Raw genomic sequence first — 144,179 nt, forward strand, 5'->3', positions numbered from 1 at the left:
AGAGGCTAGAGATATGGTACGGTAGAGACTAGGGAAATGGTCCGGTAGAGGGAAAAAATCAAAAGGAAATAAAGAGCTTCTATTTTACCCCACGCCTTGTCCTTAATTCAGGCCATTGACTGTTGAGTAAATGCAGCCAATGAATTTAAGTCTCTCACTAGCAGCATATCAGTTTATCTCTATCAAAACATATGAACCATCTAATTCCCTGCGATCCATGATCCATGTCTAATAAATGACAGCGAACTTTCGGGGCTCAATAAGTGTTCATGTTGGTATCTTACGGCAGTTCGACACAGTTCTGACATCATAGACTCAAGAACTTATAAGTCGATTCATCAATTCANTAGTGCGGTCGTCATTGTGGACTTGCACACGCAGTTCCCCGTCTGCCAGAGTCTCCAGGTACTGTCCATCGAGCAGCCCTTCGCTGTAGTGCAACCCCGGCACGATGTGATGGAGCAACACCCCTGTCATACAAGGGGGTGATAAGTAACTTTAAAGGGGATCAAGAATTAATAAAATATTTTAAAAAAACTTTTTAAAAAAACACGTTTTTCTTGTGGACTAAAAAGAAGAAAATAAATTATGGCTCGCCCCAAAAAACATGTGTAGGGCAGATTTATGATTAAAGCGAAAAGCACACAACACACGAATTTTGAAAATTTGATGGTGAATGCACAGCCCGACCCACGTTTTTTGGGGCGAGCCATAATTTATTTTCTTCATTTTAGTCCGTTACTACACATGAAAAACGTTGTTTTTGAAAAGTTTTTTATATTATATAGTTTATTTTCTACTATGTGGATGCTGTAAGTACGTATCGATGATACGCAGCGTCAGCGCCTGCTCGTCTATAACGTCAGCGCCCGCACGTCATACTATATATATATACTATATATATATATATACTATAGAGATACTATAGTATATACTATACTATACTAAACTACTATACTATACTATATATATATACTATATATACTATAGAGACTTCACTCAATTAAGCTAATTTAGGTCTCTAATTGCTAGTTTTTATGATTGTATCTGAAATTGTTAGGCGAAAATAGCCAGCATGCCGAATTTCAGATCTCTAAAGCAATCAGAAGTGGGCTAATTTTCGTTGTCAATGTTAACAACAAACAAACAAAAAAACAAACGCGAAGCTAAGACCCCACGTCTTCCCCATATGCTCACTAGTGCGGCCGTCATTGTGGACTTGCACGCGCAGTTCCCCGTCTGCCAGAGTCTCCAGGTACTGTCCATCCAGCAACCCTTCGCTGTAGTGCAACCCCGGAACGATGTGGTGCAGCAACACCCCTGTGATACGAGGTGGTGATGAACAACTTTAATGGGGATCAATAATTTAAAACCAAAGACAACGCTAAGTAAATTCGCATTTTCAATTGAAAACGTTGTCAAGACCAAATCCGTCATTTGAGAAATTCGGAGAATAGAAATACAATCAGCAAAAATAAAGTTAATTGAGTTTATTGGTTCATTTACAGCATTTGGTACTAGATATTTCAATCGCTTTCATATAAATTAGGATTTTCTCTCCTGATTGTACTTTTATTCTCTGAATTTTTGAAATGATGATGGAGCTACTCTCCAGAACGTTTTAAAAAAAGATTTGGAGCACAAATTCGGCATTTCCATGATTAAAGCAAACCGATGATAATCGCTTAAGTAATTAAATGAAAATTTAATAAATACATCGAGAGAGAAGGAGGCTTGGCAGGACACAGGCAAATGACCCTCTGAACGCCCGGGGGCTGTTGGGGACTTGACGCTTTTCACCTCGGCTGCCATTAACCAACTCACTCTGCAGGACTCTACTCACTCTGCAGGATGGTACCACTCGCTCTGCAGGATAGTACCACTCACTGTGCAGGACTCTACTCACTCTGCAGGATGGTACCACTCATTCTGCAGGACTTCACTCACTCTGCAGGACTCTACCACACTCAGCAGGATGACACCACTCACTCTCCAGGACTCTACTCACTCTGCAGGATGGTACCACTCATTCTGCAGGACTTCACTCACTCTGCAGGACTCTACCACACTCAGCAGGATGACACCACTCACTCTCCCGGACTCTACCACACTCTGCAGGATTGTACCACTCACTCTGCAGGACTCCGCTCACTCTCCAGGACTCTACCACACTCTGCAGGATTGTACCACTCACTCTGCAGGATGGTACCACTCACTCTGCAAGACTCTATTCACTCTGCAGGATGGTACCGCTCACTCTGCAGGACTCTACTCACTCTGCAGGACTCTACTCACTCTGCAGGACTCTACTCACTCTGCAGGACTCCACTCACTCTGCAGGATGGTGATGTTCTGGATGAAGGCGTTAACGGTGGTGTTATCGATGGCCGCGAAGGCCTCGGTGACGGGCAAGAAGAGCGTGAACGGACCGGTCCCCCTCAGGACCGTCCGCAGCCCGGAGCCCGTCACCGCGATGTTCGCCCCTGCGCCAGTAAAATATTATAATTTAGAATTCAAATAATGAATATTTTCACAAATGTACTTTCTTTAACTAGTACTATTTATGATGTTAAATTTTAATTTAATTGGGTATATGCCTTCGCTGTCTGATATGCCTTCGCTGTCTTCGGTACATAAGCCACCTTTACATGCACATTGGGTAAGCAACACATGCTTAATACATGTATACACTACACACAACCACAACTATAATACATGAGCATTGAGCCACCCATGCAAGTGCCACCAGCATTCGTGTGCCCTACAACCGACGTCACTCACATGTACGCAACCTTGGTGTACTTTGTAAGCGTTTCGGACGTAGCAGTTCCAGGCCTTCCTGAGACTGCAACGGCAGTTTCTTCTACTGCTGACAGCCTTTTACTGCAGTCTGTCGCCTGACTCGTACAGTTATTGCCGCTGTGTGATCACCAAACTTGCTCTGGGTACTCGTCAACACTCGAAGATCGCGTTAAAACTGTTTTTTTTTTCGCAATTTTTATGTGGCGTTCGGTGACCGGCAGCGGTGTTCCATCCTAATTCATCTACCAGCTCTGTATCCTGGTCCCGCTCATTTCGGCCCAGGCGTTCATTGCAGACGTTTCTTTTCTAACCTTCCGCAATCATTGCTAGTCTGTAATGGTCATCAGCTCCGCAGTGTCATCCGCAAAGAGCGATGCTTAGGTCTGGATCATGCCTACATAAATGTATGGAAACTCCGACACTCTTACGAGGGAATCTCTTGTGTTCGCAAACATACATACGCAACCCATACATGTACAACCCATGCATGCACAAGCCATACATCCACAACCCCAGAACATCCATTGTATGCACATCACACGTGAAGACATAACCCGTAGGTGCATCACCCGTAGAATACATCACCTGTGAAGGCATCACACGTTGCCAGGTGGTCGAGAATGGTGAGCTCAGCCATGGGGTAGAGGAGGCGATGTGTGATGTGCATCACACCGTTGCTGGCTGTGATGTCCCTGCCCACCACACGAGCACCGTTTACTGTCATCACATCCTGTCAACGCATCTCATGTTATCACATGTAAAAAAATCACATGACTTGCTAACACATCACATATACTGTTTACCCATCACACATCTCGTTATGATATCAAACATCATATTATTACATCACANGTAGACGCTGTCTCTTATACACATCTAGATGTGTATAAGAGACAGCCCTGAGGGCCTCCGTGCTGTTCATCAGGGCGTCCATCTGGCGCCTCGACAGCAGCCTGAAGGAGGAGTCGACGGGGGCGAAGATCGTGAAGTTGCCTGTGGGTATTACGATAAAAATTTACGATGTTACTGGAGATCGTAAAGTTGCCTGCGGGGAATACGATAGAAATTGACGAAGTGGCTGGAGATCGTGAAGTTGCCAGTGGGGATTGCGAGAGAAATTAGCGAAGTGGTTGGAGATCGTGAGGTTGCCTGTGGGGATTATCATGGAAATTTACGATGTTATTGTAGATCGTGATGTTGCCCGTTGGGAATCCCCACATGCAACATGGAAATTAACGATGTTGTTGGAAATTAACGATCTTGTTGGAGATCGTGAAGTTGCCTGCGGGAAATGCGATAGAAATTAACGAAGGGGTTGGAGATCGTAAAGTTGCCTGCTGGGTCTACGATACAAATTTACGATGTTACTGGGGCTCGTAAACTTGCCTGTGGGATTACGATAGAAATTATCGATGTTGTTGAAGTTGGACTGATCGCGTAGACTTAATGCTTGCGCGCAGTCAAGTCACGTAATTTACGCACAAGTCTCCAGTCAAGTCACGCCATTTACGCCCAAGTCTCTAGTCTTATACTTGCGCGCAGTCAATTCACGTAATTTACGCAAAAGTCTCCAGTCAAGTCACGTAATTTACGCACAAGTCTCCAGTCAAGTCACGCAATTTACGCACAAGTCTCCAGTCAAGTCACGCAATTTACGCACAAGTCTCCAGTCAATTCACGTAATTTACGCAAAAGTCTCCAGTCAAGTCACGCAATTTACGCAAAAGTCTCCAGTCAAGTCACGTAATTTACGCACAAGTCTCCAGTCAATTCACGCAATTTACGCACAAGTCTCCAGTCAAGTCACGCAATTTACGCACAAGTCTCCAGTCAAGTCACGCAATTTACGCAAGTCTCCAGTCAAGTCACGCAAATTGTGCGAGGAGACTTGTGCGTAAATTGCTTAACTTGACTGCATGGAGACTTGTTCGTAAATTGCGTGACTTGACTGGAGATTAATGCGTAAATTGCGTGACTCGGCTGGAGAATTGTGCGTAAATTGTGTGACTTGACTGTGGAGAGTGACTCTCCACAGTCAAGTCACGCAATTTACGCACAGTATACGCGCCCAGCCCAGGACGACACCAACTAATACGCAGGGAACGCAGTGCTGGCAATTCATTAGGAAATTGAAAGTGGATAGCAGGCCTGGCGACCAGAGTTTCGAGGCGAGGCATATGGCAAGCGGCAGCTGCGTGTTTGCGTGTAGCCACACCTGAGTATGGAGCTCAATTATTAGTGGTTATTATGGTTTTATAAATGAGAAATTTGGCGAATTTTAATTATTCACGTGTTTTATGTAAAATTCTCGACTAATGAACTTATTGGTTTGAATTTAACTAGAAGAGCGTTTGGCAGAGTATATATTGTTCAATAAATTTATCTGGTTTTTAAATGTGTAGATTTGAGTTAATTTCTTGCGAATTTGTCGTATAAACAGAAAGATGTTTCCACTTTAACCAATTTCCTTGGTTTATTCCATTCGCGACTTGGATAAATAAGGAAAAATCATCTATTTAAAGCCACGTTGAATGGATCATCAATTAACNTCATCATGGCGTTCAGCTGCAGGTCGTTCATCAGGTCGGAGAACAGCCGTGAAGGTCCATGAGCGGTCGTCGGCTCGTTGACGCTTTGTCTCGTGATTCTGCTGCCGAAGGTATTTTGATGATTGCTTTGGAAATTTTGTGCTCCTGTATCGATACTCCTGCCAGACTGTGGGTTTTGTCTCACCGGCGGCCAAACAAGCTCCTGTGGTGCAGCACCCAGAGCGTTCATCTGAACGACTCCAGAAGGTGTTAATTGTGACTGGTCATGCAGGAGGGTTCCATCAACTAGTTTCCCTAGAGCCCCTTCGGCTTTCATAAAGTGGTCGATTTCAAGAGACGATGCGCCCACTTCAGAAGGGGATTTACTCACTACCGAGTTGTCGTGTGAAGAATGGAAAGGTTGGGTAAGTATTTGACTCGGAATAGCAACCGAATTGATATAGGTTGCCGGTGTAGTAGCCGCAGACTTTAAAGGATCCAAAGTTGTAGGACTTTCAAGTAAATTTGGCAAAACATTGAGTGACGTATCAATGTCAGCTTGGCTGTCGTCGGACACAAGGAGGACGCTGGAAGGAAGTCCGGCTGCTATTAGATCGTTCTGAGATAATTGCGCTCCAGTGAAATGTGCTTGGGAGCTGCCGGAGCCAGTAGACGACGGTACTGAATAGATTCCGGAGCCAGTGACCTGGGCAGCAGGAAAGTTCCCGGTGCCGAAACCAGTTACCCTCGAATCAGGGCGGTGGCGGTGGTCGCCCTTCAGATCATTCACTGCGACTTCAGGAACCGAGTTCAATGCGTTGGATTGGACGCTGGCCGGAGACGTCAGCTGCTGTTGTGGCAGGGATAGTGATGGCCTGAATAGCGGACGCCACTTTCCTATCTCATTAGCTTGGGCCTCCCCTGAGAAAATCGATTGTTCATCCGTGAGAATATGGCCCATCGCCATGGCAGCAGAGAGAGGAGCATTAATATTTTGATAACCGCCAACAGCAGCTTGTGGTGTAGATGTTTTGAAACCTTGAGATCCATAACTCATCGCTATGGGTGGCACATGGTGCCGGGAAGGGTGAGCAGTCTTGTCGTTTGAAGAAGGTAAAACTGGTTTTCTCACGAGCGGTTGAGGTGTACGGAACTCTCGAGCAGCAGCAGATGGTCCATAATTTAGGTTAAAACTGGTCCCAAATGCAGCGCCGTTTGCCGAGACAGATTCTAACCCATGGTGGTTGTTGTTATTATTATTATCATTATTATAATTATCATTATTATTATAATGAGAGTCGGTTTGAGCTTCTCCGTGCCACATAAAAGGTCGTAAATCTAACTTTATGTATCCATGAGGATCTCCCGAAGAATACGAAGACTGTTCATAGTCGGATTCAGGGCTTCTATCGTAACTGGAACCTTCGTGTGAATATGAATATTCATCTTCGTTTTCACTGTGTGAATCAATTTTACTGAATAAACTCTTCTTAAAATCCAGAACTTGTTCCTTCAAGTTTTTAAATCCTTTTACAAGAGGACGTTTTAGTTCAGATAAGCTGTCCAATGCTTTTGTTTTAAAGTCAGTGAGGCCTTGAAGTGCATCAGGTACTTTATAATACTTGAAGGTAGGCCATCGAAAAATGTTATAGTTAAAGGCAGGACTTGAAGGGAGAGCGAGGGCCAGCAGCACCATCAGCAACACGGCCCTCATACTGCACCGCGGCTTGTAGGGAGAACTTGTCACCGCTCAAGTTTCAACTCACCAAAGAAATTTTCTTGATTAATCCATTGAGGAAAATAGAAACGATGCGGTTTCTGTTATTTCGAGGTCAAGCAGGAATCAGGGTAGAACTCACTATCCTCGTATTTGAGCGCATTTTGCGAATTCCGCAATAAAAATGTAATAATAATAATGTAATAAATAATATTTTTTTTGCGAATTATGCATTAATGAGCTCTCTACATTTTTGGGACACAAATGATAAATTTGATTATTGTACTCATTGGAATAAAAAATTATTCTGCGCTAAAAGTACACATTTTTTATTTTTCTTTAACCTCAGCGCAGGTACTAGTCACATCCCTACTGAACGTGCGCGACAAGCCCGAAACAGCTGCTGTTTATAAACGCCACTAACAAATATGCATTTAGTTTCCTGTACATCATGTGCACTAGGAAGACTATTCATTTAATTATTTCAGAGCTCCCATTATTCACAAACGAGCGCACGTTCTTTGCTAAAAATATCAGATATAAAAAATTGCTTGCAAAATTGTAAAAAAAACACAACAAAATAAAAGCTATTTACTAATTAAGTGTCACGCAAAATAAGAATTATCTAAAAATATTTTTTTAATGAGCTGGACAAATTTTTTTCATAGCTCTGACTGTCTCAGAATTTACGTTACTGCCACTTATCAACTATCTGAACTAACATATTGCAATTGAGAAATAATTACACACAATTTAATATTCTAATAATTATAGTCGTGTCGAAATTAAGTTATGAACAAACATTGAAATTACAATTCTTCCAGTGTGCAGAACGGTTATGACTCATGCAAAATAAATAATTTGCATTTACATCCTTATTATATGACAAGCGAATTGAATTGTTAAAAAAATAAATGCCACTTTTAACAAAAGCTTAGGTACAACTTTATTTGTTAATTGAGGACACCGGAGGGCTCGGTGCTCGCATGCTACTGGAAGCGACACACAGAGCACACTGAGCCACTGAGACCGAGGTATGAACATGGTTTTGTAATTGGAAAGCTAAATGTACCTACGGTTGAAGTCTTTTCTAACAAGCTTTTGAGTATTATAATCATATAATCAGGGGTATATAATCAGGAGGGAATATAATCAGGGGTATTAATGATGTATAGTATTTTGGTAATTCAGTTGTCGTTAAATTCATGGTTGAAATGTGTAGACGTGTAATTTATTTTTCAATTTCGTTTGGTTATGTTATTATCTCACAGATAAAAAAATGACAAACAACAAAGATCTCTATTTAAGAAGTAGAAAATTATTCATTCAAGCTGAAATCTATTTGCAGGAATTACCGCAATCAGTGTTGCCAGATGAGCCTTTTTCAGGCCAATTTTTGCAAATGTGGCCTTTTTAAAAATGCATTGGCCTGACAAAATTCATTTGACCTTTTGGGCATTCTTTTATGAAAGATGTAATTCTTGACTTTTTTGTAGTAATTTTATCCTTCACTTATAATTCAGTTTTGCCCAAAGATGAGTAGACTCAAATATCGACACGTAACTGTGTCAACACTTCGGTTTAGTTGTAGTGTTTAGTCAACACTAGCGAGTGCCGCCTAATCCGGGCACCACGGCTGGAACCATGGGACTTTATCCAATTGCCGACTCGTATTAATTAATACCCATGGATGGCAGAGCTGAGAGAGCGTATAATCGAGTATAGTTTTCACTTCTAAAGAGTAGTAAATTCAGCACGAATTTTGAGGTTACAGCGCTGTTTCTCGATACATTCTGTCTTCTGGTGTGAGTCACTACAAAATTTCACGTTGAAAAAATATAATAACTACTCCTCTCCAAGTTATGATAGGCGATATCTACCAAGTTATGATAGGCGTAGGTAGTTATCTACTCATTCAAAAGTAGTTGTGAAAAATTTATAGGATTGACGTTTAATATTTACCTTAGTCGTGCAAGGACCGCATCATCTTTATACCGCAGAAATGACTTTAAATTTATATTCATTTCCGAGTATAAATATTCTACCGTCAATACCAAATACTTCGCCACATTACTTATGTCGCCGGCCACTTCACTATTTTGTTTGCAAAACTGAGCCAAAACTCTCTAACGCGATCGAAAAGTTTTATAGTTGTTAGGTGACAATCGAATCCTGAATATCATAGTTCTGACCAGTATTTATACGGTTTTATTTACGATCGGCGAGTATTACATGCAAATAATGCAATTCGCGGCAGACTGCCGCATGGTGGCTCATTTAGCATTGACGGTAATTCAGCTCGTACACTTGATGATAACTGATATTGGTGAATTTTTTGCTGTCTAAAAGCCTTGAGACTAATTGCATGCACTGCAAATGGTGAGAACTCCTTCAATTTATATTTTATTATTAATATCTAATGAGGCCTTTGTGGCCTTTTTTGTGAGCTAAATTGGCCTTTTTCCTTGGCTCCATCTGGGCCGGCAACCGCAACCCTGACCGCAATCATTCCAGGCTTTTCCAGCCTCTGAGAGGACAGCGAAAGATTTACAAAATATTCAATGCCATCATAAAAAGCTCTTATTGGCGTAACTCTATTTAATAGTTAAATCGTGTGTTTAACTTGAATAATCTAAATAAAGAATATATATTACGCAGTTCACGCGCAGGGTCCACATCATTGTTTTGTCCCTGAGTTGGAAAGACGGCAACCGCAAGCCGCTAACGTAGCTCGCTATGCCTGCCACTCTGTCAGTGCCGCTGTCAGCAAGAGGTGGTGTGGATTCTTTCGAAATGTTGTTCTCACAATTGAATTCACCCGCTCTACAAATGTTTGGAGATTTTTTGGCATTGCTAGGTATTTTAATATTAGGAAAATTCACAATAACGACGATATGGGATATTCTTGTTGGAGTACGAGCCCTAATGTGGTCGAGACTATGGAAAAAAAATTTCGAAAAGCGTTACGGTGGTAAATGGGCAGGTGAGTACTGAGTAGGCCTACCTACCTAAGTATAATGTAAACGTTACGTATTTATCATATATTTCATTTATGCTTTGAAGTAAGTCCTATCATCGACTCCCTATGGCTATTTTAGTAATTTTTTCAGTGAAAAATAAGAAAATGGGCCTAATTTTACCAGTTTTTTTCTATTAAACAATGATGAAACAATCATTTTTACCTGCAATTTAAGGAAAATTCTGCCCATGCCCAATGCCCAATATTCCAAGTTGTGCTTGTAGCTACTCTATCATGCATAATGCATTAGGCATGGATATTAAATTTACTAATCTCATAAGTCAGATTCTCAGCAATCTGAAATATCAGCTATTAGGCAATACTACCTAGGCCTAGGTTGAAAATTTCCCAAAATCATGAATAGACAAAATTAGGTTTCATGAGAGATTTTAGGAAATTGTCAGCGAAAATGTGGCAGTGTTTCTAATTTTATCAAAATAAATTTTCCAATGACTAGGTATAACTTATAAAACATTAGAATGATTAGATCAGTTAGGTATCAGTATCACCACTCACCAGTACCTACTCACTGCAGTTGCAGTGAGTGACACAGACAGAGCACTCATTTTCTTGTCAATACAAAGTACAAACGGAAAGTCACGGACAGACAGACAGACAGACGGAAGGTCCGGGAAGGATATGACAGGCACAATTCCATCTTATTTCCATAAATGAGAATATCTGCTAAAAATGAGTGAAATTGACTGTGAAGACTGGAACATTGACAGTTTTGCAACAAGCAATAAAAATTGGACAGAATTTTCCAGAATGTTCAGTTAAAATCTAGGTATCATTTTATTAACTATTTTTCAAAAATCTTTAGGAGAAAGGTGCTGTAGTTTTTATTTTTGATGTAAAAATTAGGCAAAGCCAAAGCCACTAAAACCAGTAAAATTTACTGTAAACAAGGGTATTTTTGTCTCATTCATGTGTGACTTCAGCCTAGTCAGTAGTCACGCAATTGAGTGTGCTATGTACCGACTATCTGCAAAATCTTGATATCACCAATATAACAAGCATTTATATCTACACTCTTAAAAAAGTTATGGTGATGTGCTTCTAGCAATAACATATTAATTTACCTCAAATAAAAAAGAACCAAACATAAATTTATCAATATATAATATTAAAAGTATTATTGTATTCAATAAAAAGTATGCAATACATATTATTGAAGAGGGAGGTTGAATCTTTATTTTAGGATAAAATTAGTTATGGGTTAATAATAATTGAGACATCAATGTACATAATCAATGTCTTTGCTCACCAATCACCATACCTAAGAGCTAGGTTTTATTTAATAATTAATGAGGTATTTTAATGAATGTGTTTGCAGTTGTGACGGGTTGCACTGATGGCATTGGTAAGGCCTACTGCCATGAGCTGGCCAAGGATGGCCTCAGTATTGTCCTCATCTCCCGGTCTCTGGAAAAGCTCAACTCGGTTGCTGAGGAAATAAGTAAATTATCATAAAAATAATGATTGAGATCTTGCTGTTAAATAATTCAAATTTGTGCATAAAGCCACTAAAGATATTTTTTAATTATTCTAAATAATATATTATGTTATTAATTATTACCATAGAGTTTTTGAAATATAGTAAATTAAATTATTAAAATTTTAGTGAATAAATTTGTATTCACATTTGTTTTGTTTTCAGAGTCGCTGTACAAAGTGGACACGGCTATAATCCAAGCAGACTTCAGTGAAGGCCGCAGCCTCTACTCAAGAATCAAAGAACAGCTTGCAGGGAAAGAGATTGGCGTCCTAAGTGAGCTTTGAAATTTGTTTGCCCTACTCCGCATGAAACTACATTTATTCATATGTAAACTGGCTGAGTTACTTACTCAGTATGAAAACATTTGTTCAAGTTGAAACTGGCTGAGTTACTTACTCAGTATGAAATCATTTGTTCATGTGAAAACTGGCAGAGTTACTTACTGAAAATGAAATCATTTGTTCATGCAGAAACTGGCCGAGTTACTCGCTCAATATAAAATTGTTTGTTCATGCGTAAACTATCTGAGTAGCTCAATAAATGCAAATGATAGATAAAAAACACTACGGTCAACCAATATTCATGACTTTTGATTGCTTGTATTATTGCCCAAAGTTGCCCCCTTGGCTGGCCCAGTAACCTGAGTACATGATAACTAAACTGATGAAATCAAAGGACGTCCTGATCTCATACGTACCCTAAGCATATGTGCATAACATCTACTAGAATTTTCCAAGGAACCTCTCAAAGTTTAATTCCAGTTTAGGATATGCTAGTTGCTCTTCTGTTTTTGTTAGAGTGTATCAGGTGTTCTTCAATTCCGAATTGCGCTTTTTCAGCTGTTATCCAAGAAATATCTTATTGTGCAGTCAACAACGTTGGTGTGATGATCCCATATCCAAAGCTGTATGAAGAAATCACAGAGGAGGAGATATGGAGGCACATCAATGTCAACATGGGGTCTGTGGCCGCCATGATGTCCATCATCATGCCTCAGATGTTGGCTAGGGGCAAGGGCGCCGTGGTCAACATTGCGTCCATTGCTGCGTATGGCCCCATGCCCATGCTTAGCATTTATGCTGCCTCCAAGGTGAGCATTCTTCTTTAAGTTGAATTGACTTCAATTATTGTTACCTTTGACTTCATTTATTATTATTTTGTTGCAGATACTATTCTTCCTGCTTGTCAATATTTTATCTTTCGAGTAATTATTTTGTTTCCATGGCTAAAATTGTGCACAGGTAATAATATTTTTTACATCTGAGTTAACAATATCTGCCTAAGTTGAGGGCTAAGTAGGCATAGATAGGTGGGGTGCCTTAGACACTCCTGCAAGTGGCTGAGTGCTCTTGCAAGGGCACAAATTTCTTTGTGATTCTTTGTGATTAGAATCGTATTTTAGACTTGTCAGTTTCTTCATTCTTTTGAGCTTTTGCATGCTGTCCTTCTCTTGTATTGAATTTAAAGAAGATATATGATTCAAGATACACGTCATTTGTGATGGCCTTCATCCCAGCTACTGGTGAGTAATTTAGATTGTCCATGCAAATCGCTTCCTAGAAAACCTTCACTTTTTTGTGCGGGTATTATATTTCTATTCAGGGTCATTCAATTTCTAAGTCATGATCTATATAATTTATTTCATGATTGCCATGTAAAGCATCCGTTACTTGACGCACTGAGTGCTGTAAGTATAGCAGGACAGTTGGGATGCAACACTTGTTACATCAGCAGGGAAGTAGAGCATGCATCCATTATCCCATTCTTCTAAGATATGTGAGGCAGGCTACAACCACATGTGTAAACGTTGAAAAATGTATGTTTTCACTTCTGCTTAACTAATGATGCAGTTTTTGCTAGTGCTATAGAGCTCTACACATTAGGCACAGTGCCATAGAGTAGAATAGTCATCTACTTCTTTCTTGGCATCAGTTATTCTCTGTGTTTATCCCACTCATGTAGACAATCATTACCCGGTATGAATTATTCTCCATGTTTATCCCTCTTATGTAGAAAATTATTGCCCGGTATGAATTATTCTCTGTGTTTTCCTTAATTTGCTCACAAATCATGAATGTTTCAGGCGTTTGTGGAGTTCCTGAGCCGCGCGGTGGCGTGCGATTACTTCATGCGTCGTGGCATCACCGTGCAGACCGTCACACCCTGCTACGTCAGCACCAACATGACTAGCTTCTCCAAGTACACCCACTCCACTAGTGAGTAACTAGTGTCTGATTAACGCACTCACGCCACTAGTGACTACCTAATACACCAACATGACGAGCTTCTCCAAGTACACCCACTCCATTAGTGAGTAACTAGTGTCTAACTAGTGTAGTCACACCACTAGAGAGTAGCTAGTGCTCCAACATGACGAGATTCTCCAAGTAAACCCACTCCACTAGTGAGTAACTAGTGTCTGATTAGCGCACTCACGCCACTAGTGACTACCTGGTACACCAACATGACGAGCTTCTTCAAGTACACCCACTCCACTAGTGAGTATTTAGTGTCTAATTAGTACACTTACGCCACTAGTTAGTACATACTTAGTACAAAACATGATGAGCTTCTCGAAGTACACCCATTCCACTAATGAACAACTAGTATGTAACTAGTGCGCCCACGCCACTAGTGGCTACCTAGTGTGTAACTAGTGCACCCACGCCACTAGTGAGTAGTACGCACTAGTGGAACCACCGGTGGGCCGTAACACCGGTATGAAGTACGCCCCGAATGCGACATAGCCGCACTTAACGCGTTAATGGCAGATGTGTCATGACGCCGGTCTATGTCTCGTATAATTATGGCCCATATTTCCGACTATAACACAGGTCTATATTGCAGACTATAACATCGGTCTATACGGCAGACCATAACATCGGTCTATACTGCAGATTATAACACTGGTCTATACTGCAGACTATAACACTGGTCTATACTGCAGACCATAACACAGGTCTATACTGCAGACTATAACTTTGGTCTATACTGCAGATTATAACAATGGTCTATACTGCAGACTATAACACTGGTCTATACTGCAGACTATAACACTGGTCTATATTGCAGACCTGTTCATCCCCACGCCGGCGCAGTTCGCCGCATCTGCTGTGTCCTCCATCGGCTACACTGACTATACCACCGGCTACTGGACTCACGGCATACAGGTGAGCGAAACCGTGCAGGTATACAGCAGGATGCAATAGTATACAGCAGTATAAAGTAGTATACAGCAGTATGCAACAGTACAGTAATCCCTAACCCTCTGCGGGTGTTACTTTCCAGGGGCCATACTTTCAAAACTCGCTAAGTTAACGTGAGTAATTGCGCTCTATTTTCTTGTCTATGATTGGTGGATTTTGCTTGAAAAGCCGTCAATGATTGGCTGATGAACTAACGATCTCTTAACTTTTTTTGAAAGTATAGGCCCAGACTTTTTGCGCGATAGGTGAACTCAGCGAAAGAGAATTGTGTGACTGAAAGTACTTATTTAAGTAGTAAATTGTAATTGTTTAACAAGGATTCATTGTTTAATTTGTTTAACTTTTACTTACCCTTCCCACCTTTCTCCTGATTGAGTTTTGCGGGCTGTTTAAATCTGCCAGTTGACTTCTTCAGAAACCCGCGAACGTTTGAAGATCCGCAAACTATTCTTCTAATAAAATATTTCTTGGAAATCCGCAATGAAATATAACCGCGGTAGGTTAAGAGCGATATAGTGAGGGATTAGTTTACAATAGTATATAGTATAGTACCTATATTACAGTATATACATCACACTATTTTGAGTGGAGAGCAAGTTTTCAAACTTTTATTTACATTGGTGCGTTTTCCTGTTGCATACTGGTATTCTCTCTTATAATTGCTATTATTCTGTATTTTACGTGAGCTACTTTGAAATGTTAGCCCTCGTAAGTCATGTGTAGTTAATACTAATCCAACAAAAAGGTTTGTCGTAATCCTTTGCATTGTGCAGAAATGGTTTGTGCACTTCTTGCCGCGGCCAGTGTTTATGTGGGCGATGTTCCTGCAGCAGAAGTTCCTGCGCTCCACAGTCAAGACCACGCACCGCAACTGATGAGTTACCGCCCCTGCCCACCTCATCCCCTAGTTGTTCCCATCCCAGTCTACCTCGTCCTCGAGTGGTTCCCATCTCCCTACTTCGTCCCCTAGTTTTTCCCGTCTCGTCCCACCTCGTCCCGTCTTTGCTTTTCACTTCTTTCTATGTCTACTCCTGCTGCTATGTCAACACCTGCTATGTCAACACCTGCTGTGTCAACACCTGCAGTGTCAACTCCTGCTGCGTCAACTCCTGCTGCTGTGTCAACACCTGCAGTGTCAACTCTTGCTGCGTCAACTTCTGCTGCTGTGTCAACTCCTGCTGCTATGTCAACACCTGCAGCGTCAACTCCTGCTGCGTCAACTTCACATGAAGGGCTTAAGTTGTATTGATGTTAATAACCAGCGCCTTAGTGAAGAATATGGACCTCATCTGAGGCTCGTGCCTGTGCGGTTGCTATGCTTTTCTGTACTTGTTACCGACTTGAATTATTTGGAGCGTAAATGGCTTAAGTTGGTTTCTGTTCTCGTATCCTTCAGGCATAATTTTTCTGTTTTGTATCCTTCTGTTACAAATTTCATTTATAATGCAGCTGTTTGTTTTTGGTAATATCTTGCCAATGCAGACTTTACTTAATGTTGGTTGTTTTTGTTTATTTGCAATACCTAGACGTTGAAGTTATTATTTCTGACTGTAATACAATAGTTGATGCTAAAGGTAATTATTAGAGAATATGTCAGAATTTGAGCTTCTTCCATTAGATCAACCTGTTTAATAAAATAGGTATGCCATGCTTTACGATGGATTCTGTGCTAGCATTTGTTCCTATCTAATGTTTTACTCTTAACTTCCTTTATTGCTGAGTTCTCATTGATTATGGCACCAATTCTTGCCAACCCCGAGGCCCTTCATGCAGCTCGCTTGTATTGTCGTGCGCCTCAGGGAGCTGCTGCCCTCGGCCCGCTGTCCTCAGTAAGCTGCTGCCCTCGGGCCGCTGTCCTCAGTAAGCTGCTGCCCTCGGGCCGCAGTCCTCAGTAAGCTGCTGCCCTCGGGCCGCTGAGTTTCCTTTAACGTTCCCTGTTAACCTCAAAGGCCAAGTTCCGTTCAAAGCTCCTATCTGGAGCTAGAATAAGCTTGCTGTACTTGCCGATTTGGTCAGTATTTTCCATCCCTAAGTAAGAGTTTTAAGTCGTATTAATGGATTATTATCGAATCACAAATGAACCAGCATTCTTTGTGAATATTTAATCACATTCTTTGTTGTTTTGGGCTAACTTTGGTAAATCCAGCTTTGGAGGCTGTGAATTTATGATACTCAGTTATGGTTGTTTTTGGTAGTTATGATGCATTTGAATAACTTATGTGACATTATACTATGAATATTCTCCCTACCCTATTTATATATATATATTGAGTTATAATGTGGAACTGAAACCTGTTCACCACGGGCGTCTATATTACTAATCATCTTTCATAGAACATGTCTCTGTCATTTATTCATGTCATCCATTTGATTCACTTGTTCAGATGGTCAAGTGTCGGTATCATTTAACGATACAAATTTATTCTTCACGCCGCTTAATTTGTGATGTTCGTTTGGTTCGTTGGTGTCAAGGACATATTCTGAATACAGTGCGTTGTGGAATACTAACTTGTGATGTTGTAATAGACAGCAAATTGGTGACCAATGGTATACGAACATGAGAAATCGTACCGACACAGTGGCACTAAACAAAAAACTTTTCTGATGCAAATCTTGTAATATTTGTAGGATTGTAGGATTTGTAGTAAATAAAATGTCTGTGCTTATCTCAGTCATGAAAAGAATGAACTGTTGGAATATTTACGAGACGTTATGAAGTATTTGCTTAGCTGGTTTGTTACATCTTGTCTCGTTAACTCGACTATGTTTTGTCCTTATAAATACTAATTTATGCTTCATAACTCTCAAAAATGTGGTTTAGCTGGCACTGTTTACAGAAAAACATTGTGCGGTATAATGATTCAACCAATTATTGTCAGTTTATCTTATAAGATATTATTGATGTCTAGGGTTGTCTTGGTGCATTTGTTGTATGGTGTAGGTTAATGTACAACGTATTGCGCGGGTGCTGGTTGGTTGAGACCGCAGGTGCTGGTTGGTTGAGACCGCAGGTGCTGGTTGTTTGTACTAAGTTAAGCTGGTATAATGTGGCATATATTAGCTGTTGAATAGATGGTTAGGTAAAGCCATTCATATGCGGATTGCGAGTCACATTGGAACATTGTTGTTTCATGTGACATTATGGGAATTTTGTCGGTAAAAAACGTAATATAGAAGTACAAAAATGTTTCATGAATTGATGGAACTAAAACTCAGCCAAATATATGCAGCTTCTTGTTCAATACGTCCTGACAAGTTTCTTTTCAATAGGAACCATAAGTTTCAAAATTATTTGCTCACAAGTAGAGAGTTTTGAGTATAATGTGCATCACTAAATATTTGCACACTTTTTTCAAATATTCTTTATTTTTGACGAGATTCTTATAATTGAGATACGCGCATTTAAATGAATTCAGGGTAATGAAATTCAGTCGTTTATTCACTTTATTTATAAAGGAAAAACCGAGAACAACAGAAGTAAATTTTCTAATAATTGGACGATGCAATTGATTCAAACTATTTTCTCTGAACAAGCGCGAGTTTACTGCAATTTGTTGTGCTTGCTTCATTAATGCCGGTAGACTTTTTATAATTTCGGTATTCCAGTTATAACGAATTATTCATTAATGAACAAAGATGTTTACGTAAGAATTTTATATATGTTTAATTCCTGCATAATCATGAATTCTATAACATAATATATCATAATCATGTAATTCATCAGTTTGTTCAATTATTATTATCTACGGTATGTAAGATTTAATATTTTATAAATATAACTCGTCTTTTGAGTAAGCAGGTATTTATTTTTTCCTATATTTCTATCATTAGAACACTTCCTACTTAGTCTACAACTTATTAATTAATTAAGTAATAAGACGTTTTAAATTTATGGCAAAACACAACATTTTAACTTAATCTGGGAAGGCCAATATCGGTGAAACTTTATTGCGAACACAGCGTGGTGAACATGTTGAATATGTTGGGGCACATGAACATGTTGCGTGATGCGTGGTGAATATGCTGGGGCACGTGAACATGTTGCGTTATGCGTGGTGAATATGTTGGGGCACATGAACATGTTGCATAATGTGGGGTGAATATGCTGAGGCACGTGAACATGTTGCGTGATGTGTGGTGAAAATGTTGGGGCTCATGAACATGTTGCGTGATGTATAGTAAAAATGTGACCACTCATATCCTGTGGACGATATTACGGTGATCGTGGCAAGTTGAATCGTAGTGTAGAACCATGTTACTCGCCCAACTTGTTAAACATGAGCTTGTTGACATGTTACTCGCCCAACATGTTAAACATGAGCTTGTTGAAGCTGGAACTCTGCGCGATACGTCGACGCCCGCCAATCGAATTCGTCTGGAAATTGAGATATAAAGAACATATTAGACGCCGGTAGATTATCGTGATGTATTTGGAGAGATGCATTGTAATACAGATGATCTAATAACGCTAATTCATCACAAATGAATCTTGATTATTCAGTAGGATATACATTTCAAGATCTCACTTCGTAGAGTGGGAAATGCTCATCCCTGGGTGAACGTCCACGGCTGTTGGGGGGCGCAGGTTCTGCGAGGGCAGCGGCAGCTACGGGGGTTAGCGCCCCCTGTGGGGGTGGAGTTCCTGATCCACTCTGGGGAGCCGACATCCTGCTCCCCATTTGGGGTCCTGGGGATAGCATGGAGCTGCCTCCCACTGGGGATCCTCCTTTGAACCCCGGTCGTATTGGTTTAGCCCCCGAAGTTGGGGCTCTTGGGGCTGAGTACACCTCCGAGTAGATGGGGTCGTGGGGGTTCATGTCGGGGGTTTGGAGCTCCTCAAGCGTAGGTGGGTTCTCAGTCTCGCGTAGGAGTAACCACGTGGGGGATTGTGTGGGGTTGTAGTCGTGGTTGGGGGTTAGGATTACGGCAGCGGGGGGACCACTCGAGCCCCGCGAGCTGGGGGTGCACAAGTTACAAGAAAGCGGTTAGGAGGGGAGGCAGTTCAGGGGTCAGCGGTGCTTGTTATTGCAGTGCACCGGATTATTCTTCGTTTAAATTGTTAAAATAAAGCGCGTGGCATTGCAGATGTAGAGTTACACTCAAAATTGAAGCAAAATTACGACTCAAGATGCCGTTAAAAATAAATCAAAATTGCATGGGCTGTTGGGATAACACGTGTCAGTTGGAAATATAAGACTGAGTCACTGCAAACTAGGTGAGAAGCGTGCTGGGAGCAAGAGGCAATAAACGAAAGATGGAGTAGATAAGCACTTATTGCTATTAAAAGGTTTGCTTGTTAAATATGTACAGCCACCGTGGCGAGATAAAAACCCGAAAAGATTCTTCTGAGAGAAAATAACTCGACAGAGAATGCCTTGCAAACAACAACGAAGAATTGCCAACAACGGCAAGGATAATAACAAGTATCTACAACTTCTAGTCCAAATATTTGATGAAATAAACGAGTCCTTGTTTCTGTGTCTCGTTCTTAGGCGCGTTCAAACTTCGAAGCCGGGCAGTGAGGATTAATTCGTAAAAAGATGATGATGTTGGGGGGAGAATGAGCGTGTGATGGATTTTTTTATTGATTAAAGATGGGAAAATAGGGATTGTTGGTGAAAAATGAAAGCTGGGGATGAAATAAGTTGTGATGGATAAGTAAATTTTAGGGAATTCAGTTTGAACGAAGGCGCATAAAGTTGAAGTTGGACATAAGTTCCGGTTAAAACTGTATTTAAATTCCGTAAAATGATGAAACTGATCACTTGGTGATGCAAAAACTATGAATAGAAGAGATAATCAGCAAAAAATAACTTGAAGATACAAAGCGAATATGAAGGATGAGGGCGATGAAGGTTAGATGGAGTAGACTTTAGACTCGGTTGGCCCGTGCTCGGTGATGAGCTGGCAGTTCTCTTGTTCGTGGATCGCCTGCCAGGTGGCGCTCTGCTCAGGATCGTACTTCTTGGATAGGCCGAAAAATGGCAGGTTCTTAGGGGGCTTGTTGACACTGCATGGGGACGGCGGGGGAGAGAGGCGATGCAGGGGAGAGGGGGTTATGTCAAGGGGATAGAGAGATGTGATACGGGAACAAGTGGTGTGGCCCAATGATGGTAGTGGGAGAGCGATGTTACCATTTGGTCCAACAGTGACAGCAGAATAAAATACAATGGTTTAGTTCACATAAAATATAACGGTTTAATAAAAACATATACAAAAGTATAAATAAGGCGATATGTTAATCGAACGATCAATGGAAGATTACAGAGTTAAGTGTTTCAGTCGCGATGTTAACAGCAAGCGTTAGCGCTAGCAGCGGAGGTGTTGTTCGTTGTTGAATTGTGTTGAGAAGTTTGAAGTCAGTCACGGTGCCAAGGGATGATTGTGACGTGAGACGTTGCCGTAAGGCGGTTGACGTAAGTCACGTTGCCATATCGACGCAAGTGCTGATTGTGACGAGAGTTGTTGCCGAGGATCGACGTACAGTTAAAAATTTCGTTGAGCCCATGTGGTTCAAAAATTTTGCCATGGCCCGAAAGGTTGACGTGATCATGTGGAGTTGACATACGGAATATTAACGAAGCCACAATTTGGAGAATTTTCAGCGATGTTTTCAGAAAAAATCACATTCGATGAGGAGGAAAGAAGAAAGCCATTCATCAGCAAATAGGTTTCTATGGTTTAACATTGCCGATTTATCTAATTAGCTAGCTAATAGGAAAACGGAGGTAAGTGGTTAACTATACTACTTTGAGCGAGGTAAGCTATTAATGCCGAAAAGTTCGACCTTTGCCCAATAATACCCTAATATACATACAAATACATATGTAATTAGACGAGCCTGCTGTTCATAAACTATAAACTGCGAGGCCGTTTGTGTATTTTAGATGGAAATTAATTGTTATATTATGACATCTATTGGGTAAAAGACATCTATGTATCTGCACCTGTAGTTTCAGTTTGAACTTTGTTGGAGTGAATAATTTGTTATATCCATGAGTTGACCACCGAGTCAGGTCACTGATTACATCATCGTTGTAGCTGAAACTATCTTCCATTGCATATATCTACATTTACTTCTATAGATGACATATGAATGGTTTGCGCTTATAATTGTGCACTATTAAGGTAGAAATAAACCAATGAAAAATATTCCACATAATAGCATTTAAGTACAAACGTAGAGAAAGGAAGAAAAAATTTCAGAGTAGATCAATATGGTTGAGTTAACTTTTCATGACTTGCCTGGTCACAAGAGGTTGTTGCCGGCCGACGCTGGGTGATCTGAAGTAACATCAACCAAAAGTTTGACAAGTAACTCACTCTAAAATAATGAAACCATAAAAAATTTGCGCATAAGCTTTAAAATGCACATATTGAACATAAACGAGAACAAAATTCCAATCTACTTCTAAAATCGTAATATTAAAATTTTTACGAAGTTTGATTGGGTAAGACCTAGAAGACTACATAGAAAACGCACAGAAAACGTGTAATAGAGAAAATTGTTCAAGTATTAACCACCTTAATTATGCAGTGAACAATTTAGCACGTTCATACGTAACCAATTGCAATCGTTTTGTCAACATTAACTAAGGGCCATTTAAATAAATATAATTTCGTGCTTATAAATCCATATAAATAGATGTAATTTCATCATATAATAATAACAACGAAGCATAACCAATTAATATTATTGCTAAATGCCGATTGATTTCGCCAATTGTTTAATTTGGTAGGACAAGTAATGCGTGCGTTCCCATTAGTGTTCAAACTCATGCTTGTAGTGTTAGTATTGCGTTGCAGGAACTTACTACCAAAAACAAACTGGAAGAGTGTTAAATTCAGATGTTAAATATTCGTTGGTTTTAAAATAGCTACTTTCCTATAACTACTTTAATTTTTAGAGTTTATCACACAAATTGGATGATGTTTAATCAGCTAGTAGTTAATAATTTAATATTTTGTTTAGTGGCAATGTTTTGAAACTACTGAAGCGTGAAAGCTTCATTACCGTTTCTGAACCAGTCAGAGGCGTAATTTAAAGTTTAATGCGGAATGATCACTAGTGGCTTGAAGTTAGTCGACCTGACGAAATAAGAGTTCCTTGCTTGGTGTATATTGACCATTCATGTTGCATGAACAAAACAGTTGTCAACATGAGGTCTCGCGATTTAAATTATTGTAAATTTCAAGACATCGACGGAAGACACAAGAGAGAATGCGGTTTACCACAGCTGAGAGGGAATGAAATATATAATCTCGGACTTTAATGAAAAACGTTTTCCAGTTTTTCACCATATTTTTTGCTGAATTGCACTTAGTATTGTGATATTTGTGCCAAACTTCACGAGTACTACTAGTGAAAACTGAACCACGCAGGCTTGTAACGCTATAGTAGTTTGTAGTAGTAAGTAATTTTTAGTGAAGAAGCTGAATTATGCAAAATTGAAAAAACATGTTGAATTAATCTGTTAAATTAATACCAAAGCTGAAATTATTGGTAAAAATATAGTTTATGTTGCGCTAACAGGAAATAATTACAAAAAAATTAGCAACATTTATTAACACAAAAATTGCTGAAACAGCGCCCATGAATTTAAACAAAATCGGGAAACTCTCTAAATTGACTTTGAAATGGAGATTTTTGGTGGTCACTCTTTTTCTTTCATTGCATTGTCATAGGTCCTGAAAATTTTTCTACTTTTTCATGGATTGTTTTTTTCTACTTCATGGACGTTTTTTTCTACTTCAAATTGTCAAGGATTGTTTTGTAGAATCTGTAATTATACTGATAAGAACAAAAGTAGTTTTAAACGAATACGAAAATGAAAAATACTACAATTTCAATTGATATATTGAACAGCGTTACGTTAGAAGAAAGATGATTGACGAAGAACCAGTGAACAACAACCGAAACATCAGGCACTCATTCGCGAGGTCCTGGCGTGGGCTTACGTGGTCTGAAACAGTCGTACTTAATATTTAATATTAATTAACAATTCACAACTAAAACTGTAACACAACAACATCTACCACACGAGGCATGCAAAGTGACTAGTTGGTACGCAAGCGGGTTACTATTGACATTTGTTATTTGAATACTTGAGTACATTTTTCTCTGAAAGTTCTGGTTATTTATACTCACGCAGAGCAGTCGACGCAGTGTTGTTTATGAATGATTTGATCTGTGAGGCTGGTGAGAATTTCTGGTGTACAGCTTTTAAGTCTATTAGAAAATGAACGGTGAAAAAATTAAAGTTTGTTATGGGTGTGCGTATTTACTCACGGCGTTATCATGCCCGGCTTCTTGTTGAGGTAGCCGCCGCTCTGGTTGGCGTAAAGGCCAGCGGCTGAATTATACTTGGCAGCGGCAAGGGGAAGAGGAGACCGGAGGGGAAGAGGAGACCGGAGGGGAAGAGGAGACCGGAGGGGAAGAGGAGACCGGAGGGGAAGAGGAGACCGGAGGGGGAGAGGAGACCAGAGGGGGAGAGGAGACCGAAGGGGAAGAGGAGACCGGAAGGGAAGAGGAGACCGGAGGGGAAGAGGAGACCGAAGGGGAAGAAAAGACCGGAGGGGAAGAGGTGACCGGAAGGGAAGAGGGGACCGTATGGGAAGGGGGGTTATGGAGGAAACATGGTCACAGAAAGAAGCATGGGGACCGGGGGGGGCACGTATGGCAAGAGAGAATGGACCGGGTGAGGGGGGTTATAAGGAGTGATGATTGGGCAGGGTTCACGAGGAGCAAGATGGACGGCGGACGAGAGTTGGGATGACAGGACGTGACGGAGACCACGACGAATGGACGAAATAAAGGCGTCCCGCCACAGTGAAGGCGACGGGAGGTGCCGGTGAAGGTGGCGGGGTGGGGCGGGAGAGAAACAGAAACACATCAGGACGATAGTTTAGCTGCAAACGAAATATTAAATTCCACTGCATAAGAATTTAATCCTTCCAGTAGGTTGCGATTGGATTAATTCATTCATTCTTATATCATCCGTAAGCAAGGACTGATCAAAATATTTTCAACACTCCCATATTTACATCTTTGCCATGGAAAAGGAAGTGAATGTGACCTGTTGGTTCCGAACCAACCAAGTATTCGTAGTTTGCAATATCCTACGATGATTTGTTACATGACCATAAAATTATTAAAAATTAATCTGAACTGAAATTGTACAAAAAATGAAGGGAAAACACAAGTAATATAATTTCTAAGAGAAAGAGCCCACTTGAAACAAATGTATATGCCTTGAAACCATGTAAGACATATGACTGGAAGAATCATGTCAATAGTCCAGTCACCCGGCACTGGCCCACCGAGTCAGTGGCAGCTTCTAGCCGCGGTTTACTGTTCATTTTGCAGATCTCAAAGTTCGTGCAAGATCAAATATTTTTTTTCGAACAAATTATGCGCAACCAAATTGTTCTCAAGTGATGACGTTCTTGAGCTTGCAATTATAAGGCGCAGTGGGGAGCGTTATGGCACAGTAGGCAGCGTTATGGTGCAGTAGGCAGCGTTATGGCGCAGTACATGGCGCAGTTCTGAGACATCTTGGCATTGCTGAAGCTTAGGCTATTTTTAGGAAGCTGCATTCTACTCCACCCAGCCGGGGGGCGGGGTAGGGGGCGGGGGTTTCCCCCCATTACCCCCAGTCTTGGCAGGGGGCCGCTATTGTCACGTGACAATAATATATATATATTTTATTAGACTTTCAGATCCACGCATATATTAACTGCAGGCTGAGTGATATATTTTAAATGGAGGCTGAGTGAGAAGGACGCTCGTCCGCTGCATGCCACGTAGTTTACGCTGCGAAATACTCTGCACTTCCTTGCTTCTCTTCCTTAACTATCACCTCAGTCTTATTATTTCCTTCCTCCATCGCATGCCTTCGTAGTTTCTTACTACTCCATTGCCCTCCCTCTTCTCATCTCCCTCCTCCATCGCCTTCCCTCTTCTCATCTCCCTCCTCCATCGCCTTCCCTCTTCTCATCTCCCTCCTCCTTCGCCCTCCCTCCTCCATCACCCTCCCTCTCCTCATCTTCCTCTCCCATTGCCCACTTTCTTATCTTCTTACTCCTCCTCCCTCTTCTCATCATGGGAGAAAGTAACCCCTCTTCCCCCCAAAGGGGGTCGTTGGACCCCAGCTCTGTTTTGACAAGCAAGTGACACAAGCGACGGTCTTATTATTAGGAGAGCCGGCGTGCCAAGACCCGTGGCCCGTCCCGCCGCGCTGCATTCAAAGCAACATTCATCGTTGAATAATTCGCCTGTTGACGAGTTCATCGTCGCGTCGGGTCATTGGGACGATGAACCTCCCAACCTCCGTCGGCTGACGATGAATCCATCCCTCAGCTGACATCGAACTTTTCTTTAGCTGAAGTGTAGCTGAAGTGTTCTGATGTTGCTGACGTTGAATTTTCGAGCTGGCGCTGAATTGTTTATGAATAAAACCTTCCCCTTCCTGACGTTGAACCCTCCAGCTGACGCTGAATTGTCTTTGAATAAAATCTTCCACTTCCTGACGTTGTACCCTCTATAGCTGACGCTGAATTGTCTTTGAATGAAACCTTCCCCTTCCTGATGTTGAACCCTCCAGCTGACGTTGAATTGTCTTTGAATAAAACCTTCTTCTTCCTGGCGTTGAACCCTCTAGCTGACGCTGAATTGTCTGTGAATAAAACCTTCTTCTTCCTGGCGTTAAACCCTCCAGCTGACGCTGAATTGTCTATGAATAAGACCATCCCATTTCTGACGTGAAAACAGTAAAGGAGACTCTGGACCGATGACAGGATACGCGGGCAAATAAAGGACACTAGCTGCCCACCTGAATATAAGTAAAAAAATTAGCGTGCATTTATTGAGAAGGTTAGGGATGTGCGTTCCAAACGACGTAGAGTGCGTAAGACGTGATTGTTTCGAGACCGTGAGACCGAGTTTGTTCGCATCGAACTTTGCCGAGGAAAATACCTTGAGGGGAGGAATTTGATGTCATTTCGTGGAAGATGTGCGCGCGGTTGCTACGTATAAAAGTAGCTCAATTTCGGTTTACCGCGGTTCATCAGAAGCCACGGTAAGGCGTCACGGTTCAAAGTCTGCGGACATCGTGACGGTGTTGGCGTGAGGCCGGCGGCTTCATTCGTTTGCGAACAGTAACGTCCAGAGAAACTGCGACTTATCGATCCCACTAAGTTTCCCGCAAGACCCTCTACAATCTACAAGCGACGACCACGATTTTGCTATATATCCGCTGGCCCAACAATAACATAACGGCCGTGTCGGCCGTTCCTGCAAGATCATCTACAATCTACAAGCGACGACCACGATTTTGCTATATTTCCGTATGGCTAACAATAACATAACTGCCATGCTGGCTTTAATCCAATTGCCGGACAACTCGGATGGCAACCAAACGTGAAGCGATTACACAACCGGCAACCCATTAAAGTAACGTCGAAGGTACGGTTGGGCACAGCAGCAGCAGTACGGCCACGGACTAGCAGTAACGTCACTTAAGTGGAAACCATCACGGCCATTTGTAAGTACGACCGTTGACAATTCTGCTGCCATGAGGAAATTGGAACAGACGGCCGTCATTACGGCTGAGGACTTTCGTAATCGACACGGCCCCGGCATTGCAACGGTACTACTCTACGCGACCCTATTACGAATCAGCTATACCCGGTACAGTAGGGAAGTTCGAACACCGATTAGCGACATTTGATTTCGAAGCGTTTCTTTAAATTCTTTGAAAAAAAGTTCAGACTGAATTTCAAGTTCTGAATTTATATATAAATTTTTGTAACCGGGATTATGTTCGAATTGATGTGCCTTGATTTTCGCCAGTTTAACATTAATCGTTCAAAGTGTTTCATATTGACCCTCATGTACTCTATTTGCCTTGAAAAATTCTTAGCAGAAACTTTCTTTATGGACCGTCTCGAGCCAGATATGCTAACATTAACTACAATTTTTAATGCAGTAAGTGTTCCGAGCGAGCCTTTCATTGTTAACGCTCTTTCTGGCAGATAACGAAGTTTCGGATAAGGAGATACACGAGAGGTTCTTTCCTTTGCTTTTAACTTGTAAACTGAAACGGCAAAGACAAACTTATTACACAAAAGTACAATATTATACATCTAATAATGCCAAATTTTCCTTGTGATAGAATTAGGGGTCGTAACAACAGAATAGCAGATATTCCAGCTATGAAGATCACGACTTACATGGTTCCGAATGTGAACAACGGCGCATGACATACTAACTTGAGTTACAAGGCTGGGGCCATACTTTCAAACTTCGCTAAGTGAACGTAAGTACTCACGCTCTATTTTCATGTCCATGATTAGTGAATTTTGCTGGAAAGGCCTCCAATAATTGGCTGATGAAATTACGATCTCTTAACTTTTTTTGAAAGTATAGGCCCCGACAGGCTGATATATTGACAACGGACGAATTTGAAATCAGAAGACTAATCGCAATTGCGCGTTCTAGTTCTCTTTATGGCGGTGACAGTAAATCGGGTGTATGTGAGCCGCCACAGTAGGTGTGAGAAGGAATTTTGAAATACAATAAAATATAAATGATTATAATAAACAAAAACCGACTTCGTACTTCATGCTTGCATGACAAACACGCTCAGCTGGCACACGTGTTTGATACCGATGAGATACGTGCTCAACGGAGACACTAAAGTTGGCAAATGCGTTTGACTGGTTTTACGTGTGTCGGACAAGTGTCACGTGTGTCGGACAAGTGTCACGTGTGTCGGACAAGTGCTACGTGTGTTGGACAAGTGCTACGTGTGTTGGACAAGTGTCGCGTGTGTCGGACAAGTGTCACGTGTGTCGGACAAGTGTCTCACGTGCGTCGGACAAGTGTCACGTGTGTCGGACAAGTGTAACGTGTGTCGGACAAGTGCCACGTGTGTTGGAAAAGTGTCATGTGTGTCGGACAAGTGTCACGTGTGTCGGACAAGTGTCACGTGTGTCGGACAAGTGTCACGTGTGTCGGACAAGTGTCCAAGTGTCACGAACGTATCGTCATATAATCGCTCTGTTCCGGGTCGCAATTACGCCTCAATGGCGATCAGTTTCACGTCCCCAATTAAAAATCGTGTCCGGGTCAGAGTTGGCCAATATTTCGTTTGACTGATAACAATAATTAGGTAATAAAGGTGGATGAAGGGCGAATGATGGGCGGGTGATGGATGAATGCTGATCAGATGTTGGCCAGTTGATGGGCCGTTAATGGACGGATGATGGTGTATGATGGTCGCAGGTTGGTGGTTAGACGATGAGTGGACGATGGACTGATGATGGACGGTTGATAGGCAGTTGATGGGCTATAATGGATGGATGATGTGAATGATGGTCGCAGGTTGATGGACCGATGATGGGCGGATGATGAGTGGATGATGGGCATTTTACGGGAGAATAACGAGCGTATTGTGCGTATGAATCGACTGTACAAGGTAATTGGCTTGCGCCATTCAAGCTCCAGTAACGCATTAACGCAGCCGCAGGACACTCGACTGTAAGCCACTGGACTCCCCGTCCGTGGATATCCAGAGGATCCTTGCCTCCCCCCTCTCCCTAAATTGTGTTATGAAAACTAAAGCTTCTTGCGTGCTACTGCCTTGCGTAACGGGGGGATATGCTATTCCACAGTTGAAGAGGCATGTAATTACTCAGTGGAACGGTGGGGGAATATGCTCACCCCCAGTCGATTGGGGTCAATATGATTTTTTTAGTGCAATGGGAAGAAAATGTTATTCGTCAGAAGGATGGGGGAATATGCCATCCTTCACTGAAACAGGGGTGGGGATTTGTTTTTCCACATTGGAATAGGAGAAAAAAGTTTTTTTTTTCAATCGAATGCGTTTTGTTTCAGTTCCATTGTGTAGAAGAAGGATTTGTGTTTCGAACGTGGAATGGGGTAATTTGTCGTACATAACTGATAATTTGTCTTTGAATGTAAGGCATATCCAGTCCCTCTGGTGCGCAACTCTACACCTGGTGTCCTTGAGTGGACTGAAGTAATTCATAAACTAAATTATTTATTGAAATTTGAAATGAAGGGGCTATAATATTCTGAAGTGAAATGCCACCCTACCTGATAGTGTTCAGTAAAATGCAGCGTGAGGAGCGTCACCACACTCAACGACAGTGCAAGGCATACTGGCGGTTCACTGCACTGAGCCTCTTATTAATAGCGCCATGTAAGGCTGCTAAATATAACGTCCAACATAACGCTCAGTACAAATAACAGATTGGCGTTGTATATAATAGAATAAATGAAACGTATAACAGAACGCTTACCGCATATAACGCATATAACAGAACGCATATAACAGAACGCTTACCTGCACGGTCATGAATGATATTTTTGATAATACGCCCGATATAACTCTTGGATCAACCATCAAATCCAAATTTTTAATTTGGAACTGCCATTTTTATTCGCGTAAAGCTTCGTAAATATATGGTGCTTCAAGACTAAGTTTCCTAATTAATAAAAATTGTAATATAGTTGAGTGCCCGCTGGCAGATGCATGGGGTAGGAAAAAACCCAAGCCGGCGTAGGGAAGAAAAAGAAAGACGACACTTCGCTCGCTTTATTGACGTACGTCTTGACATCTTCCATACGCGCTCGTAACGTCGTTTGTTGCTCTCCAAACACTGATGATATACAGGATATACACTGATGACGGGACGAGTATACATGCATATAAAAAAATTTATGGCGCATGGGTACACTGAAAACTTTGGACGCTACTTTCATACAATGATGAACACTGGTGTCCATACACGAAAAGTGACAAATAATTCGGACTGACACTGACTTTCTGATATAATCATAAATTTTCAGACGATAAACTGCGAATTATAGTCCATACACTGACAAATCCACGTAAACAGTTGATAGTGCGGAAATTATATATGCGTACCCATTCATACATACATACATACATACATTATAACATGTGCATTATAAACACTGATTTACACATAATCCAATTAATTAAGCAAGTCTTACAGCACACATACAATGGACGCTATAAACATACACCGACAAGCACTGCAAGCCCCAAACATACACTGACAATGAGTAGACAGAGAAACATTAATTTATTAATTCAGAAATTAATACAGGAAAAAACAGAAGACAAAAGCAACCTCAACATAAGGACACAATTATTTTTATAGCATTATAGGTGGCAGCTTGGGTTATAGACGGTAGACAGAAGCGAAGTTGACAGAGGCGATGGTTGACGTGTTAATACGAGCGTGGAGACGGTAGACAGAAGGGAAGTTGACAGAGGCGATGCTTGACGTGTTAATATACGAGCGTGAAGACGGCAAACAGAAGCGAAGTTGACAGAGGCGATGGTTGACGTGTTAATACGAGCGAAGAGACGGCAGACAGAAGGGAACTTGACAGAGGCGATGGTTGACGCGTTAATATACGAGCGTGGAGACGGAGACAGAAGCGAAGTTGGCAGAAGGGGAGTTGACAGGAACGGAGTTGGCAGAAGCGGAGTTGACAGGGGCAATTTTGCAGTGCAGGGTGCTTCTGCTTGAAATTCGTCCGGCAAGGAGAGAGAACAATTCGGCAATACAACAAGCATTTGCTGAATTTTTTGCGATTAATTTTCAACTCCTCGGGATATAAATCATCCGCGTGGCGTCTCCGAGAACGGAGTTTACCAGCGTCCAAGTTGAAGTTTGTCTTTTGTTCGAAATGTTCGATCGTTTGAATATCCAATTTTCAAAGGACTCATATACTAAACAATGTAATATAAGTGTCTCAATTTAGATGCATGAGGAAATTTAATTAGATCTTTAATTTAATATGAATAATCTACGATCATAAAAGTAAGACTATCTAATGTTCATAAAGAAATCACGCTTCTATAGCGTTGGCATCGCCAGTAACGCAGATGCTGACAGTCTCCTGAACGTCTATGGACTGGAACGTCGGAGGTGGAAGAACTTTCGGATGGTTCTTAGTCATGCCATTCTTGTAGTCAAGCGAGAAAGTGAAAGATGCACAAGGACCAGGGGGCAGTACGCTTTTATCCCCGACTGTGAAAAAACTTTCATATTCCTCGAATTTTCGTATAACTATAGTGACGGAAATGTTCCTTTTGCCTTCGAGGAACAGCACCTTGACCTCGGTGGCTCTAGCGGGTCCGACAATCCCTTCGTGAGTTTTGACTTTGAGGTTACGGGGCTTAAACTTTTTGCCAGTTAGTCCTTCCTTGACTGTCTGGTTACAATATTCCTCTAGAATATCTCTTGTCGCCACCCGAATAACTTTCTCTTTACGTAAAGTTATTTCAGGAAGAGCTTCTCGCTCCTTCTTAACTGGTTTCTTCTTGACCTCCTTTACTGGGGTGTTCTTCAACATACTGCGCCACATGCTCGGTGACAATAACTGTTTAGGAGCAAACTTAGTTACTCGTGAAGCACCAAGACGCACCTTAGTTGGCCTAAGGGCTATCATCTGACCACCTATCTTGAATGCATTCTTGCCTATGCTTGATATTGTAGTGCTCTCTCTCCATGTCGGACGATTTCTGAACACCGGGGTGGGTCGCAACAAGCTGCGGATGGACACAGAAGGGTCCGGAGACCTTGCCCTGGGGACAACGAAGAAGGATCGTACCTTTTGCTTCATGATGTATTCGTTAGCTTTGAGTGCGTTGGCCTGAGCAGGGGTCACGGGCACAAGTTGGGGTTCACGAACCCCTGAACAAATTTCCTCCTGAAGACGGAGGTGAGTGTAGCTTCCGATACCGAGCTCAGTGATGGCTTTGGCGGTCGGTTGAACCAGGGGGGTTGTGCGGTAAGGCTGAGAGGACGTTAGTTCTCAAAGTGGGTTTAGGTAAGTGGATTTATATAATGGGATCGCAGGTAAATCCTTTTTATTGACTCAACCGACGTATTTGGTTCCCCTTAAGGACTATAGATAATTTCGTAACGTGGAGTGAGCTTTTGAATAAAGAAACAAATATTGTTGAGTAGACGAAGTAGGTTACATTCACGAAATGATGGTGCAGAATCGATCCACGTACGTCGGGTATCTGGCTCTAATTTGAAATCCCGATATCGGGTCAATTGAAATTCGTAACTGTCATATTTTATACGAAATAAAATTCTGTAGAATAATTCACCTGCAGGAAGAAGGAATTTGATTTATATTCAAATATTGAATGAAGGCACACCCATAGAGCAATAAAAAACCAACTAGAAAGTAGGCAATTAGTTCCAAAACGTATTGGAAAGAAAAGTAGGCTTTAAAGGTTTGGGGAAAGTTTGAGCTTTGAGGAACTTCAAAGTTAGGATTAAGCAAATTTTAACAATTAAGTAATCTCAGAAACAAAAAAGTAACAGTTAACTCTACAAAGAATTATGCGATTTGAAGTTTGCCCTAAAAGAATGCTAAAAATAACACAACAAAAGAAACAAATCATCTATATATTTTTATTTAAATATGTTAGAAGGAAAATTAAGATAATAATGTGGGCTAAACTTGTTTCTAAAAATAATGAAATGTAAACCATACTAATAGGGATTTATTGCTTTGGAGATATGCGTTTAAAATTGTAAAGTATGGACTGAAATACACTGGTTATGTATAAGGTAAATAGGCAATCAAGGACCGTATTGTGAGGGGGTAGAACGGAAGATGTAATAAAGAAAAAGAATTGAATTCTTTTGTAAGTGATGGGATAACCGAGAACGACTTAATGGTTCTGGGCGATCCAAATAGATAAAATGAAAATGAGGGTTCTTGATGAACCGAGGGATACCAGGTTACCTGGTTCTGTACTGAGAACTTGTCAGAATCATCAGTCGCGACGGTGGGAGCTGAAAAATTGGCAGGGAGTTCTGACTTGAGGACGAAAGTGGTTCTGGGCAAGGCTTGCACCGACGGGTTCTGTGGGGACCAGGAAAACTAGGAGTTCTGAAGGCATGGAAGAGTTCTGGGGATCAGTCGGCTTTTGAAGATAATTAATGGTTAGGTTTAGGTTAAGAGACAGGGTTCTAAGGTAATGGGCAGTTCTTAGTTAGATTTGTCTGTCCGGGAATAAGAGTTTCTTGTGGTTGCGTGAATTATCTATTACTAAGATTTACATGTGCAGAAGATTGTCAGTATAGAGGAAGAAGGAGTTAGGTGCATGTGAATTGGATTTCTATGAAAAGTAAGGGAGGTTTAGGAAAGATTTGGGGTCTTTGACAGAAAATTGGCCGATTTTCCAACAGGACAGAATTATTGAAATTATTGAATTTATTGACGAATATTATTATTATATTATTAGGAATACTAATTATTATTGAAACATTCTTGACTACCTGAAACAACTTCATTGACTTCCAGAAAATCTCGAATAAACAATTGACTTAAATAATCGTTTATTAGAGATTTTCATGAAAGATGCCAGTACATTTATTTTGAAGGGCCACGTTCCGTCAAGTGATCCTTGCATGTTTTTTTACTTATATAGTTTAATTCATCATTTATCATGACAGTGTAAGTTAAATTGCGAGAATATATAGGTTTATATTACGGCTGTTATATAAATATTTTTATATTAAGTTTGAATCTATTTTATAGATGAATTGTAAACTTCTAGCGTAGGTCCATGAGGAAGGTTGAGAAATGAGTGTCATTATATTTTAGCATGCCTTTAAAATAATATGTATACAATGTCTGACAAATATAAAGATCTGCATCCCATGCTTCACAGTTACTCCAACCACAAAACTCTACGGATAACACAACTAACATTTAACTATCTAGAAAAAAACTATACGGATAACGGACCTAACATTTAACTATCATTTGTGAAATGAGTAAATGGGAATTTTTTTAATTAATTTTTATCTGTATTTCTTCCCGAATCTAAGTCCACACTTTCATTTCTGCCTAATTATACACATTTCATGTTAAATATTCAGGTGCTTTTTCACGCACTTAAGTTTAAAGTAAATTCGTGGTTGTTTTGGAACATCAACAACATCAAATCAACATTTATTTAATTTTAAAGCATGGTAATTTTTTTAAAAGAATTGGAATGATTCCTTGTAGTGTCGCGTAAATGATAGTTCAACATGAACAATACGTCAGGCTATTGAATTGACTGAAAATTGACAGTGCATGAGTGAATGGCGTAAAACTCTTAACATTAGTGTACAGGATATCAAATAAGTTAGATAACAGAGGAATATAAAACATAAGCACCGATGGCAGTATACTAATATACTACCTAATAGGTGCATGGTAACTTAGTTAGTATTGAATATGCTGACTTGACTTAATAAATTTTCAATTTCATTGTAAGATTAATTAACTGATTTCACGTTAGTATCCAATGTCGTGAATGACAGCCTGGGTGCATTATAGAATAAAATGTTGATATCAACCGTAGAATCCTAAATGTTTCAGGGTCAACTTCCAATGTATGCGTCAGTGTTTAGAATATGTTTCTTCTATCGAAACGTAGAAGAAACACCATTCGTCAGTATCTCGGGATACTGAGTGCACAGTATCACTTCAATCAGGTATGCTGACATTGCTGCACCGTTAGGCAGTGTCAGTGTACGAGACATTGTGCGCAGTATCATCAACTCTTCTACACTGACAAGGCACCATTGCACAGTGTCAGTGTACGAGACAGTGTGCGCAGTATCGCCAAACTCTGCTACACTGACAAGGCACCATTACACAGTGTCAGTGTGCGAGACAGTGTACACAGTACACTGAAAATGCGCCTCTCTGCTACACTGACAAGGCACCATTACACAGTGTCAGTGTACGAGACAGGGTGCACAGTATCACCAAACTCTGNATAATTAAAAAACCCTTATGAGCAAGAATTGTTGCTGAAAATTAAGAAGGAAATTTTGTTTTAAGTAGGAAAGTAAATTCTAACCAAACCATCATTAAAATCAAATTTGTTTTATCGAAAATAGATGCCGCTCCCAGTAAAAAACGAACATATTAAAGTCATTAAAATAAATTTTATTTTAAAATCATTACTTATTCTTCATCAAATTTTGTTCTTAACAGGTTGCCAAAAATTTATAATTAATAATTTAATTTTTCTTTAATTTTATTATTTATTTAATTTATTCTATTTATTTATTTATTTTATTTATTTAATTTCATCATAATTCATCAATTAAATAATTATGACTAATAATTTAATTTATTAATCCCTTAACTAACCCTCACCCCCACCCCTCACCTCGGCGCTGGGGGGCGCGGGTTGCGCGGTTCTGACGGCGGTGGAGGCGTGGAGGGCGGAGAGGACGGAGGGGGCGGGGGAGGGCGCGGCGCCCCCGGACCTGCCATGAAATAATATCAATTGTTTTATATAATAAACTTTGGTAGAAATTTCATTCGATAGAACCTTAAAAACACTGTTTGAATATTTTCAATGTAAAGCTCAACACATTTTATGATTATCTATTAAAATATAAAAGTAATAAAGTAATAATTTAGAGGAAATATACAGATAAATTTTCCAATCAAAAATATGTAATAAAAAATAAAATAACAGTCATTTTTACGCTGATTATCTATCTGCCTATCACAGTAATAATTTGCATAATTTGTAAGAAACATACAAATAAATTTTCAAATCAAAAATATGTAATAAAAAAATAACAGTCGTTTGTACACTGAATTATTTCCCAAATAAATATATTTCATATAGTTGGCTGGGCTTGCCGGCCGCTTGCTTATGGGGAACAAGAGGGAACGGTCATGGGGCGAATTCCAGCAAGTGTGATATAAGGTTAAAAATTTTGATTTCAAAATATTGTATAATATTTAAAAAGAGGCAACCAATAATTTAAGGTAAGCCATTTAGCTAAAATTAATACGACAGGCAGGATTTTACGGTTTGATGCATTTTGAAATGAGACGCAGGAGCTAACGTTGCGGTCAACAACATGCCTAGCAGGTGGTAAATACAGATTTTTCCATAAGGGCTCTTGTCTTCTTTGGTTTAGGTTTGTTATTTTTGCTTCGCAATGAGCATAACTAGATTACTTACTTTAACTAGATTTTTATTCCTAGTTCTTTTCAAAATTTTCAAGGAGATTAGTAATCAGGTCGTTGTAACTAAGTAAGTCGTTGCGGTCAATGTTGCGGCAGAGGAATAGGATGGAGACAATGTCCGGTGTCGCCAAATATAGAATTAAATAGCCACTTGCAAATTCTAAAAGTGCACGTATTCACTCCTGCGTTTAGGACTTTTGTATATGAGACGAGGCGACACGAGAAGCTTCTTCCTAATAGAGATAAAAATCGAGAAAATTTCAACTCTCTCTTATGCAAACCGGGAAAATACCGAAATGAGATTTTCCGGAATAATCTAGGAACAATAAAATTTTTTGAATTTACATATTTTCAACGTGATCAGTATTTCAAATATTACACTACGTAAAATTAAATCGTGTAAGTCTACTTCTTGCATCAGAGGAAATTTGTAAGGCCATAGAATACATGCTCGCAAAGTCCCGGTTGTGGTAGCCACTTTGTCTGGCAACTACTAACCTGGCAACTTTGTCGGGCAACTACTAACCTGGCAACTTTGTCGGGCAACTACTAACCTGGCAACTTTGTCGGGCAACTACTAACCTGGCAACTTTGTCTGGCAACTACTAACCTGGCAACTTTGTCTGGCAACTACTAACTAAAGGTCTCTTGTAAAAATGAGACCGGGAAACCACAACAACAACTACTAACCGCCTCTAATTTAGGAATAAGTGGCTCCGAGTGGAGCTGAACGTGAATTTAGGTGATTAGGACAGAGCGTTGCAAGCTACAATATGATCCAAACAGAGTGATTCTAATACCATAATACAGAGTGATCCTAATACCATAATACAGAGTGATTCTAATACCATATACCATAATACAGAGTGATCCTAATACCATATACCATAATACAGAGTGATCCTAATACCATATACCATAATACAGAGTGATCCTAATACCATAATACGGGCCATGTATACATTAATATAACTGGCTGCATCTGAGAGCGGGTGGCGGCAAGTAGCCTGTTACTTGACCAACAAGAGGATGTTTTAATACATTTTAAATATAGATAACTAAAGTTCATGGAGAATTATAGTTCACTGGTTAATAAATTGTGTACAGTTTTCAGAACTTTTATGCCCCTAAATTAACTGCCAAGTTGTAATGGCTGCTAATTGCCATATCTGCCTAATTGCGGATTAATAATATAGAGATAAACTGTTTTATCTTTAATGAATTCGTTTTTGTCTAAATTGAATATTACTTTCAGCCCACACGCGTATATCTCGCATACTTATATATATCAGTCTCGTAACGTTCCATTTTATTCGGGACACATCTATTGTCACGTAGTGTAACTTCATTATGGGAGATATTTCCCATCGTATCGTCTTTTGTTCTGTGCCAATTATTGCATTGTTGTACCGATATTCTTCTCAATGCAACAATTCCGAGACCAGGAGTCTTTACTGAACGATCCCTATGAATTTCAGATTTAAGATCATGAAGAGTGATTTTCCCTACAATGATTGCATTCGTACATCGGTATTTTCCATTGTTTTTACCCAGCATTCCCACAATGCAAGGGACGAACGCTTCAACATACCGGTTCATTTAGAAGTCAAAGGAAGCGGCACAGTGTTGGAAATAATTTTCAACCTTATTACTGAGTCAGTTGCGTAGAAGAACAAGATCTTGTTCTGCCTATTAAAGGACAGAGTCGCAGCTACTAAAAAACAATGCTTACCTTAAATTCAAAGCGTGCGGTCGTAACGAGATCTTATAAATGTTTCTACGCCATAGTTTCCTAATTAATTTTAGAGGTGTTAAGTTGTTGTGCACAACCTTTGCTTTGTTTAAATTTTGAGTTTGGGGTGCATGCGTTTTTTCACTTCTTTCGGAACGCTTTGGCCGGCTAGTTCAATCGCGTAGTAAAACTTTAAATGTAGAACTTTGCAACTTAAATTACTTGAATTACTTAAAACCTACAAAAATTGCTCAAAATCTTATTTGGAACTTCGTTTGTTCCCATCAATTGAACGTGAAGTGGCCTGTGGCTAAAGTGATCTACCCTTTAAACCTATGGTGACACTTAATTTGAGCTACCGCACCTAAATTTATTCAATTGCCTTTAATCTTACACGTATTGCCATTATCGTCTGAGAGCACCAGTGTGGTGCACTTATTTTCAATTAAATAAGGTGAGCTACACTCTTGAATTCGAACTAATATTGAAATTACTGGGAATACAAAGTGCCCGAAAATTCATAGCTTAATTGTAATTCAAGTTTCAATTTAGAACAGTATGACTTCCTTGTAAACTTCTGGCGTCGACCTCGCTCGTAAACGCTGCTTTCTTAAAATAAATTTACTCGTCTGAAGCGGAATCTGCATTAACTCCGAATGCTGTACCAACAACTGTTTAATTTAGATTAAAACTACCGCGATTCATGTTCATTTGTTTCAACTCCCTTTCCCTAAATTTTAGTGAATGAAGGCTATTTCTGAAAGAGGAATATCCTCGTGCGTAGGGAGGAAAATCCCCTACAACAGTCCGTCATTGTGTACAATACTGATATGGTTTAACATGGGATAGCTCCCAACTTTTTTTTGAAGGCAATATTCTGTGATTTTATTTTTACGCAATATTAATTCGCACTGGAATATGTAACAAGTTTTCTTCTAATGATGTGTTTGTTTACAGTTGTATCAGTTATGAATTATTTTATTGATACTTTCATCGTTGCTGCTCGTTTATTTTATTGCGATATTGTAATCAGCTTTATCAATAGTGAATGAAATGTTTTGCTCTAGCAAATTTCCGTTTTCTGCTTAAAAAACTCAAGTTGTAATTATGTGCAGCCGTTGTCGCTTGCAAAGCTTATTTGCTTACATCGATATTCACTTGTGACTTTTTGGTTATTTGTTTATAGTATATTTTTTGTGCTGTTACGAGGTTTTACATTTCGATGTGAATTGTAGAATTAGGTTAAAAATATTTCAGGAAATTGTTCATAGTAGCCTAGATTATTTTTTTACACATTTTATAATTTTAAATGTACTCCGGGTTAGTTTCCCTCGAATCACCAATACAACATTGGCCACTAAGTGTGTCAGGTGACCCACTTCATAGAGGTAACTAAGTGTGTCATGTGAACAACTTCATAAAGGTAACTAAGTGTGTCATGTGACCCATTCATGGAGGTAACTAAACGACACTAAGTGTGTCATGTGACCCACCTCTTGAAGGTCACCTCGATCTGGTTGCCGGCGCTGTTGAAGAGCTCGACGGCCTGCTGATGGCTCAGACCGTGGGTGCCCCGCGCCCCAATCTTGGTGATGACGTCACCTTTCTTGAGCACCGACTCCGCGGGGGTGCCTACAAGCACCTGCGGGACACAAACGGGACACTTCACAAACGGGACACATACGGGACACTTCACAAAAGGGACACTACGGGACACTTCACAAACGGGACACAACGGGACACTTCACAAACGGGACACAAGCAACTGCGGGACACCAACGGGACACTTCACAAACGGGACACTACGGGACACTTCACAAACGGGACACAAACAACTGCGGGACACCAACGTACATTTATTTCTTATTGTTTGTTCTGTTCTCGTCCGACAACTGTTCTCTATGTCTGTTCTCGTCCGAAGTCTTTTCTCCATGTCTGTTCTCGTCCGACGTCTGTTCTCTATGTCTGTTCTCGTCTGACGTCTGTTCTCTATGTCTGTTCTCGTCCAACGTCTGTTCTCTATGTCTGTTCTCGTCCGACGTCTGTTCTATATGACTGTTCTCGTCCGACGTCTGTTCTCTATGTCTGTTCTCGACCAACGTCTGTTCTCTATATGTCTGTTCTCGTCCTACGTCTGTTCTCTTTGTCTGTTCTCGTCCGACGTCTGTTCTCTATGTCTGTTCTCATCTGATGGAGCTCTAAATACAAATGGTGTTATAACCATTGAATATTATTAAAATTGAACATACATTCACATCCTAATGTCTGTTCTCGTCCAAACAATTAGCGACGGAGCTCTATATACAAATGGTGCTAATCAACATTGAATATTAACAACATTGAAAATGTTTATACTAATTACTAATATTCAGTGGAACATACATTGCATGAATGTTCAGTGCATGCACATGTAAAAGCCGACGAAATATTCTAAAATATTACAAGTCATCCGACACCATTGATAATGAAGACATTAAATAGCTTCATGCCTAATATATGTTCAACCATTCTAGTCGCGAAACAATAGTACCAATATTATAGGCATAAAGACACAGGACACAAACTTATTTTAATGTTTTCGAGCGTTGGCTAAAGGAATAGTAAGTTAGTTTTTTCATGTCGTCAAAAAAATCATCTTAAATGAGCTTTTCATTTACCGTAGACTTTTGCTACACATTTCTAGTGGAGAAAACGGATTGTTTTGCGGTGACTTAAATAAACTCTAAGATTCTATATTTCTCTTCGCATGAGTGATAGGAGCGTTTAATTAGACGAATATGTTCAGAATTCACTATATCTAATCTGATAAATATGTAAGTTTACTCCATTCAATCTTAAAGATGATATTTAAGCGTTTTTTCCTGTTGATAATGAACACGGAAAAGTCTGAGTGGCAGAAATGCTCTCCGAGCCACCAAAAAGCCAATAAGGCGAATTCGGGAAAGATTCATTTAACCACAAAAATATATATTTATTGCCATTAGAGATTCATACAGGCTTAGAAATTAATAATTTGATTTAAACAGAAGAAACAAACACATATTTATGCATGCATTATTCTAAAGAAACTTTGACCAGTAGTTATATTGCCGAACTTCAATATTAATGTTACCAAGAGAGTTTGTGAAATGTCTTTAAATCTTATATAACTTTGAAAGAAATTATAAGAATCCGTATTATGTTAGTTGATTGATGCTCCTAACCATCACAAAGCTTTCATGTGACGTTAGTGCCAGAACTGAAGAAATGAGACGAAAGCGTCTCTCAGCAGATGCCGCTTAGACGTGAGATGTAAATAAACGAACGTGCGTCAAGCGCGTTCTCGACGAGCGTCAAGCGCGTTCTAGACGAGCGTCAAGCGCGTTCTCGACGAGCGTGAAGCGCGTTCTCGACGAGCGTCAAGCGCGTTCTCGACGAGCGCTAGGCAAAAATATGCAGACTTTTTCCAGCTAAAACATTGGTGGAACATTAGCTGTGAACAATGTAGTAAAACCAAAGGAGATCGTTGATACAGCAATCATCCTAGAACCAACGGAGATTGTTTATGCTGCAATCATCCTAGAACCAACGGAGATTGTTGATGCTGCAATCATCCTAGAACCAACGGAGATTGTAGAACCTCTCAACAAGTTCTCATTTTAAGGATTCTGTGCCTGGGAACTACAGAGCAGCTGGAGGTGAGCAGCAGTGCCAGCTGGCAGGAGTGATTGGCTTATAGCCAATGTTTGTTTGTTAATTTTACACGCGCCAATACGGTATAATTGCAAGGATTATTAGAGCGGGGCCAATTAGACGCTGAAATACTGTAGTGACCACTGCAATACATTACAATGATGCTTGTGAGCTAGACGAGTCAATACAGTATAATACTATGTGATTAGTACAGTATATACTGTATTGATGAATACCAGAATACAGTATAAGTCACTACATGAACTAAGAATTTAAAAGCAAAGAAAAGTCCACAAAAATTCATATCTTTATAGAAAACGTTTCGGAGACCAGCTCCATCGTCAGTTCGTAGAATCTAGAATCACAAATCAGAAGTCACAAATTAGAAGTCCGAAACATTTTCTATAAAGATATGAATTTTTGTGGACTTTTCTTTGCTTTTAAATTCTTAGTTAATTTGCGATTAAAGCAAACAAGGGATATAAATTCATCACTACATGAAGTACAATATACACTGGAGTAATGAATACTGTTTAATTCACGACATGGAGTACAGTATATACCGGATTAATGAATACAGTATAAGTCAATACACGAAGTACAGTATATACTGGAGCAATGATACGTCACTACATGAAGTACATTATACACTGGAGTAATGAACACCTTACAGTAGGTAACAGAATTTAATACAGCATCCAGTTTAGTGGTAAATTCAACAGTGATAATAGACATTAACTTTGTTTGGGTATAATAGGTGCCCTTGTTGCCGTCACTACGTCCTTGTTGCCATCACTGCGTCCTTGTTGCGTCACCATTATATTATAATATTATAAGTATATTATGGTATTATTATATTATTATTTTATATTAGTATAGCATATATTATTATAGTAACATTTTAGTATTACTATAAGTATGTAATTATGCCCTAGAAATTTGGCTCATTTGTCGAAATGCTTGTCCGGTATCGCAAGCTGCACGCACAAATAAACTGATAATAAATAATTATTGAATGTAATAGAGCGTTCAATCATATACGCTTAAATAATCATGCTCTAATTAATTTCTACTAAATTTCTGCTAATTCAAACTTTAGACTAGTATCGTTCAAAGATTTAGGTACACTGTTAGAAAAAAACGGTGAAAAAACGGTCCCACTGGCGTTCTAGTGGCCGGTCGCCCCGTGAAAATAAACTGTTTTGCCGTTTTTATTAGATGTTTTAAGGATTTTTACTGTTAAATTAGAATAAAAACTGCGACTCGGTGTTTCTTTTCACGTGCCGACGTGCCACTGAAACGCCGGAATACCGTTAACGGTAATTTTTCTAACAGTGTATCTCTGATGTCGCAGCGACATTGGAACAAAATTATTCGAATTATTCGTTCCTGTATCTAAGGGTCGAAATAGTGTAAACAGCGTTAATAGTGTAAACAGCGTTAATAGTGTAAACAGCGTTAATAGTGTAATACAGCGTTATTTTCGTTCCGTATTTGACTGTTGGGAAGAGACGTGACTGTTGTTTATAAGAGCCAGTGTTTTAGTCGCAGGACAGCAAGCAGGTAAACAATGTGGTCGTCATTGAGGCAAAAATGTGAAGTTGAGGTCTTACTGTGGTCAAGCATTCAGCCATGTATTTATCGCATGAATTTCATGCGTCTCAATGTTAAATGGGACTTCAAAAATCACCTTCATTTTATTGTTAAAAAAGGATCTTGAACAGCTAAACCCTTTTAGAACCTTCATTTTATGGTTAAAAAACGATCTTGGACCACCAAACCATCTTAGATAGTCCTGATTAAAACATCTTGTACCAGGACTTAACCAAAGAAGAAGACATTTATAGGGAATTGAACAGATTAAAATCAGGTCCAAAGCTAGTAAATTGGTTCACGAAGTCCACTGACGTGCGCTGCCCTGGCATCTCTTAATAGTCGTTTTCAACGAGAGGTACTCAGTGAGACGTACTAAGCGAGAGGTACTCAAAGAGAGGTACTCAACGAGAGGTACTCAAAGAGAGGCACTCAACGAGAGGTACTCATCGAGAGGTGCTCAACGAGAGGTACTCAACGAGAGCAGCGTTCAGTGTGGGACATGGATTCTCAGCGAATGTAGGAGAGGAAAATGGCCACTTAAGAAAAATAAGATTAAGAGTGCGTCAACGATTCCCTTCTCAAATGGGTACAATGAGAGAACGATTTTTCACTTCGAACCTTATGTGACGAATGTCAAGTCCATGACAATCGTGAAGACTAAATGCCTTTCCTTCAAGAAAAATACACGCGGCAGGTCAGGAGGCAAAGATCAAACAAAGGTAAGACAAAATTAGACACAAGAATATAATAGAATAGAATAGAAGTTTCAGCGCTGAAGAAAAAGGCCCATGGCCTGTTGCCGATTCTTATACTTTTCGTGACTTGATAGACAGTAGGCCACATTTGGAGTAGGCAAGGTAAAAAGAACTCAAAGAAACGTGAGCCAGATAATCTAAATGCAAATAAATATTGTGCCTGTAGAAAATTTTATATGTGTATGTGTATTTTCTGTGTGTGATAACCAACTAATAGTATGCCAATTGAAAGCTAAAACTGCTTGTTGGATAGAAGGCTTTGAAAACAAAGCTTAAAGATCGGGAGGAGGCTGAGGTTATAGATAATTTCTTTGCTACTGGGTCCGCAGAATAAAATATTTTGTGTAATTGGAAACACTGCCACGAAGTTGAAATATGTATGAGTAGCGTATCGACTTCACACAAGATTTTCGCTGCGAGTTCAACACAAGGGCTAAAGAGTCATGCTTTGGTCTGGCTTTACACGTAAATTCCCTTGCGTTATATGGAAGGGAATCTCATACTCAAAATTCTCATCAGTTTTCTACATGAGTGGTATTCGTCGTTGAACTCAGAAAAATACAATTTCAGTCGTTGGAATCAGATTTTCAAGAGGTCACTAGACGGAAGGCAATACGTTCCAGAAATTCGACACAATCTCATGCCAGACTGAAAATATTTGACACAACAAGAGTTCTTGGATCGGTGAACTATTACACCATTCCAAATAGCTGGAAAATTGTCGGCATAATTCATACTATCAAGGATGCGTGATGCTCAATGACACACAGCTTTTAGTGGGAGCAACTGCGGCAAAAGGTAAGAGCGAAGTTAACGTCAATAAGTGACTCTGTCAAAACTATTGGGACGAGGGAGTCCCTTCAAGAAAAGTGATCACCTGGAGCGAGTGTAGCAAAAAGTTCTCCCTATACAAATATATTTCAGAGATGAACAGCTCGGTGAGTTGGTTCTCAGAGCCTGCCGTATGCATGAATTGCATATGGAATGCCCTGATGTATATGATGATGAATTGCAAACTTAGACTTGCCCTCTATAATAGAGACCCGGCTTTGGGACCTGGAGTGGTTAGCTTTACCCACCGATGAGCTTTCGGTGGTTAAGATGTCATTTAGACAGCAGTGTGTCTGGATGCAATGATTAAACCATTCGAAATAACATTACATGAGTCGAAAAACTCGTCAGTTTTGTTTGGTCACAGCTATTATTTTTCATCTCAGTCCATTTTAGTTCACAACCATCAAAATGGATTTGAAAGAAATCGCGGCAACGGAGCGTCTATCAGGAGACCTTCATCTAAATAAAAAATAGATGTCAGGAAGTACAGATGTATTCGTTACTAATATAAATGTACGAAAGTACACAATAGCACTACTGTATGGATAAAGTTAATTGTATAACACTACCAAACCGTAGACATCTATTCTACCCGTGACAGTAGACAGTAGACCCGTGACAGTAGAGCATCTATACTCTACTGACATCGTCATGCAGGGGCGACATGCTCACAGCGTGCCACTTCAACGCCAACAAATTTAAATAGTTTTATTGATCAGAAATTTATCAATAAGACTATAACCGCATTAAATTTTACCAGAACAAAAATTGCTGTTTTAGCGCAACTCTGAATAAAAATGTGCTGGTTTCTTGCGAGACAGATGTCAGGGTAACAAAAACGGCACATGCAGTGCAAATTAATGTGAACTTCCTGGTTAATTAATAAACTGAAATTTTTCAAAAATTCGTTTTTTCCAACTGCAATTTGAGAAGATTTTGTGTAATTTAATGTGGTTTGTCAATTTTCAAAACAAAGATTTTTTTCCATTTTGCGTTGTGATTTTTTTCATGTTACATTGCGAATTTTTTATCTTACGGATAGTGATAGTAAAATAAGGCAGTAAAAATATAACAAACTTTTCGAATGAGATGGTGACTAAAATAATGATAGAAATGATTTATAATTAAGAGTGTGCATTTCACTTTAAGTGAACACTTGATGTTAAAACAACAAATCAGGATGGCAATGAGGGTTTGACGTTTCGTTGCTGCTCAGGAATCTCTGAGCGATAATGGTGGGTATGTTGGCAACCTCAATGTATCTCTCCAAAGTTATTGTTTTTAATCAACAGACAATAATTTGCCAATGCTTCGCATTTCTTCAGCTCTTGTTAGGCAAGATTATTATCTGGCAATCTCCGGAGTTGTATTTTTTTATAATTTTTTCTATTGTGGTAATGCGCGCGTTGGAAGACAGTTGTAAATTAACTAACAATTTAAAAGCAAAGAGTAGTCCACAAAATTCATATCTTTATGGAAAACGTTTAGGAGACCAGCTCCATTGTCAGTTCGTAGTATCAGTAAAACGTGGTAAAGGAACAGTGAATTTTCACTGTTCCCTTTAATCCGTTTTACCACGTTTATCACGTTCCCTTTACCACGTTGCGATTTAATTAAACAAGTGACATCAATTCTTTATGACAGCTGCATTTTTATTCGTATAAATCATAGTATAAATGATCGGTTATTGAATAATTTTTCAGGAAATGATAAATATTAATACGCAATTTATCAGGAACAGTCTATGGGAGTGCAGTAAGATTTAACTTCTTAAACTGTATCGTGTACTTCTTCTGTAGTGTACTTCTTCTTTGAAGGTCATTAACTGCATGAAACATGAAACATTTTCAAGTCGCGTAAAATTTTGAATTTAGTCAATTTCCCCCAAAATTTTCTTTAAAATATTCGGTAATTGTCTGGTTGTGGTAGTGTAGCAGAGGTCGTAAGTGTAGCAGAGGTCGTAAGTGTAGCAGCTGTCTCTTATACACATCTAGATGTGTATAAGAGACAGCGGATGGCTTATTGAGAGGACGTCGTAAGCCTTACGATGTCTCAAGTTGACGCACGGATGGCTTATTGAGAGGACGTCGTAAGCCTTACGATGTCGCAAGTTGACGCACGGATGGCTTATTGAGAGGACGTCGTAAGCCATACGACGTCTCAAGTTGACGCACGGATGGCTTATTGAGAGGACGTCGTAAGCCTTACGATGTCGCAAGTCACAGGCTAAGAACCAACTGCAGTCGAGGCATGGCAGGTGGCTACCGACAGCCACCTGCATTGCCAACTTAGTGAACTCCGCCCTCACTTCCCTCACTTCTTCACTTTTCTCACTTCTTCACTTCCCTCATTTCTTTACTTTTCTTACAGTCTCAAACTCGCTAAGTGAACGTAAGTACTTACGCTCTATTTTCTTGTCTGTGATTAATGGATTTTGCTTGAAAGGCCGTCAATGAATGGCAGATGAACTTACGATCACATTACTTTTTTGAAAGTATAGGCCCTGGTCTGCTACGTTCATTGCACACTTCGCATCATCGATACGCACTTTGTGTCATTGCGTGTCTGTAGCATTTAACCCATGCCACAAAGCCGGCTTATTCTTTTAGACAACTCAGTCACGTCCTCCCACTTGGGTTACATTGCTAAATTAATAATTAGCATTATTTTAATTATCATTATTCGTTGGCGCTCCGAGTATGAACGCGTTCATGAACAGACTAGATAAAGCTATGGAAAAATATATGTTCAGACTTGAAATGTCTAGCACCATATCGAACCCGGTGGAAGTCTAGTAGCTATTTCAAACTATCGTCAGTCATGAAAAGGTCCGGTCAAATGAAGCGATATTAGATCTTCTGTGAAAAGGCACGAAAAGTTTAAGAATCGGCAACAGGCCACATCAGGCCTACTCTTTAGCGCCGACATCACTATGTTATGTTATTACTATTACTATATTGCTCAAATTGACTGAACAGATATTTTGCATGTGACTTCTCCGGAAAATAAAGAGGATACAGTTAACTGTGGGATTTTCTAGAAAGCCTATTCGCCCATTTAAAATTTGAAAACAAATATTCAACTCGATAAATAAATTAAAACCTGATGTAGATGATGATTAGAATTCGTTTAAAATTAAAATTTTCCGTGTCGCTAACTAAATTAGAAAATGTTGAGAAAATGTTTTTAAAATTATCATTCCATTGTAGACGATTGAATAAATAATTCGAGTGAAAATTTCTAGTGATTTTTAACCAATGAATGAGATTACATTTCGGATCTCGGTCACGATTTCTACCAAATAATAAAAAGGTTTATTTTGAGAACAAGGAAGATTCCCGAAAAGCTACGTCCCAGCCGGAAAATATACAGGCAAGGAAGCCACAAACGGCGTCACGCTCTCAGCTTATGTAGTCAAGGGTCCGGTGATTATAACGGCGCAGAATGCGTCTCCGAAATTTAACTGGGTACTAGGGCCATTATTTCAGCATCCGCGCTGCTGCCTGTATGGCTTAACAAAAACGATTTAAATTTTATTCGACATGTATAAGTCTAGGCTTAAGGCAAAATTGGGCCGTTTAAACAGAATTTTCTGTTATTTTTTCATTATTTCTTTTCAAATCGTGATAATTATTTGACTATTTACCATTGGCTTTCATATGAAATGCTAGGGTAATTGTTCGTCTTGGGGAAACGGAATTATTTTTGATCTAAAATTCATTTCTGCGCCTGAACCACGCGTCATGCCTGAGATGTCTGCATCGTAACAGTAAAAATTAATAAAAAATTCAAAATAATATTGAAATTCAACGTGAGTGCATGAGCGACTTTTTCGAGATTTTTTCAAACCTCATTGAATAATAGTATGTGTTGCACAGGAGAGGGAAAGCATGTAAATTTATAGGTGATCTAACAATAACACACATGGGGAAAAGCTCAACGAAGGTTTACTATTGAAGACAAAGCATAGCATAACATAGTGATGTCGGCGCTGAAGAATAGGCCAGATGTGGCCTGTCGCCTATTAAAGTAATTTTCGTGACTTGTCTACAGGAGATCTAAAAACAGGTCCTTCGACCGGATCTTTTCCAAACTGACAATGATTTGAAATAGCTACTAGACTTCAACCGGGTTTGCTATGGTACTAGGCATTTCAAGTCGGAACATATATTACTCCATAGCTTTGTTTAGTCTGTTCTTGAACGCGTCAATACTCGGAGCGTCAACGATGCCATCGGGGAGGATGTTCAACATGTTGGGGACTCGAAGCGAGAAGAAATGTTGTCGCGTGGAGGAGTACAAAACAAATCCCTCCGATTTATTACAAATATACACTGGTCTGACTTCATATCCTCCCAAACACTACACGAACAATGCAAAATTCTCACAATAATCACAGTCCTCCACCAAGAAGCACGCAAAACGTTGTCCACCATAAATACATATGATCCCAAACTCTTCAACCAACTCACATTCCCTCCAGACGCCATCGCGAGGACGCATCGGCTTTTCAAAAGCTCCAAATTACATGCGCTAGGCCCCCCACCTCTACCCATGTGCAAATAAATACACAGCGGACCATGCTGCACCCGTACGGAATTGTTCTAATCACGTTTGGGTGCAGAGTACCAAGATTGGCGCAGAGAGGTGCGGGTTCGATCCTAGCTCTGTGCGCCAGGTTCTGGTCAGAATCGGCAAGGAGGCCGGGCGGTTAAGCACAGCAGAATTGTAGCAGTGTGTTGAGAGTTCGAGACCGCAAAATGTTGCAAATGTTCTTCAATGTTAAGATTTTGCGGCAGGCCTACTGCCTACTAAACGCTGAAACAGCTACTATTATATGAGAGTGACGTACAGTAAAGACGTGACCGAAAACCTAATAAGAAATGAACCAATCAACCCTCTATCCTTCGAGTCTCGAGCGATTCACCCACCGCCTTCATCCTCGTAATCATCAATCATCATTAACATCATCACCCTCCCTTATTTTTCTCATCATATCCACCAAGAAAAAAAATAATAAAATTAAAACAAAGCGGAAACGCATGCATATACGTAAATAGAGAACCACCACCCTCCCATCACCCACCTTCCTAAACCATCCAAAGCCCCGACGGGTTTCCAACCCTTAAACAAACCAATCAACTTTTGGCAACCAAATCATGCGCAATGCGCTTTTTCATCTCATACTGTCTTTTCCGCTTCTCCTTTCTCTTTCTGGCCACTCTGCGCCACCTCTTGTTCTCTTCCACTCTTTCCTAGTGGCACCGCAACAACAAAGCGTGGATGAGTTGGGGACATTGAGGAGCTATATTCTTACAAGGTTACAGCCAAGGTACAGACCGTATAAGACGCTTCTCCCCATATTCACAAATGCATAGGTCAATGAATTGAGCCATTTGATGAACGTAAATTAAGTACTTTAGCAGAATGACAATAATGAATAAACATAAATGTAATCCAATTTTCGATAAGCTTATAAACCTATTGTGCGACCGATCAAGGTAAGTCTATTTTTGACACACTTTCGACAGGTTTACAGTGAAACGGAAAGCTACAGTTCCCTTAATGTTTACTCTCTTGATCCGATTCCGATTTCCGAAATCCGATGGCACTCGCATACGCATTCTGCGCTCGGAACGGAACGGGGGAGAGGTGAGAAGTAACGAGTACTAGGTACCTTGAGTACCTAAGTGTCTGTACCTAGGCCTACTTTGCATTTCGCTCTTTAACACGTTAACCGCCAGCATGCAATATTGGAATTTACCCCTAGCGCCAAGACTTCTAGGCGCCAAAATATCTCAGTAGGTCAGGAACAGCTGCAAGGGAAGGTGTGTATGTGTTATACTCTCTGTCTAGTTTCTTCTAGAACAGAGTAAACCATGAGACACATGTGGTACATAAGGATGTTCACTAAATCTTCATTTTTCTCCAGCGCCATATGCGCCACCGGTGGTACAAGAGATTATGGTACACTGGTGGCTTTTATTGCAACAATAGAAACGGTACACATTGGATCATAATTATTTGGCCACCGGTGGTTATAGTTTGGAGCTCTCAAAAAATATTTATTATATTGTAGTTAGTAGTTATGATTTTCATTTGTTAGTTTTTTATTTATAATGATACCAAGACTTATTACATACGTTTATTTCATTATTTCACTCTCTACTCATAATTGCTTTGCATTACGATAACAAATTTCATATCAAGCAACCCTTGTTGATAAAAGAATTCCAAGAATCTATTGCTCACTCACTCATAACAGGAAACTCGAAAAAAAGGAATGCAGGACGAGAACCAACTGTTATAGGTGGGATGAGAAACTTTCATTACCTTTTTGAGTTGGAGGGTCAATGTTGGAATGTAAGAAAAAGATGTAGAGGGTGTTACAAGGTGCTGTTGAAAATTGAAGGCTGCTCAGTTGCAGCTGCATAAGCAAGAAGATTGAAAACAGTCTGCCTTCAAAGTGAAAATAAGCCACACTTATGCCCTGGTTGTTTTGAATGAACCCATTCTCATAGGTAATTTCTGATGTCTAATGCTATTATTGGTTCATGGATAATTTTCCAAAATGCAATCTAACTAATTATGATCACCAATTTATGCGGATTATTTCTTTTATTTGAAGAATTTTCTTTTTTACCATTGAATTTTAGGTTTGAGAAAGAGTCTGATTTATGGAACAAAACTTCAGTTATATTTCGTTTGAAATTTGTATGAAACTATTTTTTTGAATAGTTATGCTAATAAATAAATAAATTACAACACTTGTTTTGATAATTCATTCTTCTGTCCATGAAAAACGAGTGAAAAAGAAATTTGAAATTAAATTTGTAAATGATCCACCGGTGGTACATATGGCGTTCATTGACAGCTTGTTTTGTGCCACCGGTGGTACATGTGGCGGTTAACGTGTTAAATAATTGAGCTACGGATAAACATAAGCTACAGAGAACTCAGAACCATGAAAACTAATATATTACAAATAATATTATGAATATCTAAAATATTCTAAGTACGTACTAAGCCACTAAGGGAGTAAAGGGACTGGGATAGTTTAACTTTAGTGATAGGCTCTGTGGCTCACTAGTCACTACTCAGTACTCACTGGGCGGGTTAGGCCTACGCGGCCGCGGGTAGGCTAGCTGGCCCAGGCCCCAGCCCAGCTGGGTAATGGATACTGACTAGTAGTGATTACTGAGGCCGAGAATGAGGGTTACGCCATGAAGGAATACAACTGATGGCCCGCCCCGCGGCCCCGGTGATGGGTTGAGGGCCTTAGATAAAATATTGAGTACCTAGATATTGATTAATTAAAATATTGAGTAGATGAAGTAATTAAAAGTGAACCGACGAAAAAAATCTCTGGACTATCTGTTTTATATCATACCACCATAACACGGAATAGATTTAGTTATTCTCCTAAAATTCACTTTATTTCTTCCAATTTAAAATTTTTTGTATACTTAGCTGATTTTTGTACATTTAGTATGTTTTGGTATACCGGTATTCTGGTACGGGTATGGTATATTTAGTACTAGTAATACTGCTGGCTGCCCTTACTTTGTTACAATACCTGGCTGTTTCTGGGTCAATGTGGCTGACAATACTGACATTTGATTGACAATTGACATTTTCTTGTTCTATGAAATTATGGAGATGTGGCTATGTTTTTTTTCAGCTGCAAGAACAAAGATTCAGTTGATTGTTGATTTGTTACATATTAGCTGTTGCTTCTTGCTAATAAAAATTAAATTATGAACAATTGATTGAAAGGAAGTGAAGTCAATTGGAAATTGAACTAATGCTCCATTACTTCCAAATTCCAACTAATCATGTTCACCCTGACCCCTGTAATAATACAATGTGCACTGCATGAACCTTTTAGGATTGTTCCTGGACCCTGGTACAGTAGCTATGGATATTTCATGCATCTGGTATTTGGCTGATATAACTTCTTTGCCCTGAATTTCACACATATTTAATTCCCGGAATTTGTTTGTGGAGTCTAATTTTAATTTATTCACTAATTTGTGCATCTTGCAGAATTAGAGGCAATTTTTTGCAGCCTAACCCAATTGAAGAATGTATTACCAGGCATACAAATCCATTTTTTGCATTTTTTCCATTCAGGCCATATAAGCTGCGGCTCAGCAGAAATTGCACATATGGTGACATACTTGGTTGCTTGCTGCATGAACATGACTTACATGGGACTACGCAGCTGTTAGGAAAGATAGATAATAGTTTCTATTAGACTACCATAAAATGGGGTAACTTAGACCACTTTTTTTTATAAATGATGCCCCTTTTTTTACTAGCTAAATTAAACTTGAATTGAAACATGCAAAATACAGGTCTATACTCTGGCTTCACTCACCATAAATTGCTGGCTCCTGCCTCTCATAGTCTTTATGTAATTTCAAAAAAAGTGATGGTCTTTGTTACCCCAGCTCTTGGGGTAACTTAGACCGGGTGGTAAAATCAATTATTTTTTTTTTGTAAAATAACTCCAAATAACTCCAGGTTTTGGTGCATTGTAGTAGAACTCTTCTAGTTGCATATGCAAATGACAAACTTGAGGAAAGTGTCATAGTTTGCAAATGGGGGGCGCCACCCCATAATGAGGGAAATGTGACTACCTAATGGCAGCCCTGATGGGGTAATATTGACTGGCTTGGATATTAAGTTAAAATTACCATATATAAGACTCTGTACAGTCTGAAACATAAAGAAAAAACATAAATAGGCTGTCAAACATAAAATATGTTATATATGGTAATTTTATATTAACTTCCAAGCCGGTCTATGTTACCCCGTCAGGGCTTACATTAGGTGGTCTAAGTTACCCCATTTGGGGCGGCGCCCCCCATTTGCAAACTATGACACTTTCCTAAAATTTGTCATTTGCATATGTAACTAGAAGAGTTCTACTACAATGCATCAAAACCTGGAGTTATTTAACCAAAAAATAAAAAAATTGGAGGGGGTACTCTGACAGGCTTCAAATAATAGTTTTTTTTGTGGGTCACATTTTTAATTTTTTAACCTATTAGATATGCAAATTTTTTAAATCTTTCTATTGTGTTATGTAGCCTCAGTATTAGGCCTTTGATGCCCATTGACAAAATTTTTCTATGTCAAATAGTTTTTGAGTTGTGGGGGTTTTTGTTAAAAAAACTAAAAGTGGTCTAAGTTACCCCGCGGGTCTAAGTTACCCCATTTTACGGTATTGAATGCTGGCAACTTTAGTGTTGCTGGCAAGGTGATTGGCATTTGGCATTGACAGTAGTTACTCTCACTGACAACATCCATGCCACACTGACACCATCAACGCCATTAAACTTACCAAATGGCATACTGCTAGAGCACTTGTGTCAGTAACACATCAAGAGAAATGATCTTTTTGTAAACAAATCTGAGCTACAATCTTCTATTTCAATCGAAAAATTTTCTTACTTATTTTATTATATAGGTACTGTACACACTTTATCACTGCAATAATCCTGGTTGACGTTTGAAAGTTTGACAATAAAGTTCGAATTATGCTGGTGGTTTTGCTTTGCAAGTTAGCATCAATTATAGGAATTATTTGTTTGGGAAATTATGTGAAGGGAATTCATTTGGCAGCAGCCCACTTAGAAAAAACATAATTGGATAGCAAATTTCCAAAAGAATATCCAGAAAGAAATTCCAAACTTTCCAAAATCTTTAAATTTATTCCTACTTTTGTCTTTCCAGCTTTGAAATTGATTATGTAGGTATTCGAGTCATTTCTGGTGATGATCATAGTTATGAAATTAAATTCAATATAAATATGAACTAATAAAGTATATGTATAAGTTCTTCATAAGTTAAACTGCTGCTGGTTGTTGGTAAGTGCAGTTTGTCTACCAATAATTTACTGCCTATTTGCTCTCTACATTGTAGCATTCTTTATACAAAAATACCTCTCAGATACCAGTACAACAAATATTCTAAGTCCATTGAACTTTTTGACATAGTACACTAGATTAGAATATTGTTTGCAAAATTCTTCATAATATTGCAATGCTGCCACAATATGACAGTGATAGTTTTGTTACTGCTAATTATAAAAGTGAAAATGTTAGCAATCGTGAATTTCTGAAATAATTATGATACAGCTGATATTTGAAATTATATCCCATCTTGATGTGGTGCCAAACAACACCTGAAGCTTGTTTTGAATTATCCATTGCCTGCTTTGCTCCCATATACATTATTTTTAACAAATTTTCTAACAATACCCCAAAACAATATTAGATTTATTGCGATTTCAGTCACTATCAGACATAAATAAATTTTATATAATATTATAAAACCCATTTTGGTACTAATAGATTGAAGTGTTGCAGGTGTTACAGCATACAGCCCAGAGCTCCTGCAGCTTGACACGTCAGGACGATGCCTGGTGGTCGGCGCAGCGCTTACTTGCGGTCGGCAGCCACTCGACAGGCTACTGATGCTGAGTGTAAAAAGTATGTATTACAGCCACTTTGTACAAAGTTTAATGAAGGCAAGGCATCTTAAAATTATTCTTTTTCATCTAAACAATCTTGCTGAGAAGTTACTGTCAATTTATCTACTCTTATATATATGTATTTCCCTTGAATTAATCTTATTTGAAAATATTTAAGGCTAATTATTATTTTTTCAGCAACTTTGAAGCTAATTGTTATGCAAGGAATGGTGTCATAGCAAAATGTTTGCCTAGCTTTAAGACTCATTAGTGAGTCTTTATCTATTCAACAATACATATTACTAGAACTCATTTTCTTGATAAGTCTACACTCTTCTAATGCCCTCAAACTAAACGTTTAGCCTATAAAATAGTATGTTGTTGAAGTCTATATCTCTGTTAGATTATCACACGTCACCCTGCCTATTAAAGCCCCGCCATATCACAGGACCTACGACGATGGTTGCTCGGCGGCGGCCGCCATCCGCCACCCGCCGCTACCCGACATCCCGCGGCTGTCAGTGTTCGCCTTCGAGAGCCTCATGTGCCTGCTGAGTCTTCTGGTGCTGGGGGGCCACTACCTCAACATCTACCGCACGGTCTTCTGGCTCCCGCACTCACACACACGATATGTCGTGGTCAGTACAAATACAATAATACATTACAGTATAACGTATTATAATGCGTTACAGTATAATATACAATTAGACATTACGATATAATGTACAATTATAGATTACAATATAATATAAAATTGTACATTGCAATATGTTATACAAAAAAAAAATGTATGATGAATCTTGCCCTTCTCAATCCTTTAGTAGACTTTTGACCTCAAATTCATTGCATTTATTTATTTCATTTACTCGCGATTTGTATAAACTTTTGTCTGTTGTAAACTGCAAAACCTGCAAAATTTCCTTGAAATAAAAGTGATTTAAGAAATATTATTTAAAGTGTTTTCGTTGAGGTGCCTCATAAGAAAGGCTGGAACATGTAGTATATATGTATTTCTCTTCAATTAAACCTATTTTTTCATGAATATAAATATTATTATTATAATTATTTATTGATTGTTGTAAGTGAAAGAAAGATATGATGCGTGCAGAACCTGTACCTGATAGAGCCCCGAGTGGTGATCTTCATAGTGGTGAGCGTGAGCAGACGTCTGGTGTGGTGTGTGGTGAAGAGCCTCATCACGTCATGCCTGCACCACACCCTCTGGAGAACTGCTGTGCCTATAGCCAGGTGAGATGAGGATGATAGTGATGATGTACCACTTGAGCGTGAGCAGACGTCTGGTGTGGTGTTTGGTGAAGAGTCTCATCACTTCCTGCCTGCACCACACCCTCTGGAGAACTGCTGTGCCTATAGCGAGGTGAGATGAGGATGATAGTGATGATGTACCACTTGAGCGTGAGCAGACGTCTGGTGTGGTGTTTGGTGAAGAGTCTCATCACTTCCTGCCTGCACCACACCCTCTGGAGAACTGCTGTGCCTATAGCGAGGTGAGATGGTGATGATGGTGATGATAAACCACTGCTGTGGGGCATGGATGATGTACCACTGCTGTGGTGCATGGATGATGTACCACTGATGTGGTGCATGGATGATGTACCACTGCTGTGGGGCATGGATGATGTACCACTGCTGTGGTGCATGGATGATGCACTGCTAATATATTTTAATGATTATATACCTATGATAGCAGCAACTAAGGCAATGATATGTAACTGGAATATATACGTCAGACAAAGATGATTTAATATTTTGTAATGATGTCAAGTTTAACATATTTGTGATGTGCAGAGCGGTGGTGGTGATGGTGCTGGCAACGGTGATGGTGTATTGCCTCTCTACCATCACGGACGCTCTTACCTACATCAAAGTTGTGGCTCTTGTATACCCGTGAGTGTTTAGACTGTATTAGTCACTTCTATATAGATATGTTCACTTGGATAGATCTGTTCATCTCTATAGAACTCCCATTCATTTGTATAGATCTGTTGTGTTAATCTATACACAGTGAGTCAGGCTCGTATATGTGTATAGACAACGAATCAGAATCACAGATCACAGGCGCGTCATACAAATCACTTCTTGCTCGTCATACATATATAGGTATATATTTTCGGGCTGGTATACATGTATACTCCCTCCACTCCACACAGGCTCTTGTACTATAACTCCCACCACTCCCTCCCCACAGGTTCGTCTTGTATTTCTTCATATTTGACTTAGAGCTGACTTCATTTCTGGAGCTGATCCCCGTGGTGCAGCCCTCCAAAGACCAGGAATGTGGTAAGACCTGTGTCTGTAAAGACTGGTTTTTCTTTCAGTTCGACTGGTTTTCAGCCCAGTAAAGACTGGTTCTCTCCTACAGGTTTTTTGCAATGAATTTTTATAGCTGAAATATTGTGCATACAGTCACCGTTTAAATAATAATGACATAAATATTTATAATATGATAATGCAATTGAGTTCAATTGAGAGCATTATCTAGTTTAATATATACTAATGACAGGACATTTATTGATGACGTGTTGGATGCAGGAGGCAGCAGCCTGCTGCCTTATTAACGCAATGAATTTTCCTTATTAATGCAATGAGTCTTCCTTATTAATGCAATAAATTTGCAATATTATATAATGCAATGAACTTTCTTTATTAATTATTAAATGTAATGAATTTTCCTTATTACGGTTAATGCAATGAATTTACTTTATTAATGCAATGAGTCTTCCTCATTAATGCAATACATTTGCAATATTATATAGTAACATATATAATAATGAGAGGAATATTTATTGATGACATGTGTGATGCAGGAGGCGGGCGCTTGGTGCAGCACTCGTGCCTGAACAGCAGCGAGGGCGCGCGCCACGAGGCAGAGCTGCTGTCGTCGCACTGCTACAGGCGCCTCACGCAGGTCGTCTACCAGACCCTCGTCACCGTCTACTACACCACACTTATACCATGCTTCTTTGTACCTGTGAGTTGTACTGTACCACGCTTATACCATGCTTCTTAGTCCCTGTGAGTTGTACTATACCATGCTTCTTTGTACCTGTGAGTTGTACTATACCATGCTTAACTAAATTATTCTAAGTGTGCGTCCAAGCTAATATTTCTAAACTATTACTAAGCTTTGCACAAAACCACTGTCCCGAACTGTCTATTTATTCTTCTTATTAATAACTCGTTTTGTGGTGTGCTAGAGAACACTAGTTTTAAGTGACAGCTCGTTTCTAGCTTTATTAGGAACCTCTTTCACCACCCTGATGAAAGAGCCTCCCTTTCCCTCACCACTCTCCCTCTCCTTTCATCACCCTCCCCCCCTCTCACGACCCATACACCCCAATCAGCAGTACTGACGCTCCCCTCCTCCCCCAGTACTGACGCTCCCCTCCTCCCCCACTACTGACGCCCCCCTCCTCCCCTAAAACTGATGCTCCCTCCTCCCCCATTACTAACGCACCTCTCCTCCCCCAGAACACCCTTCACTACGACGCTGGGTGGCTGACGCTGCACACGCTCTTCGTGGTGCTCACATGCTTCGTATGGCATCTCATCTACTGCTTCCCGGCCAGGTACATCCACGTATTGCTCATTACAATTTGAATATAAAAGTTTTATTTATATTACCTCCCATGCCATCTCGCCCTTGTCGTGCCTTGCGTCTTGATGAGACCTGAGGATGTGCGGTCTCAGATGGTCGAGTGGACCGAGCCACTCATCGAGTGGATGGAGCCACTCATGGTCGAGTGGACGGAGCCACTCAAGGTCGAGTGGACCGAGCCACTCAAGGTCGAGTGGACCGAGCCACTCATGGTCGAGTGGACCGAGCAACTCAAGGTCGAGTGAACCGAGCCAGTCATGGCCGAGTGGCTCGGGTGGAGATTCCAGACTAACAGAGATGGCAAACTGCTCTTCTGGTAACGGCCCGGCTCAAATATGGCCAGTAATAACCATCCTCTTGGTAAACTGCTCTTGAGGTAACGACGGCCTGGCTCTCAAATGGCCAGTAATGACCATCCTCTTGGTAAACTGCTCTTAAGGTGACGACCTGGCTTTACTTTGGATCTACGACGGACTTTCTCTGGATAGACGAACCTTGATGGGGACCTCCACCAGGCTTAACAGTCACTGACGGCAAGGGTTAGTTGAGGGACTCCTGGGCAGACGGGGCTGGTTAAACGTCGCGCAGATGGAGTGGCGCCCGTCGTGCAAAGGTAATCAAGCGCATAACCTGCTGGGCTCAGGACGTCAAAGCTACATCCGAGCGCACGAGTGTTCCTGTCAAGGCAACGCGTGCTTGACAACTGGGATCCTATTAATGGAGGGAGATACTCGGGTGCCTGATCAGCGTGTCGGATGACCTAAACAACCCCGGACCCTGAAAATAAACTCTAGATGCAGATACTAGGGTGCCTGATCAGCGTGTCGGATGACTTAAACAACCCGGACCCTGAAAATAAACTTTCGAGGCAGATACTCGGGTGCTGATCAGCGTGTCGGACGACTTAAACAACCCAAACGCTGAAAATGAACTCTAGATGCGCCTTTTGCACTCGATGCCCCGCCAAGCATACCCCGGTGCGATCCGGAGGAATGAACAGGCTGTCGTACATAAGGACCTGATAATCCAAGTATCCAACTGTACATAACGAAGCAGAACGCAAGAATACACCGGAGACTGGGACAGACTACAAGACCCAGACGAGGGAATAATCGCCTTCTCTGGAGACTCAGCCTCGTGGATGAAAATCCAAATGAACCCGAATCACCGACATCTGCCAAAAAAGTATAAAAATGTCTTCTCGATATTGGCTAACAATGGCTGTTAACACTTCGGAATAAACTTAATTTTAGTATCTAATGCAGAAATGGAAATAACACTGAAAGACAAACTATAAAAAATATCAGAAACCAGAAATAAATGCTCCTGGTACAAGTTGCAAACTTCCAACAGAGTAAGCTATAAAGTTCCCGGCGGGTGCTCCAGTGATAGTCGCCACACCACCACACCCTCTTCGTAGCGTGGACCGTATACCATGTCACGGCGATCTGATATTCTTATGTTCTAGGCCGTATCCTGCCTTCAATTGCTCAGCGATTCTCAGCCATCCTCAACTTATAAGTTATCCATCACTCATTATTTTCAGTATATTTATGTTAGACAAAGGATCAATTATCCACTCTTGATGTGAATTATGAGTTCGATGTTAATTATTAAAAGCAGTATTTAATTCACCTTGGCGGGTCTATTTAATGGTACTCATGCATCCTACGGTAGTATTTATTCTAATTTAATTTTACGGATTAGCCAATGAGTTTCATCGGTGGTACAGAACCTGGCCTACCGAATGCCATCTATTTATTTTATTTATCGAAAAAGTGGTTACCCCCATGGCTCGAGGAAAAGCTCCGCACTAAATAAAAAAATATATATACGTACATGCGTACATAAACATACATACGCACATATACATACATACATTGGCACATAGATCTCTCGTGTCTAACCATCTTTCATGTATCGTGCAAGTATGTGAAGTTGTTTGTTTATGTGCAGGTTTTGTGACGTGGTACACAGATCGGTGCAACACCTCGGACACTGGCGACGTGTTAGTCCCGTGTGCACCACCAGTGCACCGCTGTGGCAGAGCAGTGCAGTGTACGGTGCTGGTGCAGTGGTGCAATACGGCCGTCAGGTATACAGAGCTGAAGCCGCTGCTAATTCTGCCGAGCCTGGCAATTCTGCGCATGCGCGACTTCATGTAAGACTTTCTATTATATTTTACTATTTTGCTGTATTTCATTGTAGGTGTTGAGTAATCAGTAACTTTTTAAAACAATGGGGACAAAATTACCGATGGTAAATTAGTCTAGCTTACTCCTAAATTAAAAGGAATATTGAGCACGAATTCAATTTCATTGATTGAGAAGAGATGGCAGATATTATTTATCTTCAGTGAAGTTTTGAAATGAACGCTTGCTAAGGGCATTTTTCTGTTGTGCCTAATTGTAGGTAATGTGCTAACAATGAGAAGTGGACGTCGTGAGGAACATTGTGTCTGTGTTAGTAAATGGATCTAGGTATAGAAACAGAACATATAAATTAGTGGCATATTCAAACAATCGGAAGGTCGTTTCAAATTCTTAATGACAGCTTTTCAGTACGCTTCATTATTAAAGTTATTAAGGCGTACTGATGCCAAAGTAATCAATTAGGTAATGTGCTTTGGTTTTTTATGATAATAAGACTTCATATTAAGAGATAATACACAATTTATTATATGAACGCAGAGTAAAGCTTACTAACTGCTATTTTTTCACCAGGGGGTGTTCGACAAAGTGTACGTCGTGATACTGAACATGTTGCTGCTGTGCTTCGTGAGCTGCATGGCGTACGTGATGTACTTGTGTTCCTTGTATCAGTGGCAGCAGATACTGGCCACTTCTGTAATACTTGCTGCACACTTCGGGGCACTTTATATCCTGCTGCGAGATTACATTGTGCTCAGAGCTTTGTACAAACAGGAGTCCTGAAGTCTCTTATAATGTGTTTTTTTTTCCGTCTTTTCACGGTGTGTTTTTCGTCTTTTCGCGGTGTGATTGTTGGCATTTGCTGGCTTCTACGATTGTGCGTATAGACCGCCATAAAATAATTACGAAGAATCTTAAATTCTGCTAATTAGCTCAATAATGTTTCAAAAAATCCATACCGTCTTCTCCATCTCTCCGAGGTAATTTATCTCAATTTTAACTGCATATTTTCGTTTTTAAACCAGCAATTTTTGCAGCTATTCACTTTTGTTGTATATTTTGTTACGTTATTCATAAATTCGAATTTTTAGGAGCTCTCTTGAAACTGAAAGAGTACATAAACTAGTCTCTGTAACTTCTCTGAGTTTAACTAAGTTCTATGAACAAAACAATATTAATAATTTACGATATGTAGTCACCGAAAGTTGCTGTGATATTCATTCGTTCTATTTTTTTGTATATGCTTATGTTGCCTTCCTTGAGCCAATTGTTGTCGGAACGGATCTTTTTACAATTCATTGATCTTGCTTGTTTTGGATAAAATAGCGATCACAGTAGAACTTATCATGTTATATTAGAAAACCTAATCATCTTGTTACGGTTTCAAGTTAAATCCAAGATGGGGTCTGAGTTTAGGACCGGAGAGCTCATTTCATATCGGAAAGGTGATTGGATGACTTCTTTACTTTGGATTATTTCTTTGCTCTTCACTAGCGACACCTACCGTTTCAGATATTTCTTCAGGCTTTATTTTAATTTAATGTATGATGCATTTAACCATTACCGCCAGCTGCACGGTAGGTTCTCATTCCTAATCTATATTTTATCGTAGATCTATTTTATATCCCCACTTTCTATTCTTCTGTCTGGAGGCCTCATATGTAGATTTTCCCATCGTCGTTTCGAAATTCGTTATCTAGTCATTTGTGCAGCAACCTAAACCTTGTAGTTGAGTTTGCAAACTCCCAATTTTTTGTTTAATTGTACTAACCTCGTAGAAGTAATTAATACTGTAAACAGGAACTTATTCGTTTTATTTAACCCATAGAATTCAGATTCTGATCTGTTATCTAACTCAGGGGTCTCCAAACTACGGCCCGCGGGCCGGATCCGGCCCTCGGCTTGGTTCCATCCGGCCCGCCGAGGGTATCTCTTATATCAACATAATGTGTACAAAAATCGAACGTGGCGTTTATTTCTGATTACGCATGAACTAAAAAACAGTAAATGGGTGTGATTGGTGTCTCTAAAAATTGATAAAATACACAAATGTTGCCATGAACCACCCAAGACCCTTTAATTTCATAGTTCATTATCGTCCTGGTCTGCTTGCCAGTGTGAACCCAAGTTTGGAAGTGTTTCAGGTGACAATGTCGGGACCAGGAAAGAAGAGAAATGTGGGCTCTGAATGCCGCGAATTAAAGGAAAAGTTGGATGCATGCTACTTTAGTTGGTAACAAAGCATTATGGTTAATATGCAATGATAGTATTGCAGTGCTGAAAGAGTGCAACATTCGGAGACATTATGATACAAAACACTCGTCAAACTATTCGTAACTCAAAGGAAAGCTTCTTGCAGACAAGCTGGAAGCGTCAAGACACAACTTGGCAGCGCAACAATTTTTGTTCGAGAAAAAGAATGCCGAGAATAAAGCTGCAACAATCGCAAGTTTCCGTGTGTTACATCTTTTGGCAAAACGAGGGAAGCCCTTGACCGATGGTGAGTTAAATAAATTATGCATCATTGAAGCAGCCAACTAACTATGTCCGGAAAAAGTAGACTTGTCTAAAACTATAAGCCCTTCGGCAAATACAGTTGCTTGTCGAGTTGAAGATATTGGAATAAATATAGTGTCTCAACTCGAAGAAAAGCCAGAAAATTCAAGTACTTTCCTCTCGCGCTTGATGAATCAACTGATGTCACTTCTACCTCGCAGTTGCTGTATGTTCGTGGGGTCAGAGAAGATTTTGAAGTGATTGAAGAGTTGGCCACGGTGCACGACATGCGCGGTAGGTACAATACCAGGCAAGGAAATTTTCGAAGAAGTCGAGAGTAGACTTTACCTTCTCCTGCATTACGTACGGCCTGGAGTAGAAACGGTTCAAGCGCGTCACAACCGATGGTCAAAGAAACATGTGCCCCTTTGGAAAAGGGTTAATTGGGCAAATTTACAAAACTGCTGCAATTGCGGGCTTTCCCAAGCGTTTGGTTTTTCACTGCATTATTCACCAGCAGGCACTGTGGCAAATATATGGATTTATCTTCTGTGATGGAACTTGTTGTTTCAATAGTAAACTACATTCGTTCTCACGGACTTGACCATCGTTAGTTTCGTGCTTTCTTGGAGGAGATAGAAGCAGAATATCCAGATTTAACCTACGTATCACACTTCCGTTCGTTTGCTTGCCTGTGGCAAGGTGTTCATGTTGTCACAATTTTTTTAACTCCGGGCAGAAATTGAAAATTTTCTTGATGAAAAGAATTGGAAATTAGCTTTTTCTGTGGATCTGACCACACACATGAACGAGTTCAATCTTAGACTGCAGGGCAAAACGGTACTCATTTGCAACATGTATACCCAAGTGAAGGCGTTTCGACAAAAGCTATTTTATTTTGTTTGACACCCAGTTGATGAGGAACTGTTTCAAGCACTTTTATGTTGCGAAAAGTTTGAGCGAGAAACTCAATCTTCATAACCAAGAAGATTTGCACAAGGCATAATTTGCAATCTGAAACGGCAATGTCAAAAACGTTATGCATCTGCAGCAATTTAAGATTTTCCAAAATCCATTTGATTGTTCCATTAAAGATTTGCCATCTGAACTTCAATTGGAAGTAGTTGATCAGCAAGCCAATGACGCATTGAAGGACAGATTCAGAGAAGGTAAACTGATTGACTTTTACAAGTGTCCACCAAGCGATGAATATGCAGTATGCTCATCTACAAGCCTTTGCTTGTAGTTCTATTTCCGTTTTTGGCACAACCTATTTTTGTGAACAAACATTTTCTAATATGAAGTATGTCAAGTCTAGCTACAGGGCAGCCTTATCCGACGAACATTTACAATCCATTCTGATGATATGAAGCAGTAATTTTGATCTATAACTCAATGCTATTTTGTATGAAAAGAAACAATTCCATGCCTCTCATTAATGCTGTTTCACGTTGAATATTATTCAAGATTACACTCTAATAATTATAGCCATAATTATTATGCCCCCTATGTATTTAGGAGCCGTGCATATCACGCCAATTAATGATGAAGATTTAAGATTAAGCAAAGAATAAGCGACGGAAGATAGTGTACAGTGGCTCCGTAAGACGAAGTGCAGAATAAAATAGTTATTCGTGAGCTAATTTTGACTATCGAATTTTATTCGTAATTCATGCTGCTCTTCCCTCCGCTCACGAACTTCTCTGGCCCGCGAAGGTTTCAGTAAGCTTGATCTTGGCCCTTGGTGAAAAAAGTTTGGAGACCCCTGATCTAACTCACTGAAATTCTAGCCTCAAACTCAGACTAGTGAATTTAGTGGAACCATGGGCTAGCCATTTAAATTTAGGGAAAAATGTTCCACATTATTTTCAGGACGGAAATCAACTAAATGTTGCGAGGCCAGATGTAGGTAGAATTTCAATCACATCATCTAGAAACCTAAATGTCACTGTACGAAGGACACTTGAGTAAATGAGAAGCGATCATCTGCCGGCACATCCGTACATGAAATGAGTCGTAGTACACTTCGTGACAGTTGCGCGAGGCTCTTGAGCGGACTTTGTCTTAGATCTCACTCGCTTGCCCTGTAACTCGTACGAACTGGTTAATTGATCAGGGCATGGAAATAAGAAAGATCGTAACGCAATAGGAATTCGAGAGCACGGGAAACTAGATGATTCTGCAGAGATTTAGAGCGATTAGCACTCGGGAATTCAGTTAAAGTATCTTGCCTATCGTTGGATTAAATCATGAATATTGATACGATTATTCCAAGGGTACACGCGGCAATAACGAATACACAGTATGTTACCAAAGCCGGCGATTATTCCAAGGGTACACGCGGCAATAAGAAATAAATACACCGTATGTTACCAAAGCGACTAAGGAAATTGAAAGCAAGTGCTCCACGTAAGCGCACGGCCATATTTAATCGAAAAGACCGAAGCCCATGTCGTCATCAGATTCTTCTTCAGGCTCCTCCTTCTTCTCTTCCTTCTTGGAGGCTGCAGCTGCAAAATCAAGACTAGCATTAACATAGCACTACAGCTTACAGTAACTTCTTCAACGCAGTGGTTAGCAATCGTATCGAGTAACTCCATAGAGTAAAGGCACAGATGCGCGCATGTAGAACTATAAAAATGTCGAAATAAGCCTTTGCAGTAGAGTTACTTCATATTAAAATGAATATTAATATTGGTCAGAAATTGACTATATTTTGGTCACTAAGAAAGGTTAGTTAGTAGTTAATTACAAGTTTGATATCCAAAATTAGTAGAACATCAAATAAGTCAAACATTAATTTAAAGTACATCATCTAATTCTCGGTCAACCGTCGAATCTCAATCGAGCTGAATAGAATTGAACGGGCAATATAACATCAGTGTATCAGTATATCAATTTTTATCATTAGTCTACTTAAATTGCACGTACACCAAAAATATAAAAGCAAAGAAAACACGAAAAATTTCAGTTTCTTTGCCATTAAATTTTTGCTGAACAACACTTAAGCTTCACCAACAAGACAAACACTTTATTTTCACCGACAAGACAAACACTTTAGTTTCACCGACAAGACAAACACTTTAGTTTCACCTACAAGACAAACACTTTAGTTTCACCGACAAGACATACACTTTAGTTTCACCGACAAGACAAACACTTTAGTTTCACCGACAAGACAAGAAGTTGACGCAATATAAAAGAAACAATATCCAGTCTCACCCTGGCCACCAGCAGGCGCGGCGTCGCCACCAGCAGCAGCAGCACCTCCAGCAGCAGCTGCAGCAACAGCACCACCAGCACTGGGCATTGATGCCAACATTGTCATGCCTAGAACAAAACACAACAATAAATAATAATCACGTTTACAGTTAGAATCATTTAATCATTACATGATGAGAATCTAATTATGAAGAAGCACAACTGCAGAGACATTTTTCTACACTAAAGCTGCTGCATTTCAGTGCCACAGAAAAAATGATTCATTAATGAAGTCATCAACATGGCACTTCATAAGTTTTGCGAGGACTTGCAGCAATTAGAATTAAATTCCAATATTCAATATCAACAGCAAAAAAAATTATATTCGAATACATTCTAAGCATCTCATTTGACAAAAAAAAAAAAAAAATAAATGACGGTCATTAGAAGAAAGCATTACCTTTTCCACTCAACAGCAAACTAATGTCATATTGCCTCTACATTTAAACTGAGCCTAGCAAGCACTATGACATTAGACAACACAATTGACTGCATACATTGATGTCTGGATCCATAAATATATATGTAGGTATGATCAATACAAAAAGAGGCAGTTCTCTGCTCCATTTGCCATCTAAGCAATCTTTGAGCAAATTTTGTAGCTTCTTATTTAGTAGAAAAATGAAAAAAAACTTGATCAATCACACCTTCTACTAAGGTAGATTTCTTATAAACCCAATGAACAATCAGTGATTCTCACTCAATGACACGTGATTAGTCAAGAAGTCAAGACACCCAGAGTGAAAAAAATTAGACATAAACCACTTTCTATCTGAGAATTTGAGCAGCATCTGCCACTGCCTGGACCCAATATACCTTGGATAATCTCACATACAAATGAAAAATCAATAAAAATATACACTCACTTTTTCTAACAATAGTTGACAAGCAAGTTTTCCTTAGCAGCTTAAAGGAAAAATTGCCTGACTTTCAAACTAAAAAAAAAAAAAAAAACAATAGCAACAATATACCTTCTACATCAATAGGAAAGAAATTAATCTTTAGAAGAAATTTTAAAAACTATAAAATTTCTTATATCAAAAGAAGGTAAATTAGTTGCAAAGTGCTTGACAAATGACATGATAGACAGGCTTTCAATACATACTGGAAAATATCTATTTTAAAATCTGTCCCAAGTGATGCAAGTTAACAAGTTGAAATCAACAAAAACATGGCTAATTGAGAATACACTGAGGTTTCTTTTGCATGACAGAAAAGCAATCAACTGAACGGAAGTAAATAGCCAGCAATAGCAGAATTGTCCAATTCCTTTTATATTTATTAGCACATTTGGCATTGAAATAATTACCTTCTCTGGTCACATTGTCAATATTGACACCAGCAAATCTCTTCACAAGAACCTCCAGTTGTTTTTCATCAGCCTCAACTCCAACACTGCCAAGAATGCTCTTGATGGCATCTATGGATGGTGTGTTGCCATCAGCATTGAGAGCAGCAAGCAGGTATGCAGCCAAGTGACGCATCTTGGGACTTGTATTTAGCTTTACTGGGCCTGTTAGAATATGAAAAAAATATTAAATAAAAGTCTTTCCATCATATTGGAGGTTTCAAGTAAATTGACCAAGCAATACAAAAATTACATAGAGAAGACACAACATTCAACATGTTAAAATCAGCAAGAAAGATTATAGATTAAGAATCTGTGTAGAAATGGATAAATGCCTTTATCACACAAATGCCAGATTAATGAACTCTTCAAATCAATGACACACAAGTTGCTTCATGGAATCATGATAGGGCACTCAAGTTCTCAATTAGCCCCTGCTCAACAAGATAGAGCACTCAAGCTCCCAACTTAGGCAGCACAGAAACACAGCTCTCTAAACTGGAAAGAGTACACCTAGCCAGGCTGCGCCACCACCCTTCATAACACACATACGCAAACAGAATAGGCCAAGCAGACACAGACACCTGCCCATCCTGCCAGAGAGCTCCCCACACAATCACTCACATTCTCCTGGAATGTCTGCTCTGGCAGGACCTCCGACAATATCACCACATAACCTCGACCCTACAGCTCTGGAGCGACTCCCTGTCAGTGGTGTCCTACTTGGGCGAGGGGGGTCTTATAAAAATGAGACTGAAGAACCACAACAATAACAACAACAGCTAGCCCCTGCTCACCAATAAAAGTGCCAAGGTAAGTGCAAAACTAGCCTGCTCAAAACAAACCCCTGTTTACCAATAAAAACAGTGCCAAGGTATGTGCAAAACCCACATGCAGATCATGGCAAAATAACAAAAACATTACATGGTGGATTTTCTTCTAGACCCACTGCAGCTGTCTAGCCTGTCTGTAGGCTTTCTGTAGCATATATTGTGCTTAACTGACTGCTTTCTTTCAGACTCCCAACTCATTTGTTGAAACAATCCATACAGTTACATATTTTAATGTCATTTTGCTTGTTGACATGTTTACTTAGCTTCTTTGCCAATTGGCTCAGCTGTCTTTTGCTCCTAGACAGTCCTAGTAACCAAATGAGTGACAAAAATTTTGTATAGGCTAGCTCAAGTGACTCAAGTTTCAAGATGCCTCCTTCTTACATTCAAACTTTCATTTTTTATGAATTCTCTGCAAATTTTATAATGTTTGCTCAATTGCAATATATATATTTTTCATTTGACAAGAAAGGCATTGTCAAAAATGTATCATTTACATAAAAGGCTTTAGCACTATGATCAAACTCGTGAATTATAATGCAACTGATGTGCTGACTGCTGAAAGAGTAGGTGAGTAGCTATAGCCTTACTAGCCTACTGTTACTACTACTGTACTAGTACTGCATGTAAAAATAGGTACAATTGTCAACTGTCAAGACAGTCAAGTTCAACAAATATACACAGGTCACAGACTCACAGTGTATAGGTACTAAACTACTAACTATATATAAATATATTATTACCTATATTATAAATAGACATTTGTTTAAAGAGAAAAGTATGGCAGTGGCAGTTGCACAGCTAGGTATTAAAATGTTACTACTACTTACTAGCCTAGCAAATTATAATAATAGTAGTTTATTTTGATTTATAAATTAGTGAAAGATCATCCTGGTTATAGGCTTTTGACATGGGGTTGTGGAAACTCTTGTCAGAGCTTGTGACATACTCAATTTACTCATTGGCCATAAAGTATATAAACATCTGCTGCGAGATCTGCACAATCTTTGATCAATAGTGAATAGCCTAGATATTTCCTAACTTGAGTTAGCTATACAGTTTGGACATGCAAATGATGCAATCAGTAGTCAGTACGGTTGCATATCCATTCACTAAACCTATGTGCATTTGCTGCAAATATATTTGAAGTTACTCATAAGTTAAGAAAGGAAAAATTGTATATTTGGTTTAATGAAGTTAGCGGCTATTAGTAGATTTAGACGTCTGAGGATCTAGCATCAGTGGCATGTATCATCATAGCAAGCGGCTTATTCTTTCCGGCTGCCATTGTGTTTGTGACTGAAGTGGTAACGTCAATTCCTAAGACAAAATGAATGCAATTTGACAATTATCACAGCAAGAGCCAATAGTTTATAGTTCAGTTTTAACTTATAAATAGCCTGAATTACATAGCTTGATCACAGAGACTCACCAAGCTTTTCACGATATTTCAACTGACTGAGTGTTGCCACACAATAACACTGCGATGCGAGGATGAAAAATAAAAACAGCTGAGAAGTGTGCCAAAAGACATTTCACACATATTATATACGCTAAGAATGGGTGCAATCAAACATGAACATTGTCCTCAAATGCGAGAAAAAAGAAACTGATGTTCATGCAGTTGTCAGTGGATGTTCAAATTGTAGGCCACACTTATATACGAATGAACATTTAATGAATATCCAATTCACTTATATTTTTAATAACGTGACTATCAAAAAGAGGAAGCAAACATTTTCCAAAATATCCCATCAGATTTAAACTAATGTGATTTATTAGACCTCTCGGACACCTTTACCGCCGCCCTCGCAACCATATCGAAACCTGTGGACGAATTTTTGGGACGAATTTTGAGACGAATTTCCATGTCAGTTATATCACGCATTAGTTTGTTAAATCGGAACTGACCTGGACCAAATTAACAACGAAGCTATTTATTCACAATACGCTCTTGCAAGTGTTGTCGTAACTTTCGTTTTTTTTTTAAGTTCACGCGCACAACTTTTTAGCCTCCTTTTCACGCTTAACGTTTCGTGCATTGCGTGAGAACATAGTGGAGAAAAAAATTCTGACAACGCTTGCAGAAGCGTCACGTTAATAAATAGCATCGTTGTTAATTAGGTCAAGATCAGTTTCCATTTGACGAACATATGCGCGTAAAGCTGCTCAAACTTTGCGTTTATCGCGATAATTAAAATCGAAACGGACAAAAAAATTATACCGAGCCTAGCATGAGCATAATGTCAATAAATTTATATATTTCACAACATTTCTCCTTAATTTCACTTCTTAGTTGTTTGTTTGTCTGCTACAAATCTTGTAATCGAAACTTGACACACTTCTACCTGTCTAATCGATCTGAAATATTGCACACTTGCGTAAAGTCTGAGACAATGCATGAACCACCTGACAGAATAGATAATTTGAATAAATAAAAAATTTTATTTCATTTATTGGAAATACGTTAAAAAATAATTTTTAAATATATTAAAAAAATTCAATTTACATGAGTAACATCGGAGACGCTGGCCTCTCTACTAGTGTTGTCTCTAATAAGTAATTGTTATACGCATACAATTTAATTCGGTCCTGACCGGATCCGATGTGACGAACTTATCCCTTTCGTGACTGACGGGACTGTGACGTCCCACTCAATGTTTTCTCCATAACTTGCACACAGCGCACCATTCAAGGCATAGCTAACTACAGGGACACATGAGTATCACTCCTGTGCCTATATCAACTCAAAAGTAATTGGCTGACGGGACTGCGACGTCCCGCCCAACGATTTACTCTATAACTTGCATGTAGCGCTAAATTCAAGGCATAGCTAACTACAGAGACATAGAAGAAACACTCCTGCGACTACATATGTCCAATCTAAAAGAATATTATTATTTGTTCTTTTTGGGATATGTTATTATATAAGCTATTACACGCGTTTGCCAATGGAAGTTTATGATATTATTCAACTACTAACAAAAAATATTACGAAAATGTTTTTTTTTATCAAATCAGTGATGTCCCAAATTGTGTCACCTCATTTGGAACCATATACTACCAGGATTTTCTAGTCCCAATTATATAATTTTTACCATTAACATATATTTAATTATTTTTTACGGAGAGGCAATATTCGGTCCAAGTTCATGATGATTCGGTAAAAAAATACGAATAAAAAGTTGTAGGACACATTGCCGTTACGAAAGGATTATGCGATAAAAATCAACTGTAAAAATTTGTTCCAAAAATTCGTCCCAAAAGCGTAGTCGTGTTCTTAAATAAAACATGAATTAAACTACATTTAAAAAAATGACGCTCTTCTATATTCGTTCAGAAATTTAAAACCCAAATAACAATGGACAGTTCATTTCCTGTCTTCGAAAATTATTTTCATTTAACCCAAATGCACATGCCAAACATTTGTAAAACCACAATAAAGCCTCCATTTTATTCGATTCTATTTAAGGTTAAAAATTCAGTGGTTGACAAAATTGAAGGTTTATGCACTAAGTAAAAAACTTTAGTAGCATTTTGGCCCCGCAAAAGCACGTGGATTGTTGAAGGTATTGCAAGAAGGGATTGGGTTGCGGCTCAGGAATGTCACCTCATGTATAATGGGTGCAGGAATACTGTAGCCGTCTGGGCGAACGTGCGTAGAGACTTCCTCGGGAACACTGAGCTGGTATTTTAATGAACATTTTGTGTAATCCAATTGGTGGGCTGTGGAACAAAGCTGTTGCTATGGACCTTTACAGCGTTCAATTTTGATTCTTTTCCAACGATCGTACATGTCGATTGCGTTCGATCTCAGCTCTGTGCACCAGTTTCTGGTCAGAATCGGCAAGGAGGCCGAGCGATTAAGCACGCACAGCAGAATTGTAGCAGTGAGTTGCGAGTTCGAGACCGCAAAATGCTGTGAATGTTCTGCGATGTTAAGAATCGGCGGCAGGCCTACGGCCTAATAAACGCTGAAACCGCTATTATTATTATTATTATTATTATTATTATTATTATTATTATTATTATTATTATTATTAGTATTATTATTAGTATTATTATTATTATTATTATTATTATTATTATTATTATTATTATTATTATTATTGTTATGTCATGGTGATTGTAAGTCTCCTGCTGATAACTAACGATGTTTATTTATTTATACTTCGATCTAATTTTCATGACGATAATTGCTTCCACGAATATGGTTTCGCAATAATCGTAAGAGCAAATTTGGAAGCGTACGATCGTTCTTTAAGGAATGACTGTGACGATCTTGTTTGCTTTATTGATATCATGTATGGACATGACCTGCCTGATGGTGGGCATGTTGGAGCATAATAGTTGGATTACTGACGTAAAAATTACATAATAAACCAGAATCCTTAAATGGTTTAAACGCAATCCTTGTGAGCTGAGAAGAAACCATTATTCAATAGGCCATAATTTTGCTCGGATCTTAGCCGTTAATAATTAATATTAATTAATAATAATAATATTATTAATTAATTATTATTAATTCTTTTTTTTTTGTTGGAATGGTGAGTGTGGGAGGCCTTTAAAAAAAATCTTGGCCGTTAACTCTGCTGGCATGAGGCCACGTGGTGGCGCTCCTGCTATGAATTTATTCATATGGATTACTGGCGTATTTAGGCACTAATTAATTAAACCTGCACTCAAACTTTTTAATTAATAATTAATTGTTTAATAATAGCCCAAAAATACTCAGTAAAACATCCACTAACTAATATGCCAGCCCTCTCGCTGGCATATCCAGCGAGGGAGGGGTCAGCGATATCCATAACAGGGGAGGGGTCCACAGGTAGCCCCCGACCCCCCCAGGGGAGCCCCCAACCGCGGCGTCGTGCCACGGTGACCAACATACCCGCTTCCGCGCACTGCGAATGTTGCGTATATAAAGCCTCGCGTTATATATGTTGCGTATGAAACACCTGGCTTTAAATATGTTGCGTATATAAAGTCTCGCGTTATATATGTTGCGTATAAAACGCCTCGCCTTATATATGTTCCGTGTATAACGCCTCGCATTATACACGTTGCGCATTTAACGCTTAGCTTCATATATGTTGCGTATATAACGCCTCGCGTTAAATATGTCGCGTATATAACGCCTCGTGTTATATATGTTGCGTATATAACGCCTTGCACTGCCAGTGTTCCGACACGATTTACGCAATGCGTGTCTGCCCACGTGACTCTTGTTACGCACGAAAGACTTGCGCAGACGCACAAATGTCGCGGTCACTTGAATCTCTGAATAAAAATATACGACGTCTGATTTGCTGAGTTCAACTTCACCCGCTTGACCAGGGAATGATTGCAGCATTGCATGACGTGCTTAAGTTTAAACGTGATAAAAGTTCAAGTTGAAAAGCTTGATATTGCTCAGGGCGAGCTGGAAATTGAGTCTTGTCAAGTGCGTAGCTTTATTTATTATGATCGCGTTCAAGAACAGACTAGACAAGGCCATGCAGTAGCATATGTTTAGTCTTGAAATGCCTCGTATCCTTCGGAACAACTGAAATTTTGAAAAGATTCTGAACGTATAGGCGGGTGAAAAGATTTGAATATAAGGCCAGTATAGTCGAGAAAAAAACATGAATCGGCGACAGGCCTATCCAGGCATATTCTTCAATGCCGAAGATACTATACTACTATACTATACTACAATACTATACTATACTACTATAAGTTATTTACATTTTCTTTCATATTCAGGCATTCAAACTTATATATACATGGACAAATAGTTTATTTTGCAATTATGAACTGAAGAACAAATATAGAAATAAAATTCGCTAAAAAATTGAATAATATAAAAATCAAAGCTAAATTGTTGCATCAAGATGTAATACTTAATTTTATACAATGTATTGGACGCTGTCTCACGATGCATAGTCGTGCACCACATGCGGTCACGATTGTCTTCTGAACTTTCATTGATCTCAGCCTTGCTCAACTGAAGCAAGAGTTTTGCAGCAAACAAAACGTCAAGTATATTCACCACATATTCATTGAATTCATTTTGGAGCATAGTTTCATCATCAGTTATATATTGCAGGACAAAAATCAACAGATCCAACATATTAATACGAAAGTTTTACGGATATGAACAGAAACCAAAGATGCACTACTTATACGGGAAGAATTTTGCAGCAAACAAAACGTCAAGTATGTTCACCACATATGCATTGAATTCATTTAGGAGCATAGTTTCATCATCAGTTATATATTGCAGGACAAAAATCAACAGATCCAACAAATTAATACGAAAATTCACAAATAATAATAGAATATAAAGAAGTACCTAGTAATATTACACGGGAATTTTAAGAATTGAAGAAAAATAGACATAAAAACAAAACTCACGTGGCAATTAAAAAAATATAAGATAAATTAAACGAACGACCAAATTTACAGCGGAACTTTGAGAATGCTGAGAAGAATCCCTTATGTTTGAAGGTGAATTATGCTTACAGTTTTGAACAGATCATAAGTCGACAATTGACAACATGTACATACCGTATTTTGTATGAAAATTTGGTGAATTTTACATGCACTTTATTAAATTTTTAATCAAGAATTAGGGTTGTTGCATCGATTAGAATTATTGAAGAAAATCAAACGTAATAAAAATCTCTATGAAATCAGGAGTATCAGAGTTATTGTACATGTGATTAAAATTTTTTTAATATGTTCCAAATAACATGCAATGTAGCTCATAAATAAAAATTTCAATATATGCTTTTTAAGAGCTATTTACTGAAGGAACTGAATAATTTCAAGCAATGCACATTAATTCGCGTGGTTGCGATGGGGCGAACTCTCAGGAATGAACGCGCGTCACATCCATTGCGACGTGGCTAGCGGAGCATGACGCTGCACGGCTGAGACCACCACGCCTGTAGCGGGTGTTGGGCGAGAGGTGGCACTACAGTACATGCAGTACAATACAGTATAATACTGTACAAAACAGTACAATACAGTACAATGCAGTACAATACAGTACAATGCAGTACAATACAGTACAATACAGTACAATACAGTACAATGCAGTACAATACAGTATAATACTGTACAGAACAGTACAATACAGTACAATACAGTATAATGCAGTACAATGCAGTACAATACAGTACAATACAGTACAATACAGTACAATACAGTATAATACTGTACAAAACAGTACAATACAGTACAATACAGTATAATGCAGTACAATGCAGTACAACATAGAACACTGCAGTACAATGCAGTACAATACAGTATAATGCAGTACTATACATTGAGGTGCAGTACAATGTAGTACAGTGCAGTACAATACAGTACAAGGCAGTACAAGACAGTACAATACAGTACATGCTGTACAATACAGTGCAGTACAATACAGTGCAACACAGTACAGTACAATACAGTACAATACAGTACACTACAGTACACTACAGTACATGACAGTACAATATAGTGCATAACAGTACAATACAGTACAATACAAGTACAACACAGTACAGTACAGTAAAATGCAGTACAATGCAGTACAACACATTACAATACAATGCAACACAGCACAATGCAATATAATACAGTACAATACAGTACTATTATCATTAATAAATTATTATCATTTTTTATTATTATCATTATTATTATAATTAGAGGAGCGAGCAATTTGGTATAGAAGTGATACAAGAAAGAGAATGTGTATTGAATGGTCGGAAAATGATGTTCCAGATAAATAGGGCAGGGTGGCCCAACAGTTACAGATAAATAGGGCAGGGTGGCCCAGCGGTTCCAGATAAGTAGGGCAGGGTGGCCCAGCGGTTCCAGATAAATAGGGCAGGGTGGCCCAGCGGTTCCAGATAAATAGGGCAGGGTGGCCCAGCGGTTCCAGATAAATAGGGCACGGTGGCCCAGCTATTACAGATCAGAGCACCGAGATTGGAGGGTGGGTTCGGTCCCAGCTTCCTTTGATGTTCTGGCCAAAATTAGCGCCCTGGGTACTTAAGAATATCAAAATTGGAGCAGTGCGTTGCTGGCTCGAAACCTAAGCAAAATGTATGAATTCTGCTCTGTCAAGAACCGGCGACAGTCTAAATTTGACCTATTCAATGCTGACACCGCTATTATTATTATTAGTATTTCGGGTGGATAGTTCCAAATCGAGGATTGTTTCTGTCTCAGTTATTTGCTTATACGTCTGAAATATACGCGTGTTTCGTATAGTACTTATACATGAATTTTTTTGTATTTACAACCAATTGAATGTTGAATTAATCCGTTATTGACTAATCTATTAAATGTCTTCTGAACAAGTTGTTTATTAATTAATCGAATTTCAAACGAAACAGTTATTTAGGCAACAATAGGTTTTAAACTGGGCAAGTTATTTACTAATCAATTGAATGTAAACTTGGCAAGTCATAAGAGTATTCTTAAATTATTCCCTCTTGATCATCATATCAGTTTTATCCATTACTGGATGCTTGTCTGTGCCATGCCGTGGCCTGATGTGTGGAGTATTTCTTATATTATTTTTACACAGCATTTATACACTCAGTCTGCTTTAATGTTGAGTGAACGCTTTAATTGAGATTCACTTACTGATTTTTAAAGCATATTCATGAGATGAACCATGCAAGTTAACGGTAATTACGTACTATAATAGGGAATGGTTATATTGGTGGACCACATTAGGTAATGGTAAGTAATGGTAATGTGATGGCGGGCATTGTGCCCAGACGCTGCGTGACGGTCTGGCCACGCTCTGATTAACAGTGCATTGTCATGCGCACCACCGCGCACCACCGTGCGCCCGCACACTGCCATGCAATACAGTGCACTGTCATGTACAACAGTTTACCACAGTGCACCACAGTGCACCACAGTGCGCTACGTCCACAGTGCTACGTCCCAAACAAGTACCAAGATTACCAAGATTAGTGCGCCACAGCGCACCACAGTGCACCACAGCGCACCACAGTGCATCATCATACACCTCGCTGTGAACCGTAGTGCAGCGTTCAACACAGTGTAACATGCACTGACATGCAGTGTGCACTGTCGTGCACCACACACGAAAAAATGCTGCAAAAAGTTCTAAAACATTCGAAAGAATTAATTGCCTCTGAAGGCACTGAGAGAAAATGTGACAGGAAGTTCTTAAACATTCGGAAGAATTAATGCTCCTCGGAGGGCATTGAGAGAAAATGTTGCAAGAAGTTCACAATCATTCAGACAAATTAATTAATGTTTAGGAAGATTTTAAACATTCAGAAGAATTAATGTTCCTCGGAGAACATTGAAAGAAAATGCTGCAAGAAGTTCTCAAACATTCAGATGAATTAATTAATGTTTAAGAAGTTCTTAAAAATTCAGAAGAAATAATGTTCCTCGGAGGACATTGAGAGAAAATGCTGCAAGAAGTTCTTAAACATTCGGAAGAATTAATGTTCCCCGGAGAACACTCCACTTATTAAACTAATCCGAGTGGCAGTTGTGACCTGAAGGCCGCTGCAGGGCTCGTAGACGGGGCACTGCCCGCGGGTATATAAGCTAGCGCTTGAGTGCCATCCTCTCCATTACCCGAGAGGCAGCGGTCGGGGGTGCTGCCCCTCTTATAATTCCTATTTAGCAGCAATAATTCAAATTCAATATCACTCTTTTTATTACTATTTAAGCTTGTGTGCAGCTCCTCTTGTAATTTCTCTTTAGCAGCAATAATTCAAATTCAATATCAGTCGTTTTATTGTTATTGAAGTTTGTGATTGTTGAGAATCAACGAGGAAAAAAACAGATAATAACAAAGTTAATAGAGACTATAAGTAATTGAACTTGCCAAGAAATTCTGAATTTAAAATTATTTATAATAGAAAATATTGGTCCTTTAGCGCAATGAGATTTCGTGACATCATTCAGAAAATATAATTATACGATATCATGTATAATATATAATAAATGTATTCAATTATAAGGCATAATTATTAGACATATAAAAGATATAAGAAGTTAAATAAATAAATGTTCATTAGACTCATTGTATGATTTAAGCTCTATAGTATTCTGGTGATGCTCCTTCCGTTGATAAATACTAATATTTTAAATACTCGCTAATAATTAATTATATTACCATTCAGTTTGTTTTTATGGAGTAAATTCTCATTTTAAGTCCTGAATTATCGATTCAAGATTTGTCTTGATGAATATCGTAACTATCTCATTTCCATATAAAATTATGAACTGACTTGTTCATAAAAATAAAATTTTTTATTTTAATTTATCCATCGCAATCATGCTTGACATCATTGAATTATTAACTAAATATTTAAGTCTTTAGTTACGACATAAGATAATAATTCAGTTCCAAGGCATTGGATAATCAGTTATTCTAGTCTAATAGCTATAATCAATATTTTAACAATTATAAGCTGCAGCATTTCTCGATTTAAAAGTCATTTATTATCCAAATAATTCGTAAATGGTTTTCACATGTTTCATTAAATCCTAAACAAGGCAATTCCTTAAAGAAATTCATATTTATATATTATTTTTTTAAGAATCTCTTGCGGAATGAATAATTTATTCCATATGTTTTCGTAAAATACTTTGTTGGTAAGAGAAGCATATTATATAATCTATTTCTCAAAAGCAACTCAACAGCACGCACTTCTAAGGGTCGTAAACTGAACAGCGGGTGAGTTCAAGTCTAGCTTTAACTTGAACACTTCAAGTGAGTTTAAGTTGAACTGTAACTTGAGCATTACAGGGGAGTTCAAGTTGAACTTTACATTGAGCACAGCAGGTGAGTTTAAGTCTAACTTGAAATTTAACAAAACAGGCGAGTTCAAAACTGTAACTTGAACACTACAGGTGAATTCAATTTAAACTTTAACTTGAGCACGGCAGGTAAGTTTAAATGTAACTTGAAATTGAACACCGCAGTCGTGTTCAAATTTGAACTGTAACTTTAACACTACAGGTGAGTTAATGTTGATCTTCAAATTGAGCATTGCAGGTGAATTCAACTACAATTTTAAATTGAACACAAGAGGCGAGTTCAAGTGTAACTTTAACTTTAATGCAACTAGTGAGCTCATGTCCAATTTTACTTGAAAACAACAGATGAGTTAAAGCCTAATTTGAAATTGAGCATCACAACTTGTGAACTTCATTCATTGAAGATGGCTTCGTAACTGTCAATTTTGAAATAAACTATTCATTTTGTTTCTTCCAAGTAATTTCAATCATCAGCAAGTTTGGGTTGAGTAAACAATCGTCAATCAACTTCATCTATGTTCATATTGCTGTTGAAATATGTTCTTTGTGCAATGTACTTAATTGATCAAGCATTGGCTTATGCCATGTCGATGATTCGCATTATGCTGCTATCTAGCTCTCATTTCATTTAAATCTGCCAAGACACGCCTTCAATTCTTGAAAAGGTTCAATTTCAACAGATGGCGTAAGATTGTGAGATACAAGACAATTAACGACTGCAAGGCTATTGCTTCAGTTACGGTGGTTGATGCACGCTTCTCAAATATAAAAAAGAATGCACTTTTAAATTATAACGTTGAGTTTATTTGGGTACAAGCTAAATTAGGTTTTTAGTTATCCCATCACTAATAATAAAAGTACTGAGTGAATAAAAGTATTGTTTCCAATCGAGCTGAGTTTTCTGTTGTGTTACCAAAATAATAGCTTATGCAGTTGTATTGTGTCAGCGTAAAATGTGCGTACTTGTGTGGTAACTTTGAAATTTTAAAGGCGCAGATGATACAAATTTAATAACAAATCTATAGATAATTATGAAAATGTGAAGAAAATACTAATAACTTTGTGTTCTCCGGCAGGGTTCCCATTGGCCAGCAGTCATGAAAATTTCATTGGTCATGGTATGCTTCTTTGGATTAGTCATGGGACAATTCAAGTCCCACCACACATCTTTTGGATCTCCGTTTGCGGTACCTGGCCATGGCACGTCAACTTTGTTATCACCAGCAGGTGCCAACAGTTTGTCTTCAGTCCTGTCTGCTCTCGGCATCGCTCCTTCGTCAGCCCCAACAATATCGCAAACTCATACAAGGTCACAAGGAGGTAGTTCGTTCCCCGAGAGTAGGACCTCTGGGAACCTAATCAGGAGACAATCGACATCCACTGGCCCGTCGCCGATTGACTCCGTTTTCGGTAGTGAAGTGAACTCCCCAGTTTTTTCGAACTCTCTTTCTAGGATTGAACCTCTTCCTAACCGACAAAATGTACAGAACCCCCAAGCTGTTTCTCTTGATCCATTAAGTGTAAGTTTACTGAATAATCTTGTTACTGAACTACTCAATCCCAGCGCTTCTTCTCCTTTCAGTAGCGCAGCTGGACAAACACCCTTTATTGTCGTGCTGCCTGAAACTGGGCCACAAGGAAATCAGTCACCGGGTGCATTATTGAATCCAGATCCTTCACTAGGAGCTACGAGACAGCCTGAAACAGTTAACTCATTTATTTCAGAGCTGTCAGCGCTGCTTCGAAATGGCGGTTTAAGTTCTAATTTGCAAGGCGAAACAGGAACTGGAACAGGAGGTATACCACAGGTCATCACTATACCTCCATCCCATGGAGCCAATGCCGCTCTATCATCTTTGGCTGCAATTCCTAACGAAGCCCCGGTCTTAATCCTGCTCGACCCAAACACTTTCCAAAGTGCACCCGCTGCTAGTAGTTCGGGAGCATCAACTGGATCAACAGGAAATAACAACTTAAGAACTGGAGGTGGTAACAACCTTAGCACTCTTGAGCTACTTACAGCCTTGGCGCAGTCTTTCCCAACGACTGCAGCAACAAATCAAGCAAGTCGGGCTAACCAGCTAGGATTAAACAACAATATTCCTTCGACTCAGACTTCTGCTGGGGTTATTAATCTTCCTCCTTTCCCTGGATTGCGGAATGTGCCAGTAAATACTCCAGTAACCGTTAGAACTCCAGTAACAACTGCACCTGCATCTGTAAATTCTGCCGGACCAAGTAATGCAGGAACAGCAGCAGCAGGTAGTGCATCATCAACTGGTTCTTCAGTTGGTTCTTTTGGTGGACCTTCCTCCCAAGGAGATGCAGCCGGTGTTTCTCCTGTTGCAGCCACAGGTACTGGGGCTACTTCAACAAGGACTGGTGGTATATCAAGAGCTACTGGGAGTGCGCATACGGGTACGGCTGATGCAACGCCAACTGGCGGAACTAGGGGTACGTCCAGTGATGGTACTAGTGCCTCTAGAGGTACGAGGAAGATGTTGGTACCGGTGGTATCTGGGGGAGCGAACGGGGGAGTCTACATGTACTCTTTCACCATCGAGTCACCCGACGGCATCACGAGGCATGAGGCGGGTGAAGTTACGCCCGGGTTACGGAAAATTTCGAGGACTCTAGCACCAGCTGCTGCAAGTGCAGGTGGTGCTGGCGCCGCAAGTGGTGCTGGCGCTGCAAGTGGTGCTGGCGCTGCAGGAGGTTCTGGCGCTGCAGGTGGTTCTGCTGCAGCAGGTGCTGCCGATGAAGCAGGTGGTGGTGGCGTTACAGGTGGTGCCGAGGCAGCTGGTGGTGCCGTAGCGGCAGGTGGTACTGGAGCGGCAAGTGGAGCGGGTACTGCAAGGGCTGCTGGTGCAACGAGGAAAATTGGAGCTCCAAGGAGCGGCGCTCCAGTTGCTCCAAGCGGCGGTGACGCGGCGGCTCCGACAGATCTCGGGAATTTTGCAGGCAACCACTCGTGAGTGAGATGGATAGCTTCTTAATTGTCACGCCTGTCCTTGGGTATCAATGACATCTCTTGAATCACAATCTGATCATTCAACCACCTTAATTACGTCTATAACAATACCACTACACATTCATGACACAACCACCACATTTTAGTGATATAACCTCCACACATACATCACACGACTCCACACATTCATGACATAACCACCACCAGTAGATGCACTACATGACCACCACTCATTCATCACACAAGCACCAATCTTTCATCTTACAACCACCACTCATTCATGTCGAAACAATCGCCCATTCATGTCGCACTAAGTGTGATGTGGTGTTCATTAATTTGTGGTGTTCATAAGCCAATTGGATTTTCGGATTGTACCAATATTCGAACTATATACATGTGCTCTTTCCGTATTTAAGCTCGTACCAGTAACCTCGTCATTTCTTCAACAAAATTTGGGTAACGCCTACGTATATATGCTTCTGATCTGGAGCAGTTACACTCGGCTTTGAGTTATTCCGAGTCAGTTCGGATCGAAATCAACCCGATCCAACCAGCTCCTGGTCAGCCCGACCAGCTTCTGGTCGAAACCCGAGTCAACCCGAAACCCAGTCAACCCGATCGATATTAGCTTCTGGTCAGAATCTCCTTTTGACTTTATTGTGTAGTGAGAGTTTGACAAGGGTCGGCCGAAGCCGAGTCATACAGAGATGGCAAGCTGTTAAAACCCTGCACTTCTAGCTCAGATGCAGTGAACGTAGAGCGGCTGATTTAAGTCACCCCCCGAGTCCTAGGCAGAGTCGAGCCAGCATACAATTTTTGTAATTTTTAAAGATACTTCTCAACGTTCCCGTAATACCTTATTATCACGTGTACTCTATTCATGTACAATTAAGTAACGCCACTATTTACAGGTACTTCGACCACGATGGGAGGGTGTTGAAAGTCCACTACACCCACGGCCCCCCTTCCTTCATCCCGCCGCCGCTGCCCAACCATCTATTCCCCAGCACCCAACATCCCTTCGACTTCCTCCTCACAAGGCTTAACGACCTTAGGGTGCACCACCAACCTGCTGCACCTGCTGCATCTGCTGCACCTGCAGCACCTGCTGCACCTGCTGCATTTGCAGCACCTGCTGCACCTGCACCTTCCGCACCTGCTGCACCTGAAAATACGGCTACTTCGCCCCGGTAGAACCTGCGCAAAAATAATGAAGCCAAAAATAGTTGTGCGCGTAGAATTTAATAGTAGCAGCATAACTCGACGCACTGTCAGATGCACCAGTAAATGCACTAGCTCACTAGTTCACGTACCAGTAGATGCACTAGCTCAGTAGTTCTTGCACCAGTAGATGCACTAGCTAAATGATTCATGCACCAGTAGATGCACTAGCTCAATAATTCATGCACCAGTATATGATGCACTAGCTCAGTAGTTCATGCACCAGTAGATGCACTAGCACAGTAGTTCATGCACCAGTAGATGCACTAGCTCAGTAATTCACGCACCAGTAGAGGCACTAGCACAGTAGTTCATGCACCAGTAGGTGCACTAGCTCAGTAGTTCATGCACCAGTAGGTGCACTAGCTCAATAGTTCATGCACCAGTAGGTGCACTAGCTCAATAGTTCATGCTATTCAATAGTTCACTAGATGCACTAGCTCAACTGTTCACGCACCAGTAGATGCACTAGCTCAGTAATTCATGCACCAGTAGATGCACTAGCTCAATAATTCATGCACCAGCTAGTAGATGCACTATTTAGACTCGTACACGTGATATTAGATGCACAACTGATGCACCATTGATGCCTATACAAATGCACCACTATAGATGTGCGTATTCTAAGCAGTCTAGATAAAGTATTTAACAGTTCAGGTTACAAAATCTGTTTAGCATTCACCTTGCAATGCGTGAATGTGCGGCCGAAATTTACAAAACTCGCATAATGCAAAATTACGTTCATCGCAGAACAATCGATCATCGCAGAACTATCGATCATCGCAGAACTGTCGATCATCGCAGAACTATCGATCATCGCGGAACTATCGATCATCGCAGACCTATCGATCATCGCAGAACTATCGATCATCGCAGAACTATCGATCATAGCAGAACTATCGATCATCGCAGAACTACTATCGATCATTGCAGAACTACCAATCATCGCATAACTACCAATCATCGCAGAACTATCGATCATCGCAGAACTACCGATAATCGCAGAACTATCGATCTTCGCAGAACTATCGATCATAGCAGAACTACTATCGATCATCGCAGAACTATCGATCATCGCAGAACTACCGATCATTGCAGAACTACTATCGATCATTGCAGAACTACCAATCATCGCAGAACTATCGATCATCGCGGAACTACCGATCATCGCAGAACTACTATCGATCATCGCAGAACTATCGATCATCGCAGAACTACCGATCATCGCAGAACTACTATCGATCATTGCAGAACTATCGATCATCGTAGAACTACCGATCATCGCAGAACTACTATCGATCATTGCAGAACTATCGATCATCGCGGAACTATCGATCATCGCGGACTTCACGCTATCGTGAGATTCGTTCTTAATTCCTACAAAAAAGTTAGTCTGAAATCGAATGCTGCTACCGAAATCTTGTGTTCACCGCAATAAAACTTTTGACGTTATTTGGTTGAAATTTGTTGACCTGTTTTTTTAGATTATTTTTTGTGGAGCGCATTTTATAACAGAACAAAATTTTTCGTGAAGTTCAAGCAATGAGTTTCACATTAATAGTAATTATTACTTATTTATTGAATATTTAGTTCTCGCTGGATTAAGTTTTGCCACTTGTTACGACCTTTGCAAGTGGTTGAACGCTTTCACGTGGTTAAATTTCATTTGAATTTTAAACCGGTTATTCTCTTGAGACAGATTTTATGTCGTGTCAATTTTAGGCGCTATTTCACTTAGAAGATGGGCCCCCATATTACTCGTTTCAAAATCTATAAAAATATGATAATTCTTGCGTCTTTCAAATTAAAAGTATAATTAAAAAATTAATGAGCTACTAGCTGAACATATTGGCGCTGTCTACCATCCATCTTTTTTGGGATACTGCATTCGGGAAACGATTTTCTATTACCAATTGAATAAGAAAATTAGCCATTGGTGAATTGAAATGCGCACGACAGATCTAATTAATGAGTTATTCGAATTCAATTTTTTTTTGTAAAATTATGCATTAGGCATCCGCAAACAACAGTACTTCCAAGGGATTAATTATCATATTTCGAAAATTATTCCAATTTGACGGATAAAGCTGCGGTATCAACAATACCAAGGAGTATATCCGTCCGACTTTCGGTACAGTTCTACACTCTACTTCTAAATTCTACTTCTTATTCTGAAACTGAAAAGCATGCACAAAATGCACAGAGCAGTCCTCCTGAGGATATATGTGCTGAAGCAAAAACTGAATAAAACAAAATTAAAAATGCCCGTTTCAACAGGATTAAGAAAGGAGATAAGGGGTACAAATAGGAACTTGAATGCATTGTAAGGTAGACAGTTAAGAGGGTAACGAAGATAACTAAAATGTTAAAATGTTTTTCTAACATTTTATCTTTACGTGCCATTCCTTCCCGAATGCTGCAGCACCTTTTCTGTTATTTGAACCAATCAGTTCAGCGTTGCAGAATAGAAAGCTATACTTTTGCGATAGTTGAGCTAAAATTATCAGTGAATCAATGTGTTATCATCAACGATAACACATTGTGATAACACTATGCTGGTGCCATTCCATCTAGCATTTGGTTCCTCATGCTCCATGCAAGGCTTTCTCTTACCGGCAAAATAACCTAAAAATGTGCAAAAAAATACTCACTATCGACGCCATCGTCATTGTTCGACATGACATGATCACTAAATAATTTCTCGACAGGAGTTTGAAAAAATTAAATTGCTTTCAAAAGTAATCTGGAAGAACAGTCCTCGGCTTCAACTGTCTCTATATATGATGCGCTGTAATTGTACTTGTTCCCTCAGAAATTTTATATGATATGATAGTATTTTCAATTTCAGTTATTATATACGCCCCTGTGAATTTTGTAGGTAATTCATATATCGCAGCTATTTTATTAATTTTATAGGTGTCATCCAAGCTGAATAATGCAACGTACTGTTGTATAAAATTACGTTTTCATCAATAATTCATCTTGTGACACCCGATTTCCACACACAACATATTTTACAATCTCTGGTATTGTCCTGATGGGAGAAACAGAGTCGTAAATGACAGGAGGAAACAGGGTCGGAAATGACGGGATGAAACAGGGTCGGAAATGACGGGATGAAACAGGGTCAGAAATGACGGGATGAAACAGAGTCGGAAATGACAGGAGGAAACAGGGTCGGAAATGACGGGAGGAAACAGAGTCGGAAATGACAGGAGGAAACAGGGTCGGAAATGGCGGGAGGAAACAGGGTCGATAATGACGGGAGGAAACAGAGTCGGAAATGACAGGAGGAAACAGGGTCGGAAATGACGGGATGAAACCTGTCTCTTATACACATCTAGATGTGTATAAGAGACAGGAAACAGAGTCGGAAATGACAGGAGGAAACAGGGTCGGAAATGACGGGATGAAACAGAGTCGCAAATGACGGGAGGAAACAGAGTCGCAAATGACGGGAGGAAACAGGGTCGGAAATGACGGGATGAAACAGAGTCGCAAATGACGGGAGGAAACAGGGTCGGAAATGATGGGATGAAACAGTGTCGGAAATGACGGGAGGAAACAGGGTCGGAAATGACAGGAGGAAACAGGGTAGCAAATGACGGGATGAAACGGAGTCGCAAATGACGGGAGGAAACAGGGTCGGAAATGACGGGATGAAACAGAGTCGCAAATGACGGGAGGAAACAGAGTCGGAAATGACACGGGAGGAAACAGGGTCGGAAATGACGGGAGGAAACAGGGTCGGAAATGACGGGAGGAAACAGGGTCGGAAATGACGGGAGGAAACAGGGTCGGCGATGATGGAGAGGAAACAGGAACAGCGATGGCGTTGAGCTGTTCGGTCAAGGCGAGGCGCTGGAAGGCTTGTCCAATAAATTTATTTTATTCTGAATTTCCAGTCGGAAAAGTTCTCCGAGTTTCTCGTGCCCTTTTACGGATTTAAATGAAATCCTAGCGATTAATTGTTAATTGTTATTAGGCATCAGATTTTTAATTCCTGTTCAATGTCCATGCACAATTCCTCCTGCATGATGACATTGTATAGTAACTTTTTTTTACATAAGTTTAAGCTGAGTTACTGGATTGTTAACAAATAAATGCAGAATACCAAGCCCATTGGGAGTAAGAATTAGTGCAGTTTACCCGCAAGGTTGAACGGAAGAGTCGGAATCAATATGTGCAGAATCGAGAGAATTGTATAGTTGAATAATTGCATAAGTAAAGTCTAAGAAAATGCCTCATTGATTGCGTGAGAAACTTCATAACAATTTGAGTACTATGATGTGAATAGGATGAAATTCATGCAATTTGCCCAGCAATTTCAAATTGAAGATCTACTTTATAAAACCTGCTCCGGAAATCCTACTAAAATTATTCTAAATCGAGAATAATGCTCTTGGAACCTTGGAAAAAATAATTTTGTAACAAAAATCTGGCCATCAGAAGTTCGTAGAAAGAATCCCGCTCAAGTATCCTGAAAATTAATCCAATCCTGCTCAAGTATCCTGGAAATTCTAGCGCGGAAGGATCTCCTCTAGAAAGGTTGAACTCAACCATGCCCCACTGCACTTATAGGTATGACCTCCGTGGCCTTTGCCGTGCAACCTGCACCCCTTGCCGTGCAACCTAGCTGCACCCCTTGCTGTGCAACCTGCACCCCTTGCCGTGCAACCTGCACCCCTTGCCGTGCAACCTGCACCCCTTGCCATGCAACCTGCACCCCTTGCCGTGCAACCTGCACCCCTTGCCATGCAACCTGCCTCTACAGGTCATTCTGTAACCTGCTAACAGGTTCCATGGTCCGGTGAGAGGTGAACTGAATTAATTAACTTTTGTCCTACACAGTTTTGTGTGTGACGCACAGCCATTCCTGTCCACGATGTACAGCCATTCCTGTCCACGATGTACAGCCATTCCTGTCCACGATGTACAGCCATTCCTGTCCACGATGTACAGCCATCCCTTACGCAATGCACCCTTTATCTAATTAGTGTTTTTTCTGTCTCTTTTGCTCATTTTTAACAGGTTATGTGCGACACGACTAACCATGTGGTTTTCAGGTTCTTTTTTTCGGATCGATATCGCGTTTTTTTTTTCCAATTGCATTGGCCGATAAAAATTTATGATGGCATTACTACCTCAATAAATAATAAAGAGTACGAAAAAATAAAATTAAATTTATGCACCGGTACCTACAAATTTACTGGTATACTGTATTTTGAATTATAGGCTTTTTTGTCCGTGGACTTGGCCGTTTTTAGGCCATCTGACAGTCCTGGTGGGTTGTGCCACACTTAAAGTGCTAAACTTTTTCTTAATTTAATTTCTTAAACGCACTTCGGCCCACGAAGTTGTGTAGTACAAGACGCCACGATATTCTCTTTGTAGAATAAATAGATAAATGAATAGTTCAAACGAACTGACTATTATAAGGTGTAGAGCTCAGGCAGGAACAGCACTGCGCCACTCACCATGCGAGGCTGCACCCACATTTCCCTGGCATGTCTTTGTCTTTATCAAGACTGAAACTTAAAAATATTTCAAGGAATTTGTTGAGAAAAGATTAAAGGTTTTTCTGGGAAGAATATTGTCGGTTTGATCGTCCGTTGTTCAGGGGGCGTGGTGGACGAAAAGTTCTACGTTCTCCACTCAGTCCACTGGACGTTCGAAAAGTTGTAAGTTCTCCAATAGATGGAACGGGGACACAGATGCCAACAGGTTTGTGGGTGGGGGGTTAAAGCGCAGTATTGGTCCTCAAATTTAACTCTTAAATAAGGCGAGATAACGCCTAGCCTATGCATGCATTAACTATACTCAGCCTCAGAGCAAATAGACTCAGACTACGCTGGCTCACCATAGTCTAGATCTGTGACACACTGCCTAACGATAATAGCCCTTAAGTAGCCACTACTTTAGTATACTGGCTTATAAGCAGGCAGTTCTGCATGCAGCCACACCTACTCCGGCCTAACCTCTTCTGGTCTTACCACTTCTGGCCAAAAATATTCACGCTTTTCCGATTCACAACCTTCTTGTAACCAATGACAGCTTTCATTGCTCTCTTCTTTTGCCTTACTAACTTTTTGAAGCCAATAAGAATAGTATAGGTCAGCTCAGATTTAATTTGATGTATAAATGTTGCAACTTGGTAAGGTTAGGCCAGAAGAGGTTAGGCTGAAGTAGGTTATTCCAGTTACAGTACGACCATGCCTAACTTAAGAGCATGCTTATTTCTTGGCTGAAGACATACAGGGTTCTGGCTCCAAGCACTTAACTTCACTATAGCTGCTATGCCCTCCAGCATGTTTACCCACGGAAAGGAATTGGAACTGAAGTGTGAGGTTTAACAAGGTTGACCCCGGCATGAGCCCCCAGCTAGATTTGGTTGCGAGATGGATGGTTCAGGAACACGAGGAGAGGGGATGATATGAATAAGGCGAGGGAGATAATTCAATATTACAGCGTCAGTTCTTATTTATAGACATGTACACTTGGACATGTAATCTCCTTATTTCAGATCTGTTTCTATACGCGTTGTTCAGGTATTTACCGTCCCAGTCTTATACAGCCCAGCGTCACATTCCTGGTCACTTTTCTTCCCTTTATAATGCCGTCCACCTACACATCTCTGGTCACTCTTCTTTCCTTTATAATCCAGTCCACCTACACCTGTCTCTTATACACATCTAGATGTGTATAAGAGACAGGGGCAGACACGTCCCCGTCCCCTCATGTGAAGCGTGTGTACGGGCCACGTCCCCGTCCCCCTCATGTGAAGCGTGTGTACGGGCCACGTCCCCGTCCCGCTCATGTGAAGCGTGCGTTCCTTTTAAACAATATAAGATTTTCAACAAAATTCTTTCAAAAAAATATTCATTTGAAACATTTTTGACTGTACCTAGGTTTTTACAACCTTTACAACGTCACTTGACGCTTTAAAAATATTCACGGTGAGTCAATCACTGTTATTTATGATTATTTATTGAGTACAACTTCATTACTTTTATTACAAAAAAATATTATGCAAGTTAATCGAAAAAAAATCCTTAAATTTTAAGCTCTTTATTTGTACATTTCACGCGTTTCGTTCTTCATCGCAGAATATTTCCCCTTACACATGTTTGTGGCCCTGCTTGGACCACAAACTACAATATTGTGGCACATTCACAGCCCTCAGGACCACAAACTACAATATTGTAGCACATTCAAAGCCCACAGGACCACAAACTACAATATTGTAGCACATTCAAAGCCCACAGGACCACAAACTACAATATTGTGTCGCATCCACAGCCCACAGGACCACAAACTACAATATTGTGGTGCATTCACAGCCCACAGGACCACAAACTACAATATTGTGGTATTACGTACACCAGCTCGTGAAGGTATAGAGTAAACTGGACCAATACTTTCAAAAAAAGTTAAGAGATCGTAACTTCATCAGCCAATCACTGACGGCCTCTCAAGTAAAATCCACCAATCATAGACAAGAAAATAGAGCGTAGGTACTTACGTATACCAGCTCATGAAGGTATAGCGTAACCTGGACTGTAGGAATTCCGTACTAGGAAAAAAGTTGTCGATGACAACAAAGAAAGCAAAGGGGCGCGCTGCTGGAGCCATGCCAGCTGCTGAAGGTGTGGGTGCTCCAGCTGACCTTGCCTCTCGCTGGAATGGCATCCGAGAGGAGCAAGCGGCACACACACACCCTCCCCCCGTGGCAACGTGCCACGCACTGACCCGCTATATAAGCTCGGGGCAAACACTTTCCTTGCAGGATTCTGCCCCCGCGACCCCCCGCGTGCGGTTCTCCACACGGCAGTGACTTAAACAATAATTTTAATTTGAAATTTTATTAGTAATTCTAAGCCCTGATTTCTCCTTAATATTTATTTTGAAGTTATAGTTATTTCTTCGTAATATTTATTTATATGATATTAATTTAAATGACTCGTCCTGTCTCCATGTGATATATGGCACTGCGGCGGTTCAATTAAATGTTATTACGATCCATTCTCTAGATATATTACGTACCTTATCAGCTAGTTTATGGAGCTGAACAATTATTCGTATAATTTTATTCATCATCTTATTTTAAAATATTAGGGCATTGTAAAAATGGGAAGCAAGCATTGCCTTGAGAATCTTAATTTTAGGGCATTGTAAAAATGGGAAGCAAGCATTGCCTTGAGAATCTTAATTTTGTTTGCAAATTGGTAGGAACGAATTACGAATTTAATTTTGTAATAATTTGAAAGGAGAGTCAAATGTAAGCTGTAGGTAAAATGTGGGTTTGGACGGGCTCGTATTGTGCATTCTTCTAAAATTAGTTATAACAATTTCTTATACAATTAATAACGTGAAAGGAATATTTTAAAACGGCAATTTGTATTGATCTCATGCAACGTCTGGCTGATTTGCTAGTTCATAAATGAATGTCGTTGACTGGAAATGCAAAGTACGTATAGTCAAAGTTTTTGGCACCCTAAATGACTGCGCCCTTAATACTTCTTTAGTTTCTACCATATTATTTGTCATTGCACCGAACAAGGCAAATTAGACCTAAATTTAAGACTTATTATTAGCATAAGTGATAAAAACGATTTTCAATCTAATTATCAATAACGTTTATAGATCCATTTGATTAATATCAGTGTCTTCCCCACATGAGAATAAATGTTATTAATTCACAAAACATTTGTTATGTTATGTCATTTATTTGTTATGCTATTTATTCTCTTGAGCATTTTCAAAGATTCTATAAAACTGTAGCGGAAAAACTTCATCTGAACATCCGGCTCGCTTTATCGTTATGATGCATCATCAATGAGCGACCATTGATGGTGCAATTTATTTATTACAATTTATTTAACAAATTACAATCTATTTACAATTATTTAACAATTTTTTATTTTACAATTTATTTAACAGATTAAAATTTATTTAACAATTTATTTACAATTTATTTTACAATTTATTTAACAAATTGTTCACATTCCTTATAACGTCTTATTAATTATTTAAGCGGCGTATTACCAAATGAAACTGTGAAGTCGACTGCTGCGAAGAAATTTAGAGAATTAATTAATGGAAATTTTGTTTTTGCGTCAAAATCATTTTAAAAAATAGTAAGCACTTTTTAAAGGGCAAAACACCCGTGATTGTTTTCTTAGAAAAAAGGAGAGTTTGGCATCCTTTTTGGAAAGTTTGGCGCCGTTCGTTTTCTTTAATGAAAATGTTTTGAAACAGCCTATACAAACAGCTTATACATACGTACAGGTACAAACAGCATCTTTGCGGTTCGAATTTAATATACGATACATTATTTCAGTATATTAGGTAGAGTATAGCATGCACAGTATATCATGCGCGTGAACTGCTTAACATGCACAGTATATCAATGTCTAATAATCAATGTTGAAGTGTTGAATGTTGAAGTAAGTGTTGAATGTTGAAGTGTTGAATGTTGTTGAGTAGACGGCTACTCGATCATGGAATGTGATGTTGCTCTTGAATCATCTTGCTTACGTTGATCGGCTCACGTCTTATAAATTGTCATCGTACAGTAATTTCCAAGCTTCCTCATTTGGCCGCAAAAATCTTCTAATAAAGCTTGGTCAGTACACTCGGGGCTCTTCTCTGTAATGCATTTCCTTAAGGCGGAGATGAAGAACTGTGAGTCAATTGCTGTGAGTCAATTGCTGTGAGTCAATTGCTGTGAGTCAATTGCTGTAAGTCAATTGCTGGGAGTCAATTGCTGTGAGTCAATTGCTGTGAGTCAATTGCTGGGTATCAATTGCTGGGAGTCAATTGCTGTGTGTCAATTGCTGTGAGTCAATTGCCATGTGTCAATTTCCATGTGTCAATTTCCATGAGACAATTTCCATTAGACAATTGCTGTGCTGGAGTCTTTACTGTATTCATGGTTATAGGAATCCTATTCATCGCAGCCAATATAGCGCCACTCAACAGTCAGGGGCGTTCTTAAGAAGTCCATTAAGCCTTTATTAGGAGCTAGTGAGCACTGACATCGCTGCTAGCCATTAATGCCTTAATTAAGTGCTACTTAGCCTTCATTGAAGGCCTTAGGAGATCTTTTAATAGATGCTACATAACAGTTAGAGATATTGCGACAAAAGTTCTAAGAAATATAGTAAGGTACCAATCACCAATTTGGGATATTGAAGCAAAAGCCTTTAGAACTGTAATAAGATGCTACTTGACAGTAGTCGCAATCACCTCAAAAGCCCCTAGAACTTTAATAAGATACTACTTAACAGTCAGGGATAAGCATTTGGAACAGAAATAAAGTGCTACAGGACTGTAATATTTATAATATTTAATATTGCTGAAAAGCCCTTAGAACTGTAATATAATAAAAATTCTTAACAGTTAGATACATTGCTGACAAAGCTTTAGAACTTTAATAAGATACTCCTTATCAGTCAGGGTTGTGTCTGTAGAAGTCCTCAATGGCTTTAAAATGCGTGGAGGTTAAATGGCTTTAATTGGAAGTGGTGATGATGGCAGCAGGTAACAGGTATCGATGAAAGTTGCTGAGTCATGGGCGGGTCGCATGGAAGACGCGTTGGTGCCTCGATCGGCTGCCAACCTTTCGCTTTTGAAATCCTCTTCTTCACTAACATAATATCAGTTGAACGTGATCATTATGTTCCTGAGAAATTAAGATTCAATAAAAAGATAAAAATAAATCAATAAAAAATTAAAAATCTTCAATAAAAACATTTTATTGAAGATTTTTCGGCGAAAGTTAAGAATTTTAATTTGCACGCTAATGACATAGTCTTTATAGAGAAGCGTGTAATGCATTCATCTTCCTTAATGTAGTTGCTGGTGCAAAAAGATGTCAAATTTATTTTGCATTTTGTTGTACATGGTATTTTAATTATTGATAGATCTAATGTTACTTTTTTATATGTATTAATTTAATAGGTAACAATAATTCTTCAAATAAAAGAGGAACGATTCAAATGCTGATTTGGAAAACTAATTTCTGTCTAATTCTTTGTCCTCCCCATAGCTTTTTATAATATTATATCGGCTCAAATAGAGGATAAAGAAGAGCCGAACTTTTAAGCACGAAGAGCTTTATATTTAATTAGTGACAAATACATTTCCCAGAAGAAAAAGAAGAGAAGTGAGAAGAGAACAGCGTACATAATAATAGAAGGAGAAGTCACCGCCTGCTTAGATTTTTGTTCCATTAAAAGCAAAGAAAAACAGCGCTACAAAATGAAGATGGTGAGTGCATTGCGATATCGTTTTTATTATCAGCAATCAGTTGTTTTTTTTTGAGGAAATGTGTAAGAAATGTGAATAACTGATTCATTTTAAGCGTGTGTTAAACAAATTATTTGCTCGTCTCCAGCCTCACGCATTTTTTCTTATCATGTCTTAGGTGATTATCAGTAAAACAGCGGGCATATGAATAATAATAATAATTAATAATTAGTAATAATAATAACAATATTGATATTAATAATAATATTTTTAATATTTATAATAAAAGTAATAGGATAACAATAATTATAATAATAATAATTATGATAATGATAATAATAATAATAATATTAATGATAGTAATAAAAATAATATTAATAACAATGTTGATAATATAGTAATATTTTTGATTATACTAATTATGATATGATAGTAAAAAAATAACAATAATAAGTATATTGATAATAATAATATAAATGGATGGTCCGAAGGGAAGTGATGGCCAGAATGTCCCTCTCGTCAGCCCATACAAAAAGCACTACAAGAAGTGCTGAACTCTTCGTATGGGTAGTTTTTTTTTCTGATTCTAAAGTTTTGCTTTGTACAAAGATTGTTGGGCTTAGTGCAAAAATTGTTAAGCTTAGTGCAAAAATTGTTGAGCTTGTGCAAAAATTGTAGAGCTTAGTGCAAAAATTTTTGGTCTTAGTGCAAAAATTGCTGGGCTTGATTCAAAAATTGTTGGGCTTAGTGCAAAAATTGTTGGGCTTCGTGCAAAAATTGTTGGGCTTCGTGCAAAAATTGTTGGGCTTTTTGCAAAAATTGTTGGGCTTAGTGCAAAATTGTTGGGCTTAATGCAAAAATTGTTGGTCTTAGCGCAAAAATTGTTGGTCTTAGTGCAAAAATGATGCGATTTGTGCAAAAGAATTAAGAGCTTTGTTAAAAAACGCTTTGCTTTGTGCAAAAAACAGTGATTTTGCTGAAATATTGTGCAATATACAAAAAGTTTATGTTCCTAGCAAGATCGTTGAGTTCTATACAAAAATCATGTGCATTGATCAATAAAATATTGTACTTGAGGAAAGATGCAATGCGGTAAAGCAAGATACTGGCATTTGTGTATAGATTGTGCGTGTGTTGTGTTGAAAGTGTGGTCTTTGTGCAAAAATGCTATGTGCTTAGCAATGGTAGAGTGTTTTGAGAAAAATGTTCTGTTTTGTGGTAATTTGTGATGCTTCGTGCATGTATTCTTTGATTTCGAAAAAATAATGTGTTTTAGGTAAAATTTTGTCGTGTTTTATTTGTGAAAATATTGAGCATTTCTCAGGAATATTGTTCTTTTAATTGAGCTTATAATTGTCTATTGATGTTTAGCAGAATTTTTAAGCAGGAATAAATTGTAAAGGGCACACATGATTTCGCTTTTTATTTTCAGTTTGTCAATTCATTCATTCATCAGTATGGGTTGGGAGGACAAAAGTGCGAGTTGATTGTACAGAGCCTGATTGCTGTGGCCTTTTGCTTGCATAAATTAATGCAGTCACTCCATATGCAGCCTCTGAGAGACCACGGGACAGAATATCTTTTATATTGAAACCTTCATGGACCGCATAATTTAGGAGACGTTCAAGTGCCCCAGGATTATTACCTACAGGCCGTTGAAGTCTCCCAGGATCATTACTTACAGGCCGTTGAAGTCTCCCAGGATCATTACCTACAGGCCGTTTAAGTCTTCAAGGGTTATTACCTACAGGCTGTGTCAGTCTCTAAGGATAATTTTTTCCTAATCTGTATTTAATCTAAATGAACTTTCATGTGAGAGACTCATATATTCAGATGACATGAAAGAGAAGCTCAGATCATCTCTTCCCCTCTCCCCTCAATCGCTGCTCTCTCTGTACATGAATTAAAGCTCTCCTTCTCTCTATTCCCTCTCTGCCAGCTGTATAATTTGTCCCCGTAAACTGTGAGCTATAAAAGTTCTTCCGCGTACGATTAACTCTCTGCGGGGGGTCTCGCCCCCTGCCCCCCACCCCTACATGGGGGTTCAGGGGGCGTTGCCACATCGCGTGTCCGAGATCGAGGAAGCCCTCGCCAATATGGCAACACTGGAGCCTCCACCCGCGACAAGTGGGACAAACCTAGCGTGTTTGCCGCGGATAATATGCGCGGGTCATCCTGTAGTGTTTGGCTTTGCTGAGGCTCATATCGAGCTGTAACAAGCAAATTAATTTTATATTATATGCGCTTTTTCTTCGTGTAATTTATACTGGAATTTTCCGTGTTTTAAGGGAGAAGAAAAGTTTTTGTTAGCAACGAGAAAATTAAAATATTCCCGATTATAAAATAAATAAGTTTAAAGAATAAATTGTTTAGACTTAATATTAACGACAATTTTCTTTATAATCAGAAGTTTGCATTATTGGGCAAGTAACCGCATTATTATTGTTTACTCAGTTTCATATTTAACAATTTAACATGATTTCTAACGCACTCAGATACAATATAGCAAAAATGGAAAAGGAAGAAAAATATATTAGGAAAATCGTTCAAGTGAGAACACCAAAAATGCAATTTCTTACCAGCAGTCAACCGTTTGTGTATAAAAATTCTTGAACGTTAATCAAAACAAATTAATCGAAAACAAGCTGATTACTTTAACAATCATGTCTCATTAAACTCTGAGTTTATTTACCTCATAGCAGAATGGATCAAAATTCCTAATGAAATATACATGATTTGGACGACGTTATATTTCCATGCGGAATTTGCCTAAATTTGACCTCAAAAGGTCACGTAACGACATTGAGGTTAACTGTTTGAGGTCACTCGGTCGGGGTCATTGGGTCCGCACTGACGCTCACCTTGCTTATACAGGAGCCACATTTTATGAAGGAGGCGTCGTGGCATCGTGCATGATTAATGTTCAGTGAATATTCCAGAATATTCATTTGATGAACATAATAAACTGAAGAGAGAAAATTACACTGGAACTCTTGTACAAACATCACGGTGAATAATTGTACAAAATTTAGATAAAATAAGAAACTAATAGTTTTATGAGGAAGCAAATTGAAACGATCATAATTTTCCTACGTTTTTTAGCAGGGCAGAATGTTGATTATATATAGGCATTGATATCGTTGATTATATACAGGCAGTGATTGTTAATAGTCATGGGAATAAAACCAGCACGGCGATGAGCTCTGCATGGAATATTACGTGCAGTGAAGAGATATGCATTAAATACATTTTGCTTTTTATGTTATGATATCTGCAGCAATTGCTCTTACCAAGTTCGTGCCATTAGGAGCACAAAACCGATAGACGTAGGAGCTGCACGATACGGTTACCCAGATGTTTGCCCAGCATCATTTCCCTGTTCTCTAGTGCCCAGATGGTTGTTCCTAGCCCCTGCATCACCGCCCTGTTCTCTAGTGCCCAGATGGTTGTTCCAAGCCCCTGCATCACCGCCCTGTTCTCTAGTGCCCAGATGGTTGTTCCAAGCCCCTGCATCACCGCCCTGTTCTCTAGTGCCCAGATGGTTGTTCCAAGCCCCTGCATCACCGCCCTGTTCTCTAGTGCCCAGATGGTTGTTCCAAGCCCCTGCATCACCGCCCTGTTCTCTAGTGCCCAGATGGTTGTTCCAAGCCCCTGCATCACCGCCCTGTTCTCTAGTGCCCAGATGGTTGTTCCTAGCCCCTGCATCACCGCCTTGTTCTCTAGTGCTCAGATGGCTCCAAGCCCCTGCATCACCGCCTTGTTCTCTAGTGCTCAGATGGTTGTTCCTAGCCCCTGCATCACCGCCTTGTTCTCTAGTGCCCAGATGGTTGCTCCTAGCCCCTGCATCACCGCCTTATTCTCTAGTGCCCAGATGGTTGCTCCTAGCCCCTGCATCACCGCCCTGTTCTCTTGTGCCCAGATGGTTGCTCCTAGCCCCTGCATCACTAGTGCCCAGATGATTGCTCCTAGCCACTGCATCTCTAGTGCCCAGATGGTTGCTCCTAGCCACTGCATCACTAGTGACCAGATGGTTGCTCCTAGCCACTGTTTGAGTTCGATGTTTGTGTTTGTTCACAGTTGCTGGTTGCCGTCCTGGCCGGGATTGTTTGCTCTTCAGTTGCGGACCAGAAGCCGGTGATTCCGGCCCATTTCCGGATCATCGAGGACAACAGAATTTATCCCGAAAATGGGATTTTCAGTTTTGATTTTAAGACGGAGAACGGCATCGTGAGAGAGGAAGCCGGCAACGAGCATCTCGTGCGCACCGGCATCATCAGGTGGGCGGAAGAAACATGAAATAATTCACTGAATAAAAGTTTATATGTAATAGTTTATATGTAGTAATAATATATGTTTAAAAATTACTTTTTAAAGACAACACTTCCAAAGAATCCAGTATCTCCAATCTTACAGATGTACAATGAATTTCTTATATAATTTTCGAAAATTAAAAAAAGCAACTTTTCAAATTTTTTAATATATATAATTTTTTTATATATAATTTTTTTTAAATTATTTATTCTGTTAATTGATTCATGCATTGCCTCTGACTTCGCACAAGTGTGCAAAATTTCAAATCAATTAGACAGGTAAAAGTGTGTCAAATATCAGTTTAAGGTTTGTAGATGACAAAATTTTTTTTTCAATTTTTTTAATATTAAAAAAAAAATTTTAATTTTTAAAATCATTTATTGTGACATTTGATTCATTCATTGTCTCCAACTTTAAACAAGTATGCAAAATTTCAGATCGATAGGATAAGTAGAAGTGTGTTAAATTTCGATTACAAGATTTGTAGCAGACAGACAGACAGACAGACAAACAAGAAGTGAAGTTAAAGAGAAGTGTTGTAATAATAATACAAAGTAGTTTTAATGAAGATTTTCAAACATAAAAAATGCGAGATTTTAAAGTTTTTAGTAATTATAAAAAATGCTTTTGTCTGATATTTCATACCGGGTTCAGGTGAATGCCGATATTAGAAGTTAGATAGTGGTTGTTAAGTACAAATTTTTGCAAAATGTTAATATTAGGTTTGCCCAGTATATCGAGAAATGGGATATTTTTAAAGTTCTTTAGTAACAACTCAAAGTTATAGTAAATTAAATTTTGAATTAATTTAAATTTTATAAATCAAAATAATTTTGAATTCACAAATAATGAATTTAATAATGAGAATGAATTTTAGAATAAATATTTGATAATAAATCATCTGATGAATTTTATAACATTGTATTATAATATTATACTCTATGTCAATCCTCGTGTGATGTAGTAACACGTTTACGTATAAACAAACATGCTTCTAGTAAGTAACTAATTTTTCCCTCCTCATATCTTATAATGAAATTTCTTAACTGACTAATTAACCTGTGACTACCCTGTCTTATTAATTGCATGACTTGATTTCTACCCTCCCGCAGAAAATTAAGTGTTTATTAAACTACCCTCACTATCCTTATTATCCTCACTATTCTCACATCAGTCGGTATTAACGAGGGGTCGCTCGTTATTAATGCGCGTTTATATGTGCCTTCAGCTACCCATGACTCACGTTTCTATGCCCACAGCTACCCGTGACTCACTTTTCTATGCCCGCAGCCACCCTTGACTCACTTTTCTATGCCCGCAGCTACCCGTGACTCACTTTTATATGCCCACAGCTACCATGACTCACTTTTATATGCCCACAGCTACCATGACCCACTTTTCTATGCCCGCAGCTACCCATGACTCACTTTTCTATGCCCACAGCTACCCATGACTCACTTTTCTATGCCCGCAGCTACCCATGACTCACTTTTCTATGCCCGCAGCTACCCATGACTCACTTTTCTATGCCCGCAGCTACCCATGACTCACTTTTCTATGCCCACAGCTACCCGTGACTCACTTTTCTATGCCCGCAGCTACCCATGACTCACTTTTCCATGCCCACAGCTACCCATGACTCACTTTTCTATGCCCGCAGCTACCCATGACCCACTTTTCTATGCCCGCAGCTACCCATGACTCACTTCCTTATGCCCGCAGCTACCCGATGCCCAACGGGGAGACGTTCTTCCTCAAGTTCGTGGCCGACGCCACGGGGTACAAAGTCGAGTCCCCCTTCCTGCCCCAAGTGCCAGCTTTTCCCCACCCAATCCCCCCGCACTCGCTCAGGCAAATCGAGCGAGCTGAGCGAGAGCGAGCTGAGGCCGCTAGGCGTCGAGCTGAGCAGAGCGGTGAATATAGGAACTGAATATAGCGCTGTAATTAGGACATGAAATACGATGCAGCGTATTGAAATATATGAAGAAGAGTAGAGAGATATAGGAGAGATAGAATGGGTTTAGGGAGGAAATAGCAAATAGGAATATATAGGATATATATTGCGAGAGATAGGATATCCAGTAGCTAGGGAGAAACTATGGAACTATCGCTATATAGGGGAATATATAGGATATCTATCGGAGAGATATATAGCTAGGGAAGGAGTAGGAGATGATGGATGAAGAAATAAGGAGATGAGATAGAGATAGGTGGATGAAGGATATTTTTAGATCTGCGCATCTGTTATAATTGTGGGAGGAACTAAGCCTGTTTAATTGCAGTGAATGTTCAGTGGTTGTGAGCTGAACGAAAGTTTATTTGATTATAAATATTGAAAATAAGTTTATTATCAAGCTGTTTCCTGGAAACGTTCTTTCAAAAATTTGAATTAAAAGACAATCAATTTTAATTTACTGCTATTGTAAAATATCCCTTACGACGAAGATTTTTCAAAGAATTGTATGGCAATTTTAGGATGTTAGAATATGTGTGGAAATTTGTTACATTTTTGTCAAATGTTTCTGTTTTAGGATAAAAATTGCGTATTGAGCTGGTGAGCTTCTTTACATAATAAATAATCTCTATAAAATTTTTGTTTGATTTACTTTTTCCGTGGTGGTTATACCTCGTCAGACTAAAGAATTAGGTTGATGGAGAAACTACTTGTGGAGTTAGAAATTACATAATTAGAATTAGACATAATTAATAATTAATAATTAATCAATTAATTAATTAATTAATAATTAATAATAATTATTAGACTACATAATTAGAAGCAGGCTTGCTCGTGATGGATAATACCTGCATATTAATATTTACAAGCCTGTTACCTCGCAGCATGTTAGCATGTATCATATTAACATGAATCATGTCAGCATGAGTCATATTAGCATGAATCATGTCAGCATGAATCATGTCAGCATGAATCGTATTAGCATGAATCATGTCAGCATGAATCATGTCAGCATGAATCGTATTAGCATGAATCATGTCAGCATGACATGTCAGCATGAGTCATATTAGCATGAATCATGTCAGCATGTATCATATTAACATGAATCATGTCAGCATGAGTCATATTAGCATGAATCATGTAAGCATGAATCATGTCAGATAAAAATTAAATGCGGATCTATTATTGATGTACGTCGAGGGTTTTAATTTTCATGAGAATTAAAGTTTATGCTATGGAACAAAATTTACACATGATCAAATAAAAAAATACATTTAAACTCTTTAATGTAACTCTACCTTCACCAACCTCCATTTTACAATGTCTCGAACTGCTAAACTAAACTTGTATTGCCTGGTGATACCCCGATATGAATGGCCTCCTTATATATATGAAGCCCCTTATATATATCAATATATCACTGGCCCCCTTATATAAATATATCAAGCCCCTTATATATCACTAGGCACTAGCCCCCTTATATATATCAAGCCTCTGATATACGTACATATATGAATAGTCCCCTATATATGTATATAAAGCCCCTTATACATATGAACAATAATTATTAATCACACTCGATGTGTCATTGATTGATGAAATAATTTCGTTATCAACAATCTCTAAAAAAATTACCATGCTGTCTCGACCGTAATTTCTGAAGTGATTGATTAGGAGATAAAATGACACAACTTTTATAATTTTGTTTCCTTTCCATATTATTACTCACGTCATGAATTGAATTATATTGTATATATATATTTTTGGAAATTGGTAGATGTGAATTCTATTTAGAGGAGAAATAAAAAGTTGAGAAAAGTGGAAGTGTGTTCCATGTACAATAGGAAATGTAGGTTTATACGAGTCCTTCATCACTTGTATACATTAGTTTTACTCTTATAGAATAGAAGTGTCGGCGTTGAAGAAATAGGCCCATGGCCTGTTGCCGATTCTTGAACTTTTCGTGACTTGATTCACAAGGGATCCGACCTTTGGAACCCGATCTTTCCATAGCTGACGATTGACTGAGATAGCTGCTGGACTTATTGCCTGGTCCGTAATTTGCTGGGCATTTTAAGACTGAACATATACTCCTGCATAGCTTCGTCTGGACTTATTGCCTGGTCCGTAATTTGCTGGGCATTTTAAGACTGAACATATATAAGTTATTAACTGGATTCTAAAATTGCAATAATTATCTTTAGGCACTATTATGCAGCGCCAGAGTAAGCTGCTTGTTGTTAATAGGCCTAAACGATAAGAGACAAGCCAAAAATACAACAATCATTTCAAAAATCGAAATACTTGCGTGAATTATTCTTATTCATTTGAAAGGGATTACATCGTTCATTTTATCCTCTGTTCCAGCATTCAAGCATTCAAGTTAATTTCACCTTAATCTATGGCTACAATAACCAATAATTGTCTATTTTTTTGGGACAGAACGAGTAGCGAAGGCTAAATTAGGCTTCATTTCCGTCAGCGATCGTGACAGCTCTGAGGCCATGTTTCAAAAAATTCATCTTATCAGTATAGCTGAAATCTTATTTTCAGTATTGCTATACCGCTAAAGTGATCTAGTATCGTAGAGAGTTGGATCTGTCACACCAAACAATCGCAACGCGATTACCTGATATACCAACAGTGAATGACGTCACGATTTCATTGAACAGAAGCGCCGTTCATATCGCCGAACAGTAAAGGAGTGGTGGTGCTGTTGGGCGATCAGGTCGCGTTAAGGCCCGTTTACACTAGGGGCAACACACGAGAATAAAGTGCCTCAAAGCGCATGCAGAGGCGCTTTGCAGCCTCTGCATGCGCTTCTTGACCGATTGACGAGCTAGCGATTGACAGGGGCCATGCCTCATGCAACACAAGCGCGGCGCTTAGTAGATAGCTATTAAAGAATTGATATCACTTGTATGCTTAAATCGCAAATTAACTAAGAATTTAAATTGAAATAAAAATTTAAATCAAATTGAAAATCTAAATTGATCAATTAAAGAAATTCAATTCGTTCTATGGTTTCAATGTATTAATTTATTATTCTAGATTCTACGAACTGACTATGGAGCTGGTCTCCGAAACGTTTTCTATAAAGATATGAATTTTTGTGGACTATTCTTTTTTTTAAATTCTTAGTTAGTAGATAGATGTCTGTGGTCTAGTAAGGTTGATTGTGTACGCTGGTCCGGCACTCCAAATGTCGACTAAGCACCACTCTCGTTTGGAGTCACTCTCTAGTAGAGAGCCTAATTGAACTTTATAGAGAACATGAATGTCTATGGAGTGTTCGGTCAAAGGAGTCCAAAAATCGAAATACAAATGAAGTAAGTTATTTTTACATGACGTGCTTAGTTTATGTGATTTTAGCAACTCCTGGCAATTTATGCATTACCGTTTAGCGATTTCAAAGGATGATGTAATATCGGTACGAATATTGGAGCTTTTTATTTAAGAATAGACTATATTTTTTATAAACTGTATGTTTTTGAATGTGCTACTTCTCTAATTATGATGCCTATGCTGAGTTCTCGTTTACAAATGGCATAGTGCGCAGAATGGCGGACCGCAACACACCCGAGAACAATGGCCCAAAGCTCAAATTCGGTGACTTCCATCGTCATTGACGTCTAGGTGGCAACTAGTGTTCAAAGCGCGCGGTCCCAAACAACCGAGTACAAAAGTAGTGTAAACGGTTGTGCGCGGTGAGGCACTGCAGCAAACGACTCAAAGCGCATGTCGTTGCCACTAGTGTAAACGGGCCTTTACTGTGACACAACAGAGGAAATGTAACAGAGTTCTTCCCATAACAGAGCTTTTCCCCACAATGGCGCGGTGTAGCAGAGTTAGCGCTAACAGAGCTTTTCCCCACAATGGCGCGGTGTAGAAGCTTAAATATCCAGTCGGTTGCGGTGCAGCGTGCTGAGGGAGTTGACAGAGGTCGTCTTGTTCAAGGAAATAATTGTTTCTTACACATCAAATAAGGTGGCTGGAAAAATGGAATTGGGGTTTATTTTCAGATAAATAGCTCAGCCATCTGCTGTTCCCGAAATATAATCGTTTGAAAAGTCTCGTCTGAATAAATGTAAAAATCTGGTTTAAATCTATCATAAATCATTTCCCATGGTATTGAATAGTTTACCATAGAAAGTTTTCTGCAAGTAACTTTTGCTCGCTAAGAAAACGCTACCAGCAGCAACTGCGCTTTCAGGTTTGACTACTGCATAGGAATCAATAATGTAACTGAATTTAAATGAATGTCTAATTAAATGTTCTCGTGTTGAAATATGCCAGTTCATTACTAACTAAAAAGACTTTCTTGAATTTTTGTACATGTTTTACGTCTCTCTGAAAAATAAATCCATTAAGAAAACTGTTGCCAACGATCGCTGCCGTCTACCGCATCCAGTTGAGAGTCAGCATTTAACGATTTAGTTTTTTCTGAAGGCTACGTTGTGGCAAAAATTACAAATCAATAATAGAAACTGACAGTGTGATTTTGATGGAGAACTGTAAAGATTTAAGTTTTCGAATAGATTTTTAATATTTTTATCCTGACATGAATTGAAGCGATCTATGATCTGCATATAGCGAGCACTCTGAACGTCATGACAACGTCAATGATTTATTTGTATGATCAGCGTAGAAAATATATTATCGTCGTAAAATATTTTTTTTATTTAAAATAGCAAACTTAGCACCTTGGGTCTCGCTAGATCATAGCTGATGCGCGTGGCATGTTACCCTTCGTGGCTGTGGCATGCTACACTTTAGGAGCTGTGGCATGTTACCCTTCGTGGCTGTGGCATGCTACACTTTAGGAGCTATGGCATGTTACCCCTGTCTCTTATACACATCTAGATGTGTATAAGAGACAGTAGTAGTTTATTCAGTACCTCATTCTTGGTTTGCATCTAAGCTATACCTAGCTTACTCTTCAATATCCACCCTAGGCTATACCTAACCATCTGAGCTGTCTATTAGTTGTCTTGACCATTGTTCGGTTACTTCGGTACATCTAGAACCTTGCCACTTGCTAAATTGTGTGTTTATGGACGATACATAATTCAGTCTACTGGTATTTGCTGCTGTTTCATTTTACTCCATCAACCACTGTAGTTACAAGGTTGCCAGAGACGCATAAAGTGGGTCCTTCTGACCCCACCCGCATCCACGCGCCGGCAACACTACCCTTCATGCTGTGGCATACTACCCTCCAGGACTGTGGCATGCTACGTTCCAGGACTGTGGCATACTACCCTCCAGGGCTGTGGCATGCTACCCTCCAGGGCAGTCACTTCATTGTTTGAATAATTGACTGGCTCCTAATTTATTAGGTAGGCTCATAATTAATTTATACTCGACTTTGTTATTCAGTTCTCTGGCTATCCCGGAAGAGTTTGAAGTAATTATTCTAAAATATAAAACCATCACAAGTTAATAAGAAATTCAACGTATAAACACAAAGAATCATATTAAACAAAATTCAACGCTATATCGATAAACTTAATTAAACCTAATTAAACTCGTCGATCAAGTTAAATAGCAACCCTTCTCCTGCCTATAACAAAGCAAAATCAACCAATAAACTATTGAGACGCGCAGATTGATATCGCAAAATATTTATTTATTCACATCAAAGTTTAAATAAATGATCATTGCATTTTATGCAGAGGTGAATACTAGTTCTGCAAACGGGAAAAAAACAGGCAGGAAGAATTCAAAGATTCTGAGCAAGTACACGTCTGTATGATAAGATCATACTTTTTTCTTGTGTATCCAAGCTCTAAATGCTGTACATGAAAGGCATTACAACAAATTCCTGTATATTTTTATTTGAACACTAAAGCTGTAATCCAGACCTACTTGTTGGTGTGAATTTTTCTATCATTTAATTGCTCTTTCTTTAAATTTTTTATCATCCAATTGTTCTATCGCTTATTTGCTCTAGAGTTTTATCGCTCTATCATTTAATTGCCCTATCGCGTGATTGCCCCCATCGTTTAATTGCCTTATCGCGTAATTGTTTTTTTTTAATTTCTCATCATACAATGGTTTTATCGCTTATTTTTATCGCTCAATCTTGAAATTGTCTTATCGCTTAATTGCCCTATCGTTTAATTGTCATATCTTTTAATTACCCTATCCTGTAATTGCCCTATCGTGTAATCGCCTTATCGTGTAATTGCCTTATCGTTAAATTGCTCTATCGTTTAATTGCTCTATCATTGAATGGTTCGATCGTATAATTGTTCTAAGTTTTAAAAGTTTCCCACGTGGCGGGGATGCATCGCTTGACTGCCACGCCCCAGCCGATCAGAGGCCGCCACCATCCCAGGGGCGCTGTGATCGCCTTCAGATTACGTCTTTACTGCCCAGAACTGGCGCACTTCTTGCTCTGGTCTGCCTACCTGAAGTGCCAGTGTGTGGTTTTTGCAATGTTATTCCTACCAGAACTTTCTTGCAGATGAAGGTGAACAAGAACATGGTAAGGTAGGGGAAAAAGGTCACTTCGTCGATATTGTACCTAAGTCTTGTGATAAAAAGATTATAGTAATTCTATATAACGGTGGAGGCTCAAGTGTCGGAGGGCGAATTTAATTTTTTAAGTTTCACTACTCGAAACTTAACGGCTTTTACTTATCTCTGACCAATCATAAATACTTCAAATTAGTCTTATATCTGACCAGTTCTTACCAGTCATTACGACTACTTATTGATCAGGAAAGTCAGTTTTCCTAAAAAAGGCTGGTAAATAATGAAAAGATTAATTCGTTTAAAATATGTATTTAGTAATTGTCAAGGGTTAAATAATATTGTTTTAATACTATGCACAGAGTTATTAATAAAAACATAAAAAGATTTAAATGGTTACAAAACTTAACATTACTGCTGGAATAAATAACTATTAGGTTAAGGTAATTTTTGCAGTCAGCGACTCGAAAATGCGATCGTATTTTTTAAATGATCGATCTGCGATCGCAATACAAAATCTGCCGATGAGAAGGGTTCGCATGTTGTTTGAAAGTGTTGAAAGGATCACATGTTGTTTGAAAGTGTTGAAGGGGTCACATGTTGTTTGAAAGTGTTGAAGGGATCGCATGTTGTTTGAAAGTGTTGAAAGGATCGCATGTTGTTTGAAAGTGTTGAAGGGATCACATGTTGTTTGAAAGTGTTGAAGGGATCGCATGTTGTTTGAAAGTGTTGAAGGGATAGCATGTTGTTTGAAAGTGTTGAAGGGATCGCTTGTTGTTTGAAAGTGTTGGAGAGATCACATGTTGTTTGAAAGTGTTGAAGGGATCACATGTTGTTTGAAAGTGTTGAAGGGACCACATGTTGTTTGAAAGTGTTGAAGGGACCACATGTTGTTTGAAAGTATTGAAGGGATCGCATTTTGTTTGAAAGTGTTGAAGGGACCACATGTTATTTGAAAGTCTTGAAAGGATCGCATATTGTTTGAAAGTGTTGAAGGGATCGCATATTGTTTGAATGTTTGAAAGTGTTGAAGGGATCGCATGTTGTTTGAAAGTGTTGAAGGGATCGCATGTTGTTTGAAAGTGTTGAAGAGATCGTATGTTGTTTGAAAGTAGTCTGCTATCAACCAGCATCTCATGATTGTAACTAATTTATCGCAACATGCAGAAAACTTCTGCGAGTTTGGCATGTTTACAGATCTCATTATTCTACATTTCATTTATTTCATTCTTTATTCTGATAAATGATTAAATAAAGCAGTAGAATATGAACCTTTAGGAACCGTTAACTTTGGATTTAAAATTTATCGATGCAAAGTGAGTTGACATTTCAGAATATTTTTAATATTAAATTGCACTCCAAAATCAATTTTATCCAAAAAATGAAACACAATTCGGAACGTTCTTTACATTCTCAGTCGTAATAACTTACGATTCTTATGAGGAAGGATTTATTGAACTTGAATGTTGGGCTAGCTTTTGGAGTTTTGTTCGTAGATATGCATCAACCGGTTAGTCCAACGTCATGGTGGGCACATAACTTTGTACGCTTCAATTATTATATGGCCCTTCAATTATCCTATTGATTCCTCTATTATTGTATGACTGCTTCAATTATCCTATTGTATCCTCAATTATTTTATTACATCCTGATTAATCCTTTTCATTACTCAATTATTGTATGACTGCTTCAATTATCTTATCGCATCCTCAATTATCTTATTACCTCATCAATTATCCTATTATCTCCTAAATTATTGCATTTCCTTCTCAATTAACCTATACTTCTTTATATGACCGCCTCAATTATCTTATCGCATCCTCAATTATCTTATTACCTCCTCGATTATCCTATTATCACCTAAATCATTGCATTTCCTTCACAATTAACCAATTGCCTCCTCGCTATGCGTTTGCCCTCGCAGCCTCAGCGTCTTCCCTCGCTGCCTTCTCGATCTGGTCGAGCACGAACTGAGGGATGGGGTGAGGGAAGGCTACAGGCACTGGCAGGTAGGAAGACTCGGGCTGAAAACCGTTCTTGTCCGCCACATACTTCAGCTCGAACAGGTTGCCGTCGGGCAGCGTGAACCTGTCACCAGGGATGGGCAGGAGTGAAAGGAGTGTAGAGGATGTAGCTTATATAATTTCATTTAGAATTCGTGTAACTAAAATATTTTTATGCGGGATATTTCATACTTATTGTGTTTAAAAGCTTTCAGTTAAGAGAAAAACTGCCGCTGGTTCCTGGCATTGTGCATGCGTGCGTCCGCCAACGCTAATTTTTTTATTGAGACCGCCGAACAATTAATATTTTGAGGATATCTCTGGAGCACTTTTTCGTCAAACGGAATTTGAAATACCTTGCAATAAAGACATAAACATACCCATGAATATTACCTAGCCTTGACCTATGTTTACTCACGAATATGACCCATCCTTGACCAAGGTTTGCTCACGAATATGACCCAGCCTTGACCTAGGTTTACTCACGAATATGACCCAGCCTTGACCTAGGTGTACTCACGTATATGACCCAGCCTTGACCTAGGTTTAACTCACGAATATGAGCCAGCCTTGACCTAGGTTTACTCACGAATTTGAGCCAGCCTTGACCTAGGTTTCCTCACGAATATGACCCAGCATTGACCGAGGTTTACTCACGAATATGACCCAGCCTTGACCTAGGTTTCCTCACGAATATGACCCAGCCTTGACCGAGGTTTACTCACGAATATGACCCAGCCTTGACCAAGATTTTCTCACGAATACGACCCAGCCCTGACCTAGGTTTACTCACGAATATGAGCCAGCCTTGACGATGGACTCAGCCGAGTCGTCGCTCTGGCCGGCCTCTGACATGGAGATGCCGTTCTCGGTCTCGATGTCGAAGGTGTAAGCGCCTCTCTCCCCATCTACCCGCTCGTCGGTCTTGGTCCTGACGTAGTTAAGGGGGTTGTAGGGGAACTGGGGAGCGATGGCTGGGGAGTTGCTTGCTGATCCCCCGCTGGGGAATGGCTTTGGCAGCCCCATGACTGCAGTCAGAGTTACGGAGAAGACCAGAAGCGCCTGCAGGAGCAGTGAATGGGGAGAACATTAGTGAAACATTTTTACTTGTGCAGAGCATGGATGTTTAGACGGTACATAGTATGGGTGATTAGACGGTGCAGAGCATGGATGTTTGGACGGTGCAGAGTATGGGTGATTAGAGGGTGCAGAGCATGGATGTTTGGACGGTGCAGAGTATGGGTGATTAGAGAGTGCAGAGCATGGATGTTTGGACGGTGCAGAGTATGGGTGATTAGAGGGTGCAGAGCATGGATGTTTGGACGGTGCAGAGTATGGGTGATTAGAGGGTGCAGAGCATGGATGTTTGGACGGTGCAGAGTTTGGGTGACTAGAGGGTGCAGAGCATGGATGTTTGGACGGTGCAGAGTATATGTGATTAGAAAGTGCAGAGTATGGATGTTTAGACGGTGAAGAGTATGGGTGATTAGAGGGTGCAGAGCATATGGGTGATTAGAGGGTACAGAATATAGATAAGAGTTATATATAGGGCAGCTATTAAACTATCTATCTCGAATGTGTGGGGATTAGATCTCTTCCGCTCATATCCTATCATTATATCTTTAATGTCCCAGTGCTAATCTTTAACGCTTCTGCGTACGATGAAAGTCTTTCAGGAAAAGTGTGGCCATAAATGCCTTGATTTTCATGCTTAATAACCATTTTTGTTGTGAGCAGATGTCTATAGGCAGCGGGCTATGAGCACTGCAATATGAGAGCATTATTGTGAGTAATAACATAATGACATGAACAGTTATATAATAACCTAAGTCAAATGAGATAATTGAGAAAATGATGAATTTTACTTGCAAGGCCACCCACTGTTTGTTTTAAAAACATATAAACTAATTTACATCAGTTTTATTCATCATAGGAACGACCACCAAACTTAACGCCAATGAAGTTTGCGTTAAAATTGGACTGCTTCTCAGTCGGAGTTTATAGATTTTCGGAAAATAAAAAAACTTTACAAAAAAATAACAGAATTACGCACTGAGCAGCAAAATGTTGCTAATTTTATTTCTTAAAATAAAGTACAACATTTAAAATGGAAGAAAATGAATCTATGCAAGCTCAGTCGAAGCTTCGCTAATGCCAGGGCCATAATTGCACACGAGAGAACCGCCCCAGTAAACCATGTGTTGCAGTCGGCTGGTCAGTTCCTGGTTAACATGAGGGCCGCGAGCAGCAATTGTCTTCACAAAATATATCGAGAATTTATTGCTTAATTGCAGATCGGCCTTGCTTGTCGACCTAGCAGATCAAGATCAGTGCGCTCAGCAGACGATCTCGATCTCGGTCAAGGTTTGGTTGCAGGAACTGTAGGTTTACGCGGTATAGGATACGAACGGTGAAGCTGTAGAGACGATAAATTAATGCGGCAGGATACGAATGGTGAAGCTTTAGAGAAGATAAATGAATGCGACAGGATACGAGCAAAATGATTAATAATTAAATTTGTTTGTTTTACTTTTATCGTCGCCATGCTATAATATCGAAGTATTCTTAAGCAATGGCTTCCTATTTTTGCAATTTTTGTTACAGTGAATTTATTGATGAGCTTGCACGCTCGCATGGTACAAATATCAATGTGTTCCAAGTCCTCATCCGAGTACCGAGGCAACGTAGAAATGATTCCACACTAGAAATAAATAAAATCATTCAATTCAACTTTCTGACATCAAATAATTTCACGAATTCAATTATAATTCGGGACTAGGAAGCGTATTATCGATGTACCAGGAAGTTCTCACCAAAATATTCAGTCGGCAAACCACCTGAACACCTGGCTTACCTAAATATTCAATAATATAAGCACCAGAATCACCAGCACGGCCGATGTACAGGGTACCTCGAAGGTACCACCTACAATATCACCTACTCGAGGGAGAGCCTCGAGGGTACCACCTACACTATACACGCTACACTTACCAATAAAATATCAAAGCTTTGAATGTAACTACCACCTACCACCTACACTACACTTTATAGGTACCACTAATATAGCTAAGCTCGAGTGATTATATCCACCTACCGCCTACACTACATTTTATAGGTACCACTAATATAACAAAGCCTCTTGCATGTGTACATACCCATATACCACTTACACTACACTCTGCAGGTACCACTAATATAGCTAAGCCTTGAGTGACTATACTCACCTACCACCTACACTACACTTTCTAGGTATCATTAATATAGCTAAGTTCGAGTGTATAATTGTACATACTCACCTATCACCTACACTACACTTACACTGCGCATATCGCCGCGCTCACCGTACATCCTCATTCAGTACACGTAGCGCCGGTCAGGGCAGACACGTGGAGCACGTGCAAGGTTAGGCCCCAGGAGGTTCATCCAGCAGGCCAGTATAGGCTCAAATTTATTGGAGTAAATTGGCAAGCCATTTAAATTGCAAGTGTGCCCCGACAATTTGGAGGCCACGCTAGTGGAACAGACATGCGTTGGAAGACATTGTATGTCTTGTAAGCAACCGATCTAATTTACATTAAATTTAAAAGAGAATTTATTTACAGGCACATGCAGACGCCGTTCACCAAGCTCCTTGACCCAGCGGCTCTGATTAACTGATGAAAGAAATTGTGTTGTTTATGGAGAGCACATTTCATCACTAATATTTTCTGAGATGAAGTTTTACCAAATCAGTGGCTTACTTAATATTTAGACCTCAGTTTTATTGGCTGTAAACGCCAGCCATTGCCTTTAAAATCGATATGATTAAATCTGAATATTTAATTCTGCTACTTCGAAATTATTGCTGCTCTGGATGGTGAGTACAATATTTTACTTGTGGTTTGATGATTATTTTTTTTGATGGCTTTGAAAGTAAACTTAAAACAATATGAAAACCTCATTTCAGAAGTTATTGAGCCTATGACAGGTGCGCAGTGTGAACCCTTCTCACCGGCGAGATTCAACACTCCAATTAATTAACCCTTGCGCGGAGCGAGTGTTGGAGCGAATCTCACATGCGGAGGTGAGAATTTAGAATACCTCGTCAAATCTCCTTTCCCACAGCGAAGGGGATCAATTTTCCACCTTTTTAAGGGGAATGAGGGGGTTAAGAAAATCAGTTAGTTTTATCGCCAGCTCCGTGAGCTGATAAATGTTCGGTCAAGTGTCCAAAATTCGAATTTACAGGATTGAACTAAAGCGGCCTGAACGCTCTGAAGAGCAACGCTCAGTTGGTGTGAATGTACAGTCGATGAGAATGTACAGCGGGTGTGATTGTACAGTGAGTGCTCAAATACAAACGGTGCTAATTTTCAGTCAGTGCTAATGCACAGTCAGTGCTAATGTACAGTAAGTGCTAATGTACAGTCAGTGCTAATGTACAGTCAGTGATAATGTGCAGTCAGTGCTAATGTACAGTTAGTGATAATGTACATGCAGTGATAATGTACAGGCAGTGCTAATGTACGGTCAAAGTTAATGTACAGTCAGTGCTAGTGTACAGTCTGGGTAAAGGTAAATGTAATGTCGATACAAATTTACAATCGGCAGGAATATGAATTAGGAGCAAATGCTCAGTCGGTGCGACTGTTCTCGCACGCAGCCAATTTTTTTCTCAGAAGTATATTTTTTTTGCCGCAAGGCTGGGCGCCAACATGCAAGCGCAGGAGCAGGATTTGCAAACTTGAAGGCGCAGAATTGCATCTTTATTATCAACAGACAGTTCATCGCCTATATTATCAACAGACAGTTCATCGCCTATTTTATCAACAGACACCTCAACAGAATTGCCTGACTCATTTGATGGTTTCTGAGCAACATGAGTCTGGGTAACATGAGTCTGGGTAACATGAGTCTGGGTAACATGAGTCTGCGTAACATGAGTCTGGGTAACATGAGTCTGCGTAACATGAGTCTGGGTAACATGAGTCTGGGTAACATGAGTCTGGGTAACATGAGTCTGGGTAACATGAGTCTGGGTAACATGAGTCTGGGTAACATGAGTCTGGGTTACTCAGGGCCATAGCCGAGGTCAGAGCGGCGCGTAAATCACACCTCAGAGCGCCTGCTCTCAATACAAAGTCTGGGTCCAAGTTGAACAAATTTCCTCCAGCCAATCATAGGCCAATCATTGGCTGATCATAGGCCAATGATATGCCAAACATAGGCCAATCATAGGCCAATCATTGGCCAATCATAGGCCAATCATTGGGGAAATAGAGGAGGAAAATTGGCAACCAGCTCCTGAAGATTAAGGCGGGTATTGGCTCCGACGAAGGCAGAGCAGCAATAATATTGTATTCACTAAATGGCTTCAGCTGTTACTTATGTTTCTCTGGGTTGATATTGTAGACAGTTTATTACTGAAATGAGTATTAAAATAAAATTCATTGGAGAGATATTGAAATATATATGTTTTCAATTACAGCGGGGCGGCCACAGAAAGAAGGATTAGGGATAGAAAGTATGTACTGATAAACTGTATGTATGGATATATTGCATGTATGGATACAAAGTATGTATGGATACTTTATAAGTTTGAATACAAAGAATGCAGGGATACACAGTATGTATGGATACTATACATGTATGGATACATAGTATGTATGGATATTCTATATGTTTCAATACACAGTATGCATGGATACACTGATTGTTTGGATATACAGTACATACAGTATATATGTATATACTGATTGTAGGAAACACAGTATGTATGGGTATACTATATGTTTGAATACAGTGAATGTATGGACACACTGAATGTATACGTTATCACGTCATCGTTGACCAGAACAACGTTACGAGCTGAAAAAATTGACGAAAAGTCAAATTTAAGAAAGCTTCATCAAATTAAACTAAAGCAACTCATGGCCCCAACTTCCTGAGACCCACTTTGATATCTCCGAAAAATTAACTGCGTTTGATTCCCCTTTTATAAAATTCGTGCTTTAGGGAATTGTGAGACCTAACAGGACACTGGCGATAATTATAATTATATAATAATTGCGTTATAATAATTGTGTTAAAAATTTTGTAGGTAATGCTAGGAAATATACTGATCATGGATGGGCTAATATATTTTAAAATGTACATATTTTGAAATTGACGAATTATAGTTCGATTATAGAAATACAGCGCGGTTATGGTTAACTATATCGCCCAGTGTTTATAAACAAAATTTGTTTTTATGTAAAAAACAGCGAGAAGTGTTATTATCAAAAATGATGACAACATTCACTCATTTTTGGACAATTTTGTTATGTTCGGTCAATCCTATGACGTGTACTCACCTTCATGTTACTCATGGTAATCTAGGAAGATTCTAGGGTAGGATATGTCTAGGTAAGGTCTAGCCTGTGGTCTAGGCAGCAACAGCACCGGCGCTAAGGGGTCTGGTGGGTAAGTAGAGCCTGACTTTGGTCTGTCTAGACCTTTTATACTAGACCATGTCAAGGCCACCAGCCAAGTTGGTCTGGTAAGACCGGTCAAGCCTCAGATTCATCGTAATCGATTAGCTTAAAGGGCTGTTCAATTATTGTTCCATGTTACAGAGGCATTAATTTACATAATTTATTTAGGATAGACAGCTAATTATTGATGAGCTTCAGGTAAAGTTTCGAAATTATATTCTGTTTATTAGTTGAATTAAAATGACTGGAGTCGGGTAAATGCTAGTTTATGATGAATTTAATACAAATGGAAAAATAACGGATAATTGCTTAATCAATATTAGATAGAGAGTAATTAAAGCTCGTTGACCAGCAATTATAATTGAAATTTTATTAATCATATGATTAGGAATACCTGTATTATTTAAATTAAACAGAAACTACCTTCGGACTAGGTATTTTAGTCACCGAAGCAGTTGGCGTCATTCGAATTCATAAAAACTTTTTCATTTTTTCATATATGTATGAAAATTATATGTATATGGCCTTTATATTAATCATGCAAATATATATGGCCATTTAAGATCACATTCTTTAATCCAGGAATTCACAGCACGTTTGATCCATTACTCACTCATTGCCATTATTCAGGCTTCAACACAGACACACACTTCCATTACACATCTCAGGCATTGATCGACCATTCATCATACACGCAGGGTAAATTCATCTATTTTATTCACAACGCCATTACGTTCATTTTTTTGACATTCATCCTTCAATATACTTGACCTCATGAGTCCGTCTGATTTTAAATAAAATGGATTCTTCGTGCGTCAATTCATCTGCATTTATCACTCATGGATGCATTCTAATTATTCTACGTGAATAATATTTTCAGATTTTTCACTCATCTAATGACTGTGCATTCATCAGTCATTGAAAGCTTCTAATTGGTTGAACAAGCGTGGTCTTGCATTCATCATACATGTGTTGATTGCATGTTCATCGAAAGCAATGCAAAGGTCGCACATATATGATGAATACAACGGTAAGACAAATATGATGAACGCAAAGGTCTTACATATATGATGAATAGAAAGGTCATACATATATTATGAATATAACACGCGAGCCTCCAGCTGGACACGCGAGCCTCCAGCTGGACACGCGAGCCTCCAGCTGGACACGCGAGCCTCCAGCTGGACACGCGAGCCTCCAGCTGGACATGCGAGCCTCCAGCTGGACACGCGAGCCTCCAGCTGGACACGCGAGCCTCCAGCTGGGCACGCGAGCCTCCAGCTGGACACACGAGCCTACAGATGGACACACGAGATTTCAGCTTGAATCAATTCAGATAATGTCAGTAATAAAGCAGTCAGCCAGTTTCCCGTTTCGTTCCTCTAAACTGTCTAAAGTATCCTGAAAAATTATCGAGCAAATAATATTCAGTCCTGTCTTCCTTACGCAAAAAGTCCATATTAACGCCAGCATTGGGCCAAAGATGCTGAACGCAAACCAAAAACAAGCTATATTAACATCATCTCCCTATCTGCCCCAAATCTCGAAATTCCCTCTGTCGCTACATTGATTAAGATTGTGGTGTTAAGGTGGCCAAATAATTGCCGGCGATCGGCTGGAGCCAAGATCGAAGCCTGTTGTTCCAATGTCTAAATCGCTGTCGTATCGTCTTCGGACGGCAATGCTTGATGGCTTTCTTTCACAAGAATCGGCGACAGGCCTATCCAGGCCTACTCTTTAATGCCGAAGATACTATACTATACTATACTATACTATACTATACTATACTATACTATACTAATGGTCTAGTGTTAACTATGACAGTGAGTTAGTACACTGCAGCGGTGGTCTTCTTCATGGTCTAGTGTTAACTATGACGATGAGTTAGTACACTGCAGCTGGGGCTCCCAAATAAATGAATAAGTGCACATCGCCAGCTATTTTAAACTGAATATTATAGGTCGTGTAAATGAAGTTATGAACAAAATAACGAAGGAAACTTTGATACGTCCGCTCGTTAGATACTCAAATCAACGCTGAAACAATGAAACTCAATGAGAAAATCAAAACAATCAATAAATCAATTCAAAATAAATATATTTTTGAATCAATGTTTCATAATATATTTTAACGAACAGGAAGAGCTAATTCAAGATCTCAGTTTATTAGTACTTCCAAGTGCATTTTTGAATCAAAAGCACGATATTCAAGCGGAAAGTTCGAATGATTCAAGGCCCATAATTTAGAGCGTGCAAGATTAACAAAGAAAAGCTCGACCCAAGCCTGAGTGAATGCGGTGCCCTGCGGCCCAAGAGGCTGCACTGTGTCATTCTCTGCACAAAAGCTCGCAGATTCGACCTAACCGTTTTATCCAGCCGCCCTGGATCGATAAAAGGCCTAGTCGCGATCAATAAGTCCTATTTGACCTAGATAAATTCTTTTATCGATACAATCGTACAAAATGGCGGTTGAGTTCTTGTCGTTTTTTTTTGCGAACAAATGAATGCATCGTCGAGCATTGATGGAACGTCACAAGTTTTGTGCGGACCGCCGTGAGCGTCCGGAACTGGAAGCCCTGACGGATCAGCGTAATGCCATCAGAAGCCCGCGAAATTATAAGAAAATCCTTATTATATTATAATATTATTATTATAAGAAATCCTTAGAGGTTTTTTATTAGTCAATTGGCAAGAAATTTTTAAATTGATCAGCAATGTTAGCATAGATTTCATTCAGTTTAGTTTTTCAATATCACAAAAAATTTCATTGACTCTAAAAATTTAAATTTTGATAAATATAATTTCAAATTGTTATTGTAATGTAAATCGGCCAAGTGATTGGCTAATTAAAATTCATGCAAATCATTTTAGCTATAATTCAAAATTAAAAGGAACGCTTGTCGTTCAAACTTAGCCTAAAGTATGGGGGCTAAACTTCGCCTAAAGTAATGGGGCTAAATCATTCTCAAATTGAACAATGATTATTGGACATGCCGTGCATCTTCGGTGAATTGCGATAGAGAATGTATAACCTCTTATCTTTCAATTACTGTTTTTGTCCATTAGAACAACAATTAATGCCAGTTTTTTTACCTTATTTTCATAATGCCATTAGAAAAATGTAATCGTTCAAAAATAATAAAAAATGAATCACATCCTGCGCTGCTCAGAGCTTGCCACTATCGTCAACGGTCTTCGCCGTATTTTCGTTACAGAAAAACTTTTCCGTTTCCGTCAAAATAATTCGGAACAAAAGCGTTCGTTAGGCCTACGAAGTGAGCCTATGGGCCGCGCTTTTTTCTCGCGCTCAGCTTGACAAGACTCGTCAATTTATCATCACAACAAAAAAAAAACAATAATAACCAGCGTCATGAATATCATTGATTAATACATCAACTTTAGATCTGAATTAATAAAAATATTGCTGCAAGTTTTGTGGTTTTGCGATGTTAAGAATCGGCGACAGGCCTACGGCCTAATAAACGCTGAAACCGCTATTATTATTATATTATTATTATTATTATTATTATTATTATTATTATTATTATTATCATTATTATTATTATTATTATTATAGTTTGCAAGCTAGATTTTCTAATTAGGATGCTCTATCCTCTAGATTTGATTTAGTCTCTTTTAAAATAAGCTCCTGTAAACTAATTCTAAGCTCATGTTTTTCGTACTTCGTTTAACCTTCCACAAATAAGGCTTGTATATTTGAAGGTTGATATCCTCTCAAGACTGTACCCTAACCTGCTATACCTGAAACTTAACCACTGGGCCGTTATGGTTGAAGCGACATAACAATTAGTAATTCATCGTCGCTTCATTACTCGCTTCTAGAATTTATTTCCTACGCATTTTCATCCTCAGACAGCGCTGTTCATTTTAATATAAAGTAAACTGCATTAAATTTTTCTGATTGAATCGCCTTTGCTATCCACAAAATTTTCCTTCAATAAATTTTTTTTTTCCTTTTTCCAGCGCTGTATGATTTTCACTCCCCCTGGAAGGCTTGGATCTTCTTCCGGGTCGCATGGAAATATTTTGACTGTCGTTGAAGGGATGAAAACTGGCAGGAAGTTCCTCACTAAAAGCATTTCATCACACGGGACTGCTGGCAGAAAGGGAAACCCTTCGTCTTTTATTGAAGGTAAATAAGTCAACAGGTAAACTGAACAAAGGCACGGACAGGTGGTCGAACTTCGCATTATTTTTATGATAAGATGAGCGAGGAAATATTATTTTAAGTCGGTGAGGAAACGAAGCTTTTTCTTTATTATTATTATTATGAAAATATTATTATTATTAAGAATAATATTTATTATTAATAATGAAAAAATTAATAATGAAAATAAACGCAGCCTTTATTATTAATAATGAAAATAAACACAGCCTCTACTTTCGTCGTATCGGCCAGCCGAGGCCGGCACATTCTTAATTTTAAATAATAAAAGTTCGAATTGAGAACGAGCAGATGAATTTCTTGTAATGCTATTACAGAGCGACTAGAATTATCAACATTTTATAATACCTAAATAATTAAATAATATTTTATAGTTGACAATCCACCTTCCACCGTAGGCCTTAGTGTAAGTTTTGAAATCTTCTGTGCATGCGAATGCCGTTAACTACAAAGGCGGTAATGTGAGAGATAATTAACTAAGCAACTATTTCCACATGAAACTGATATTCTTCCTTCGTATTCTTCGACTTGACATGATTTGTTTAGTATCAGAACTTATTTCGTTACATAAGTTTTGACAAGATATGACCTTTTCTTGACGAACGCCACAATGACCGGATGTTCATGTGTATATCTCGATACTTAGAAAGAAAGTAGATAAGTACTTATATTACAAGTATGCTTATATCGCAAATTCACAAGGAATTTAAAAGCAAAGAAAGCGCCAAGCAAAGTCATCATATCGATATTGAAAACCTTTCGGAGTTCGCTTAGCGTTTTCTTTGCTTTTAATTAAATTATTTTATAAAGTAGACAATCGTTCCGCGTTGCGAATACGAATATAAAGTGCTTTAGATGGTGGAATATTTCAGAAGCCTGGATACGATGTATTTTTTGCACGTGTCCAGTGCAGAGTAAAGATCAAATTGAACAAATTGAACGGACAATAATTTGCCGCGCATCCTTCGCGACTGTCTGCTAACGCTGTACACAGGAAAATGTTTAATGGTATTCTATAGTATATCAACAGGCTAGGAAGAGTTACTTGAGATAAATGTGAATCATTTTATCCGAAAGGATGAGGATCGATATACCTGGAAGAATAAGGACCAGCATATTCGGAAATTGGTTCAAAAATTGATCATCAAATAAAAAATTTTCCTGTTTTTTTTTTTTGCACTCGTGCATCGTCGCCAAGCGTCGCCCTTACGTAGCCCAGACGTCGCCCAAGTGTCGCCCTTACGTAGCCCAGACGTCGCCCAAGCGTCGCCCAACCGTCGCCCAACCGTCGCCCAAGCGTCGCCCTTACGTCACCCACATGTCGCCCAAGCGTCGCCCAAGCGTCGCTCAACCGTCGCCCAAGCGTCGCCCTTACGTCACCCACATGCCGCCCAAGCTTCGCCCAACCGTCGCTCAACCGTCGCCCAAGCGTCGCCCTTACATCACCCACATGTCGCCCAAGCGTCGCCCAAGCGTCGCCTATGCGTCGCTCATACCCATACGTAACCCATACGTCGCTCGAGCTTCACCCTGACGTCGCCTAACCGTCGCCCTTACGTCACCCACATGTCACCCAAGCGTCGTCCAAGCGTCGCCCAAGCGTCGCCCTTACGTCACCCAGCGTAGGCGTGGGAACACCGCCGTGTGTCGCCCCCCCCCGTCCCCCCCGTCCCCCCCGTATGCCCGGAACCCAGCCAAAAATGCAGAGCTCCAGGCTGCATATACTGGGAGGGTTTGATTTTGTACATACACTCACTGCATATACACAATATATCTTCTTATCTTCGTAATCTGATTTAATATTTCAATAAAGTCAGTGCATTGGTGGAAGTCTAGTAGCTATTTCAAACTATCGACAGTTGGGAAAAAATCCGGTAGAAGGAACCGTTTTTAGATCTCCTTTGGACAAGTTACGAAAAGTTCATGAATCGGCGACAGGCCTATTCTTAAGCGCCGACATCACTATGCCATGTTATGCTATTGTAAGAACGTGCAACATATCATTTTCGTATTTAGCTCATGTTAATTAAAGTGAAGTATGTGAGTGACGACCTCCTCATCACCATCATTTCTTCATCACCATCATCCACTCTCTAAAAATTATTTAATTAAAAATTATACTCAAAAATAATAATAAAATAATTCTATTCAACTTTGGTTTATAACTCAAGTTGTAGCGACTAAGTTGCCTGCCAAACATGCCTTAACTATAAGTGTCAATAACAAAGGACAAGAAAAGGTTAATGAAGTTCCGCTTGTCCTGCCCATGTAAGGAATTAGTAAGCAAGGCATTACTTCTCCTAATCCGGGGCTTCCGAGTCCTGGAAATGAGAAGAAAAAATCCTTAGAGGTGGTCAAGGAGGGGGGGGGTGGGGGGGGGGGAGTCTCGGGGTAGCGCTTTATAGGCTTCAATGGGTACAAGTTTCCTAGTTATTTTCTTCTAATTATTCTAGATAAATACTAAATTCTAGTTAAAATATTAAATTATAGTTAGAATACTAAATTCTAGTTAGAACACTAATTTCTAGTTGTAATACTAAAACCTAGTTACAATACTAAGTTCTAGTTACAATATTAAGTTCAAGTTAAACTAATAAACTTTTCTAGTTACTCTAGTTACAATACTAAATTCTAGTTACATTGCCTAATTCTCGTTAGAATACTAAATTCTAGTTACAACACTAAATTCTAGTTTCAATACTTAATTCTAGTTACAATACAAAATTCTAGTTAGAATACTAAATTCTTGTTATAACAATAAATTCTAGTTACAAAACTAAACTCTAATTGCAGTCTTGGCTTGGATCACCCGTTTAACAAACGTGGGACGCAACAAAAGCTCATGGTTATTAATGAGAATAATTATTTGTGTGATTGATAATGACGGAATTCAACTTCTATTGAATTTAAAGAAGAAGTGGTTGCTGCTTAAGAGGATACCATAAAATATATGATAACTGATCAATCTTTTATTTAGAAGTACATTTCTAGGAATCTCAATACTCTCATTTAAACCTTTATTCAGATAAACATCGTCTTAAATATTTGTGAATGATGTTTTTTCGGCTGAAATAGCTCAGGTATGATGTTTGTCGGCTGAAATAGCTCAGGTATGATGTTTGTCGGCTGAAATAGCTCAGGTATGATGTTTGCCGGCTGAAATAGCTCAGGTGTGATGTTTGTCGGCTGAAATAGCTCAGGTATGATGTATTTCGGCTGAAATAGCTCAGGTATGATGTATTTCGGCTGAAAAGACTCAGGTATGATGTTTGTCGGCTGAAATAGCTCAGGTGTGATGTTTTTTCGGCTGAAATAGCTCAGGTATGATGTTTGTCGGCTGAAATAGCTCAGGTTTGATGTTTGTCGGCTGAAATAGCTCAGGTATGATGTATTTCGGCTGAAATAGCTCAGGTATGATGTTTGCCGGCTGAAAAGGCTCAGGTATGATGTTTGTCGGCTGAAATAGCTCAGGTGTGATGTTTGTCGGCTGAAATAGCTCAGGTTTGATGTTTGTCGGCTGAAATAGCTCAGGTGTGATGTTTTTCGGCCATCATACCTAATGAATCGTATATCATATTTTCTGTTGAAAAATTCGAAATCATTTCATTACAAAGTTAATGATCCGGAACGCTATTATTGTCGACGTAATGGTGACACATCTGACTGCTCACCATCATTCAGGTAATGGTGATTCACGGGTCACATGATCAAACCTTTCCGAAATATCCCCATGTTCATTTAAAATGAAAGGCAATCTAAATTATTTATTTTTTTATGATCGCCATAGCGTACAATACTTTATTGTTCATTTGAATCTGTATTTTTATTTGCTTTTCTGAATTTTTATAAGCTCATGTATGATTTGTTTAACTTATTTAAAATTATTTTTTCTTATTAATAGCCGTAATTATGAACTAAGCAAATATTTCTGGCTAGAAATAAGTTTCGTCAGGTAGCTTATTGTATTTGACAGTCGAGTAATCGAAGTCCAAAGGGAGTCTAATGTAATGTAAGCTGGCGTATATGTAAAGTGTATGAGTTAACGGTCATGCTTATGAATTCACGGTCACGAATTAACTGACCTGTTTTTAAAAACTTTTATAACTACTACTAGAATAATGATTCAGAAATGCTTGTTATAGCGATCAATGAAGAATAATGAGTTAAAACAACTGGTATCGCGAAAATGCTAGAAAAGTCGCTCGTTTTACGATCCTCATGGTTCAAAAATTTTCCATTAGCGATAACAGTAGTAATACAATGTTTTCCATAATTTATCTTAATGTCTACAAATGGAAAATAATTAGCCAGGATAGCATTCCAAATTTCAGACTTGTATCTTATTAATGAGGGGAGTTACCTGTCGAATTCATAGTTAAGAATCTCCATAGGCGACTGCCGCGTTCGTTAGCGATAACAGTGGTAATATGAAGTTTACATAATTTATCTTAATGTCTACAAATTGAAAATAATTGGCCGAGACAGCATTCCAAATTTCACACTTGTATATTATTTATGAGGAGAGTTATCTGTCGAATTCATAGTTAAGAATCTCCATAGGCGACTACCGCGGCTGAGCGCCTTGATGCAGCCTCTTAACCTTATTCTATGGTTTTCAAACCATGGGTTTGGCTTTAAAACCCCGAAAAACCATTATTCTTTAATGTTTCTATTCTTCAAGAGCCGCGTACATACCTGCTGTTACGTTTGCTAATCGTATGACTTCAAATTCCAAGCTAAGGAGGAAGATGGGCTGAGACGAGACTATAGGTTTGGGGAACTGTATTTGGTGGAATCTGGTATACAACTGAAGGATAAAGGCTTGCTGGCCTTACATGACATACTATTGACACTATAGTAGTTCTACTTGAATTTGATCCTAATACGTAAATACGTAAAACCTCCAAAATTTTACGATCACAAATGGCTTTTTTTGCGTAGGGGGCAGTGCCAAGTTAAACTGCGGTAGCGTGTGCTCCATAACTTGATTTCTCGCGTGAGAATCTAAAAAATATAACTCAGTACTCACTGCAGTGAGTGACAGAGAGCGCATTTTCTCGTCGATCAAAACATGAAGTCACGGACGGACAGACAGACAGACGGACAGACAGAAAGACGGACATGGAGAGAACAACAGCGCCGTTTTTCCATAAATGAGAAAATACGCTAAAAAGTCAAGGAAGGGAATATTGTTTGTTAATAAATATTTATTGTTCAGTATTGATTACTGCCGATGCATAGTGGAAAAATGGAAGAAATGAACAAAATTTTCAACAGAAAATGTGATATTCTTTGAGACAACAAAGAATAAGCAGGGTGGCCCAGTTGTTACAGTTCAGAGTACCAGGATTGGCGCATTTGATGAAGCAACATGAGTAACGACTGGTACATCGACTTCATCACTTTATTGTAACATTTATTTATCCTGGCCGGGCTGTTACAAACGTCGGATGACATTGCGGTGCATTAGGACGCTAATTCTTTTGATTAGGTTGTTGGAGGTGATTGGCTGAAATTATTGGTGCAGGTGATCATTGGAGGTGATTGATGGAAATGATTGGATAAAGTTATTGATGGGTTGATTGGTGATGTTGATTGGTGAAGGTGATGGCTCAAGGGATTGGTAGAGGTGATTGTTAGAGGGATAATATGGAGTGATTTTCGGAACTGAATGTTTGAAGCGAAGGTGGTTATTTTAGGTGATTGTTGGATATGATTTTTAGCGCATTTTCTCCTTTATGGAAAAATGCACTATTGTGCTCGCCATGTCCGTCTGTCTGTCTGTCCGGCTGTCCGTCTGTCTGTCCGTCCGTCCGTGACAACGTTTTCGTCGGCGAAAAAATGCGCTCTCTATCACTCACTGCAGTGAGTACTGAGTTTTAAGGTTTTAAGTATTTTTTTAAGGTTATCGGCTAAAGTTATTTGCGGATATGATTCGCGGAGGTGATGTTTAGAGGTGATTGGCTTAAGTGATTAGTGAAGGTGATTGTGTGCGGTGATTGTCCCGTAATGACGCACTGAACGTGACATCAATTAATCAGGATATCGGTGGTCATAAAGCGCGGGTTTCATGCGTCGTCTCTCAGGCGCTCGCAGGCCTGCTTTTCTTTGCCGCGCACTCAGAGCTGCTGCTGTTCCTTCTGCTGTTTTATAATTTTTTATGTTTTTTTTTAAATAATTTTTACTTTTTTTGTTCTGTTTTTTTTTTTTAAATAATTTGTAATCTTTTTATTCGTTTTTTTTTATTTTTATAATATTTTTCGCTGTTTCTGTTATTTTTTTTTTTTTTGTTATTTTATTTGTTTTTAGCGCATTTTCTCGTTTATGGATAAAAGGCACTATTGTGCTCGTCATGTCCGTCCGTCTGTCCGTGACTACACGTTTTCGTCGACGAGAAAATGCGCTCTCTGTCACTCATTGCAGTGAGTACTGAGTTATATTTTTCCGCTTTTTTATGCTCTTTAACTTGTTGTTTTTTCGAGACTTTTTCGGAATTCGCGCTCGAAAAATAAATGCATATGACGATACAAGGAGTGTTATTACTTGTATAATACAAGAACAGGTTTAGCATCCTGTTACATGTTAGAGACTGGACAATTCAAAATATTAATGAACCAACTTATTAATATAATTTAAATTTTTAGCCAATAATTTCCTCCCTTTCCTCTAATCCTTCCCTATTCTCTCACTAAGAATGAAATTCCAGGTCCAGGCAATAATCCTGCAGGATAGTTTCCTTAAATAAAACGAACCCAAACAGCGTCTCTCCGGTCCCAGTTTCAAACACACAAACTTCGCTAAATATTTATAAGATTTTTTTTCGGTTCTTAACTCTAGTTAATTCTACTGCCATTGGTGCAGAATAGATAATTAATATTTATGTATTTGAAAAATTGTCAGGACTCCACTTAATAATAATAATAGCTTTAAAAAGTTCCTGCTTCGGCACGTCGATTCAAATTGGACTCTCCCACAAGCTCTTTCCTTTTAAGGACTTTATCCTTGAGGACGTCGGATCTGACCTGCAGTAAGTCACAGGAGCTTTACGTGCTCAGTTCTGCGGTGACCGGGAACAAAGGCCTAAATTTGCCTGTACAAAGGCCTACATTCGGTAACACAAAGGCTGCCAAGTCTCATGGGTGGCAGCAAAATTCCTTCACTCGAGCTGGGCAATATAACGCAATAAAACGTCCTAGAACTGCAGGTCTGAGCTACATACAGCCTGTATGAATACTGTGTGTTTTGTACGCTGTATATCTGCTGCCTTGTGTACTGTGTACGGCTCTACGCAGTTTACTTGCTGCCTTGTGTACTGTGTCCGCTGTTTGCTTGCTGCCTTGTGTACTCACTATCATGAGTAGTACATTGTACACCAAACCCCTTTACTGTACGTTGTCATCATCGACAACATTCATTTCAATTTGAAGACTTCGCCTGAATTCTCACACATCACATCAGGGGCGTCTTATTTATCACATTTATCCTTATAAAAATAATTATACTCATGTATTTATAAAAATAATTACATTCACATAAATATAAAGACAATTACACTCATATTTAATCTCCCCTCCAGATAACAAGAAAGTATTTTGATCTGCATCCGTCCTGACCAGCGAAGAGGAACCTATCCTATACTAACCCGTTCACACAGGACCAGCCATTGTACGTATGTAGGATTAAATCCTTTTGTGAATATCCTTCGTTAATTCCTGTCGCTAAATCCCGCGTGAATGTCGCACCTCAGCGCCGAAGGTGTTCGCTACAAAAGATATATAAATGCAGCAGTAACCCGTTGCTATACTCAGGTAAATAAAGGAGATTTTGTCCGAATAGAAATGCTCATTTTTTTGTATGACTACCATGTTTTCAAAACTCGCTAAGTGAACGTAAGTACTTACGCACTATTTTCTTGTCTATGATTGGTGGATTTTGCTTGAAAGGCCGTCAATGATTGGCTGATGAACTTACGATCTCTTAACTTTTTTTTTAAAGTATAGGCCCAGTACTATCGTCTGCTCTTTGCTCATGCGTTAGATAAAAAAGTGAGTCAATATTCGGACAATTTGACTAAGTCACTTTCCTAAGTGTAGCCATTGAAGAAGAAGTATGACTGAAATAATTAAGCTAATGTTGGCTTAAATACAAAGGCGGTCAATAAATTAACTTTTATTCTCAAACTCCGTCGAGGAAGCCGATAAGCTTGAGAAATGTACATCAGGCACGAGTCCTTGTATATTAGGTAGAAATACTGCGTGGTTTTGCATTAAAACAGATTAGTCATAACATCCGAGTAGACCAGACCCAACATAGATTCGTCATAACATACAAATAGACCTGACCCAGCATAATTGTGGACAAATAAACAAATATTTTTGTTCACGTTCAGCAATAAAAAGTAAAAATCATCTGGCTATCAACTATTCCAATTGTTGATAACATAAAAAGTAATAAATGAAAGACAGACCTCAAAACCGGTAAATAGCTAAAAAATATTTAACTCGTCTTGCCCTCGTGCTAGAAACTTCCAGACAGTCGCCGCCCTCCCCAGAGTGTCAGTTTTTCGAAAGAAAACATACAGCAACAAATAAATTAGTAAATATGGTTTATTATAAGTATATAATTAATTAATTAATCATAAGTATGTAATTAATAACTAAAGGTATAACATATGTTAACAAATAAATTAGTTTAAAATTAGTAAATAAGGAATTTAGGTATAAATTTGATGACGCATCAATGTATTTCGATATGTTAACTTCATTTCAACCCTCTAAACCTTGCTCAAAACTTTGAAGACCAGCCGTAATTTCAAGGGGCAATATTAGGAGGCCATGGATAGGGAAAATCCAAAGCAGAAGAAAAGGCAAAGGACAAATTTAAATATACCAAAAACCCTGTTCTCCTTATCAGGAAGGGAATATTTATTCAATATCAGAAAGTTGTCAAAACATCATCCCGCAATAAGTGGTAGAAGCCAAGGCAAGTCAACGTCTGTCTCCTAATTAAATAAAAAGCGATCCTGAATTATAACCGTGAATGAACATAACGAAAATTTAGAGCGAGTACTTAGGTAACAAAACACCGATAACAGGTTGGCATGGCTTCTTATAACATGACTTACGAAGAACAGACGATAATTAAAGCAGATCACAAGAAAAAATGGTCGTGTTCACCTTCAAGTTCCAAAGCCGATAGAACTATTTCCAGATCGCTGCTTATTACTAAGAAAAATATTCATTGAAATAAGAGGACGACAAGGGAAAAATATTCAGTAGAAATAGCGGACGAGTACGGAGAAATATTCAGTAGGCGATTCACGGGAACTTCTTGATTTGAAAGCTCAATAAAAAAGGAACAAGTAAAAATCATTACATATAAATTTTATTAACGAACACAATACCTGAATTTTTATAAGTTCCGTTCGAGTCGCTGCAGCATATTGACGACCCGAACTTTGGCCGGCCCGATCCCACGATTTGGCTCCCTGTGATTTTTTATGGGGTTATCTTAAATAAATTATTTACAATGACTGTTGAGGATATTCTACCTAATATGAAGAACAGCATACGCCAAGCCATCGCCAATATATGCTTCAAAGAGTTGAACGAAACTTCGAAAATCGACTAAAATCGACATTGATAATGGAAGCCGTCATTTGTCCGATGTCATCTTTAAAATTAAATTCAGGTAATGTCTTTTTCAATAAAATTTATATCGTAATGATATCTTTACTAGTTCTTTTTTATTGAGCTTTCACACCAGAAAGTTTCCGTTAATTACCATGCATTAATAGTAAATACTCAAAAACAAACCATATTGTAGACGGGAGAACTCGCATTAACTTTATTCGGCATATCAATGCCGTCCGAAGTTATGATGAAAGCCATGGTTCAACCGATCATCGAGTTATCAAGCGCTCGTTGAGGTCGATAACACGTAGGGCAAAAGATCAGGTCGAAGGTCTTGGTAAAAAAAAACAATAGGAAAACGCAGATTAGGATAAGAGTTATTAAATGTTACACAAAATCAATAAAATTAAAGATTCAATTTTGGGAAGAAGGAAGGAAGCTACCGCTTGCGGGCATTTTTCATGGTTGTTCAGGCGGCTCCTATATTAGGTCGGAACCCAAGTTCTTTTCTTCTTGATCCTAAGTCCTTTTCTTGAGAGATGATGGATCCTCTTAAGACCACAAAGACTGGGCACCAACACAGGCCACTGTGGGCTTCCCATGCCCCACAAAGGCTAACGGATGTCGCTGGTTAAGAAGACAAGTGTAACGATCGCATTTTTGTGCCTGCACATTTGTTTGAGTGTATGGTCCTGAGAACGGAACTGTTCCGCGACCGACCTGGATGCCCTGATTTTACCCAACCATGATCCAGTTGTATGGTGCACTCTATATACCTCACGTGAATGCGCAGCACTTGATCATTAATGTTATTAGTGACATATTAAGTAATGTGACATGTGTATTTCTTTATGTGACATATCAACTAATGTGACATGTGTGTTTCTTAATGTGACATATTAACTACACATAAATATGGTGCAGTTTTCTTGATGACCTAATGGGCGGTAAGTGCTTATCACACAATATCATATATTATTCCATATATATTCTCTTATCTCATATATTATCTCATATGTATTTTTCAATGTACTCCTATACTTATCGGATCGCGACATAACGGCGACCTGAAATTTTCATTTGTAGTGGACAATGTAAAAGGATTGCACTGAAGGGAGGAAAGGATTTAATAGAAAACCTAAGTTTGAATTTTTAATTGGTGTTGAAATATTACATGTATTTAATGTAACTAAATTATACACTCATAAAATTTAATATAAACATTTGGTAATTTTTATATTAAATATCAAATAGAAATATTACCATAGTCATAAAGTGGGCATGCTTGTAGCTAGCAGTCGACGATGAGCATTAAAATGAAATGAGAGATTAAGGCATGAATGAAAATAAGCATAGCCAGAAATAATATAATTTCATGAGGCAATAAGCAAATATGCGATCTATGCTGATTTTAATTCTTCAGGGCGACTTCAGAACTTGTTGCGAGTTGGTGAGCTCGTTGCTGCTTTAGAAATGCTCTGCTTTAGAAATGCTCTTTCATTAACGATTTCCGAGTCCTCAGTCAACTTTCATTCGCAAGAATTTTATTAAGTTCGTTATAAAAAGTTTCATTGGGTTAACCCACATTATTATTTCATTAATCTGTCTATATTTACTCTTATTTTGGTAAATGAAAAGGTTCGGTCCCGAATCAATTTTTTGTTATTCTATAAGGTCTTTGAAGATATCCCATCCTCTTATTACCGAACATACTCTCATTTTACGAGATTTCAGTTATTGCATCAATTTACATTCTACACTCCTTCTTTGGTTTTTCCGTAGCTTTCTATCCTTACATAATCCTTTACTCCATCGATAATTCTTCGAAAAAATGTCTCCAGTGTATCCACCCAATTATCATTATTTGTTCGAGTTTTTAACTATGCATCCTTAACATTGTGTACGTAAATTTCCTTTCTTCTAAGATCTTCTCATCGTTCGTTGAGAAATTAACCATCGTACCTACCACGAGAAGTTAACCGTGAGAAGTTAACCATCGTACCGACCACGAGAAGTTAACCATCGTATCGACCACGAGAAGTTAACCATCGTATCGACCACGAGAAGTTAACCGTGAGAAGTTAACCATCGTATCGACCACGAGAAGTTAGCCATCGTATCGCCCACGAGAAGTTAACCATCGTATCGCCCACGAGAAGTTAACCATCGTATCTACCACCTTCCCTTGTCCCTTCAGAAGCTCCTGGTTTTACATAGAATCCACTTCAGTTTTTAGTGCCGTCAAGCACTGTTTGCTACTCCGGTGTCTCGACAAGAAGTACTTCAAATAACTATTTTTTAAAGTAAACATTGTTTTCCAGAAGACAACAGACCATTTCGTGTAGTTTGTACAGCTTGTCCAAGTATCGTAATAAGTAGCGCGTTATTACATTTTTTAAGTAAACTTTGTTTTCCAGAAGACAACAGACCATTTCGTGTAGTTTGTACAGCTTGTATCGTAATAAGTAGCGCGTTATTACATTTTTTAAGTAAACATTGTTTTCCAGAAAACAACAGACCATTTCGTGTAGTTTGTACAGCTTGTCCAAGTATCGTAATAAGTAGCGCGTATTACATTTTTTAAGTAAACATTGTTTTCCAGAAAACAACAGACCATTTTGTTTAGTTTGTACAGCTTGTCCAAGTATCGTAATAAGTAGCGCGTTAGTACAGTGAGTGGTCGGCATCACGCTTCACTGCTAGCGGTCACGGCTGAGTGGGCGCCCACTCAGTTGTGGGTCGAGAAACACAGAATATAACCCACTTCTGAGTGGGTAAGGTTAGTGGGTGAATGCCGGATGTATGAGGAGTATAAGGTACATGTATGCATGAATGTGTCAGCGTCACTATCATGACATGATGTGATGTATAGGTGATGTACATTGTAGATGATGTATAGCATATAGATGATGTTTAGTTCATGTTTAGGTGATGTATAGGCAATGTGTAGGTGACAAATAGGGGATGTATAGGTGATATATAGATGATGTATACATGATGTTTAGTTCATGTTTAGGTGATGGTGTTTTGAACATGAGTTGTGCTGTACTAGTTATTTATTTAAAATTAGAAATTTTCTTATACATGCGCCATTCTTTACTTTAAAATTTCCTGATATGTTTCTAGGAATGTGCTGGTGGGTTGCAATAAACACCGCAAGAACTTCATTTATTACCTATTTTTTAGATATCCTACCTGCATATCCAGCCGTTACTTTCTTGAAGTTAGTTTATTATTTCTACTAAGGTATTTAATAATAATATTTATTAATATTTCAATATAATAATAAATAATATGTAAATATTAATATTAATCTTTTTTCTATTATGAGCGTAAATTATTATGTTCTGACTCATGAATGGAGAAAGAGTTAAAGTTTAACGTTGCGAATTATGCATGCGTGGCTTTCAGACCACAACACACAACGGAATGGTGGAGGAAGAAAGCGATGAAGGTAATATACTCGGTAACAATATTGCTTATGATAAATTGTCTATCAAATTTAAGTGAAGGAAGCAATTGGTTAATTCAAATCTAATTGCAATGTTAACACATGTATGAATATGTTTAAATAAACGAAGTAAAATGTTAAATGGTTGCCATGTTGAAATGATGAAATACGTATTAATATTTTGAGATTTCAGCACGTATGCTAACATGTTAAAATGCGAAATAATGCAATATCATGTTCGAATGTTATCACAATTCTTTACAAGATAAAATTTTATCAAGTGAATTAGCATGGTAAAACGTTAGCAAGTGAACTAACATGTTAAAATGATATTTCAAGTCTTAACACGTTAAAATATAAACAAAATTTATACATTTTATTTAACATGTCAACTTATATGTTAACATGTTACAATTTCATATCAATTTATTTAAAATTATGCAACTTTGAGAATTTCATCAATTTTGTCAATGTGTTCCTCTGATTGTTATTCTCAATCTCATTTTTCCTGCTCTAATGATACTTTCTAATTAGCCGGTGATACAATGAAGGCAAGCTGCAAGGTTTTATGATATTAATGAATTAGTTCTCCTGAACCTATTAACTACGACATGCTCCTCCCACCTAAAAACCCGTGACCTATCCTGACCTGACCCCGCCCCGTGACCTCAGTTGTGGGTTGACCTCGCGGTCTCTCAGGTCAGTGCTCCTCGTGACGTCTGATGGGAAGGTCACACGTTTTTTCTCCCCGTCAATCAATTCGAAATTTTAAAAATCAAATGAAACCTGTTCCCTTCGAATGAAAGTTCCTATAATTCAAGATAAGATTATTAAATAAAAAGAAATTATTTTTATTAAATGAGAAAGAAAGAGTCGAATTTTTAAGAGTAAAACCTAATATACCAAAAAGAGATAACAATAATAAAAAATCCTAAAGACTATGCCCAGTGGCTTGTAAATGGACAACGAAGACGCGGGTCTGTGCGGGACAAACTTCAGCGGTGAGAGAAGCTCCGGCGTGTTGGGTGAGTTCCAGAACTGCTTTATTTGCTATTAAAATCTGTCTATATTGCATTAAGTAATTAATTCTCACTTAATTAATAAGGCAATTCATCCACGGTAGAATAACTCGCATTGTTGCAGCAGTTGTCTGGCAAACGTGCCTCGGTGCAGCAGTTCTCTGGCAAACGTGCATTAGTGCAGCAATTGTCTGGCAAACGAGCATTAGTGCAGCAATTGTCTGGCAAACGTGCATTAGTGCAGCAATTGTCTGGCAAACGAGCATTAGTGCAGCAATTGTCTGGCAAACGAGCATCGGTGCAGCAATTGTCTGGCAAACGAGCATTAGTGCAGCAATTGTCTGGCAAACGAGCATCGGTGCAGCAATTGTCTGGCAAACGAGCATTAGTGCAGCAATTGTCTGGCAAACGAGCATTGGTGCAGCAATTGTCTGGCAAACGAGCATTGGTGCAGCAATTGTCTGGCAAACGAGCATCGGTGCAGCAATTGTCTGGCAAACGAGCCTCGGTGCAGCAATTGTCTGGCAAAGACATCGTCCAGACGGAAGGGTTTATTGCAGCATCGTATGCCTTTCTCGTTTGCACTTTACAGCGAGGCTATTATGAAATTATGTTATACATAAGCACCATCAAAATTAAGGTAAGCAATAATAATAATAAATTGATAACTGATATATTTCTTGATAATAATGTCCTTATTGGATTACATCGCTGCTTTTTCTCAAAATTAAATACCTTAAATAAGTTCTTGTAGATGCTTTTGCATATACAAATACGAGTGATAACGCCGGCCCCGACCCCTGCTTGATAATTGAAGTGAAATATTGAAAGCAAAATACGTCTAGTTTTTCTTTACTTATCATTAATACTGTGAAGTTTTAATAAGTTAGACGCTATTCTTTAGAATAGCGTCTAATGTTGAAGCATCTGATAAATAATTTGTTTCATCGCAACTTCCATAAGAAATTCACACATGCACACTGGATATAAATAAATATTGTGTGTAAATAGCAGGTAAAAATGTTTTGGAACAGGCCATATGGGCCTATTTATTCAGTGCCGACACTTCTATTCTATTCTATTATAATATAAGGTCTAGTGGACCCTGTATATGAATATTAATAAATCTAAGATTCACCTTTAGTCCTTCCCTCCCACATTCGTCCGAGGAAAGCTCCTGACGCTGATGGTCGGCACTCAAACCATTGATGGCACTACTATAATGAGGTACTCAAACCATTAGTCGTAAGATGAACAATAACGAAAAAAAACTTAGTAGCTCGTGTCAATCTTAGCACAATGTACCTACCACTCCATTACTTCCATGTACACCGCCTTCACCACTACCACCACCTGCACTACTACTACAACCTGCACCACTACCAGCACCTGCACCACTACCAGTACCTGCACCACTACCAGCACCTGCACCACTACCAGCACCTGCACCACTACCGCCACCGCCACCACCTGCACCATGGCACTACCACCACCGCCATCACCTGCACCATTGTACCATCACCACCATACCATGCATACCTCTACCACGACCACCACCACCACCACCACATTCTCATTTATCACTATCACCTTCCATACCACCACCAGCAAAACCACCCACACCACATCGCGCTTTTCCTTCCGTGCCAACACCATTAACACAAACAGCGCAACAAGAATCAACATCAACACATCAACACAAACATCTCACAGGCAGAGATTTTACACATGCATCCAATACTACAATGTGCACCGAACACAACACATCCACCCGCTCCTCAACCACCACCACCTCAACCACCACCACCACCACCACCTCAACCACCGCCACCACCACCTCAACCACCACCAGTGCCAACACCCAAACCACCTGCAGTGTCAGTGTGTCACTAACGGCCTGCAGTGTCTGGTGCCAGTGCAGTGTTTGGTGCCACGAATTACACTGCAGTTCAGTGGAACTGGCGCTCCGTTTGTAGTGCATACTTAACTCAGTCATTACATTATATTTTACATTATTATATAGTATATACAAGTTTAGTTACAAGTTATATACAAGTTTACATTATATTTCAACAAGTCACTTCTTCAGCGAGTTAATAATTAGACTATAATTTTCCCATTCTGAATAATGGAAGCATTTAACAATTATTTTGAATCTATAATCACTTTCATTACGCACAACGAGTAATGATTAATAACTCGGTCCAATTTAACTTCAAGAACAATTATTACTTTTATAAAATAATCACATTTAACCGACAGAAGAATATCTCTCCGATTTTATCCAGCTCGTCAGATCCCCAATTTACATATAATATATTCATTATCTGAATGAGGAAGGCGTGTATATACATCTTGAACACTATTAATACATGACCACATTCAATAAATACAATTGTAACTTAGAAAGCCAGCAGTTTAACCCGATGCCCATCATTGGGCTATCACAAGGCAGGTAGTAAGGATAGCTAGTATCTAAGTGAGCTACGCACTCCCAAAATGAGGTGGGTGAGAATACGGCTGTAAATATTATAATAAATGGTTTACTGCTGCCTTGATAACCGTTGTATAATTATTATTATTGTGTTTAGTACTGATAATGTATCCGGGGGACAAGTTTGTAGAGCTTTTCTAAAATTTCAGTGAATATTTCGAGAAGTTGTAAATATTATAATAAATGGTTTACTGCTGCCTTGATAGCCGTAGCCATTATTATTATTTTATTGTAATTGGTCCTGATTGTGTAACCATGGGTCAGGTTTACAGAGCTTTTCTTACATTTCAGTGACAATTTCGAGAATACCGTTTCGAGCCGTTGCCATTATTATTAGATTATTTTACATAATCCTGATTATGGAACCAGGGGACAGGTTCGTAGAGCTTTTCTATCATTTCAGTGACAGCGTTAGCCTCGTACAACGCGCCAATATATAATTTAGTCATAGTAATAACGGTGCCACAAATTATACGTAATGGTAGGCGACATGATTGCTTTCATTTACTTATTGTATGTAACAATGCATTGAATTAAAACGTGATCTTACATCCTCCAGTCTTTGCAACAGCCTGCAATTTTCGCGTCCACAGCACCAATTTGAATCTCCGTCAGCGAGATTCACTTATTGTATGTAACAAGGCATAGATTTATTCATGCAATTAATCATACTTTATATGTATATTTATCGCGTTGTTATACGCAAACGGCAAAAGCGCAACTTACACTACATGCCATATGGTTCTCATGTAGTGTCACCATAAGCAAATGACCATAACACCTGCAGTTCTCATGCAGTGTTGCCATAAGCAGTTCATATGCAGTGTTGCCATAAGCAAATAACCATAACACCTGCAGTTCACATGCAGTGTTGCCATAAAGGCCATAACACCTGCAGTTCACATGCAGTGTTGCCATAAAGGCCATAACACCTGCAGTTCACATGCAGTGTTGCCATAATGACCATAACACCTGCAGTTCTCATGCAGTGTTGCCATAAGCAAATGACCATAACACCTGCAGTTCTCATGCAGTGTCGCCATAATGACCATAACACCTGCAGTTTTCATGCAGTGTTGCCATAAGCAAATGCAGCTTGGCGGTCACATGCAAAGTCTCGCAGAAAGTAGCGGGAGATCAGCTAGAGCAGCGTGGCTTATTTTTAGCCTTTAAACAACTGCGGAAAAGTCGCTATAAAAAGAGGCAGCCACGGGGTCTTTATTTAGACCCGCTTGAGAATAGCGCGAGACCGAGTGATCGCTGCTAACCCGCTTATAAGCAAGAATGCTTGTGTGTAGACCTTCATGCAATCGATACGATCTTAATAATCTATTATGGACCAGAGAAAACATCTATTAATTATTTAGTGATCTTAATCAGCAATAATTAGGTTGTATTAAATAATATATATTCCGGAAATGACAATGTATTTATGTGAACGGTAGCAGTCCCAGGCCACTCTGAGCAACGGGTGTCTCGAACGACCTAGAGATCATGTCTCTGATCGCTGGGGGAGTGATAGGGTGTCGTGGGAACGCTGGATGAGTGATATAGTGTCGTGGGAACGCTGGATGAGTGATATAGTGTCGTGGGAACGCTGGGGGAGTGATAGGGTGTCGTGGGAACGCTGGGGGAGTGATAGGGTGTCGTGGGAACGCTGGGGGAGTGATAGGGTGTCGTGGGAACGCTGGATGAGTGATATNTCACTGCTGCATGGCCTCACTGCTGCATGGCCTCACTGCTGCATGGCCTCACTGCTGCATGGCCTCACTGCTGCATGGCCTCACTGCTGCATGGCCTCACTGCTGCATGGCCTCACTGCTGCATGGCCTCACTACTGCATGGCCTCACTGATGCATGGCCTCACTGCTGCATGGCCTCACTGATGCATGGCCTCACTGCTACATGGCCTCGCTCTACACGGCCTCACTGCTGCACGGCCTCCTTGTGACGCTCTTCTCACAAGTGCCAAAACTCCGTACAATGAATGTTTACTGTATTCTGTAATCCAGACTCTTGTATATTTTCATCTTCAATAGCAATTTGTATGAGTTTCTAAATCAAGTGCTATTTTACATGAATTGCTGCTCTATTGTTCAGCCGACATGAGTAAAAGGCGCAGGCCGCAGTCCGCAAGCAAGATGTTACTTGCCTTTAATAATGCCCAGCGAAACATTATTGCCTGTTTGATTGCATGTTTTTAGTTGAACTCTCAAAATGTCCCAGGATGATAATGTATTTACATGTTCGTGCAGATGACAGTGGCACACAACGTTCGTCTGCCTCCGCACCACTCCACGCCACACAACTTCTCCCTACATCACCAAACTCCACACCACTCAACACAACACAACTGCACCCCACATCACTCAACGCCTCACCATTCAGCGCCACAGAACAGCATCTCAAACCACTTAAGGCCACAGCATTCAACAACACACAATTGCGACCCTCACCACTCAACCCCTCACCACTCGACACAACACAACTGCACCCCACACCATTCAACACCACAGAACAGCGACCCTCACCACCCAACCCCACACAATTCAACATACCCAACGCCACAGCATTTAACGCCCCACAATTGCGACCCTCACCACTCAACCCCTCACCACTCAACACAACACAACTGCACCCCACATCACTCAACTCCTCACCACTCGTCGCCACGATGAACATGAAGTGCACTGACACGGACGATCAGCCAATGGACCTGACAACTGGACCCAGACTGGAATCTGGAGTCGGTGACACCACCTTCTGCACTCCCGTGGCGGTGGGGGTGACAGGTGCCGGGGAACTTAAACCTAACCTAAGTCCTTCCCCGCCCTCTCCCCCAACTAAAAGAAGTCTGGATGTCGTCCGAGCAGAGGACTGGACCGTGGTTACCCCCTGCAACGGTTTTGGAATCCAGTCTCTTCCATCGACCTCGCCATTCGCTCGTGTCAAGAGGAGACGTTTGCAGAGTCCAGAAAAAATATGTGGTGGCAGTTCGGGGCGCTCAAACGGAAGGAATTTTCTTGAAGAATACAGAAGAAATAATTATCATGCCTGTGGGTTTTCTGATCTAAGCTCTTTAGAATTATTAGTAAGAAATCAGCAAGAAATTGAGCGATTGAATAATCAAAAATCACACGATTTTATGACCGATAATCAAGAGGCTTCCACAGTTGGGTCTCCGGCCGGCAATAACAATCGAAATGGTATCTCGTCTTCTGTAAATTCCCAACTATCATTAGTACATCATTATGAAAAAATGCGAATGAAACAATATTCAGAATTGTTGCAGCTTAATCGTGAGAGTAGGGATGCGCCAACAACTCAAAAATCTCATCCCGTTTCGCCCGTGAACACCGAACTAAAACCAGGACTTTGCGACCATAAATCAAGTCCCCAGAAAGGTTTTGCTTGCAGCGGTGGAGGTGACTGGGCAGACGCAACGAAGTGCTCTCATGACGGTCTATATGGGGCCTACATGTACCTTAATTATTTGCCTTATCTGCTGGCCGAGACTTCGGCTGCTGGACCAGCAGGATTTCAGGAGATCATGAAGATGCAGAAGGCCTCTCCACCACCCACTTCGTTTAACCGACAGGTAAATTTCTCTGAAAATTCTTCAAGATAATCAATTGTTGTTGTTGACTGAGTCAGAGAATAACTGCATTGAAAAATTTCTCGACTGGTGAGTCATTTGTGAAGTTTGTTCAGCCGAAAGGTGACCAGTATAGATGCATTGCTTTATTTCATTTGTTTACAGTACCAACTTATCAGCCATTACTTACAAGGAAAAATTAGGGACGTATTTTCTTGAAAAAAGTCTCAATATTTAGATATACTATATATCAGGGTTCTTGCAAAATTTCAATTGCCAACAGTTAATAATTCGTACATTTTTCAGGTCCCATCTTCCATCAGTGACATTTATTCGGCGTACCTGGCAACTCTTCTCTTACCTCAAGTTCACCAACAGACGGAAATGTCAGAAAACCTACATTTATTGAATGCCCCATCACCTCACCACGACGTTTACCACAACACATTGGAGCCCTCGACCAACGGTGAAACTTCGCGCAGCTCCCAAACATCAAATCACTCTTCTGCGATTTCATTATCGCCAAATCCTTCATTAAAGTCCAGACAAGAACTTTTCTCTGGGCAGTCGTCCCGCACCTACCCTATGTCTACTCATCGCCACAAGAAACAATTCCTTAGAGCCACCAGCCTGGATGAGGGTCTCGTGCGAGGAGGTTTTTCGCTCGACCCTGAGTTTTTCACGCCTCCGTTCCAGGGGTGGGAAGCGAACAAGTTTAATTTGATGCGAGCTAATTACTCATTGCCGAATTTGCCTTCCTGCTCGCGTGAAGTCCAAAGACAATCACCAGGGCCGTCGACAAGTTTCGACAAATTACACGAAGAATCTAGAGACCAGCTCGACAGCAACTTTGCAGCGGATTTGTCACGGCTACAGAAAGAGCCTTCGCGTACTAACACCATCAATATCAAGAACTTCAATATTTTTAGAGATCTTTACTCAGTGAATGACGTCAACACATTCTTGAGAGAAAATATTAATGGTGGAACTAGTGGTGAAACTGATTCAGTAGATGACAGAACAGGAAACGAATCAGAGAGCATTTGTTTAAGAACAAACTCAATAAGGCAAACCAGTCCAGCTGATCACCAAAAACAAGAAATTTTACCTCCAGTTCCGTCGTGTAGTAACATAATGAACGGGCTAATAATTAAAAAGAAACCCACCAGAGCTTTGACAGGCAGACATGTGCGATCCGGCACAGGAGCTTCCATCTCAACTCTGACGTCACTGCGGGAAAAACTGGAAGAACGTAAGAACAGAACGCCTCCTGCCACCCCAACGTCCTCGAAGCCTCCAACGCGAAGCCGAGGCCGTAGGAAGTTGCCACTGTAATGCTACTTGATGCACGTAGAGCCACCCCAACGTCCTCGAAGACTCCAACACGAAGCCGAGGCCGTAGGAAGTTGCCACTGTAATACTACTTGATGCACGTAGAGCCACACCAACGTCCTCGAAGACTCCAACGCGAAGCCGAGGCCGTAGGAAGTTGCCACTGTAATGCTACTTGATGAACGTACAGTGGCAACTTCCTACTACTATGCTACTTGATGCCCCAACGTCCTCGAAGACTCCAACGGCCGTAGGAAGTTGCCATTGTAATGCTACTTGATGCACGTATTCATTGCGACACGAACTCGAAGGCCGTAGGAGGTGGCTGAAAGTGGTCACCAGGTTGCAGCGAACTGATGCTTTTACACTGGAATGATGCCAGAGGTTTGAGGCCGTTGGTAGACCTTTGAGCCGAAGTAGAGTAATTTATGAACTTTATTGTCCTTATGGATTGTCAATTATCGTGTCGGGCAGAAGGCGTCGGCTGCGTGAACATTCTTCTTCAATTTAATATGTCAAACTTTCCCCCGCGGGCGGGCTGGAAAAATTTCATTAGATTCGTAAGGATTAGTACTTAAAGTTTTTTAAATCTTCAACATTCACCTTGTAAAGTGTACCTGCATGCTACCTTACCTAACTTTAATCTATCTAAGACCGTATTTAACGCCCGTTTAGTAATCTAGTACACTCATATATAAAGAACTTGATCAAAGTGGACAGATGCGCTCATTTTAGTACGTATGTGGCACAAATATTCTGCTAGTCCTTTCAAAAATTTACTGTTTTTATGTCGGATTTGATGCAGTGTTCTAAGTAAATGACTATTATATGATAACTATGTATATCTGAATACAAAAATTTGTACGAAACTACATCTAACTTTTTCCTCATCACTGATATTTTTGGTGAATAATTGTTTCGTCAAACTCGCTAACAATTTGGGAAGTTAATCCAATGGCATTTAAATATGCAAAACAAACAAACAACTATGTTAATCCCCAGACTTGTTCACAAGAACATATCCTTCTGAATGTGTAAATCCCCTGTCAAATAAAAGCATATCAGTTATTTAATCAGTTTTATTCGTTGATTTAATTATCGAAAAAGTTATTTGATTTATTTTCGAAGTTTTGTTCATTTGTTCGTTGACAGGCAGAGCAGTGATCAGTCTGTAATGAGTGAACGTTTCATGAGGCTGTAATGAGTGAACGTTTAATGAAGCTGTAATGAGTGAACGTTTCATGAGGCTGTAATGAGTGAACGTTTCATGAAGCTATAATGAGTGAACGTTTCATGAAGCTATAATGAGTGAACGTTTCATGAAGCTGTAATGAGTGAACGTTTCATGAGGCTGTAATGAGTGAACGTTTCATGGGTCCGTTATGAATGACACATCAAAATTCAATAA

General features: G+C 39.3%; 10 protein-coding genes and 2 long non-coding RNA genes across 19 annotated transcripts in view; 7 read left to right on the forward strand and 5 right to left on the reverse strand.

The window, feature by feature from the left end:
* Positions 1 to 9,539: 9,539 nt before the first annotated feature.
* Positions 9,540 to 16,680, forward strand: LOC108680667 (inactive hydroxysteroid dehydrogenase-like protein 1). Of its 2 annotated transcripts, XM_018169546.2 has the most exons (7): positions 9,542 to 10,030; positions 11,403 to 11,525; positions 11,727 to 11,837; positions 12,434 to 12,654; positions 13,648 to 13,780; positions 14,637 to 14,734; positions 15,544 to 16,680. In XM_018169546.2, the coding sequence occupies exons 1-7, from the start codon at positions 9,784 to 9,786 to the stop codon at positions 15,643 to 15,645; spliced, it is 1,035 nt and encodes a 344-aa protein (XP_018025035.1). In that variant the 5' UTR covers positions 9,542 to 9,783; the 3' UTR covers positions 15,646 to 16,680. The 2 variants fall into 2 exon arrangements, with proteins under 2 accessions (XP_047740237.1, XP_018025035.1); XM_047884281.1 differs by lacking the exon at positions 11,403 to 11,525 and having other exon boundaries at positions 9,540 to 10,030.
* A 12-nt stretch (positions 16,681 to 16,692) lies between these two features.
* On the forward strand, positions 16,693 to 18,019 carry LOC125179110. The gene is made up of 2 exons (XR_007157145.1): positions 16,693 to 17,735; positions 17,782 to 18,019. It is a non-coding gene; the product is annotated as an uncharacterized LOC125179110 (long non-coding RNA).
* Positions 18,020 to 18,739: 720 nt separating this feature from the next.
* On the reverse strand, positions 18,740 to 24,144 carry LOC108680668 (splicing factor, proline- and glutamine-rich-like). Its single transcript, XM_047884282.1, has 4 exons — positions 24,060 to 24,144; positions 22,016 to 22,054; positions 19,297 to 19,726; positions 18,740 to 19,145 (listed from the first exon to the last, which is right to left on the reverse strand). Exons 1-4 carry the CDS (start codon positions 24,068 to 24,070, stop codon positions 19,065 to 19,067), a joined length of 561 nt encoding a protein of 186 aa, XP_047740238.1. The 5' UTR covers positions 24,071 to 24,144; the 3' UTR covers positions 18,740 to 19,064.
* Positions 24,145 to 30,886: 6,742 nt separating this feature from the next.
* LOC108680662 lies at positions 30,887 to 49,927 on the reverse strand. Its single transcript, XM_018169542.1, has 5 exons — positions 49,910 to 49,927; positions 40,074 to 40,222; positions 36,031 to 36,130; positions 33,600 to 33,719; positions 30,887 to 32,630 (listed from the first exon to the last, which is right to left on the reverse strand). Exons 1-5 carry the CDS (start codon positions 49,925 to 49,927, stop codon positions 31,680 to 31,682), a joined length of 1,338 nt encoding a protein of 445 aa, XP_018025031.1. The 3' UTR covers positions 30,887 to 31,679.
* Positions 49,928 to 50,704: 777 nt separating this feature from the next.
* Positions 50,705 to 63,489, forward strand: LOC108680672 (transmembrane protein 39A). 6 transcript variants are annotated; one of them, XM_047884279.1, is made up of 10 exons: positions 50,705 to 50,769; positions 55,814 to 55,936; positions 56,366 to 56,555; positions 57,026 to 57,165; positions 57,727 to 57,825; positions 58,127 to 58,218; positions 58,746 to 58,909; positions 59,410 to 59,507; positions 61,493 to 61,697; positions 62,260 to 63,489. In XM_047884279.1, exons 2-10 carry the CDS (start codon positions 55,863 to 55,865, stop codon positions 62,467 to 62,469), a joined length of 1,272 nt encoding a protein of 423 aa, XP_047740235.1. In that variant the 5' UTR covers positions 50,705 to 50,769; positions 55,814 to 55,862; the 3' UTR covers positions 62,470 to 63,489. The 6 variants fall into 6 exon arrangements, with proteins under 6 accessions (XP_047740235.1, XP_047740236.1, XP_018025042.1 ...); XM_047884280.1 differs by lacking the exon at positions 50,705 to 50,769 and adding an exon at positions 50,915 to 50,938; XM_018169553.2 differs by lacking the exon at positions 50,705 to 50,769 and adding an exon at positions 51,067 to 51,089.
* A 3,097-nt stretch (positions 63,490 to 66,586) lies between these two features.
* LOC108680658 (60S acidic ribosomal protein P2) lies at positions 66,587 to 71,132 on the reverse strand. Its single transcript, XM_018169539.2, has 4 exons — positions 71,057 to 71,132; positions 68,753 to 68,956; positions 67,405 to 67,512; positions 66,587 to 66,692 (listed from the first exon to the last, which is right to left on the reverse strand). Exons 2-4 carry the CDS (start codon positions 68,925 to 68,927, stop codon positions 66,610 to 66,612), a joined length of 366 nt encoding a protein of 121 aa, XP_018025028.1. The 5' UTR covers positions 68,928 to 68,956; positions 71,057 to 71,132; the 3' UTR covers positions 66,587 to 66,609.
* A 10,431-nt stretch (positions 71,133 to 81,563) lies between these two features.
* LOC125179108 (uncharacterized transmembrane protein DDB_G0289901-like) lies at positions 81,564 to 83,399 on the forward strand. The gene has a single exon (XM_047884276.1). The coding sequence runs from the start codon at positions 81,564 to 81,566 to the stop codon at positions 83,397 to 83,399; it is 1,836 nt and encodes a 611-aa protein (XP_047740232.1).
* Positions 83,400 to 84,528: 1,129 nt separating this feature from the next.
* On the forward strand, positions 84,529 to 85,515 carry LOC125179109. Its single transcript, XR_007157144.1, has 2 exons — positions 84,529 to 85,005; positions 85,080 to 85,515. It is a non-coding gene; the product is annotated as an uncharacterized LOC125179109 (long non-coding RNA).
* Positions 85,516 to 95,671: 10,156 nt separating this feature from the next.
* Positions 95,672 to 102,769, forward strand: LOC108680665 (cuticle protein AM1199-like). The gene is made up of 3 exons (XM_018169545.2): positions 95,672 to 95,887; positions 99,944 to 100,143; positions 101,900 to 102,769. The coding sequence occupies exons 1-3, from the start codon at positions 95,879 to 95,881 to the stop codon at positions 102,105 to 102,107; spliced, it is 417 nt and encodes a 138-aa protein (XP_018025034.1). The 5' UTR covers positions 95,672 to 95,878; the 3' UTR covers positions 102,108 to 102,769.
* A 7,179-nt stretch (positions 102,770 to 109,948) lies between these two features.
* Positions 109,949 to 117,046, reverse strand: LOC108680670 (cuticle protein AMP1A). Of its 2 annotated transcripts, none has more exons than XM_018169550.2 (3): positions 116,944 to 117,046; positions 111,405 to 111,673; positions 109,949 to 110,696 (listed from the first exon to the last, which is right to left on the reverse strand). In XM_018169550.2, exons 1-3 carry the CDS (start codon positions 116,956 to 116,958, stop codon positions 110,513 to 110,515), a joined length of 468 nt encoding a protein of 155 aa, XP_018025039.1. In that variant the 5' UTR covers positions 116,959 to 117,046; the 3' UTR covers positions 109,949 to 110,512. The 2 variants fall into 2 exon arrangements, with proteins under 2 accessions (XP_018025039.1, XP_018025038.1); XM_018169549.2 differs by having other exon boundaries at positions 111,405 to 111,676.
* Positions 117,047 to 135,289: 18,243 nt separating this feature from the next.
* Positions 135,290 to 142,795, forward strand: LOC108680671. Its single transcript, XM_047884277.1, has 3 exons — positions 135,290 to 135,356; positions 140,100 to 141,442; positions 141,746 to 142,795. The coding sequence occupies exons 1-3, from the start codon at positions 135,290 to 135,292 to the stop codon at positions 142,772 to 142,774; spliced, it is 2,439 nt and encodes an 812-aa protein (XP_047740233.1). The 3' UTR covers positions 142,775 to 142,795.
* A 984-nt stretch (positions 142,796 to 143,779) lies between these two features.
* The window catches only part of LOC108680664 (clusterin-associated protein 1), a 7,580-nt gene continuing 7,180 nt past the window's right edge, over positions 143,780 to 144,179 (reverse strand). Inside the window, exon 9 of the mRNA XM_018169544.2 lies at positions 143,780 to 143,814. Within this exon, the coding sequence (XP_018025033.1) occupies positions 143,780 to 143,814 (35 nt within the window). The remainder of the gene's footprint in view (positions 143,815 to 144,179) is intronic.

The sequence above is a fragment of the Hyalella azteca genome, unplaced genomic scaffold (genome assembly GCF_000764305.2).
Source record: "Hyalella azteca isolate HAZT.00-mixed unplaced genomic scaffold, Hazt_2.0.2 contig15086, whole genome shotgun sequence".
NCBI lineage: Eukaryota > Metazoa > Arthropoda > Malacostraca > Amphipoda > Hyalellidae > Hyalella > Hyalella azteca.

Coding starts and splice junctions, on each gene's coding strand:
- LOC125179108 (XM_047884276.1), top strand. CDS start 81,564: ATGGGACAATTCAAGTCCCACCACACATCTTTTGGATCTCCGTTTGCG.
- LOC108680665 (XM_018169545.2), top strand. Junction 100,144..101,899: donor GTGCGCACCGGCATCATCAG/GTGGGCGGAAGA, acceptor TTATGCCCGCAG/CTACCCGATGCCCAACGGGG.
- LOC108680670 (XM_018169549.2), bottom strand. Junction 110,697..111,404: donor GTCAAGGCTGGCTCATATTC/GTGAGTAAACCT, acceptor CCCTGGTGACAG/GTTCACGCTGCCCGACGGCA.
- LOC108680658 (XM_018169539.2), bottom strand. CDS start 68,927: ATGCGTCACTTGGCTGCATACCTGCTTGCTGCTCTCAATGCTGATGGC. Junction 67,513..68,752: donor TGACAATGTGACCAGAGAAG/GTAATTATTTCA, acceptor GTTTTGTTCTAG/GCATGACAATGTTGGCATCA. Junction 66,693..67,404: donor CGCGCCTGCTGGTGGCCAGG/GTGAGACTGGAT, acceptor TTGATTTTGCAG/CTGCAGCCTCCAAGAAGGAA.
- LOC108680668 (XM_047884282.1), bottom strand. Junction 19,727..22,015: donor CAACAACCTCTTGTGACCAG/GCAAGTCATGAA, acceptor GTGCACCCCCAG/CTCGCGGGGCTCGAGTGGTC. Junction 19,146..19,296: donor AGCATTTCCCACTCTACGAA/GTGAGATCTTGA, acceptor CTCAATTTCCAG/ACGAATTCGATTGGCGGGCG.
- LOC108680667 (XM_018169546.2), top strand. CDS start 9,784: ATGCCTGCCACTCTGTCAGTGCCGCTGTCAGCAAGAGGTGGTGTGGAT. Junction 11,526..11,726: donor CTCGGTTGCTGAGGAAATAA/GTAAATTATCAT, acceptor TTTTGTTTTCAG/AGTCGCTGTACAAAGTGGAC. Junction 14,735..15,543: donor ACTGGACTCACGGCATACAG/GTGAGCGAAACC, acceptor TGCATTGTGCAG/AAATGGTTTGTGCACTTCTT.
- LOC108680671 (XM_047884277.1), top strand. CDS start 135,290: ATGGACAACGAAGACGCGGGTCTGTGCGGGACAAACTTCAGCGGTGAG. Junction 135,357..140,099: donor GAGAAGCTCCGGCGTGTTGG/GTGAGTTCCAGA, acceptor ATGTTCGTGCAG/ATGACAGTGGCACACAACGT. Junction 141,443..141,745: donor CCACTTCGTTTAACCGACAG/GTAAATTTCTCT, acceptor TACATTTTTCAG/GTCCCATCTTCCATCAGTGA.
- LOC108680672 (XM_047884279.1), top strand. CDS start 55,863: ATGCCTGGTGGTCGGCGCAGCGCTTACTTGCGGTCGGCAGCCACTCGA. Junction 55,937..56,365: donor ACTGATGCTGAGTGTAAAAA/GTATGTATTACA, acceptor GCCATATCACAG/GACCTACGACGATGGTTGCT. Junction 61,698..62,259: donor CTGCGCATGCGCGACTTCAT/GTAAGACTTTCT, acceptor TTTTTTCACCAG/GGGGTGTTCGACAAAGTGTA.
- LOC108680662 (XM_018169542.1), bottom strand. Junction 33,720..36,030: donor CCGCGCCCCCCAGCGCCGAG/GTGAGGGGTGGG, acceptor TGGTCCCCACAG/AACCCGTCGGTGCAAGCCTT. Junction 32,631..33,599: donor AGTTCTCAGTACAGAACCAG/GTAACCTGGTAT, acceptor ACGTCCTCTCAG/CCTTACCGCACAACCCCCCT.